The sequence below is a fragment of the Nuphar pumila genome, chromosome 8 (assembly GCF_984573655.1).
Source record: "Nuphar pumila chromosome 8, dmNupPumi1.hap1.1, whole genome shotgun sequence".
Lineage (NCBI taxonomy): Eukaryota > Viridiplantae > Streptophyta > Magnoliopsida > Nymphaeales > Nymphaeaceae > Nuphar > Nuphar pumila.
In genome coordinates, this window is record NC_143256.1 from 16,792,241 (window position 1) to 16,927,946 (window position 135,706).

The following is a 135,706-nucleotide window of genomic DNA, read 5'->3' on the forward strand; positions in this document are numbered from 1 at the left end:
AGCTTTACGAAACTGATTCGTTTTACCAATTGGGAAGTATTTTTTTAAAAATTCTTTTTGCATGCCTTCCCAAGTAGTAATACAAACCGTCTCAAGAGATTTTAACCAGTGCTTCGCTTTATCTTTGAGAGAGAACGGAAACAAAGTTAACCTCATAGCATCGTCTCCAAAATTATTGATTCGCACAGTTGAGCAAATCTCAAGGAATTCGTCGAGATGACGATATGGGTCTTCATTACTAAGGCCATAAAACGAGGGTAACATTTGAATCACACTGGCCTTAATCTCAAAATGGCTCGCTCCTACATCAGGTCTCGTGATGCAGGAGGCGGGAGTATACGTATTTGGCATGAAGTACTCCCTTAAAGGACGGATCAATTGATGATCGTCAGCCATTGCATACACCTTGGAGTAGACCGGTGTAGCACACATCCTAACTTTGGGTTTTCTACCTAACTAACACACTAAGCGGCCGAACCACGCAAACCACAAAGCGAGTAAACTAAAAACAACAAAAACTAAACAAACATCACGCAGTTACACATAACAGAGATTATGCAAAGAAATATAAAATCTATGTGTACGGTACCAATCGTACACAGTCACCTCTAAGGGGATCCTAATAGGTGGGCTGTGCAGAAAAGTAAGCTCGTCTCTAAGATATGCACATATGTGGTTCTAATCCTAAATGCAACACAAACACTAGGCAATAAAGTGAATACTAATATTACGCCGTTCCCCGGCAACGGCGCCAAAAATTTGATGTCTTCTTTTAATCGTTGTAAATTTTGAAAAGATTTTTATATGAAAAACATGTGAAAACCAGACATCAAATAATAAAAACCGGTTCTCACTAGTGGATGAGACCGGGTCGAACTCAAGGAACGGGAATATTTCGTATTCAAGTACACAAATCTAAACTAATCTTTATTGCCGAATTATTTGAAATGTAAAATATTCAAGAAAAGTAAAAACAACTAACTATTACAACAAATGAATACCCTTCGCAGAGGGCGTAAAGTGCAATATTTACAAACCCAATTAAATTCCTAATTCTAACTGAAAAGTAAAAATCTTCTATCTTCATGTGCTTTGTGTCATAGGTGCACTTCAACTTCACTCCTTTGCGATCCTGCATAAATCCAACGAAACACAAGCAGTACACAATACAAGAATAAAACTAGAATGATGCTTTCTAAACTGCACGAAATGAATGTTGAAAATTATATTGATATAAGCAATGATAATACTACACGAGTGTAAGTATGACTAGGCATGCATTATTTACTAAATGAAATTTTTATGCTAAATTAAACATATACTAATGAAATCAAATACTCTTAACCTAACTGCTAAACACTAATATAATTGGTTGAAAACTATACACTAACAAATCATTTTAACAACTAATCAATTCAATTAGCAAATCAATTACTAGAAATTAACTAATAGCTAAGCAGAAAACTCAGTAGATGATACCCGAACACCTAATTTTTTTATAATGCTCAAAATCCACTAGTACTCAATCCACAAAACTCCTTCAACGATCAGTATTTTGTTACTCAAACCAAATCCAAAATTCCTGTGAATCTGTCGATCAATATTCACCAAATATCTTGGTAGGTAATAATTGATCAAGCTGGAAACTCAATAGATCTATGATCAATCAAGCCAAAACAAATAAAAAATTGATCAACACTTTCATTAGTTTTCACACAGCATAGTTTTTAATCACCAGAAATCATCAACTTTTATTCCACCGTGAAATAGAATTTCCCGGTTAACAATTACTCCAGCAAAGCAAAGTGGATTTCCATTACAGCAAAAATGGATTTCCACGGCATCACAAATGATTTCTGATCAGTCTTGCTTCACGGTGAATAGTTCCCACCAGAGATCGGCAATCAAACAATCATTGAAAAAGAAGAAAACACCGGCGATCAGAAATCAAGAACCTCACCGGAAAACAGGAATCCCATTAAAAATTGTTATCCGATATTCAGATTGCCGTCGAATTCTCAGTCACGATGATAGCTCTGAATTTTAATGGAAGAAACTCAATCCAGAACACCAATCAACATCAGATCTCAATAGATCAATTGATCGTGCTGATTTTTCACACAAACAAACACTAGTCCGATACTCAAATTATCGCTGGATTCTTTCACAGAATTTTTTTTTCTTTTTATGTTTTATTCTCTTTTTTTTTCTTTTCCAAATTGAAATTCAACATTATGCAGATTATCATTCAGAAAGAAAGAAATAATACGAAGAAAGAGAAGAATAATTGGAAGAAGAAGAAGAAGAAGAAGAAGAAGAAGAAGAAGAAGTTTCGATACTTACCAAACCAGACGGGTTAGAGAAGAAATGGCCTCCACCGTGCACTGTTGCCCGACTGAAATGCCTCCACCGGCGAGAAGATTAGGGAAAGAGAGAGAAGGGGAAGAAGGAGGAAAGAATGGCCGGTGGTGGAGAAGGGGAAAAGAGAGGGAAAAGAGGGGAAAGGGAAAGACTTGGCGTAAATGGTGAGAGACGCCCTTCCGCTCCCTGTTTTTGGGGTTTTTAAGAGCAACAAACCGGCTGGAACCGGTTTGAAACAAATGCAAACCGGTTCAAGCCGGTTTGTTTATTATTATTATTTTTTTTAAATTCAAACCGGTTCAGCCGGTTTATTTATGATTTTCTCAAATTTTTTTTTTTTTCAAGAAACCCAAACTGTGTAAACCGGTTGGTTATTTTATATATACTTTTTTTTTTCAATTTTGTAAAAACAAAAACTATGTAAACTAGTTTATTATAAAGTTTTCAAAAATTAAAATCAAAACTAAAAAAAACTATTCTAGCTATTTATATTTATATTTTTTTTCTTATCTAAAAAACAAACATTTAAAATGATTTTAAAAACTATTTTTTCTATTTTTTTATTTTATTTTTAATTGAAAACTAACACTATACTACTATGAATATAACAAAAACTAAAATATGTATAAAAATGTAAAATAAAACTATTTTTCATGCATTTTCTATTTTTAAATCATTTTAGCACATTTACTCAAAAACTAACATAAAATTGGGTTTTTAAAATATTATTTTATAAAATCATGCATATTTTAATGTTAATAAACCCTGAATTATATGCATGATCAACTATATGCATATTTAAGCCAACACAAAACTCAAGTTCATGAGCATATGTAAACAACCACATCTTTACCAAATTCGAGTATGCTCGGGTTACCAATCAAAACATACTGAGCCCGAAGGTATGTTAATCATACACGGCATAACACTAAGACCTCATTGGCAATCGGTTAGGCTTAGGCAAAACCATCACAGCCTCAACCGATAACCATATGCAGTCTCATATTAATTTCTCCACGTATGTGGTGTCTCTTTACGACACAACCATATAAAAATTTTGTGACATTTTTTGATACAAGAACAGTCACATAAAAGCATGCATAATCAGTCACATAACATATTTTTAGTAATATTCATACGGCATGACAATCCTGTAAAAGTGTGCATAACAGTCATATAGAAGCACACATTATGTAACGTTTTATAAAGCATGAACAGTCTTATCATGACATACATGAACAGTCACATGATTATGTATTTAACCAGTCCGATAATTTGTCATGTAACCAACTGAAAATCAACTATATGACAGGCTGAAATTTTTGTTATGAAACAGGCCATAAACTGACTATATAATAGGTTGAAATTTTTATTATGTAACAGGCCATAAATTGGCTATATGACAGGCTGAAAATATGTCATATATCAGGCCAAGAATTCGGTAATGTACATGCAAAAAATCAACTATATAATAGGCCAAAAAAAATCAGACTTACTACAGTTCATGTGGCAGCAACAAAACAAGCCATATTCAATCTAACAGTGGCAGCATACCTGATCTTAACTTAGAGTTCAAGATGAAACTTTAAAGGTTGTTTTGATGCTGGCCTAAATGGCAGCATCAAACAAAGTTGGATATGGGTCCTAGACGATGATAATCGACTGGGCTAAAACCCACTGACATCAGCTCCATTTCATCATTTTTTTTGTTTGAGTCTATCCCAGCTGACTGCAGTCAGCTGGACTGTAACACATGAGATCTGCTCAGCTGACTACAGTTAGTTGGGCTTGACAGGCTTAGAAACTGCTCAGCCGACTACAGTTGGCTGGGCATGACAGATTATAAAATATGATCAGCCAACTGTAGTTGGTTGGGCACAGAAGTGTTTGAATTATACTTAGTCGACTGCAGTTGGTTGGGCATATTAGTGTCTCGTATTATTTTTTGAACCTTGCTCAGCTAACAACACTTGGATGGGCCTGTGTACTAGAGAAACTGCTCAGCCGACTTTTGTCAGCTAGGTTGTTCACAGTTCATAAAAAAAATGAAATAAATTTGAAAATCAATCCTAAAACCATAATTTACGAAATTTGGGTTTTGGTGACATAATGTAAAACATGAACAGTCTTATATAATGCATTAAACAATTATATTAGTATGTTATATGACCAGTCTGAACACCTATCATGCCACAGGCCGAGAACTGATCATGTACAGACCAAGAACCAGCCATATAATAGACCAATATCTTAATCATGTAACAGACCAAAAATCTAGTTATGTAACATGCTGAAAATCTATCGCATAACAGGCCAAAAAAAAAAAAAACAATCATTGACATCCGTAGATCCGGACCAAATTTGCACGTTTATGAGGCTTGTCAGATCTGTCCACCATTACAATAGGCAGATCTATCCACATTTGTCCATACACATGGTAGGACAGATTTATCCTTGTGAACAGTGGAACAAATCTAACTATATGCACCGAAAATCGAAACAGCATGCATAGGCTAAAAGAATAAAATTTATGGATGGTTATAATATATATATATATATATATATATATATATATATATTATAACCATATATATATATATATAAAACTAATGTAATGTTATCTATCAATCTCTCTCTATATATATATACCTAGTAAAATCATATTCTCATTTTTTTCTTCTTTTTTCATTCCACCAAAAACATTACATAAACCTCATCTGTGCTATTTCTCTGCATTTGAATCAAGAAGGAAGCTTGTACCTTTTTTTGAAGCTCAAAAGAGACCAGGAGAAAGATCGAATGATCGGAGAGAAAAAGAGCCTTCTTCTCCTTCTTCTTTTCTTCTTATTTTTTCTTCTCTTTCTTTCTCTCCCACGGTTTCTCTCTCTCTCTCTCTTTGTTTCTTCTTTCTTTCTTTTTCAAGTTTTATATCAGAGGGGGCCTCTAGAGGGTGACGCCCCTCTAGGGCTTCCTCACATGGACAGGAGATAGAATTTTCCATATGGGATTCTATCTCCAACCTCCTTTCCTAATCTTTCTAGATTTTTTTTGTTGACTTTTCCAACTCCTTCCTCTTTCTAATTACTTACTTTTTTTTTAAAGCAACCAAAGGGGCTCTTATAGAGACCCCACTATTTGGTAACTACCATATCTAACTGAAATTTCAAATTAATTAATTTTTAATAATTAATTAATTAATTAATAATTAATAATTAATAATTATTCAAAAAATCTAGAGGGTGTCTTATCCCTCTAGGAGTCTTTTTAACCTTAAATTTTCTTAAATTAAACCTTTATACTAAATTTAAAGCTTTGATTTCGTTGGACCTAGATTTTGGATCTGAATTTGGATCCAAGATCCAAATCCATATTCAATATTCATATGGATCTTGAATTGAATCAGATCCTAATTAATATAGGTCTTCGACTGAGTCTAGATCTATATTAACTTGGATCATGCGGATCGGATCTAGTCTGATCCAACCCGAACACGATCCTATCGAGATGGGCACTTTTTTAAAAAATGTAATTTTTGGGCGAACTATAGTTCGAATTCAGGAAAATAAAATATCATTGAATTCAATATTTCAAGGTGCATCCAATGATGTATAACTTGAATTTTGCCTCCAATTTTCACATGAATTTAACTCAAATTTTGCTTAAATTTTACTTGATTTTAAAGGTAAAAAATAAAAGTTTTTATCATATCTTGTTTAGCTCGTTCAGGTCTTGTCAATGAGACTTGAGCCAAACCCAAACTCAATTGACACCACCTAAAATTGAGGATTTATCAATTTTTCTGCAACACAACCAAAATCTTTGAATTTGACTGTGTAAAAACACACGATATTACATCCCTACCTTCTTAAAAGAATTTCATTCACAAAATTAGAACGTACTGAATAGGTGTGGGTAGTGCTCACGCATATCGACCTTGGGCTCCCGAGTGCACTCGTCCAATCTGTGATGTTGCCAACACACCTTCACGAATAGAATCGTCCTACTGTGCAGTGTCCTCTCCTGGCGATCCACAATTTTCATCAGCTTCTCCTATGTCATCAAGTCAGGTTGTACATCAACCGCCTCATAGTGGATCACATGTGAGGAGTCAGTCACATACTTCTTCAAGATCGAGACGTGAAAGACATTATGAATCTAAGAAAACTAAGGGAGAAGTGTCACACGGTATGCGGTCTACCCAACACTCTCAAGGATCTCTAAGGGTCCAACATATTGAGGACTCAACTTCCCCTTCTTCCCGAACCGGAAGACACTCTTCGTGGGCGAGATCTGTACAAACACGTGGTCACCCATGGCAAAGTTGAGCTTCCTACGCCGCTGATTGGCATAGCTCTTCTGCCTGCTTTGTGCTGCGACCAACCTCTGTCGGATCAACCGTACCTGGTCTGAGTAGTGCTTGATGGCCTCTGGTGACTCCACTGCTCTCACTCCAACCTTATTTCAGCACACTGGGGATCTACATGGTCTGCCATACAGAGCTTCGTATGAGGCCATACCAATGCTGGCAGGGTAACTATTGTTGTATGAAAACTCTACAAGCTTTACAGCCTATCTCACTCTCCTGCCCAATCTAACGCGCATGCTCTAAGCATATCCTCTAGTGTTTGTATCATGCGCTTTGTCTGACCATCAGTTTGTGGGTGAAAAGTCGTGTTGAACTTCAATGTGGCACCAAGGGCCTTCTACAACTGGTGCCAAAAACGAGACATAAAATGAGGGTATCGATCTGACATGATCGAATGTGGCACCCCGTGAAGCCAGACTATCTCATCCACATAGAGGTCTGCTAGACTCTCCAAGCTTTGACTGATCCTGATAGGTAGAAAGTGGGCACTCTTCGTTAACATGTTCACTATCACCTAGATGGCATCGTGTTGACAATGGGTCCACGGCAACCCTATGATGAAGTCCATTAAGTTGTCATCCCACTTTCACTCTGGAATGTTTAATGACTGAGGAAGTCCACCAGGTCTCTAATGCTTGATCTTCACCTACTGGTAGGTAGACACCGAGACACAAACTCTGCTACGTCCTGCTTTATCTTGTTCCACCAATACATCCGTTGGAGGTCCTTGAACATCTTAGTAGAACTTGGGTGAACAAAATACCTCGACCGGTATGCCTCACTCATCAGCTCCTCCTGCAGTGCCTTTGGAACCCACCATCTGTCTTTGAACATGATGGTTTCATCCTCCTCACGACAAAACTATGCATCATGCTTCTGGGCACTCATGCACAACCTCTCAAACTCTAGATCGATTGACTGAAGCTCCTCAATGTGGTCTATAATCTTAGGTTACGCCTGCATCCCCGCATAAAGGATGCATCCAGAATCATCTGCAAATGGTTGTCATCTCACAAACTCTTTGATCATATCCCAAATATGCCCTATTAAGCTAAGTATCATGACTAAAGCCTTCTGCTAAGCGTGTCTGCCACTACATTTGCCTTACCAGGGTGGTAGGTGATGGAGAACTTGTAGTCCTTCAGGAACTCCAAACACTTGTGTTGCCTCAAATTAAAATCACATTGTGTGAATATGTACTTGAGGCTCTTATGATCAGAGAGGACCTCAAACTATTTCGCATACATGTAGTGACACAAGATCTTCAGTGCAAAGACAATTGCCGCTAACTCCAAGTCATATGTGGGGTAATTCTTCTCATGCACCTTTAGTTGTCGAGAAGCGTACGCGATCACCTTTCTGTGCTGCATCAAGACACAGTCCAGTCCGGTCCCTGAAGCATCATTGTACACAATGAATCTACCTGTCTCAAAAGGTAAAGTTAATAGTGGGGCCGTGGTCAACCTCCTCTTCAGCTTCTGAAAGCTCTCCTCACATCGAGGTGACTAAACCAACTTTATCTTCTTCTATAAAAGTCGAGTCATTGGAGCCGCTATACGAGAGAAGTTCTCAATGAATTGACAGTAGTAGCTCACCAATCCCAAGAAACTCTTGATCTCTAAAATTGTCTTCGGTTGCTTCCAAGACAACATTGCCTCCACCTTGGCTGGATCGACCTCAATGCCCTTCTTAGAGATCACGTGGCTGAGAAACATCACCCTGTGGAGCCAAAACTCACACTTTAAGAACTTAACATAAAGTTGATGTTCTCTCAGTGTCTGCAACACAATCCACAGATGCTCTCAGTGCTCCTCCACGCTCTCAGAGTAGATAAGAATGCCATCGGTGAATATAATGACAAAAGAATCCAACCATAAACTGAAGACCCGATTCATCAGGTCCATGAATGTTGCAGGGGCATTGGTAAGTCTAAAAGACATCACCAAAAACTTATAGTCCCCGTATCTTGACCTGAATGTGGTCTTTAGAACATCCTCTGCCCTGATTCACAACTGATGGTACCCGAAACAAAGATCTATCTTACAGAACCAGCTCCTTCTTCAACTCAACCAGCTCTGCAAGTGCCATGTGATACGGTATTCAGGAAACTGGTGTCATGCCAGACATTAGCTCGATTGAGAACTTGATCTTCCTGTGAGGTAGCAAACCTGGCAAGTCCTCGGGAAAGATGTTCAAAAACTCATGAACCACGTCCAACTGCTCCAAATGTGTCACCTAACTGTCTGTCGCAGACACACTGGCCAAGAACATCATACAACCTTGCTTATGGTACTTGGAGATCTTCAATGTCGAGACAATCTTCACCTCGCTCGTTGATCAAATCGCCTAAAACACCAATACAGACAAATCAGGGCGCTCTAACGGAACCTCATTTCTCCAACACTAAAGAGTAGCATTGTATTTAGACAACCAGTCTATACCCAAAATGACATCATAGAAAGTCATGTTCAGTATGATCAGGTCAGCAAACAACTCATGCCCCTCGATGATCACTCAGACTGTAGGAAAATATTTCTCGCAAGAAGAAGATGTACCCATCGGTGACATCACGTAAAAAGCCTTCTCGAGGCTAGATGTAACAAGATCAAGCAAACTCGCAAAGGAGGAGGATATAAAGAATGGGTAGCACCCAAATCAAACATCACACGAGCATAGTGTTCAAAGACTACGAAAATACCTTCGAGCAGGTCATTTTGATTACCCTGTGTGGCAGTTGTTGCAGCGTACACTCTCCTGTTGGTCCTCTGTTGCGCCTATTGTTGAGGCTTATGTTGCTACTATTGTTGTCCTCCATGAGTCGTTGGCTTGTTCGGACAATAGATAATGATATGTTCGGGCTGTTGGCACTAGTAGCAGACTCCCTTAAAGAGTGGACAAGAGCCCTAATGATGACTCTTGTTGCACCTTTGACACATGAACAAAGTCTTCCCCTATTGCTTCCTCTGTTGGGGTCGACCCTTCTGATGCCCTTGTTGTGTCCTCTGCCTCTTTACCTTACCCCGTGCCACCCACAGGTGGGTTCTTCCTCGCTTCGCCACTGGTGATGCCCTGGTTACCCCCCACTCTTCTGTGATTCATCCTTGAACCTCTTCCACTCCTCATTCAAGATGGATGCAGACTTGATCACATCACTGAATATAGTAGGACAACTCGTCATCACACGAACCTGGAGTCCGTCTTTCAGCCCACGAACATACTTCGTTGCCCTTGCCTTATCATTAGTAAAAAGGTTCAAGTAGTAGCGCTCCAAACTCCTGAATTTGGTGGTATAGTTCACCAAACTCATGTTCCCCTGAACAAACCCAAAAAAATATTGCTACATACGTTCTCGTGCATAAGCAGGGAACTAAGCATCTAAGAAATTCTCATTGAAAGTCACTCAAGGAATTACCTCCACTCTGTCGTATTTCACTCATCACAGGGTGTCCCACAATTTCTTGGCATCACCCTTCAATTGGAACATGCCAAAATTAGTCTGCCTATCCTCAGGCACAGGCAGGATACAAAACGCCCTTTTAGTCTCCTCAACCCAACTCTCAGCTGCCTCTGGGTCGGCCTTCACTGAGAAGGTTGGAGATTCAACCTAAGAAACTTCTTGAACATCACCACGGTGGGGTTTGGAGTGACCTCGGCAAGATAGACACACATGATCTGTTGCGCAACCTGTGCCTGGACGTATGTGGTCACTATCGTTGTCAAGGTGTTCAGGGCATTCAACATGAAGTCCCTTTGCTCCTGTCAATCAGCGGGAGCACCAGAAGTCAAAGCTCGGGAGCGGGTATACATCTAAAACATGAAAAATAGTTAAAAAATTTGCACCCTTATCAAACCTACCCCCTTAGGATTGATCCCCTCAACAATCATAATTGCATATTCACATCAAATTCCTAATTCACATAAAAAGGAATTAAATTAAGCCATTCTCACAGTCTATCATATGAAATTTAAATAAATTGATATTAGTAAAAAAAAATACCAGGTAGCCCTTACTAGTGATGGAGACTGCTCTAGAATACAAGTCATGACTTTCTGATAAAATTTGGACATGGCTTGATTATCAAAAGAAAATTCTGGTACACAAAAATGATTAAAATATAATATTTTATGGTCGACTCTGATACCAAACCTGTAGCGACCCCAACTCATCCCTATTGAAAAGTAATTTTTTTTAAAGCAATCAAAGGGACTCTTTTAGAGACCTCACTATTTGGTAACTACCATATATAACTAAAATTTGGAATTAATTAATTAATTAATAATTAATAAATATCTAGAAAATTTCATAGAGTGCCTTATCCATCTTGGAGTCTTTTTAACCTTAAATTTCCTTAAATTAAACCTTTATACCGAATTGAAAGCTTTAATTTCGTTGGACCTAGATTTTAGATCTGGGTCCAGATCCAAGATGCAAATTCATATCCAATATTTATATGGATCTTGAACTGGATCAGATCCTAATTAATATGGGTTTTGGATTGAGTTCAGATCCATATTAACTTGGATCATACAGATTGGATTCAGTTTGATCCAATCTGGACCCGGTCCCATCGAGACAGACCCTTTTTTAAAAAATATGATTTTCGAGCAGACCATAGCCTGAGTTCAGAAAAATAAAATATAGTTGAATTCAACATTTTGAGGTACATCTAATGATGTATAACTTGAATTTAACCTGAATTTTGCTCAAATTTTGCTTGATTTTAAAGGTCAAAAATAAAAGTTTTTATCATATCTTGTTTGGCTCATTTAGGTCTTATCAATGACCCATGGGTCAAACCCAAACTCAATTGACGCTACCTAAAATCGAGGATTTATCGATTTTTTTATGGCACTTAGCCAAAACCTCAAATATCTCTAAATTTAATACACGATATTACAAGATCTCGGCACTCAAGCACACCCTCATAATTGTTAGGGAAAAGTAATATGTTTGACTCTATATAATTAGGGGTGTCAACGGGTTGGGTTTACTTCGACCAAACCCTATAGGGTTCGGGTTTGGTGACAAAAAAGAATACCCGATTAAGACTCATGTCCCAACTTGAAGAATCGATTAATATATGGACCCGAGTATAGTTTGTGAAATTTTATACCAGACCCAAGCTTGACTCAAGCTTTGATTAAGACCATAAATTTTCAATGTAAAAATGATAAAAAATTATTATTTTATCAGGTATGATCTGGGTCTGGTTCATGTAGTTCTTATTGGATCTAGGTATGATTTATCTTATAGTAGGCTCGATTAGACCTGGGTCTAGACCCGGTATCCTACCCAAAAATATGATCCAAGTTTGGTTCCACCTAGGTCGAACCAAAGCCGACCTATTGACACCCTTACATACAATGTCGTAAGCTTAAAGTAAAAACAACCACGATCTAACATTAATGTAAAAGGCTGACATGATTCCTGAATGAGTAGATGCATCATTACGAAGGGCAATATAAGATGGGGAAAGCATTTGACCCTCTAATTGGAACTCACAAGAGAAGGTTGGTTTGAGCAAATGTATTCAACATGGTCGAATTCGTAAGAATGAACACTTAGATCATATTTTTTTATGTAAAAATATTATTTTTTGAAGGTTGAAAGTTTGGTACATTGTAGGCCGTTGATTTTTTAACCCTGAAAAAATCTCACATGCATGTTATAATAACATGTTTCAAAGGTCCTTTTCTACTAAACTAAACATGTAGATCGTGTCAAATGTGCAAAAAATAATAAAAATATTACAGTTTTTCACTGAGGGGTTCCTTACCCACGAGGGGTAGCAAATATTGTCCCATAAAACGGTCCTGGTTTTTTTGTGAGCAAACTTTCTTGGATGACATCCAATCACTAAAGTGTCATAGTGAGTTTCCACTTTCTCAGTAGGATAGAGTGTGCGCTTAATTGTTGGGTAGTTCTGGGGTAGGACCTTGTCTTTGTGTGCTGGAACAGGTCGCTAAGGACAAATTTCACCATTGTGCGCTCAAAAAGTGACTATTTAGAAAATATTTAAAAAATTTTAATGTTTAATTCTTTAGGATAATGACAGCATCTATTTTACAATTTAACAATATTTTAATCTAAACTTTATTTTTTAATGACAAGAAAACCCGTATCGAAGACCAGGTCGCTTAATGGGCTCGGCCCACTGCGATATAAGACCCTCAAAGATTAAGACACAACCACCCTATTTTGTGGATTCTGATCGGGTGCAATCACATGGCACAAAATTTGTGCATTATGCACTTGACTGCCCTCCATCAGGCCCTGAGCCCCACAACTGACAGGCTGTCCTCAAGATGGAGGGTGATCAGGTGCTTAATGTTGGTGCAATTATATTGTATCTGATATTTTCATTGTTTTTATGTCCTCCGTACACCTGACGCCCGAACCGGATAAGCAATTCAAATCTTGTGCAGGCCCCTGTCAATTCCTCTGAGTTTCGATCTCGCGACCCTATCGTTGAAGTAAACTTTTCAGTTCAAACTTGATAACTGACAAAATCAATATGCTTCCCAGAAAGTGAATCAACTCACCATGTCAACCAGCCATTAGAATAATTTGGCAATCAAATACTTAAATTGTAAACCATTTTAGATCTTGAATAATTTGGCAATCAAGTACTTAAATTGTAAACCATTTTAGCTCTCTATCTCTCTCTCTTGTAGGGGAGCAATTCTCGTGGTCAAATATGAGGTCTCGCCCTTGCTTGCGGATACTTGATCGCGTTTTTCTCTCCCCAGAACTATTTCACGCAGTTCCGGATGTCACTGCTTGTCTGCTGCCATGGACCATGTCCGATCATGGACAAATGACTGTTTCGTGGGGCGCAGGCTTCAAGGCATGTCGTAGGTTCTTCTTTGAGGAATGGTGGCTTCGGGTGCCAGACTTTCAGCAGTTGGTAGGTCAATCGTGGGCTCAACCTGCTACGGGATCTTGGGTGGCCATCCGCATCCATGTTAAGCTTCTTCGTCTTCGAAAACGTATTAAGGAATGGCTAAGTTTTAATAACCTGAACAAGTTTAGGTTCATCGGCCAGTAGGAAGCTGAGCTCTCCGATTTGGCCCAACGTCAGGTCGATCTTGTTGGTGTACCGAAGGGTCAAGTGCTTCAATTGCAGGAGCGTATCGTCGTACTCTCTACTCTCGTTGCAGAATGGAGAGCACGAGATGAGCTTAGATGGAAGTTGAGGGCTAGAGTTGCATGGTTGGCTAATAGCGATGATAATACACAATTTTTTCATATGAATGCATCAAATAAATACAGTAAGAACTGTATACTCTCGATCGAGATCGATGGATGCCAGTTTGGTCCGCACAATTGCCTGCCAGCTATTACTTCTTATTTCTCCAGGTTGTATTCGGCCGACTTAGGCGTCAGGGGGGTCATCGGCGATATGGGCTATAAGCAGTTGGCGGCAAACCAATTTGTTTCTTTGCAGGTTAGATTCACTGAAGTGGAGATTTCGAATGCTATTAGCGAACTATCGGGATGGAAGGCACCAGGCCTTAATGGTTTTCACATTGACTTCTTTAAAGCATTTTGGTCAACTGTAAAAACTGACCTGCTCCACTTGTTCGATGAATTCTATCGTAATGCAAGGCTGCCTAAACCATATCATGTGGCAGTCATCTCTTTGATTTCTAAGAGGCAAGGGGCATCAGACATATCCAACTTTAGGCCGATTTCGGTGATGGGTGCTCTGTATCGCATTATATCTAAGGTGTTGGCTAATCGGTTGCACGCTGTCATTGATCAACTTGTTTTGTCCGAACCAGGGTGCTTTTATTACAGGTCGAAGTTTGCAAGGATCCTTTATTTGTGCAACTGAGCTTCTTCACTCTTTACAGTCGACTGGATCACCGCACTTCATGCTAAAATTGGATTTTCACAAGACTTATGACAGAATGGCATGGGATTTTCTGATTGAATCTCTAACAAATATGGGGCTTGGCAGCCGATTTATAGCATGGGTTAAGGAGTTGGTCACAAAATCCGTATCATCAGTTTGCATCAATGGAATGAGAGGGGAAGAATTCAAGTTGGCTAGAGGTGCACGACAGGGTTGTCCTCTAGCACCTATCATTTTTAATATCGCGGTAGATGGTTTACCTATTCTCATGAAAAGGGTAGAAGAAACAGGCTTCTTGGAATCCTTGGGCATTCCTGGTTTTGTTGGTCACACAATTCCATATGCAGACGATACTTTAATATTTGGACATGCGAATGTTAATAAAATGTCCAGGTTGTACTTCATTATTAAAGTCTTTGCTGCAATTTCAGACCTTCGCCTGAACGAGAGTAAGTGCACTCTGGTCTTACTCAATGTTGACCCTCTTCTCCACTCGGCTGCTGCAAGGATCTTCAACTGCCTAATATTCGACTTCCTGTCAATTTCTTGGGTCCATCGTTGCACTCTCTACAATCAGCGGGAACTTCTACTTGGATGTCTACCATAGAGCGGGTGCAAGGAAGATTGCAGGCTTGGAAGGCTCAATATTTATCTTTTGCGGGACGAGTGATGCTCATTCGCCATGTTTTAGCCCGATTACCAGAGTTTCGAATGAGCATGTCTATTATACCGACGACAGTAGAGCAGACGATCAATCGTTTGCTTTCGCACTTCCTTTGGTCTGGGAATGTGTCGCACAAAAAGTACCTGCTTGTTTCTTGTCAACAGATCGTGCTTCCGAGGCACCAAGGTGGCTTAGAGATTCCAACTATGAGAAAGAGGAGCATCGTTTTAGTCTTGAAGTGGGCTTGGGAAGCTTCCACATCTCAATCTTCTTGGGATATGATTGTTAGGCAAAAATATGGTAGTCTACATGAATCCCTTCTTTCCACGCCCAGTTCAGTGTGTCATTCGTCCCTCTGGCTAGAGTGGCGGAAGACACTTCGATCCTTCAGTGGCAGAGATTTTAGGCCTGTCCATGGCATGACATGGCTTCACTGGGCCATGGCGAGCGGAGATAGGTTCTCCATTAAGCAAGTTTACCATTCCTTGTTGCCATCCGGGATGAACTGGTTTCCCAGTGATTGTATGTGGGGTAAGGGGCCAGCTCCAAGGGCAAAAGCTTTGGCGTGACTTGTGGCTCTGGATCGTGTTCAAACCCAAATTAATGTCAGGAAACGGGGGATTCAATTTCCAAGCATGTGTGTTCTTTACGAGAAGGTTGTAGAGGACACGACTCACCTATTTTGGCTCTGCCCGGTCATTCTAGACTTATTTTTTCAAACTTGGGGTGCGCCACTTGTTCAAACTCGTCCGTGCTCCGTTATTCGGGACCTCTTGCTTGGTCTCAGGATTGTACGACACAAAAAAAATGGAGATTACTGTGGCGGGTTTGGTTGCTTTCAGCATGGTGGGTCATATGGACTGAAAGAAACGACATCTTCTTCAGGGGCATCAAATTCGATTTCGGAAGGCTTCGACAACGGGTCATGTCTGATGTGTATCTGGCTCTTAAATTACATAGTAGGGGGGAGGGGCTGATCGGCTTGTACTCTGAACTATGTACAATCGCCATCTAGATTGTGGCTGTTTTGCTCTTATGTTTCTCTTTTGTCTCTCCCATTCAATATTCTGTTGGATGTATTTTGGTAATGTTGAATGGTGAATGTTCTCTCTCTCTCTCTCTCTCTTGTACATGCGCTACAGAGTTTGTAACCCAAACTGAAACTACAACACCACACGTATATTTGTGCGGATGCATAAACATGAAATTTTGCCTATCCAAATGGATGGGTTTCATAGATTTAGGCGATGTTTGGAAACTAGTTCTCAGAAGTAGCCAGAGTGGGAATACCAACACCAGAATTGTTAGTGATGGATGGAGTTGTAAGAAATGATGCAAGTGAGATGGTATTTGACACGTCCAATTCCACATTTTACATCCCACTTACATGAGGTGGTAGTTACCAAATACTACACCAGATCTCACACAGGTGACTGCTTCAACAACCTTCCTAACGTTCTTTCAGTATTATTTCCAACTTTTTAGTTGCATTCCAAACAGATGCACATGTGGAAGTGGTAAATCTCCCGTAAAATCAAAGTGGGCGATAAAGTAGTCGGAAGTCATAGGAAAAAAGGTTTCATTTCAAAAAAATTGCCTAGACCGGATATGTCTTATTTGCAAAATGGGACACCAGTTGATATGGCATTCAATCCATTAAGAGTACCTTCACGAACGAATGTGGGACAAATATTTGAATGCTCACTCGAGTTAGCGGGAGACCTGTTGGGCAGATATTATAGAATAACACCCTTTGATGAGATATATGTTGGGTTTCCCTCCTTTGTGGGATCCATTGGTTCGATGCACATTCAGTATCACTGCAGAATTTCAAGCACGATGCTTGATCTTTTCGAAGATGATTTAGAGTATTTGCTGGATAGCGATTTGTAGAAGTCCTCTCAGCTAAATGACTATTCAACTGTTCAGAGTTTGAGGTTCAGCGAGTTGTCGATGACGATTTGTGGTGAGTGCCTTCAGTTGCATAGCGATTTGTGGTTAGCGTTATGTGTTTCAGTCGGATGACGATTTGTGGTTATCGTTGGATAGCGATTTGTGGTATCGTTGGATAGCGATTTGTGATAAGGCGCATCGTAAGTTATGCAAGATATTTAGTCTTCCGCATTTAATGTGAGTCTTGTCTTCTATTTAAGGGATGGATGAGAGAGCAAAAGCAATGGAAGAGAGCAAAAAAGGCAGAATATTAGGGAGAGAGTGTGAGAAACACTTTTAGGACACCGAAAGGGTGCGGAGGAAAAAAAAAACAAGAAGTGTTGCGACACTTCTTTCAAGACAGCTTCGTCAAGCTAGTTCTTCAAATTATTCGTTCTTTGTTCCTCAGTGAGGCATATCCTCTTGTTCATTTCGTTACACCTTGTGTGTTTGTAAGGCTTATGCCTTTTGGCAACTTTGTAATCTTTGTTTGAAGATAGTGGAAGTTGTTGACCTATTGGTCGTCGTGGACATACCTCAGTTGAGAGGGAACCACGTAAATCGTTGTGTGCTATTTTTATTTTCGCAGCTAGTTTGTTTTGGTTTATTTTTCTACCACTATCATCATCGTATTGTTTTCATCAATTCACACTTGTGGGGAGACCCGGTACGTCCATTTTAACCCCAAGATATGGTATCAGAGATTTGGTTAGTATATTTGTGTGTGAAGTCATGGAGAATAACATTGGGCGTATGATCAGTTTGAATGGCACAAACTGGATGGCATAGAAAACTAAAATAGAAGACCTCTTGGGTTATAAAGATTTGGATGGACCCATAGACGGTGTGAGAGGCAAACAAGAAGAGATGAAAGATGTCGAATGAAAAAAACTAGACCGAAAGGCGATCAGTTTCATTCGACAATGGATAGATGATAGTGTCTTTCATCATGTATCCATAGAAACTTTGACGCATGGTCTTTGAACCAAACTAGAGAGCCTTTATGATAGAAAGGCAGCAGTGAATAAGGCCTTTCTATTTCGAAAGCTTGTGAACCTCAAGTATAAAGAGGGCGGCTCTATTGCAGAGCATTTGAATGAGATCAAAAGCATTGTAAATCAGTTGGCCACAATGAAAATCACTTTTGATGATGAGTTACAAACTTTGTTTCTCTTATTTCCCTTCCTGAGAGTTGGGAAACCTTGGTGGTCACAGTCAGTAACTCTGCACCTGATGGAATGGTAACGATGAGCCAAGTTACCAGCAGTCTGTTGAATGAAGAGTCCAGGAGAAAGTCATTAGGTCCTTCTACCTCAAAGGCGCTTGTGATTGAAAACAGGGGGAGAAGCAGAAGTAAGAGCAGGGCTCTGCACTACCATGGCAAATCCAGAGGCCACTCACACTCGAGCTCAAAGAAAGACGTCGAGTATTATTATTGCCACAAGAAGGGGCATATGAAGCGACAGTGCAGGAAGCTCAAGCTTAAGGAGTAGAACAGAGAGAAGAGCTCAGAAGAAAAATAAGGTGCCACAGTCACAGATGGAGAGCTCATGGTTGTCTGTGATGGCACTAGCATAAATTTGATCGATCAGGAGACCGATTGGGTGATTGACTCTGGAGCTTCATTTCATGTTACCTCACGGGTTGATTTCTTCACTTCCTACTCGCAAGGTGATTTCGGTAATGTCTGAATGGGAAATGAAGATGTGTCAAAGATTGTTGGCATGGACGACATTTGCTTGGAAACAAGTGTTGGCTGTAAGTTGTTGCTGAAAAATGTGAGGCATGTACCAGACATCCGACTGAATCTGATCTCTACTGGAAAGTTAGATGATGAGGGCTATAACAACACCTAAAGTGATGGAAGGTGGAAGCTAACCAAAGGCTCATTGGTGATAGCCAGAGGAACAAAGGCTCGTTCCCTTTACACTTTGTAAGCGAAGATCTGGAAGAGTGTTGTGAATGTTGTGGAGACTGGCTCGTCCACAAAATTATGGCATAGAAGGCTTGGGCATATGAGCAAGAAGGGGCTGCAAGTCGTAGTTAAGAAAGAGTTCCTGACAGGTGCAGCAGGTACATCTTTGGAACCTTGTGTTCATTGCTTCCATGGTAAACAAAATAGAGTTTCTTTCCATAGATGCATTGCATCTAGAAAATCTCATGTTCTAAATCTTGTACATTCTGATGTGTGTGGACCTTTAAAGGTCAAGACACTTGGTGGTGCATTGTACTTTATGACTTTCATTGATGATCACTCTAGGAAAGTCTGGGCTTATACACTGAGGACTAAAGACCAAGTTCTAGATGTATTCAAGCACTTTCAGGCCATGGCTAAATAAGAAACTGGCAGGCAGTTGAAGTGTGTTCGCTCGGATAATGGTGGCAAATACATTGGGCCATTTAATCAGTATTGCACCAATCATGGCATCAAGCATGAAAGAACTATAAGGATGACACCTCAACAGAATGGGGTTGCTGAGAGGATGAAGCACATCATTCTTAAGAGAGTCAGATGTTTGCTGTCACACTCTAAATTGCCAAGATCTTTCTGGGGTGAGACAATGAGGACAACAATTGATCTTATCAACTTGTCTCCTTTTATTCCCTTGAAGAGAGATGTTCCAGAGAAAGTTTGGATAGGAAAAGAACCTTTCTATGGACACTTAAGAGTGTTCGACTGTAGAGCATTTATTCACATTCCGAAGGAAGAGAGGTCCAAGCTTGATCCAAAAGTCAAGCAATGCATATTCATTGGCTATGGACATGAAGAATTTGGCTACAGACTGTATGACCCTATTGATAAAAAGGTGGTCAGAAGTCAAGATGTTGTCTTATTGGAAGATTAGACCATTGAAGACATTGGTGAGTCTGAGCCATCAGAGTCCAGTACAGGTGATCTTATTGATTTAGATCCCCTAGATGCGCCGACTGTTCATGATTTCGTGGAGGAGATTCCACCTCCTCGCAATGATGCAAAGGAAGGAAGTGTTGAGTCAGAAATTGAGGGGGAGCCAACACCCCAAGAGTCACTTCCTCAGACTCCGATAAGGAGATCCACTAGAGAAAAACAGTCATCCAGAAAATACTCATCAAATGAGTATGTGATGATTACAGATCAAGGTGAGCCAGAAACTTTTGAAGAAGTTTTGGAGGATGAAAACAAGTCTGAGTGGTTTAAGGCAATGAAAGAAGAAATGGATTCATTGCATGCGAATCACACCTTTGATCTGGTAAAGACAACTAAAGGGAAGAAGGTGTTAAAGAACAAATGGGTCTTCAAGTAGAAGACTGATGAAAACAACTCTCAACCTAGATACAAGGCACGTCTTGTTGTGAAAGGTTTTGCTCAGAAGAAAAGAGTTGACTTTGATGAGATCTTCTCACCACTTGTGAAGATGCCCTCCATTTGAACTGTGCTTGATATAGCTGCAAGCATGAATTTGGAAGTTGAGCAGCTTGATGTGAAGACTGCATTTCTATATGGTGACTTGGAAGAAGAAATTTATATGGAGCAACCTGAGAGTTTCATTGACAAGGGTAAAAAGCACCTAGTTTGCAAGTTGAAGAAGAGCTTGTATGGATTGAAGCAAGACCAAGGCAGTGGTATAAGAATTTTGATTTCTTTATGAAGGAGCATGGATACTCAAGAACCTCCACAGACCATTGTGTGTTTGTGAAGAAATTTCCAGATGGTAATTTTATCATTCTCTTGCTTTATATGGATGATATACTGATTGTGAGCCAAGACATCAGCAAGATTTTATAAACCCATCGACATCCTATAGTTTTCTTCCCTGAAGGAAGATCTTGAATATTCCATGTAGAAGCCTTTTCAAGTGCATCTAATTCAGCTTTCATGGCTTCTATCCATTTGATATCATTTTTTGCTTGAAAATATGTGGATGGTTCTTCATATGAGTGAATTAATGCAATAATTGCCCTATATGTGGGTGAGAAAGACTCGTATGATACAAACCAGTGGCGTAGCTAGGATTGACGTGGGGGATGGGCAAACAGGGGTGTAGCAAAAAAAAAATGGCGTGATAGTCGGGGGCTCGGGGGCAGCGCCCCCGAAAAAAAAAATTTTGAGATAAAATAAAAAATGGCTACAATTATTAATAAAAATCTATTTTATATGGACAAATCAAACTATTTGCTGCAGTCAAGGCTGAGCTGGGCTAGGACTGGGCTTTTAAAAAAAAAAAAAATTAACTGTTTCGAGAGGCAGGACTGGGCTACAGCCCATTCCTGCCCCCGCCCCCCCCAGCTCCGCCTCTGACCACCAAGATTGGCCGTAGAACCCCGAAAAAGCTTTAAGCTTAAAAATGAATACATTTTTTATGACACCGATGATGACCAACATGCACCATATGCAGAATTCAAGCAAAAAGAGTATAAAAATGCCTGTTAGACAAAAAATACAGACGCCCAATTATTAAAATCTGTCAATGGCCATAGTTACTCACTACAAGAATCCTAGACAATCGAGAACAAGCAATTCACTCACCAACTATCTGGTAGATAAAGATACGCTATCCGTTGCCTTCGTTACATTGATAGACATCCATACCTTGTTTTAGCAGCAGGCACAAAAGGAGAGTCCTATGCACGCACGATGACCAAGAAAGGATAGCAAGATTGACTCTTCCAATGAGGTTGCGCCCAAAAAGGAGGAAAGAAACTAGACCCACGTTCAGTTGTGCCCCAAAAAGAAAGGATCAAGAACCAAATTGAAGGATTGGCCTGTATTGCTCCTGTAGAATGGATAACTGGATACTGTATCACCAGAGCCACTGAACATGAACAAAACCCACCCTCAAATTTAGGAGATAAGAGGGTCTTCTTCAAACTGCTAGCGATGGTTGCCGGAGATTGGCAAAGGTCCGACTGACTGCGACACCGGTGCCTCGCGTCGCCGGAGATTGCAGCCGAGAGGGAGAAGCTCGGAGGGGGGCACCGCCACCGCGGGTTCACCGAAGGGAAGCCGGCGGCACTACAGAGCACAAGGGTTGCCGGCGAATGGGGTTGCCGTCTTGCCTGTTACTGAAGGGGAACGCTGGAATGGAGGGGCAGAGCTTTAGAAAACTGGCTAGGGTTTTACCCCTCGCCTCTTTTGGCAGGCTCTAGACTCATCGAGAGCCCGGGTCTCGGTCGACTCGGTTTCACGAGTCCTGATTCGACTCGGTTTTCCGAGTCATGAGTCGACTCGGTTTCAAATTTTAGAGTGGGCGGCCGCCCACCCATGCCCACCCCTGGCTCCGCCACTGATATAAACTTTCTTGGAGGCCTCGAGATTCGGGATGATTGTCTAGTTGGAATGTTAGAATATTTTTCAAGTGCACATGGAGGATTAGACTCTTGTCGCCTGGAATATTGAATACTAGTATCTCTATGAACTTCTTCATTTTCAACATTAAGATCAATAATTCTTTGATCATCATCAAAGTTACAATCAAGGTCATATTCATCAGATGTTGATATTAGATCTAGCAAAAAGGAGTACTCAGTGACGTCTTTTAATTTTCTAAAATCAAAGAAGCTCTCCTTTTCAAGAAAGGAAACATTTCTAGACACATATAGTTTATTATTTTTGAAGTCAAAACATCTATAACCTTTCTGGTTTTCAGCATATCCTAAAAAGGCACAGGGAATCACACGAGGAGAAAGTTTATCACTTTTGTCAGTAAATATGAAACATTTGCACAGTTTTACATTTTAACAGAGCAGTCATCTGGAATTGCCACAAGCACTTCTTGTGACAATGTAGAAGTGATATAGGCAACCAACGCCTGATCTCACTTTATCCAGGATACATACTCAGGATTTCTAACATAGGTAATAGAAAGATCTTTCTCACCATTCTTTTCTTCTTGTGGTATGAATTCTGGAGGAACAGGAACAGAACCATCCAGATGTCCAGAAAGGTCCTGACTTCTTATGAATGGTATGATTTGTTGCTTCCAAGTTAGGAAATTGGAATTGTTCAGTTTCTCAGACACGAGTTGGCTGAGAAAGTTTGAGGAAAGACCAGACTGAGAATGAGGGAATGAGTCCATATTCTTTTGAAGCCAAAAACAAGAAGGAATAAGATCCAACCAAGAGAAGGAATAAAAAATAAGAAATGGCCTTACGACAAAGACCCAACCACAATTGAATTCTAGTATAATTCAGAACATAAATTTTAATATCAGAGAAGTCTAAAGACCAGACTAGTTTTTTTTTTTAACTGATGAACACGAGGCAGAAAAACAGGACTGCACAGTAAAGAATCTGTTCTGAATAAAATTCAATCAGTAATAGGTACGTTATTTTGAAAATAATGTGTTTTCCTTTTAGAATAATGAGAAAACAGGCAAAACAGAGATGAAAATGAATTCGAAGATGAAATTATTTTAATCAAGATAGATCTGGGCGTGCAGATCACAATCTGATCTGACGTCAATATGCAAATGAGTTTGGAGTGATCCTTTTCAACTCTTGTAATCACACATAGATCAAAAAAATTGATCTTGCTTGATTATTTTGCTTATGGATGGGTAAGATCACGTGCAGCAATGTGAAAGAAGTAGTAGATATGACAGAAGAACAACAGGGAATGAAAGAAGGAGGAAATATGCCAACGTGACCAAATTTCAGTTTTGGATTTTGGAAATAAGAGAAACACGTTGGCTTAAATAAAAAAGGGGAATCAAAAGGAGGTACTTGAAGAAGACAATAAGCAGATTAATGATGTATTTCAAAAGAGCAAAAAGAAAGAGGAGAGTACGAAGAAGAGATTTCAGTCCGGACTGCAGATTTAAATACAAGAGAAATCGATAGGAAAAATGAGAAAACAGGTACCTTAGAAGGAGACAAATCAGTCATAGAAGGAACCGATCTTCAATATTGAACCTGCTGCTCTGATACCATGATAGAAATCATGGGTTCCTTTCTTCATCTACAAGCAACAACACAGCATGGGGAGAGAGAACGAGGCTGCAACAAAAATCCCTAATCAGGGTATTCATTTTTGCTTCTCTGATTAAATACACACAGATACAATAGCTAGGGTACGAAAATACCCATTACATGTTATGATAAAATTATAGCATGTCATTAATGAAACATTAATGAGCATGTGTTTAAAATGAAAGGAATTGGGTCTGGATCCTGAGATCCAGACTTTATACTAAATGACAGTATCTTTTCACGCCTAACCCGTTTATTAAACGGGTCGGGTTCGTGTTAGGGGTATGCCAACCCAGCTGACCTGTTTAATAAATGGGTTAGGCGGGCGGGTCAACCTGCTAACCTGCCAATCCGTTTACCCGACCCAACCCGTTTATAAACGGGTTGGCAGGTCGTGTCGGGTTACCCGTTTAATAAACGGGTCGGGTTCGTGTTTGCCACAGCCGACCCGTTTAATAAACGGGTCGGGTTGAGGTATGCTGACCAGCCAACCCGCCGAGTCGACCTGCCAACCCGACCCGATTGCCACCCCTAATTGAGATAGGCAACAATGCTCCATCTTGAGGTGTTGCAAAGATATCTATCGAATTGATTTATGAAGTCAAGCCTTGAACTCTCTTGGAGAATTTGCAATTCTGTTCAGAAAATTTGAAGTGCTAAACATCTTGAATGCAACTCTTTCTTATTAAAGTGGCAAGTCACCAATATATGGTTGCTTCTTTTCATAGATATTATTTATCACCATAAAGCTTCCTAGAAGTTTCACCTGAATCTCTGCCTTTTGTAATATTGCTTTTACATGAATTCTTTTCAAATGGCCCAAAAGACATGGCTTTATAATTTGGCTTCAACATTTAAGTTTATGATCATTTGTCTCTTTTCTATTCAATGGTACGGAATTCACTCTCAAAGAAAATAAAACCAGAGGCGGTTCTTTTATGCACATACATGCAGGTCATCTATTTTGTACTTCAAAGGAATTGGCATAGAAGATTCCTTTTTGATGAGTAGCCTTCAATTTTTTGAATATTCATGGCCCATCTCAGTATCATTTCATTGTGCATGAATTGATTAATCAGGCTAATCGGATAACAGATATGTTAGTTAATTCACAAGGCTCCAAACTGACTAATAACAGTATCTTCCAACATATTCTCTCTAAAAGATAAATATACTCTTTGTTGTTCTTGTAACTTCAATCTCTAAGAGGTACGTAAATGAGACCAATTTCTTGATGTCAAATTCTTGAATTAGAAACTTAAATAGCCTTTGAAATTCTATATAATATTCCATTGAAATAGTTTGACCAAAATATGCAAGTAATATCATTTTCAATACTCCTTGAGAAGAAATAAAAAATGAATTGAGATTTGTTCACGCCCATGCTTGAAATGAGCAGTACTACATCTTTTAAGCAAGTAATTCAACTTTATGTTCATGTGGTGAAGACGAAGAATAGAGAAGAGATAACAGGAGGTACCACAGGGCTGTAAAGTGCCTCATATGGTGGGTGATGTCGCAGTCAACTCTCTTGTATGTTATGTCTAACTTTAGGTTAACCTAATTACACATATACCTTTTGAAAGGTACACCTTGCCATGTAATGATATAATATGACGAGCAGTGCTTCATTGGCCTAATCATAGCACTATGGATATTGTTTTGTTCTGACATTGTTACCGTGCCAGTTGTAATTTTGACATATAAAATGTCATGAGCAGAAATTCTCTTGATCCAATGTTCACAGCATAAGGAATTGATTTGTATGTGACAGTTGACACTATTTGTTATTCATTATGTAAGTTGTACAAGTGGAATTTGATTTTCGCACGTGCATGGTATAGTCAACCTCTCTCACGCTCTCTATAAACAGGCAACTAACTACAATTTTTATTCATACATGTGCATATATGTATTGGATAAACTGGGAGCTATGTCACATAGGTACGGGTGCAGATGCGGGGGCGGCGATGCGGCACTTTAAAAGAACTTGGGTGTGGGGGTGCGGGAGGGTATATATATATATATATATATATATATATATATATATATATATTTTAACACCACCCCTTTACCCTTTCTCGTGGTACCCCATTCTCAAGCCCCATCCCTCTTTACCCCTTCTCGAGGTACCCCCTTATTTTTTTAATTGGGGGGGGAGGGGGGTGCTCGAGGTACCCTTACCCATTATCGAGCCCTGTCCCTTTTTTTAATGGACAAAGTTAACCAAGTCCATTTTGGACAATGATAACCTTGGGTGCGGGTTGACCGAATTGGGTGCCACACCCGCGTCGCGTCGACGTGGGTGCAGAGGCCTCTTTGGTGAGTCCCTGTGACATAGACTGGGAGCATGTCTGTGCTCGCTAGTATGTCTAATGGCAATAACATGTGAAAGATTTCCAAAGGCTATTCGGTTGGAGATTTTCTCCTCGTTTTTAAGTTATATTGTCCTAGTCCAATTTGATGATTTTATCAGGTGTTCTCCAAATATTTGGTCCTCTTCTTTGATGTTCGGATAGTAAATATCAGGGATAGTCCATATATTCTTGTCTGGAAAGCTTTGCAGCCAATTATAAAAGTTCAATACACGGTAGTATTGCTCACCAAGTCTGATGAATAGCATATTCCTTTAATAAGGAACAATTTCTTAATCTACCTGCCAAATTCCAATTGATGATATCCTGCTGTGGGGCTTATATTTTGCTGACTGTACAACAACTGTAGCTATGTACAATATGTTCAACTTGCTTTTGCTACAAGAGATGATCCTTTTCCCAAAATTTTACAGGTAAGGAGAATTCCGCTGCATGTTGATCAGTGTGGTGATGAAGAACAAATTGATATTGGTGCACAACCAAAGGACTTAAATATTGCACTTGATAAGCCCGAGCTGGCATTGCTTTCAACTGATTCAGGAGTAATCATGCTTCGTGGATCCAAAGTGTTGTCAACTCTGAATCTTGGGTTTGCTGTGACGGCATCTGCAATTTCACCTGATGGAAGTGAGGCCATTGTTGGTGGCCAAGATGGGAAACTCCACGTCTATTCTGTCAATGGAGACACTCTCACTGAAGAGTCAGTCCTTGAGAAGCATCGTGGTGCTATTAACATCATTCGTTTCTCCCCAGATGCCTCTATGTTTATTTCTGGTGATCTCAATCGAGAAGCTGTTGTATGGGACCATGTCACTCGAAAGGTACCATCTCTCTCTCTCTCTCTCTCTCTCTCTCTCTCTCTCTATATATATATATATATATATATGTGTGTGTGTGTGTGTGTGTGTGTGTGTGTGTGTGTGTGTGTGTGTATCAATCCTTGAACACAAGCACACACACATAACAAAAAGAAAACAAGAATTGGTGTATGTACAGAGTCTACAGACAGTATGCTAGGGAGATGCACATTATAACACTTCGCAAACCATGTAAATCCTTTTTTTTTGTCTAAGAGAAATAATTTAAGCCAGGGGATAAGAAATCTTTCAACAAGCTTACAGAATAGATCAAATTAAGATTCTTAACCACCAGGCCTATTCCGACCAATCCAAGCTAAATCCCCATCTGGCCATTTTATTGGCACAATCCAAAGCTTGTTTGAACAACCACTGAAATGCTGGATAAAACCAAAACAAATGCTCAATTGTTTCGTTCTCATCGAAACAGAAGTAGCAAGTACTTGCAAGCTGGAAACTTTTGTCTTTCAATTTGCACTGGTTATTAACATTATCAAGTGCTAAGAGCCACACAAATATCTTGGCTGTAGGAGAGGGATGGAAACCCTGGACGGTGTCATTTGGAAAGTGGTCTACATCTTTACAGCCAAAAGCATGGCTAAATGAAGCTATAGAGATCATAACACATCCGTCACATTTCCATATAAGGAATTCTCGCTGTCAGAAATTTTCCATGGGACTAAAAATCCAATAGCCATAACCAAAACCAATCTTCTACCTCTTGCTCCTTGAAATTCCTTCTGAATTCAGTGAACTAACTAGCTCTTCCTTTCCAACATTCACTTACAAGTATGCTGTTATCTCTGTTTATGTGAAAAAATGGTGGATATCTTTCAGCAACAGTTACATCCCTGGACCATAAGTCAGTCTGGAACCTCAGCTTGACCCCTTTGCAAGCTTGATTTGAACCATAAACTTAATTACCAATTCAATCACCCCCCTTTGCAAGGTCGTACTCCCTTGAAGATTTGATTATTTGGTTCCAGCCAACCACACCACCAGCTGAGATAGAGCTACCATTTCCACGTACCAATCCATTTATCCCCTTCACCCAAGCCTATGGGACCAAAAAACAAGTTAGATTCCAGATTTGTTCAAAGCTAACAGTCAGATCTGCCTATGATTCCAGTATGTGTTTTAAAATTTAACATTCAAAACAAAGAAATCATCTGAAAAATATTAAATCCATAGAGAAGAAAGAGGTTAGAAGATTAGAGGAAAAAGCATGAAGATGAGATTAATAGATCACTTCGTCATGGCTGCTCTAATTCTGTGTCAATTTTTGTCATTTCAATTTGACTCAATGAAATAGGAAAGAGAAAATGAATATTCCAACTACAACAGGTTGATGTCCCAACTCATTAATCACATGGGATGATCTCTCATAATAGATTAATCCTCACTAGGATTGAGTTAATTTTTTTTTATTAGTCAAGCTAGGTTTGCCTGAATATGGCCCGGTTGAGATAGTGTGACTCCAACTGGTACTACAAATCAATTACCCGAGCCATTGATGACAATGATACAATACTAATGCATGTTACGTAAAGCAAAAATAAAAACACATATTGAAGAAATGCCACGTATCCTTACATCTTGTCCTTAAGAGTTAATTAAACAGAAAGATGAGCATTGTCAGGGATAGAATGGGCATGTTACAAGCTGTCTGAAATTACAGAACACAAAAAATTTGACATGAAGCAAGTTGAAGGAACTGGGAAAAGGAGGAGCCCAGTAAAGATTGGAGATCAGCAATAAGCAGGAATATTACTATTGGGGACCATAAGTTTAGCTTTAAGCAACAATGGGATTACAAAGCAAATTGTGGTGCATAAGACAAATACCAGTTTTGATAATAATGGTGTACTTTGCTATTAATTGCATGTTCTGGATTTTCATGAGAAGGTGACAAAGCAATCATGACCTAGAATGAATTGATTCGGCGCAATATCCCTGTTATGAAAAATGTAGTAGACATTCATTCTATTGTATGTCAATGGCATTCTAGATCCAAAAACCTTGAAAATTCTTAAGCATTTATGGCCTTGTGTGCGGTATTATAATTACCCTTGTTTTCCTAGACTACAAAATGCCTATGTCACACGGACTCGGCTAGGGAGGTGCCGCACCCGAGTCGACACGCCCCGACACGGGTGCGGACACGGGTGCGGCTTCGGACTCGGCCCGGACTCGGTCAACGCCGAGTCGGACTCGGTCAACGCCGAGTCGGACTCGGTCAACGCCGAGTCGGACTCGGTCAACGAGTCTAGGCCGCGTCCGTCCACATTTTGGACTCGGTCAACTTTGACCGAGTCCAAAAATGTCCATTTTTAAGACAAAAAACAAAAAAAAACAAATTTTATATATCTTTTTTTTTAATATATAACCAGACTGTGCAATGCAGTTGCACAGTCACAGACTGTGCAACTGCAACTGCACAGTCATTGCACACAGTCTGTGTGACTGTGCACAGTCTGCACAGTCACAGACTGCATTGCACAGACTGTGTGCACAGTTTGTGTGACTGTTTCACAAGTCACAACTTATGTAAAAATATGTATAAAACACGATAAAAGGTAACCCAACCATTTGAGATAGCTAAATAAATGCTTTTCCAGTTTAAAAAAATACTAGTTTCACAAGTATTAGAAAAGCTAGCTTAAGAACTACCATAAAGAAATGGGAATGCCAAATTGAAACTTTCGAAAAAATTAAGGTCATAGTTTTGGCTACTTAATTTTAATTGTTTACTAGAATTATATATATATATAGCCGAGTCCCCGTGTCCAAAATTTTTGAAATTGCGCCGCACCCGCACCCATGTGACATAGCAAAATGCCATGGTTCAATTTATCAGGCACAATGTAAATCCTATATGGTTTTTTAATTTTCTTTTTGTTTCCTAAATTCTTTTTACACACATTAAAGTAGTGGAAGGCTGTCATGCTTCATCCATGTTTTTTTTTTCTTTATTTTTGATAGATTTTGTCACTATATTTAAGTTGTTCATACTTCTAACTTTTTGGTTCCCATTTGCATAGTCCATCTCTCTTTCTTCCTTTCCCTTCCGCATTAATCCTTTTTAGAAATGTAATGTTAATTACCAAGGTTTGATTTTTAACTTCCTGAACATTTGTCTCACTAACCAGTTGACTATCTTCTGCAGGTTAAGCTTAAGAACATGTTGTACCATACTGCTCGTATAAATTGTGTGGCTTGGTCTCCTGATAGCACAATGGTTGCTACGGGATCTCTAGACACAAGCATAATTATATATGAAGTTGATAAGCCAGCTTCAAGTCATATAACCATAAAGGGTGCTCACTTGGGAGGTGTTTATGGATTAGTTTTCAATGATGATTGCACTGTTGTAAGCTCTGGTGAAGATGCATGCATTCGTGTGTGGAGATTAGTGCAGCAGTAACGGGATCGTAACTGCAATTGATGGTTGATTTGGTTTTGGAAGCAAGTTGTGTGGCCTTACATTTCTTGCTCTGTGCAGTCTTCGTCAAAAGAATTCTCTGTTTTGTTTGTAGGAAAACCCTTTCCAGTTTGTCTTTGATTGAAGACTAGAAGAACATAGCAGAATGGCTCGTGTTTTGATATGATTTTGCTGATGTGAGTTTTTCGCCTTTTTTGGGTTATATTGGGTGTTTTTTTTTTTCCTTCTCCTTTTGTCGGTCTGATCAGCCATGCATACACCTAAATATTTTCCATGATCATATTTGTGTATGCAATGTTCATTGCTGGAATTGTGATGAAATAATAGAATGCTTAATCCCTTGGCCTATTCGCACTCGCTTCTTTGTTCAAGCATGGATATTGCTTTCTTTTCGGGGGGGGGATGAAAGAGACACTCTTTCGTAGGAAAGAGAACTTTTACTAAGGGAGGTGAAACAAACATCTCCATGGAAAACATGTGGTGGTGTTTACATAATAAAGGCAAACAAGCATCTTTCCTGTCAAAATGGGTTCACACCACTGTTGTCTGTATTAGAATCGGACTTGTATCGTTTGGCCCAATGATTCAGGTGAATCCTCCAATATCCATTCTCAAGTGAATTATTCTGAATTGGCCAAAAAATAATTAAAAAATATTGTGTCAATCAGAACGTGACACATGTTAAAGCCATTAAAATAATATAAAAAATTAATTTTAATCTATTTTTTACATTTTATTAAAAAATAGCCAATTCAGGTCAGTATTTTCTGGTGCATCGACATTCAGGCCAATATCGACAACACTGGTTCACACCTTCCCCCCATGGGAAAGAACTTTTTCTCATGCGTCCCTTCAAGAAGTGGCTTCCCTTGGGTGGGGATGCAATAAATGCCCTCTTGATGATATTTCGATCTTAAGAATGTGAAATAAGTCTCCATATGGGAACTGGTAGTTGGAGGGAGTTTATGCATTTGACAAAGTGGCAGCAGTCCATTTCTGGATTTGGCATCTACCATTTTATGAGGTGGTAGTTGCTAAATCCAGTTTTCAATGCAAATACAAAGGCCGTCTCACCTCCTTTCTCAAATGCATAAAGTGCCTTAACATCATTCTCTGGCACAACTGCCACTCAGTGAATCATATTTTTGATCCTATATCCGACCAAATTCGATTGTCCAGTTGCATTTGATAAGCTAAAACTATTCGAGTATAATTCGATTCTGATTTTGCTATCAAATCTGATAAATATCCAAATTTGAAGGATATCTGAATCTGTTTATATGTAACATATAGCGATTACGTAATGATTTATTGTGATAGGTATTATTATGTACAATGATTACTGTGATAGCGATTACTATGTATAGTGATTATTGTGACCTATGTATAGCGATTAGTACGTATAGCGATTACTTTGATATTGATTATTGTGTATATGATTACAGTGATAGCGAGTGTGCAACAATTATTATATATAGGAATTACTGTGTATAGCGACATGTAAAAGTACAAATGAGAGTAATTTTGATTTGATACAAATAATATGTTATTTTGTGCTACAAAGAGGTCAGAAGATAAGTAGAACGCCAGGTGAAAAGCTCAAAGGGCGGTGTCAGTGGCTTGCAGTTCTGTCGTAATATGGACATCTGAGTGAATATCAGAATGATCAATTATGAAATATGCACTTCAGTGGCTTTCTCGTGTTGGAACACTATGACCCACCCGATCAATAAGTGAAATCATAAGATGAACACATTCCAGTTTGATTCTTTTGAGATCACCATGACCCTAGAAGATGTGCCACAAATTACGGGTCTTAAGTGCCATAGAATTGTTGTCCTAGCATGAGATTCAAACTATAATGCAAGGGACAAGTGCACGACCCTTCTAGGAATGTCGATGGAGGATTGGGGTCAATGTATTTTTGGTGAAAGCAATTTCACATTAATGAAAGTTTCTTCTTTTCGTAATAAATGGGAAGGCCGGTCTGCTACATGTGCATCTGAAAGAGCTCACCAAGAGTTGCGCAGCTTCCATCTTTATTTTTTTGGACTTACTCTATTTTCGGATTTGTCTGGTTCGAGGTTAAGTTACCTGTGGCTGCAGTTCTTGAAAGACTTCGATGAAGTAGACAACTATGCATGGGGTGCTACTATTCTTGCATTCTTATGCAGTCAACTTTACCGTGTGAGTAAGGGTACAAAAACCGTCGAAGGGTTTTAGCCATTTGTTAAGGTAATTATTTATTACATATTTGGTAGTTTTAGACTAATGTCGTTGAAGGTTATAGTCTTACTAATATATTATTTTTGTAGGCCTGAGCATGAGAGCATATTGTCGCCTTTTGTCCTCAGTGTGGCCCTGCGATTTATGGTTTTTCCAAGATCGGCCGATAGGCTACAATAAATGTCAAGGAGGATAATGCTAAGTTCATTTTAGATGGTCTGCAATTAAATGAGGTAAATGGTTTAAAATCGTTTATAATCGTTTAAGCATTTATCATTCATTAGTATAAATTGTTGAATAGTTTAGCATTCTTAAGTAATCATCGCTGCAAGAATTTGTCTTCGTTAGTACAAATCATTATCGCATTAGCATTTAGCATTCATTAGTATAAATCGTTCTAATGTTTAACATTCTAAAGTAATGATTGCTTATAAGATTTTGTATTCCTTAGTACAAATCGTTATTGCTTTAGCATTTAACTTTTATTAGTGTAAATCTTTGAAATGTTTAGCATTTTTAAGTAATCATCGCTGTAGGATTTTGTCTTCGTTAGTACAAATCATTATCGTATTAGCATTTAGCATTCATTAGTATAAATCGTTCTAATGTTTAACATTATTAAGTAATGATCGTTGCAGGATTTTGTATTCCTTAGTATAAATCGTTATCGCTTTAGCATTTAACTTTTATTAGTGTAAATCGTTATAATCTTTAGTATTCTTAAGTAATGATCGTTGAATGATTTTGTCTTCGTTAGTACAAAGCGGTATCGTTTTAGCATTCATTATTGTAAATTGTTGTAATATGTAGCATTCATTAGTGTAAATCATTTTAATACAAAACATTCATTAGCAACAATCGTTGTAATATATTTAGCACTCGTTATTATAAATCATTTTAATATTTAGCATTCATTAGCATGAATAATTATGCCTATACCTAAACCATAATCTCCAATGTACAGGTTGTGTGGAGACTGTATGAAGATGGGGAGGACGAGGACCAAGAGGTTATTGCTGAGGCTGCGAGACTGTCTGGCTGCAATATTTGGCTATTTAGCAAATCTGAAGCCAAGTTGCAGCATGGTAGTCAAGTTCTCCTGTAAGCTGGCTTGGGACAGTCTACCCCAAAGCAGCTTGTGGAAGTGAGAAGGAAGATGAATAGTGGTGGGGTCAGGAATGAGAATTAGCACGAACGCTTTAGGAAACAATTGGATAGCTGGAACAAATGAGGTGTTTGTAACATAGCATATGATTATAAAGAACGACAATATGACCTCAACTATTTTAAAAAATATTAGGAACCCATGCATCAAAATCTGGAGATTGAGAAGAAGCAACGTGAAAATATTGGGAACCCATGCATCCCTCCCGTCCCCCAACATGTCATCTCCCAGCATAGAAAAAATGTTCATCGTGTCCCTCTACCTACAACAACGATTCCCTCAGTTGTAGTACACGGTGAGGAGCAAACACAACTCACAAAAAAGAAGGTAGTCTCTGTCACAAGGTTAGAGATGTTGGAGAGTGAGAATAAGGAGTTACGGAAGTAGGTGCAGAATTTGGAGAGATAAATGCGATCACAATATGGTACACTGGTAGAGATGATTAACAGTGGTTTGAATAAGTTCGAGGAAACCAAGAGGCCACCGAGAAAAGAGAGTCCACCAAGGAAAAGAAAGAGACGATTTGTATATCATAGTCCATCTGAGTCGTCAAGTGCTACTGAATAAACATTATGTGATTTTTGTATCCCGATAATTATTTATTGTAATTCTATAATTCTTTGTTGTAATTCTATAATTCTTTTTTGTAATGTGACATTCTATAAATATATAATTCTTTTTTTAATAAGTTCAACACACAAGTGCTACTGAATAAATTGTTGTAATGTTCGGCCTTCATAAAAAAAAATTGAAGAAGCATTTAGCGTTGTGTACTACAGAAATTATGATTTACTTTTACGACCTTTCTTCCTATCGTGATTTACACAAAAAATGATAAAAGGCTGAAAGGATTTGTACATATAAAGGCTACATGTTATCGCGATTTGCTTGATACCGATTGACTTGCAATCAGTTCTATAAGAGATCGCGATTTGTTTTTTATAGAAGAAGTGTTCTATCACGATCTGTACACCCATGAACATAAAGCAAAAATGATTTGTCCTATCGTGATTTGTGTTTACGAGCTTTGTCTATAAGAATGATATGCCCTATCACGATTAGGGTTTAGGTTTTTGTGTTTTAAGGGTTTAGGGTTTTAGAATTTAAGGTTTAGGGTTTAGGGTCTAGGGTTTAGGGTTTGGTGTTTAGTGTTTTAGGGTTTAGGGTTTTAGGTTTTAGGGTTTGTAGTTTAGGCTTTAGGGTTTGGGGTTTGGGGTTTGGGGTTTAGGGTTTAAGTTTTGGATCTATCTATATTTCAAATGGATCATCTTAAATAAAAAAAATTTGGGTTTATTTGATACCCAAATAAATTTAATTAAAAAATATATATGTAAATGTGTATATATATATATATATATAATAGTTTAGATTGGGTTTGCCTTTACGAGCTTTGTCTAAGTGAACGACACGTCATATCGCGATTTACACAATGACTGATTCATAAAAGGTAAAAAAAGAAAAACAATAAACAAATCGAGACGATGTTTAGACTTAGTAAAGAACAAATCGAGTTAACTTCAATGATACAAATCAATGTAACTTTATAAATACAAATTGATTTCGTTCACAAAGACATATCATTGTCGCGGTAACTTCATAACTACAAATCGATGTGATTTACAACCACATTCATTTACAAAAAATATGAGTATTTAGTTATAATACATCATAATCAATGGTTTGGCTTAGATACAATACATGACCATCATGGATATGGAAATAGTTTAGACTCAGATCAGGGTTTGGACTGGACCTATAAGAGATTTGGATCCGTTTAAGACCCAAATAAATCTAATCTAATGTAAAAGTATTTTAGATCCATTTAGAGAGCAAATTGGATCCTACTAAGAAAATAAGATATCGAATCTACTTAAAGACTCAATTTGATCTCATTATGTATATTAACATTTAGACCCATTTGGAGATCCAATTGGATTCCAGTAAGTAAATAAGGCTTTTGGATCTACCTGAGACCTAAATGGTTCTCATGAATGTAAAATGAATTTGTTTAAATCTGAATTCAATTCGAGGTCCAAATAACTCCTACTTAAGAAAAAAAGAATTGGATTCACTTATGATCTAAATGAATCATTTTAGTGTACTGTGAATTTTACTAAAATATAATAAGTTTTTGATCTATCTAAATTCCAAATGGATCATACTTAAATATAATAACTTTTGGGTTCATTTGAGACCCAAATAAATTTAATTAAAATATATATATGTAAATTTGTATCTCTCTCTATATATAATAGTTTAGATTGGGTTTAAATTTGATGAGAGCTAAATAGGTCTCACATCCAACCCAATCCAATCACTCCCCTACCTAAACCCATCTGACAATCAAATACATCTCATCCCACCAAATCCATTTGAATATCCTATTACGATTTGCCTTTACGAGCTTTGTCTATATGAATGATATGTCCTATCGCGATTTACAAAATGACTGATTCATAAAAGGCAGAAAAGAAAAACAACAAACAAATCGACACAATGTTTAGACTTAGTAAAGTATAAATTGAGGTAACTTCAGCGATACAAATCGAGGTAACTTCATAAATACAAATCGATTTCATTGAGAAAGACAAACAAAGGCATATTGTTGCTTGATATTGATTGACTTGCAATCAATTATAATTCATTTTTGCAAAAGGCAAATGAAATGATGTTTTTTAATTAATGTGCAATGCAATTTATTTGTGTGCGCTTTTTTAAAATGAGCGGTATGTGAAACGATGTTTCCTTTATAAATGAATGACAGGTCGCACAAGTTTAGGAGGGTGTCGCTTCGCTTTGCTTCGTCAGTAAAGAATAGACGAAGTGACATTTCCTTTATAAATGATGAGTTTGTGGTTTGAACATATAACAGACAAATTATGTAAATCTCTCTGGGTTGAAATAAAAATTAATTTTACTAAACACGTCAATAAGTTGGACTGTTATTTGTAGCAAAGGTAAATCGTTGTCTCCGACATAGATGTCATTGTGTAAATCACTTAAGGACATTATCTGGTATAACGATTCAAATACAATATATGTACAACAATTTGAAGAATTTTGCAAAAGTTTTGAGAAGAAACTTGGAGAAAGAATGGCAATTTTTGTGTTTTGAGCCAAACTTGGAGTATTCGAGCGTGGAGGAACCGAGTAGGATGCCTTCCATCCTCATGGTATCGTGATGGACATGAAGGGCATCCACCATTGTTGTTTTAAGTGCATCTCTGCTACTGTTCGTGACCCATAATGTTGCATGTGTTCCTTGGTGGCAATTTTAGATTACACTTCTTATCTTATGACCACTAGGATTGAAGAAACATGTTTGTGGCTTGAACTGGCCAATTTTTGTCTCCATCAGTTTGGCTAAAACCCAATTGCTCTATTAAATTTGTGTTGTGGATGTTGTTATTGCTTCTTAAATCTGTCATCTCATTGTTAGAGTTGGATTGTGTTGCACCATATTTGAAACATGCATGTCTTTTGAATGAATACAGATTTGTTAAGTTATTTTCTTGAAAGCTTGTGTGGTTGATTATCTTTCGTGTTTGAGTTGAGCATTGTCTAACCGGAGTTGGGTTTCAGAGAAAGGGCAGTTGAAAATTTGATAAATCACCATTGGAAGTATATTTTTTGTGCAGGTCAAATTTTAACCACCAAAAAATTAAAATCGAAAATCAAAACTTGTGCATTTGTGCTTGATGTGTGTTTATGCATTTTGGTTTGTCTGACCCAGTCCTGATAATCAGAGTGTATCTTCGTAGATATAGGTCTATTTTGTGCTTACTTAGATTTGTTGAAAATCTAATGAACTCTCCTATATTTCCAGTGTTCAGTCCGCTGACAGATTTTGTATTTGCAGTCACCAAAAATAGATCTGAACAAAGAGTACAGTCATTCGAGTGACTGTATTTCTGGTGCATCATTCAGACCGGTTATTCATACCATATCATGGCACCCCGATATCAAAAAATTACAATTATTGATTCGTTGGAAAGATATTTTTTTTTTCTGTGTTTTCTCTGTTAATCAGTTTTTTCAAATTTAGTGACCTACTAAGTCAAATTCTAGTAGTATCAGTCATTGTTATATTCCATAAAATTTCACTTTGACTGCTTTTGCAATAGAATTTTATTTCGATGTCTTGATCACGAACTGACTTATTGTCGGTGTGCACCATATTCCATAAAACTAAATAAAAGGATAAAGAAACTACACAAAAATACCTTTTCAATGATACCTGATTTGCAGAAAAACTACGAATGAGATACAACCCTGACAACATTCTTAAAACAAGAGCTGAACAAGCATGGTTATTCCTATCCCAATTATTCTATGCTATTTTTTAGCCATTTATACTAGAAACCCAAAAACATAATAAAAAGAATAGAGGCATATCGAGGTGTTATATTTCCAATGCCACCAAGGTTACCATGATCTAATGAGTGGTTGGAGAGAAACATCATTTAAAAGTTAGACTATTTGGTTGTTCCAGTCTACAAAGCATGTTTCGTTTCCAATTTTGTAACTCCAACGAGAACCTTAGAGGGGTTTTGAGTTCTGACTCAAAATAGAAAACTTATTGACATGTATCTTAACTTTCCAACAACTTAAAAATATATGTTTTCAACGTTGAATCAGAGAGATACATATCTGAGAACAATGAATGTTCAACAAAAATTTGTAAATATGCGAATATGCGAATTTTCTCCTAAATACACGATCTTCCTCTTAAATATGCAAAATTCCTCCTGAATATGTGATTTTTCTCTCAAATATTTAAATTTTCTCTTAAATATGTGTCTAAGTATTGCATCCAAGATTTGCTACAGACTTTACCACTTATTTTTTACCCAAAAAATGAAAGATTATGAAAAAATATAAAGAAGAACAAACAAACTAGGCATAAATACATTACCAACGATACTTGATTTGCTAGAAAATGATAAACGGATGCAGGGATACAACCCTGATAACATTTTTAAAATAAAAGATGAACAAATGTGATTGTGCCTATCCTGATTATTCTATGCTATTTTCTAGCCACATGCCAAAAATCTAAAAAAATAATAAAAAGTGCAGAGAGATCATGCTGTTCGCTTTTTAATGCCACTAAGATCAGCTTGATCAGATTAGTGGTGGGGAAGAAACATTCTTTGAAAGATAGATTGTTCAATTATTCTAGTTTGTAGGGCATATTTCTGTTCTATTTTTTAAACTCAAAAACATAAACCTTAGAAGGGTTTTCAGTTCTTACTAAAAACAGGAAAGTTACAGGCCTATATCTTCTTCTAACGACTATAAAAATATAGGTTTTCATTATTAGATCAGAGAGACAGATATGAAAAAAAAATGGTTTTGCAGAAAATACGTGAATATGCAAATTTCTCTTAAACATGTGAATTTTCTCCTATATATGTATTTTTTTCTCTCAAATATGAAAATATTCTCCTAAATATGTGAATTTCTTCTTAAATATGAGAAATTTCTCTTAAATATGTGAATTTTCTCTTATATATGCAATTTTTTTTCCAAATATATAAATTTTCTCCTAAATATTTATTTTTTCTCTCAAATATATGAATTTCTTCCTAAATATGCAAATTTCCTACCAAATATGTGAATGTCTTCTCAAATATATGATTTTCCTCCTAAATATGTGAATTTCTTCATAAATATGTGGGTTTCTTTCAAATATGCGATTTTTTGCTTAAATATATGATTTTCTTCTGAAATATTTAAGAGAAATCACATATTTAAGAGAAAATTCACATATTTGGAAAAAAAATTGTATATTTGAGAAAAAATGCATATATTTGGAAGAAAATTTATATATTTAGAAGGAAATTTGTATATTCAAGAGAAAAATATCATATATATAAGAGGAAATTCATATGTTTAGAAGGAAATTTACATATTTAGGATGAAATTCGCATATTCACATATTTTTTGCAGAATAATTTTTGTTCTCAAATCTTTATTTCTCATATCCGAAGTTGAAAACCTATATTTTTATAATAGTTGGAAAGCGGAAACACAAGACTGTAACTTTTCTGTTTTAAGTCAGAACCGAAAAGCCCTTTAGGGTTCCCCTTTCTCAGTTACAAAATCAGAACAGAAATATATTCTGCAGACTGAAACAACCAAACAATCTATCTTCTAGTGGATATTTTTCTCCAACCTTTCATCAGATTAAGGTGATCTTGGTGGTGTTGGAAAGCTAAGGCCTCAATCTGTCTCTTTTCTTTTTATTATTTTTTTGGATTTTTGATGCAGGTGGGCAGAAAATAATATAGAATAATCTAGATAAACACAATCACACCTATTCATCTCTTATTTTAGGAATCATGTCAGGGTTGTTTCTCAATGCTTGTTCATTGTTTTTTAGCGAATTAGGAATCGTTGAAAATGTGTTTTGTCAAGTTTCTTTGTTTTTTTATGTATTTTTCAAAAATCCTTCATTTTCTAAGTAAAAAATTAATGGCAAATTCTAACACATATCTTAAATGCAATACTTTGACACATATTTAGAAAAAAAATCACATATGTAGGAGAAAATCACATATTTAGGAGGAAATTCATATATTTGGGAGAAAATTCACATATTTTAAAGAAAATTTGCATATTTTTTGCATGACAGTCTTTGTTCTCTGATATGTATCTCTCTGATATGATGTTGAAAATTTACATTTTTATAGTTGTTGAAAATGTGATACATGCATGTAACGTTCTTGTTTTGTGTAACAACTAAAAACCCCTTTAGGATTCTCGTTTTTGAGTTCTAAAACTGAAACAAAAACATGCTCTGCAGACTAGAATAACCAAACAGTCTATCTTTCAAAGGATATTTCTCCCCAACCACTCATTAGATTAAGGTGATCTTTATGGTATTGGAAAGTTAATGCCTCGATTTGTCTTTGTCCCTTTTGTTGTTTTTTCAGATTTCTACTGCAGGTGGTCATTAGCATAGAATAATAAGGATAACCACAGTCGTGCCTTTTCATCTCCTGTTTAGAAATGTTGTAAGGGTTGTATCTCAACATTTGTTCACAATTTTTCAGCGAATTAGGTATCGTTGAAATGGTATTTATGTCTAATTTCTTTGTTCTTTTGTGTGTGTTTTTGAAATCATTTATTTTTTAGGTAAAAAATCAGTGATAAGGTCTGTCATAAATCTTTGATGCAATACTTGGGAACATATTTGGGGGAAAATTTGCATATCTGAAAGAAAACCACTCATGTAAAGGTTAAAATGGTCTTTTTAATGACAGATATTTGCAATTTTGGACATCAAACAAATTTTTGAAAATTATAAGGTTTTTCGTGAAATGCATCATTTTTGTCGTACAATACTTATGATAATTTTTCATACTTTTATTATCTCCCTTTCTGCCCCTCTTAAAACATATTGGCATCAATGCACTCTTAAAAAGTGTTTGCCATGTAGAACATTTGTCGGTCGAACAAGCAAAGCGACAAATGTTCTGGATATAAGAATCTTGAGTGAGAGACAAATGTTTTGGACTTTTGCATCCCCTCAATTAAATTGAGCACTGAACACACATGATAGGTGAATCAAATGCGGGACAACACCTCAGCAGGGAGTGTGGTGTCCCTCCAAGAGATTCTTCGGTGAATCAAACACCCCCTTAACATGATTGCACATCCACAAAATCATTTTTCGAGTTGCTGGTCCATAATAATTCTACATCCACACACAAGGGCTAGTACCAAGATCTAATCAGTCACCAGCAAGGCACAATCTAATCGGTCAAACCCACCATTAGGTGTAAAAAAACTAATAAAAATATGTAAGTGTGCACAAGTCTCTTTGAGTTTGAGATTAAAGGAGCAGCTAACAACCATGACTATATGACACTAGCCAATCACACGACAGCATTGCATGGGGCCCACAACTACAAAGTTTAGACCCCACGTGAAATGTTGTCATGTGTTTGCCTGTGTCAAATAGCCATGGCACTTAGCCATTCTTTGAAATACTGCTCTAACATCTTATGAAATTGGGATCCTCAAAGGATTTTTAGCTTGACCCCCTTGCCAAAAAGCCTTGCATTTTTGGCAGTTTTGAAGATTTTAGATCCACGGATTTGAGATCTCTCATTTTAGTAATTGGAGGATTTGGCATGAGTTACCAATGGGGCTCGGCGTGGTTGGTAAGAGCTATCAGTGTACGTCTCCTTGTGGTGGGATGTTGCAGGTTAAAAAACCTTAGTGGTACATTGAACAATAACTGGTGGGGTTATGCCTAACCCCATCTTGCCTTTCTAAAAAAAGGATTTGGCATCTGTCGAATTTGACTTCAATCCAGAGATCTGTAACAAACCAAACTCATCCCTATTGAAAAGTGGATTTTTTTTTTTATAATTGTGGAAACTCTACCCAGAGATCCGGAGCCTTACAGATATAACACAATCCAAACCACAAGGGATCTTACATTAACCCAACAATCGACTAATTAACTTTATTCATCAATAATTAAAGTTTAAGAACATAATCAAATAAATGTCCTTAATTATAGAGCCACATTGTCCCAAACAAAATATCAGAAAGTAGTCATGAAGCCTCATAAGCCCCATATAGTAGATGTCCTCATCATTGGGCTTCAGGACCTATGAAAAACATAAAGAGCATAGGGTCAAAATTAAAGATCCTGTGTACGAATTTTTCTAAAGATACAAATAGGCAAGAGAAGTATAAATCAATTCATATAACATTTTTAGAGGAACATGACTACAACTATCTCATAATCCAAACAACCAATCATGCATTTAATAACAATTAGCATGCAACAACAATATCTCACATGAAATGAAAATAGGTAAAGGTGCATAAACTAATTTCAGAATAGTAAATATGCATGATATCAATGCACATGCATGAATAGCTTACTAAATTCTTGTCAGAGTTTTCTTTTGTATGCATGTCGCTATTAAATGTACACAATTTTAGTTTCACTTTTCATTAAAACCTGCGGATATGAAAAAATGGGCACAACAATTCCCGAAGTTCAAGATATCCTAATTATAGCTTAACACATAATTTGTGTTTTATTAATGGGTTTCAGATTTGGCCCTCGACCGATATCAAAAATCAATGTCATACATCAGAACATTAGAAATCAACATTTAATGTCGGAACACCAGGAAAATCAACATCTACTGATATCACTTTCTTGGTATACCAATAATAACTATGTCTGCACACCACCCTCAGGCAAAGTGATAGAAACTCCCTAAATCGTGGCTGAGAGGTGAACCACCATATCATATTTAGGAGCACAATCGCACACAGAGTTTTAGTATCCTTACGGTTCTCCAAAATCGCCATCTAGGATTCCCATAATGTAAAAGGAACATTCAAGAAGAAACATTAATTACACTATTTTATCTTTTTTATCTTTTATCAAAAGACATTCTTTTCAAAAGATTTATTTTACAAATCAACATGCAAAATACAACATGTGACCTTGGCCCGTTACAAAATTTAACAGTGCAATTAATTCAGAAATCAATAGTTTCAAATTGATTTTTGCAATGCATAGAATAAACTTAGAGCAACACCTGCTCATGGTCCACATGGCCTACAATGGATCACATCTGACCACTGGTGCATCTTATGCAAAGTGAACATGTGATCACATAATTATCCAAACATGTTCACAAATGCACATTCATTCACACACAATACGAATGTGCATGAATAAACAATTTACATATGCATATGAACACATGCTTTCAATATACATTTTTATTTTTATGATTCATCTCATGCATAATATACAGACGTACACATGATCATGCTGATGCAACAACAATGTAATTTCAGAATTCACGTGTTCACTATATGCATATTTAAGCCAACACAAAACTCAAGTTCATGAGCATATGTAAACAACCACATCTTTACCAAATTCGAGTATGCTCGGGTTACCAATCAAAACATACTGAGCCCGAAGGTATGTTAATCATACACGGCATAACACTAAGACCTCATTGGCAATCGGTTAGGCTTAGGCAAAACCATCACAGCCTCAACCGATAACCATATGCAGTCTCATATTAATTTCTCCACGTATGTGGTGTCGCTTTACGACATAACCATATAAAAATTTTGTGACATTTTTTGATACAAGAATAGTCACATAAAAGCATGCATAATCAGTCACATAACATATTTTTAGTAATATTCATAAGGCATGACAATCCTGTAAAAGTGTGCATAACAGTCATATAGAAGCACACATTATGTAACGTTTTATAAAGCATGAACAGTCTTATCATGACATACATGAACAATCACATGATTATGTATTTAACCAGTCCGATAATTTGTCATGTAACCAGCTGAAAATCAACTATATGACAGGCTGAAATTTTTGTTATGAAACAGGCCATAAACTGACTATATAATAGGTTGAAATTTTTATTATGTAACAGGCCATAAATTGGCTATATGACAGGCTGAAAATATGTCATATATCAGGCCAAGAATTCGGTAATGTACATGCAAAAAATCAACTATATAATAGGCCAAAAAAAATCAGACTTACTACAGTTCATGTGGCAGCAACAAAACAAGCCATATTCAATCTAACAGTGGCAGCATACCTGATCTTAACTTAGAGTTCAAGATGAAACTTTAAAGGTTGTTTTGATGCTGGCCTAAATGGCAGCATCAAACAAAGTTGGATATGGGTCCTAGACGATGATAATCGACTGGGCTAAAACCCACTGACATCAGCTCCATTTCATCATTTTTTTTGTTTGAGTCTATCCCAGCTGACTGCAGTCAGCTGGAGTGTAACACATGAGATCTGCTCAGCTGACTACAGTCAGTTGGGCTTGACAGGCTTAGAAACTGCTCAGCCGACTACAGTTGGCTGGGCATGACAGATTATAAAATATGATCAGCCAACTGTAGTTGGTTGGGCACAGAAGTGTTTGAATTATACTTAGTCGACTGCAGTTGGTTGGGCATATTAGTGTCTCGTATTATTTTTTGAACCCTGCTCAGCTAACAACACTTGGATGGGCCTGTGTACTAGAGAAACTGCTCAGCCGACTTTTGTCAGCTAGGTTATTCACAGTTCATAAAAAAAATGAAATAAATTTGAAAATCAATCCTAAAACCATAATTTACGAAATTTGGGTTTTGGTGACATAATGTAAAACATGAACAGTCTTATATAATGCATTAAACAATTATATTAGTATGTTATATGACCAGTCTGAACACTTATCATGCCACAGGCCGAGAACTGATCATGTACAGACCAAGAACCAGCCATATAATAGACCAATATCTTAATCATGTAACAGACCAAAAATCTAGTTATGTAACATGCTGAAAATCTATCGCATAACAGGCCAAAAACAAAAAAACAATCATTGACATCCGTAGATCCGGACCAAATTTGCACGTTTATGAGGCTTGTCAGATCTGTCCACCATTACAATAGGCAGATCTATCCACATTTGTCCATACACATGGTAGGACAGATTTATCCTTGTGAACAGTGGAACAAATCTAACTATATGCACCGAAAATCGAAACAGCATGCATAGGCTAAAAGAATAAAATTTATGGATGGTTATAATATATATATATATATATATATATATTATAACCATATATATATATGTATATATATATATATATAACTAATGTAATGTTATCTATCAATCTCTCTCTATATATATATATACCTAGTAAAATCATATTCTCATTTTTTTCTTCTTTTTTCATTCCACCAAAAACATTTCATAAACCTCATCTGTGCTATTTCTCTGCATTTGAATCAAAAAGGAAGCCTGTACCTTTTTTTGAAGCTCAAAAGAGACCAGGAGAAAGATCGAATGATCAGAGAGAAAAAGAGCCTTCTTCTCCTTCTTCTTTTCTTCTTATTTTTTCTTCTCTTTCTTTCTCTCCCACGGTTTCTCTCTCTCTCTCTCTTTGTTTCTTCTTTCTTTCTTTTTCAAGTTTTATATCAGAGGGGGCCTCTAGAGGGTGACGCCCCTCTAGGGCTTCCTCACATGGACAGGAGATAGAATTTTCCATATGGGATTCTATCTCCAACCTCCTTTCCTAATCTTTCTAGATTTTTTTTGTTGACTTTTCCAACTCCTTCCTCTTTCTAATTACTTACTTTTTTTTTAAAGCAACCAAAGGGGCTCTTATAGAGACCCCACTATTTGGTAACTACCATATCTAACTGAAATTTCAAATTAATTAATTTTTAATAATTATTTAATTAATTAATAATTAATAATTATTGAAAAAATCTAGAGGGTGTCTTATCCCTCTAGGAGTCTTTTTAACCTTAAATTTTCTTAAATTAAACCTTTATACTAAATTTAAAGCTTTGATTTCGTTGGACCTAGATTTTGGATCTGAATTTGGATCCAAGATCCAAATCCATATTCAATATTCATATGGATCTTGAATTGAATCAGATCCTAATTAATATAGGTCTTCGACTGAGTCTAGATCTATATTAACTTGGATCATGCGGATCGGATCTAGTCTGATCCAACCCGAACCCGATCCTATCGAGATGGGCACTTTTTAAAAAAATGTAATTTTTGGGCGAACTATAGTTCGAATTCAGGAAAATAAAATATCATTGAATTCAATATTTCAAGGTGCATCCAATGATGTATAACTTGAATTTTGCCTCCGATTTTCACATGAATTTAACTCAAATTTTGCTTAAATTTTACTTGATTTTAAAGGTAAAAAATAAAAGTTTTTATCATATCTTGTTTAGCTCGTTCAGGTCTTGTCAATGAGACTTGAGCCAAACCCAAACTCAATTGACACCACCTAAAATTGAGGATTTATCAATTTTTCTGCAACACAACCAAAATCTTTGAATTTGACTGTGTAAAAACACACGATATTACATCCCTACCTTCTTAAAAGAATTTCATTCACAAAATTAGAACGTACTGAATAGGTGTGGGTAGTGCTCACGCATATCGACCTTGGGCTCCCAAGTGCACTCGTCCAATCTGTGATGTTGCCAACACACCTTCACGAATAGAATCGTCCTACTGTGCAGTGTCCTCTCCTGGCGATCCACAATTTTCATCAGCTTCTCCTATGTCATCAAGTCAGGTTGTACATCAACCGCCTCATAGTGGATCACATGTGAGGGGTCAGTCACATACTTCTTCAAGATCGAGACGTGAAAGACATTATGAATCTAAGAAAACTAAGGGAGAAGTGTCACACGGTATGCGGTCTACCCAACACTCTCAAGGATCTCTAAGGGTCCAACATATTGAGGACTCAACTTTCCCTTCTTCCCGAACCGGAAGACACTCTTCGTGGGCGAGATCTGAACAAACACGTGGTCACCCATGGCAAAGTTGAGCTTCCTACGCTGCTGATTGGCATAGCTCTTCTGCCTGCTTTGTGCTGCGACCAACCTCTGTCGGATCAACCGTACCTAGTCTGAGTAGTGCTTGATGGCCTCTGGTGACTCCACTGCTCTCACTCCAACCTTATTTCAGCACACTGGGGATCTACATGGTCTGCCATACAGAGCTTCGTATGAGGCTATACCAATGCTAGCAGGGTAACTATTGTTGTATGAAAACTCTACAAGCTTTACAGCCTATCTCACTCTCCTGCCCAATCTAACGCGCATGCTCTAAGCATATCCTCTAGTGTTTGTATCATGCGCTTTGTCTGACCATCAGTTTGTGGGTGAAAAGTCGTGTTGAACTTCAATGTGGCACCAAGGGCCTTCTACAACTGGTGCCAAAAATGAGACATAAAATGAGGGTATCGATCTGACATGATCGAATGTGGCACCCCGTGAAGCCAGACTATCTCATCCACATAGAGGTCTGCTAGACTCTCCAAGCTTTGACTGATCCTGATCGGTAGAAAGTGGGCACTCTTCGTTAACATGTTCACTATCACCTAGATGGCATCGTGTTGACAATGGGTCCACGGCAACCCTATGATGAAGTCCATTAAGTTGTCATCCCACTTTCACTCTGGAATGTTTAATGACTAAGGAAGTCCACCAGGTCTCTAATGCTTGATCTTCACCTACTGGTAGGTAGACACCGAGACACAAACTCTGCTACGTCCTGCTTTATCTTGTTCCACCAATACATCCGTTGGAGGTCCTTGAACATCTTAGTAGAACTTGGGTGAACAAAATACCTCGACCGGTATGCCTCACTCATCAGCTCCTCCTGCAGTGCCTTTGGAACCCACCATCTGTCTTTGAACATGATGGTTTCATCCTCCTCACGACAAAACTATGCATCATGCTTCTGGGCACTCATGCACAACCTCTCAAACTCTAGATCGATTGACTGAAGCTCCTCAATGTGGTCTATAATCTTAGGTTACGCCTGCATCCCCGCATAAAGGATGCATCCAGAATCATCTGCAAATGGTTGTCATCTCACAAACTCTTTGATCATATCCCAAATATGCCCTATTAAGCTAAGTATCATGACTAAAGCCTTCTACTAAGCGTGTCTGCCACTATATTTGCCTTACCAGGGTGGTAGGTGATGGAGAACTTGTAGTCCTTCAGGAACTCCAAACACTTGTGTTGCCTCAAATTAAAATCACATTGTGTGAATATGTACTTGAGGCTCTTATGATCAGAGAGGACCTCAAACTATTTCGCATACATGTAGTGACACAAGATATTCAGTGCAAAGACAATTGCCGCTAACTCCAAGTCATACGTGGGGTAATTCTTCTCATGCACCTTTAGTTGTCGAGAAGCGTACGCGATCACCTTTCTGTGCTGCATCAAGACACAGTCCAGTCCGGTCCCTGAAGCATCATTGTACACAATGAATCTACCTGTCCCAAAAGGTAAAGTTAATATTGGGGCCGTGGTCAACCTCCTCTTCAGCTTCTGAAAGCTCTCCTCACATCGAGGTGACCAAACCAACTTTATCTTCTTCTATAAAAGTCGAGTCATTGGAACCGCTATACGAGAGAAGTTCTCAATGAATTGACAGTAGTAGCTCACCAATCCCAAGAAACTCTTGATCTCTAAAATTGTCTTTGGTTGCTTCCAAGACAACATTGCCTCCACCTTGGCTGGATCGACCTCAATGCCCTTCTTAGAGATCACGTGGCTGAGAAACATCACCCTGTGGAGCCAAAACTCACACTTCAAGAACTTAACATAAAGTTGATGTTCTCTCAGTGTCTGCAACACAATCCACAGATGCTCTCAGTGCTCCTCCACGCTCTCAGAGTAGATAAGAATGCCATCGGTGAATATAATGACAAAAGAATCCAACCATAAACTGAAGACCCGATTCATCAGGTCCATGAATGTTGCAGGGGCATTGGTAAGTCTAAAAGACATCACCAAAAACTTATAGTCCCCGTATCTGGACCTGAATGTGGTCTTTAGAACATCCGCTGCCCTGATTCACAACTGATGGTACCCGAAACAAAGATCTATCTTACAGAACCAGCTCCTTCTTCAACTCAACCAGCTCTGCAAGTGCCATGTGATACGGTATTCAGGAAACTGGTGTCATGCCAGGCATTAGCTCGATTGAGAACTTGATCTTCCTGTGAGGTAGCAAACCTGGCAAGTCCTCGGGAAAGACGTTCAAAAACTCATGAACCGCGTCCAACTGCTCCAAATGTGTCACCTAACTGTCTGTCGCAGACACACTGGCCAAGAACACCATACAACCTTGCTTATGGTACTTGGAGATCTTCAATGTCGAGACAATCTTCACCTCGCTCGTTGATCAAATCGCCTAAAACACCAATACAGACAAATCAGGGCGCTCTAACGGAACCTCATTTCTCCAACACTAAAGAGTAGCATTGTATTTAGACAACCAGTCTATACCCAAAATGACATCATAGAAAGTCATGTTCAGTATGATCAGGTCAGCAAACAACTCATGCCCCTCGATGATCACTCAGACTGTAGGAAAATATTTCTCGCAAGAAGAAGATGTACCCATCGGAGACATCACGTAAAAAGCCTTCTCGAGGCTAGATGTAACAAGATCAAGCAAACTCGCAAAGGAGGAGGATATAAAGAATGGGTAGCACCAAATCAAACATCACACGAGCATAGTGTTCAAAGACTACGAAAATACCTTCGAGCAGGTCATTTTGATTACCCTGTGTGGCAGTTGTTGCAGCGTACACTCTCCTGTTGGTCCTCTGTTGCGCCTATTGTTGAGGCCTATGTTGCTACTATTGTTGTCCTCCATGAGTCGTTGGCTTGTTCGGACAATAGATAACGATATGTTCGGGCTGTTGGCACTAGTAGCAGACTCCCTTAAAGAGTGGACAAGAGCCCTAATGATGACTCTTGTTGCACCTTTGACACATGAACAAAGTCTTCCCCTATTGCTTCCTCTGTTGGGGTCGACCCTTCTGATGCCCTTGTTGTGTCATCTGCCTCTTTACCTTACCCCCTGCCACCCACAGGTGGGTTCTTCCTCGCTTCGCCACTGGTGATGCCCTGGTTACCCCCCACTCTTCTGTGATTCATCCTTGAACCTCTTCCACTCCTCATTCAAGATGGATGCAGACTTGATCACATCACTGAATATAGTAGGACAACTCGTCATCACACGAACCTGGAGTCCGTCTTTCAGCCCACGAACATACTTCGTTGCCCTTGCCTTATCATTAGTAAAAAGGTTCAAGTAGTAGCGCTCCAAACTCCTGAATTTGGTGGTATAGTTCACCAAACTCATGTTCCCCTGAACAAACCCAAAAAAATATTGCTACATACGTTCTCGTGCATAAGCAGGGAACTGAGCATCTAAGAAATTCTCATTGAAAGTCACTCAAGGAATTACCTCCACTCTGTCGTATTTCACTCATCACAGGGTGTCCCACAATTTCTTGGCATCACCCTTCAATTGGAACATGCCAAAATTAGTCTGCCTATCCTCAGGCACAGGCAGGATACAAAACGCCCTTTTAGTCTCCTCAACCCAACTCTCAGCTGCCTCTGGGTCGGCCTTCACTGAGAAGGTTGGAGATTCAACCTAAGAAACTTCTTGAACATCACCACGGTGGGGTTTGGAGTGACCTCGGCAAGATAGACACACATGATCTGTTGCGCCACCTGTGCCTGGACGTATGTGGTCACTATCGTTGTCAAGGTGTTCAGGGCATTCAACATGAAGTCCCTTTGCTCCTGTCAATCAGCGGGAGCACCAGAAGTCAAAGCTCGGGAGCGGGTATACATCTAAAACATGAAAAATAGTTAAAAAATTTGCACCCTTATCAAACCTACCCCCTTAGGATTGATCCCCTCAACAATCATAATTGCATATTCACATCAAATTCCTAATTCACATAAAAAGGAATTAAATTAAGCCATTCTCACAGTCTATCATATGAAATTTAAATAAATTGATATTAGTAAAAAAAAATACCAGGTAGCCCTTACTAGTGATGGAGACTGCTCTAGAATACAAGTCATGACTTTCTGATAAAATTTGGACATGGCTTGATTATCAAAAGAAAATTCTGGTACACAAAAATGATTAAAATATAATATTTTATGGTCGACTCTGATACCAAACCTGTAGCGACCCCAACTCATCCCTATTGAAAAGTAATTTTTTTTTAAAGCAATCAAAGGGACTCTTTTAGAGACCTCACTATTTGGTAACTACCATATATAACTAAAATTTGGAATTAATTAATTAATTAATAATTAATAAATATCTAGAAAATTTCATAGAGTGCCTTATCCATCTTGGAGTCTTTTTAACCTTAAATTTCCTTAAATTAAACCTTTATACCGAATTGAAAGCTTTAATTTCGTTGGACCTAGATTTTAGATCTGGGTCCAGATCCAAGATGCAAATTCATATCTAATATTTATATGGATCTTGAACTGGATCAGATCCTAATTAATATGGGATTTGGATTGAGTTCAGATCCATATTAACTTGGATCATACAGATTGGATTCAGTTTGATCCAATCTGGACTCGGTCCCATCGAGACAGACCCTTTTTTAAAAAATATGATTTTCGAGCAGACCATAGCCTGAGTTCAGAAAAATAAAATATAGTTGAATTCAACATTTTGAGGTACATCTAATGATGTATAACTTGAATTTAACCTGAATTTTGCTCAAATTTTGCTTGATTTTAAAGGTCAAAAATAAAAGTTTTTATCATATCTTGTTTGGCTCATTTAGGTCTTATCAATGACCCATGGGTCAAACCCAAACTCAATTGACGCTACCTAAAATCGAGGATTTATCGATTTTTTTATGGCACTTAGCCAAAACCTCAAATATCTCTAAATTTAATACACGATATTACAAGATCTCGGCACTCAAGCACACCCTCATAATTGTTAGGGAAAAGTAATATGTTTGACTCTATATAATTAGGGGTGTCAACGGGTTGGGTTTACTTCGACCAAACCCTATAGGGTTCGGGTTTGGTGACAAAAAAGAATACCCGATTAAGACTCATGTCCCGACTTGAAGAACCGATTAATATATGGACCCGAGTATAGTTTGTGAAATTTTATACCAGACTCAAGCTTGACTCAAGCTTTGATTAAGACCATAAATTTTCAATGTAAAAATGATAAAAAATTATTATTTTATCAGGTATGATCTGGGTCTGGTTCATGTAGTTCTTATTGGATCTAGGTATGATTTATCTTATAGTAGGCTCGATTAGACCTGGGTCTAGATCCGGTATCCTACCCAAAAATCTGATCCAAGTTTGGTTCCACCTAGGTCGAACCAAAGCCGACCTATTGACACCCTTACATACAATGTCGTAAGCTTAAAGTAAAAACAACCATGATCTAACATTAATGTAAAAGGCTGACATGATTCCTGAATGAGTAGATGCATCATTACGAAGGGCAATATAAGATGGGGAAAGCATTTGACCCTCTAATTGGAACTCACAGGAGAAGGTTGGTTTGAGCAAATGTATTCAACATGGTCGAATTTGTAAGAATGAACACTTAGATCATATTTTTTTATGTAAAAATATTATTTTTTGAAGGTTGAAAGTTTGGTACATTGTAGGCCGTTGATTTTTTAACCCTGAAAAAATCTCACATGCATGTTATAATAACATGTTTCAAAGGTCCTTTTCTACTAAACTAAACATGTAGATCGTGTCAAATGTGCAAAAAATAATAAAAATATTACAGTTTTTCACTGAAGGGTTCCTTACCCACGAGGGGTAGCAAATATTGTCCCATAAAACGGTCCTGGTTTTTTTGTGAGCAAACTTTCTTGGATGACATCCAATCACTAAAGTGTCATAGTGAGTTTCCACTTTCTCAGTAGGATAGAGTGTGCGCTTAATTGTTGGGTAGTTCTGGGGTAGGACCTTGTCTCTGTGTGCTGGAACAGGTCGCTAAGGACAAATTTCACCATTGTGCGCTCAAAAAGTGACTATTTAGAAAATATTTAAAAAATTTTAATGTTTAATTCTTTAGGATAATGACAGCATCTATTTTACAATTTAACAATATTTTAATCTAAACTTTATTTTTTAATGACAAGAAAACCCGTATCGAAGACCAGGTCGCTTAATGGGCTCGGCCCACTGCGATATAAGACCCTCAAAGATTAAGACAACCACCATATTTTGTGGATTCTGATCGGGTGCAATCACATGGCACAAAATTTGTGCATTATGCACTTGACTGCCCTCCATCAGGCCCTGGGCCCCACAACTGACAGGCTGTCCTCAAGATGGAGGGTGATCAAGTGCTTAATGTTGGTGCAATTATATTGTATCTCATATTTTCATTGTTTTTATGTCCCCCGTACACCTGACGCCCGAACCGGATAAGCAATTCAAATCTTGTGCAGGCCCCTGTCAATTCCTCTGAGTTTCGATCTCGCGACCCTATCGTTGAAGTAAACTTTTCAGTTCAAACTTGATAACTGACAAAATCAATATGCTTCCCAGAAAGTGAATCAACTCACCATGTCAACCAGCCATTAGAATAATTTGGCAATCAAATACTTAAATTGTAAACCATTTTAGATCTCGAATAATTTGGCAATCAAGTACTTAAATTGTAAACCATTTTAGATCTCTCTCTCTCTCTCTTGTAGGGGAGCAATTCTCGTGGTCAAATATGAGGTCTCGCCCTTGCTTGCGGATACTTGATCGCGTTTTTCTCTCCCCAGAACTATTTCACGCAGTTCCGGATGTCACTGCTTGTCTGCTGCCACGGACCATGTCCGATCATGGACAAATGACTGTTTCGTGGGGCGCAGGCTCCAAGGCATGTCGTAGGTTCTTCTTTGAGGAATGGTGGCTTCGGGTGCCAGACTTTCAGCAGTTGGTAGGTCAATCGTGGGCTCAACCTGCTACGGGATCTTGGGTGGCCATCCGCATCCATGTTAAGCTTCTTCGTCTTCGGAAACGTATTAAGGAATGGCTAAGTTTTAATAACCTGAACAAGTTTAGGTTCATCGGCCAGTGGGAAGCGGAGCTCTCCGATTTGGCCCAACGTCAGGTCGATCTTGTTGGTGTACCGAAGGGTCAAGTGCTTCAATTGCAGGAGCGTATCGTCGTACTCTCTACTCTCGTTGCAGAATGGAGAGCACGAGATGAGCTTAGATGGAAGTTGAGGGCTAGAGTTGCATGGTTGGCTAATAGCGATGATAATACACAATTTTTTCATATGAACGCATCAAATAAATACAGTAAGAATTGTATACTCTCGATCGAGATCGATGGATGCCAGTTTGGTCCGCACAATTGCCTGCCAGTTATTACTTCTTATTTCTCCAGGTTGTATTCGGCCGACTTAGGCGTCAGGGGGGTCATCGGCGATATGGGCTATAAGCAGTTGGCGGCAAACTAATTTGTTTCTTTGCAGGTTAGATTCACTGAAGTGGAGATTTCGAATGCTATTAGCGAACTATCGGGATGGAAGGCACCAGGCCTTAATGGTTTTCACATTGACTTCTTTAAAGCATTTTGGTCAACTATAAAAACTGACCTGCTCCACTTGTTCGATGAATTCTATCGTAATGCGAGGCTGCCTAAACCATATCATGTGGCAGTCATCTCTTTGATTTCTAAGAGGCAAGGGGCATCAGACATATCCAACTTTAGGCCGATTTCGGTGATGGGTGCTCTGTATCGCATTATATCTAAGGTGTTGGCTAATCGGTTGCGCGCTGTCATTGATCAACTTGTTTTGTCCGAACCAGGGTGCTTTTATTCCAGGTCGAAGTTTGCAAGGATCCTTTATTTGTGCAACTGAGCTTCTTCACTCTTTACAGTCGACTGGATCACCGCACTTCATGCTAAAATTGGATTTTCACAAGACTTATGACAGAATGGCATGGGATTTTCTGATTGAATCTCTAACAAATATGGGGCTTGGCAGCCGATTTATAGCATGGGTTAAGGAGTTGGTCACAAAATCCGTATCATCAGTTTGCATCAATGGAATGAGAGGGGAAGAATTCAAGTTGGCTAGAGGTGTACGACAGGGTTGTCCTCTAGCACCTATCATTTTTAATATCGCGGTAGATGGTTTACCTATTCTCATGAAAAGGGCAGAAGAAACAGGCTTCTTGGAATCCTTGGGCATTCCTAGTTTTGTTGGTCACACAATTCAATATGCAGACGATACTTTAATATTTGGACATGCGAATGTTAATCAAATGTCTAGGTTGTACTTCATTATTAAAGTCTTTGCTGCAATTTCAGACCTTCGCCTGAACGAGAGTAAGTGCGCTCTGGTCTTACTCAATGCTGACCCTCTTCTCCAATCGGCTGCTGCAAGGATCTTCAACTGCCCAATATCCGACTTCCTGTCAATTTCTTGGGTCCATCGTTGCACTCTCTACAATCAGCGGGAACTTCTACTTGGATGTCTACCATAGAGCGGGTGCAAGGAAGATTGCAGGCTTGGAAGGCTCAATATTTATCTTTTGCGGGACGAGTGATGCTCATTCGCCATGTTTTAGCCCGATTACCAGAGTTTCGAATGAGCATGTCTATTATACCGACGACAGTAGAGCAGACGATAAATCATTTGCTTTCGCACTTCCTTTGGTCTGGGAATGTGTCGCACAAAAAGTACCTGCTTGTTTCTTGTCAACAGATCGTGCTTCCGAGGCACCAAGGTGGCTTAGAGATTCCAACTATGAGAAAGAGGAGCATCGTTTTAGTCTTGAAGTGGGCTTGGGAAGCTTCCACATCTCAATCTTCTTGGGCTATGATTGTTAGGCAAAAATATGGTAGTCTACATGAATCCCTTCTTTCCACGCCCAGTTCAGTGTGTCGTTCGTCCCTCTGGCTAGAGTGGCGGAAGACACTTCGATCCTTCAGTGGCAGAGATTTTAGGCCTGTCCATGGCATGACATGGCTTCACTGGGCCATGGCGAGCGGAGATAGGTTCTCCATTAAGAAAGTTTACCATTCCTTGTTGCCATCCGGGATGAACTGGTTTCCCAGTGATTGTATGTGGGGTAAGGAGCCAGCTCCAAGGGCAAAAGCTTTGGCGTGACTTGTGGCTCTGAATCGTGTTCAAACCCAAATTAATGTCAGGAAACGGGGGATTCAATTTCCAAGCATGTGTGTTCTTTACGAGAAGGTTGTAGAGGACACGACTCACCTATTTTGGCTCTGCCCGGTCATTCTAGACTTATTTTTTTAAACTTGGGGTGCGCCACTTGTTCAAACTCGTCCGTGCTTCGTTATTCGGGACCTCTTGCTTGGTCCCAGGATTGTACGACACAAAAAAAATGGAGATTATTGTGGCGGGTTTGGTTGCTTTCAGCATGGTGGGTCATATGGACTGAAAAAAACGACATCTTCTTCAGGGGCATCAAATTCGATTTCGGAAGGCTTCGACAACGGGTCATGTCTGATGTGTATCTGGCTCTTAAATTACATAGTAGGGGGGAGGGGCTGATCGGCTTGTACTCTGAACTATGTACAATCGCCATCTAGATTGTGGCTGTTTTGCTCTTATGTTTCTCTTTTGTCTCTCCCATCCAATATTCTGTTGGATGTATTTTGGTAATGTTGAATGGTGAATGTTCTCTTTCTCTCTTTCTCTCTTGTACATGCGCTACAGAGTTTGTAACCCAAACTGAAACTACAACACCACACGTATATTTGTGCGGATGCATAAACATGAAATTTTGCCCATCCAAATGGATGGGTTTCATAGATTTAGGCGATGTTTGGAAACTAGTTGTCAGAAGTAGCCAGAGTGGGAATACCAACACCAGAATTGTTGGTGATGGATGGAGTTGTAAGAAATGATGCAAGTGAGATGGTATTTGACACGTCCAATTCCACATTTTACATCCCACTTACATGAGGTGGTAGTTACCAAATACTACACCAGATCTCACACAGGTGACTGCTTCAACAACCTTCCTAACGTTCTTTCAGTATTATTTCCAACTTTTTAGTTGCATTCCAAACAGATGCACATGTGGAAGTGGTAAATCTCCCGTAAAATCAAAGTGGGCGATAAAGTAGTCGGAAGTCATAGGAAAAAAGGTTTCATTTCAAAAAAATTGCCTAGACTGGATATGTCTTATTTGCAAAATGGGACACCAGTTGATATGGCATTCAATCCATTAAGAGTACCTTCACGAACGAATGTGGGACAAATATTTGAATGCTCACTCGAGTTAGCGGGAGACCTGTTGGGCAGATATTATAGAATAACACCCTTTGATGAGATATATGTTGGGTTTCCCTCCTTTGTGGGATCCATTGGTTCGATGCACATTCAGTATCACTGCAGAATTTTAAGCACGATGCTTGATCTTTTCGAAGATGATTTGGAGTATTTGCTGGATAGCGATTTGTAGAAGTCCTCTCAGCTAAATGACTATTCAACTGTTCAGAGTTTGAGGTTCAGCGAGTTATCGATGACGATTTGTGGTGAGTGCCTTCAGTTGCATAGCGATTTGTGGTTAGCGTTATGTGTTTCAGTCGGATGACGATTTGTGGTTATCGTTGGATAGCGATTTGTGGTATCGCTGGATAGCGATTTGTGATAAGGCGCATCGTAAGTTATGCAAGATATTTAGTCTTCCGCATTTAATGTGAGTCTTGTCTTCTATTTAAGGGATGGATGAGAGAGCAAAAGAGGCAGAATATTAGGGAGAGAGTGTGAGAAACACTTTTAGGGCACCGAAAGGGTGCGGAGGAAAAAAAAAACAAGAAGTGTTGCGACACTTCTTTCAAGACAGCTTCGTCAAGCTAGTTCTTCAAATCATTCGTTCTTTGTTCCTCAGTGAGGCATATCCTCTTGTTTATTTCGTTACACCTTGTGTGTTTGTAAGGCTTATGCCTTTTGGCCACTTTGTAATCTTTGTTTGAAGATAGTGGAAGTTGTTGACCTATTGGTCGTCGTGGACATACCTCAGTTGAGAGGGAACCACATAAATCGTTGTGTGCTATTTTTATTTTTGCAGCTAGTTTGTTTTGGTTTATTTTTCTACCACTATCATCATCGTATTGTTTTCATCAATTCACACTTGTGGGGAGACCCGGTACGTCCATTTTAACCCCAACACATGGTATCAGAGATTTGGTTAGTATATTTGTGTGTGAAGTCATGGAGAATAACATTGGGCGTATGATCAGTTTGAATGGCACAAACTGGATGGCATAGAAAACTAAAATAGAAGACCTCTTGGGTTATAAAGATTTGGATGGACCCATAGACGGTGTGAGAGGCAAGCAAGAAGAGATGAAAGATGTCGAATGAAAAAAACTAGACCGAAAGGCGATCAGTTTCATTCGACAATGGATAGATGATAGTGTCTTTCATCATGTATCCATAGAAACTTTGACGCATGGTCTTTGAACCAAACTAGAGAGCCTTTATGATAGAAAGGCAGCAGTGAATAAGGCCTTTCTATTTCGAAAGCTTGTGAACCTCAAGTATAAAGAGGGCGGCTCTATTACAGAGCATTTGAATGAGATCAAAAGCATTGTAAATCAGTTGGCCACAATGAAAATCACTTTTGATGATGAGTTACAAACTTTGTTGCTCTTATTTCCCTTCCTGAGAGTTGGGAAACCTTGGTGGTCACAGTCAGTAACTCTGCACCTGATGGAATGGTAACGATGAGCCAAGTTACCAGCAGTCTGTTGAATGAAGAGTCCAGGAGAAAGTCATTAGGTCCTTCTACCTCAAAGGCACTTGTGATTGAAAACAGGGGGAGAAGCAGAAGTAAGAGCAGGGCTCTGCACTACCATGGCAAATCCAGAGGCCACTCACACTCGAGCTCAAAGAAAGACGTCGAGTATTATTATTGCCACAAGAAGGGGCATATGAAGCGACAGTGCAGGAAGCTCAAGCTTAAGGAGTAGAACAGAGAGAAGAGATCAGAAGAAAAATAAGGTGCCACAGTCACAGATGGAGAGCTCATGGTTGTCTGTGATGGCACTAGCATAAATTTGATCGATCAGGAGACCGATTGGGTGATTGACTCTGGAGCTTCATTTCATGTTACCTCACGGGTTGATTTCTTCACTTCCTACTCGCAAGGTGATTTCGGTAATGTCTGAATGGGAAATGAAGATGTGTCAAAGATTGTTGGCATGGACGACATTTGCTTGGAAACAAGTGTTGGCTGTAAGTTGTTGCTGAAAAATGTGAGGCATGTACCAGACATCCGACTGAATCTGATCTCTGCTGGAAAGTTAGATGATGAGGGCTATAACAACACCTAAAGTGATGGAAGGTGAAAGCTAACCAAAGGCTCATTGGTGATAGCCAGAGGAACAAAGGCTCGTTCCCTTTACACTTTGTAAGCGAAGATCTGGAAGAGTGTTGTGAATGTTGTGGAGACTGACTCGTCCACAAAATTATGGCATAGAAGGCTTGGGCATATGAGCAAGAAGGGGCTGCAAGTCATAGTTAAGAAAAAGTTCCTGACAGGTGCAACAGCTACATCTTTGGAACCTTGTGTTCATTGCTTCCATGGTAAACAAAATAGAGTTTCTTTTCCATAGATGCATTGCATCTAGAAAATCTCATGTTCTAAATCTTGTACATTCTGATGTGTGTGGACCTTTAAAGGTCAAGACACTTGGTGGTGCATTGTACTTTATGAATTTCATTGATGATCACTCTAGGAAAGTCTGGGCTTATACACTGAGGACTAAAGACCAAGTTCTAGATGTATTCAAGCACTTTCAGGCCATGGCTAAATAAGAAACTGGCAGGCAGTTGAAGTGTGTTCGCTCGGATAATGGTGGCAAATACATTGGGCCATTTAATCAGTATTGCACCAATCATGGCATCAAGCATGAAAGAACTATAAGGATGACACCTCAACAGAATGGGGTTGCTGAGAGGATGAAGCACATCATTCTTAAGAGAGTCAGATGTTTGCTGTCACACTCTAAATTGCCAAGATCTTTCTGGGGTGAGACAATGAGGACAACAATTGATCTTATCAACTTGTCTCCTTTTATTCCCTTGAAGGGAGATGTTCCAGAGAAAGTTTGGATAGGAAAAGAACCTTTCTATGGACACTTAAGAGTGTTCGGCTGTAGAGCATTTATTCACATTCCGAAGGAAGAGAGGTCCAAGCTTGATCCAAAAGTCAAGCAATGCATATTCATTGGCTATGGACATGAAGAATTTGGCTACAGACTGTATGACCCTATTGATAAAAAGGTGGTCAGAAGTCAAGATGTTGTCTTATTGGAATATTAGACCATTGAAGACATTGGTGAGTCTGAGCCATCAAAGTCCAGTACAGGTGATCTTATTGATTTAGATCCCCTAGATGCGCCGACTGTTCATGATTTCGTGGAGGAGATTCCACCTCCTCGCAATGATGCAAAGGAAGGAAGTGTTGAGTCAGAAATTGAGGGGGAGCCAACACCCCAAGAGTCACTTCCTCAGACTCCGATAAGGAGATCCACTAGAGAAAAACAGTCATCCAGAAAATACTCATCAAATGAGTATGTGATGATTACAGATCAAGGTGAGCCAGAAACTTTTGAAGAAGTTTTGGAGGATGAAAACAAGTCTGAGTGGTTTAAGGCAATGAAAGAAGAAATGGATTCATTGCATGCGAATCACACCTTTGATCTGGTAAAGACAACTAAAGGGAAGAAGGTGTTAAAGAACAAATGGGTCTTCAAGTAGAAGACTGATGAAAACAACTCTCAACCTAGATACAAGGCACGTCTTGTTGTGAAAGGTTTTGCTCAGAAGAAAAGAGTTGACTTTGATGAGATCTTCTCACCACTTGTGAAGATGCCCTCCATCTGAACTGTGCTCGATATAGCTGCAAGCATGAATTTGGAAGTTGAGCAGCTTGATGTGAAGACTGCATTTCTATATGGTGACTTGGAAGAAGAAATTTATATGGAGCAACCTGAGAGTTTCATTGACAAGGGTAAAAAGCACCTAGTTTGCAAGTTGAAGAAGAGCTTGTATGGATTGAAGCAAGACCAAGGCAGTGGTATAAGAAATTTGATTTCTTTATGAATGAGCATGGATACTCAAGAACCTCCACAGACCATTGTGTGTTTGTGAAGAAATTTCCAGATGGTAATTTTATCATTCTCTTGCTTTATATGGATGATATACTGATTGTGAGCCAAGACATCAGCAAGATTAGCAAGTTATAGTTGGAGCTAAGTGAGACATTTGCCATGAAGGATTTAGGTCCAGCAAAGCAGATTCTTGGGATGAGAATCGTTCATGACAGATCACATGAGATGATATGGTTATCTTAAGAAAAGTATATCAGAAAGGTTCTTGAGAGGTTCAACATGGACAAAGCAAAGCCTGTTAATTGTCCACTTGCAGGCCATTTCAAACTTAGCTCAAGACAATGTCCTACAAATGATGAAGAAGGAACAAAGATGCAGAAAATTCCCTATGCTTCGGCAGTAGGTTCGTTGATATATGCTATGGTCTGTACTCGACCAGACATAGCTCATGCTGTTGGAGTTGTTAGTCGATTTCTGTCAAATTCAGGGAAAGAACATTGGGCAGCAGTGAAATGGATTCTAAGGTATCTTCAGGGCACATTAAAGATGAGTCTGTGTTTTGGAAAGGGTGAACCCATTCTTGATAGATTCACAAATTCTGATATTGCTGGTGATGTAGACAGTAGAAAGTCTACTTCTGGGTATTTGATTACTTTTGCAGGGGAGCAGTTGTATGGCAGTCGAAATTACAGAAATGTCTAGCTCTCTCCACTATAGAAGTTGAGTTCATTGCCATTATAGAAGCCAGTAAAGAATTGTTGTGGTGAAGAAATTCTTGCAAGAGTTGGGCTTGAAGCAAGAAGAGTATGTTCTTCATTGTGATAGTCAAAGTGCTATTCATTTGAGTTAGAATTTCTCGTTTCATTCAAGATCGAAACATATTAATGTTTGATACCACTGGATTCGATATGTCTTGAATAAAAAATTGCTGCAACTAGAGAAAGTGCATACTGATGACAATACATCAGATATGATGACCAAGGACAAGCATGAGAAGTGTCGATTCCTAGCAGGAATGGAAGAAGCTTCCACATAAGTCGGGAAGGGGGAGAATTGTTGGGGTTTCCTCCTTTGTGGGATCCATTGGTTCGATGCACATTCAGTATCGCTGCAGAATTCTAAGCACGATGCTTGATCTTTTCGAGGACGATTTGGAGTATTCGTTGGATAGTGATTTGTAGAAGTCCTCTCAGCTGAATGATGCTTTAGTTGTTCAGAGTTTGAGGTTCAGCGAGTTGTCGATGGCAATTTGTGGTGAGTGCCTTCAGCTGCATAGCGATTTGTGGTTAACGTTATGTGCTTCAGCTGGATGACGAATTGTGGTTATCACTGGATAGCGATTTGTGATAAGGCGCTTCAGGCACATCGTAAGTTATGCAGGACGTTTAGTCTTCCACATTTAATGCGAGTCTCGTCCTCTATTTAGGGGATGGATGAGAGAACAAAAGCAGCGGAAGAGAGCAAAAAAGGCAGAACATTAGGGAGAGAGTGTGAGAAACACTTTTAGGGCACCGAAAAGGTGCGGAGGGAACAAAAAGCAAGAAGTGCTACGATACTTCTTTCAGGACAACTTTGTCAAGCTGATTCTTCAGATCATTCGTTCTTTGTTCTTCAGTGAGGTATATCCTCTTGTTCATTGCGTTACACCTTGTGTATTTGTAAGGCTTATGCCTTTTGGCCACTCTGTAATCTTTTTTTGAAGATAGTAAAAGTTGTTGACCTATTGGTCGCTGTGGACGTACCTCAGTTGAGAGAGAACCACGTAAATCGTTGTGTGCTGTTTTTATTTTCGCTACTGGTTTGTTTTGGTTTATTTTTCTACCAGTGTCATCGTCGTATTGTTTCCATCAATTCACACTCGTGGGGAGACCCAGTACATCCGTTTTAACCCCAACAATATACACACAAAAATTTCCATTCCTGCCACATACTGACAGCTTCCAAACAGGGCCTTACTCAAGTTTATAGAAAAAAAAATCTACCAAATAGAGAGAGAGGCATGGAAATATAATATTAGTAAGAAAGTGAAAGAAGTCGATTTGACATACGCAGGCATGGCTTAGTGATGTATTGGGAGCAAAATTAAAGGCTGCCCTTTTGTATCATATATTAGAATTTTAGTAGGAAATTATCACTTTAAAGTGTAAACATAATGTATACATGTATGCCTTCAACCGTTTCTAATGTGATTGTGATTTTTTCCCATTAATTGCAAGTTACAACAACAATAAAACCCTATGATCTAGAGCTACGACCTTACTTTCTATGCCTCGGTTGTTTAACAATAGATTTCAGTGCACCAAACAGTAGGGGATAAATTGTGAAATTTAATCAAACAAGAATTACTTAAGCCAAAGCCCAGCATAGGCGCGAGGGCGAAAGTCTTGACCTCAGAATTTTACCCCATTGGTGGTTGATCTATGATCTACCTGCGAATGGAACCAAGGTTATATATATATATATATATATTAATGAGTTTGTGCTAAACTCATTTGATGCTAAACCACATGCTAAATGGGTTTTTTCGTCCTTTTTTTCATTTTACTTTTAAATTCTGACCGTAATGTGATCTATGTACTTGATTTATAGGGATCAGCTCTTGAAGCATTTGATTCCAATATATGGGTGGGTTTTTATAAGGTTCAAAAAAACAACGGTCCAAAATCTTTGTAAAATTTTTAGTCTCCAAACATTATTGAAAACACAAGAGCCAGGTGTGGATCCTTAGTAAATCCACCATGCCCAACACATTTATAGAGCTAAAACTGCATAAAAAGCACCGAAGAAGCCCAAAAACCCATTTAGCATGCGGTTTAGCACCAAATGGGTTTAGCACGGACCCATCTTCCTATATATATATATATATATATATATATATATATATTTATATAAAGTAATGCTAAGCTGCTTCGGGATTACCTACACACATAGTAAAATCATAGATGTAGTATCTTCTCAATCGGACTCCGTGTTCAACATAGTTATTTGATAAGAATCATGTCCGGATCATGTTTTTGGACATAAAATAAGATTTTTTAAATCATGAAACTTTGCTACATTTTAGGCCGTTGATTTTTTTAAGGTCCTAAAAAACCTATACAATGATTACAATCGCATGATCTAAAACTTGTTTTCTGTTTAAAAATGCATATAGATCACATTTATAAGGTCTTATCAACAAAAAAAAAAACTACAAGATTTGGAAAACCCAAACCTTTTACTAGATGGGAGTAGGTGCTCTATATATAGGAAGAGGGACCGTCCAACTAAAAGAAGGTCCAAAATCTACAACCCATGATAATCCACGGTGTTCTTTTTCTAACAACCGAGTTTTATATCGATCACATTTTTTCAACAAAAGAAACTTTTTTTAAGCTATGAAAAAATTGAGCATTTGTGACCATTGATTTTTGAATCACCAAAAAAAAACACTTGCATAAACTGGATTCCCATGAAACAAAAAATTTGATCCCAACCAAATAGACCACGTAGATCATATCTATAAAGATTCACATAAAATAACACGAGCTATGAGATATTGCTCATTTCAACTCATTAATATTGTATGCACATCCCCACTAACTAACTATGTATATATTGTATGCACATCTCCACTAACTAACTAACTAACTAACTAACTATATATATATAAAAGGAAGACTATTAAACATCAAGAAGTCTTTTTTTTATGAGGAATGTTGAAACCACCTGCGAAATCAGACCCTGCGCTGGCTATGCATATCGCACATTCAGCCGTTGATACCATGGTGTAAACCCCCTGAGACACACCTTGTCTTTAGGGAGTCGTCTTGCTTCGGCACGAGCTAAAGGCATGATACCCTTACCCTTCATAATGCAAGGGGCTGACATTTGTGAGAAACTCTAACCACCCGCCTAGCAGCCAAGGGCCCTTCCATTACACAAAACCCTTTGGGGCTACCAATCCACGTCTCCATGACTTGCTACTTACTATATTTGTATCCATGACTTACCACCCAAGGAATTGGCATCCACGCCATCTTGTCCGTTGAAGGGCATGACCAGTCTCCCTAAGGTTATAAATTAATGAGACATGATCAACTAGGCTAAGAGACTAATGGCTCTCACTTCTTTTTTTTGAAAGGCAAGGTGGGGTTTGGCAGACCCCATCAGTTATTCAACCTACCATTGGGTTTTGAACCTGCAACTTCCCACTACAAGGAGACATGCACTGACAGCTCCTACCAACAACACAGCTTTGGCTACTAATGACTCACTTAATTAGGAGCAAATATGTATTTTGGCAACGTCTTAACATAATCTTACTTAGGACAAGAAATAAATAGGAAGAGTTTGACTAGCCCTGAACCCATCATCTAGCTTGACTTGACCCATTGCTTGGTTAACTTTGAGTTTCTCATAGCTACATTTACAAACATAAAAAATGAACCAGAAGAGACAAATAAGCTGTGTTGATTGAGGGAGAATTGTCTTTTTCTTTTTATTTTTTTTTGCTGTTTGATGAGCAAGTTGAGGGATAACGCCATGAACCTGAGACCCCAATTTGTATATATTACATAATAATATTTTGTCAAAAAATAATGTTTTTTATATTTCAAAGACCTGTTTGTTCCATTTTCATGGATGGGAATGATCTATCATACAAAAATAGGCATCGATTTTTAAAAGCTCTTGCCAGTTCAATTTAATTGAGAGAAGTATGATAGGATTAATAAAAGGTAACCAACGGGGGCTCTGCTTGTTTGGTAGGAGCTGTTAGTGCAAGTCACCATGTGATGGAACGTTGCAAGTTCAAAACCCAATGGTATGTAGTGTAACGGGTGGAGTCGGCCTAACCCCATCTTGCTTATTAAAAATAAGAAAGAAAAGGTAACAAAAAAAAAACTGAGACTCACCGATGCCAACATGACAATTTTAACTGTGATGTTTAAGGGGGTGTTTGTGTGTCATGGAAAATTCAAGTTTTTTCGCAAAAAATGCATCGATGGGCGTGCGTTTCTGCAGAACTTACAATGCCAAAACAAACATGGCGTATGGAAAAATGCCTCGACGGGTGTGTCATTTTACACACTTAACTCTCATTTTTCTCGAAAAACTGTTCTCATGTGGGTCTCATTTAGTTTCCGCCGCAGAGGAATCCACTAAAGAAGTGCCACAGAACCCTATTCCTTGACAAGAAAACGCCGCTAAATGTTTGTTTCATCGTAGCCAAAAGACTAGAAAAAGAGACGTCACATTTTTTAAATGCGGCCCAACTTTGACAATCCATGCAGCAAACGTCTGGTCGACTCGGAATCGTAGCTTTCTCAAAAGCCAGTCTGGTAAAAGGTCCCTCAAGGACAGAGTAGGACGCCGGACCCACTTGAATCCAGACCGAGTTCGTCCTATCGTTTATGAATGCCAATGGATTCACATAAATGAATGCACCATCTAAATCTAACCCATGGCCTAGTCTCAGAGTGCAAGCAAAATATGAGGGACCGACAATCTGCCGTCGGTGATGATTTTTTATTCTTCTTTGGATTATAAAAAAATATAATAGAAAAAAAATAGATACCAACGGGAGATCCGCTTATCTGGCAAGAGCAGTTAGTGCACGTCACTTGTGTTGGTTGTAAGTTCGAATCCCAATGGTACTGTCAAAAAAAAGGGAAAAAAAAAGTAAATGCGTGTGACCCTGTCCACTAATAACCTAACAGGCTTACACGTTTGGCACTCAGAACCGAACAAATTTTTTTCTCTTAAACAGTTTAATGTTGCTAATTCCATTTAGTGCACGTCACATGTAGTTTTTTTATTATTTATAATTGAATCATTTGCACACAATTAAAAAATGACAAAGCAAGCATGCATAATGTTGCTAATTCCATTTTCTTTTGATACCTCAAAGAGTAAGGAAAGGGTGATTTTTTTGTCTTTCTATCATTGACATTCTGTTTATGATAGAGATAATATCTTTTTTTTTTCTAGCATTATTTACCATATGTGAAGTTTGATTGAGATTGCCTTGATATTTTACATTTAAATTTGTTTCGGTTATATTTTGTGCTTTGCACAATTTATAGTTTAATCCATCTTTGTCATGGTGATCTCCTTCTCTTTGTTGTATTTTTTGTTTTTGTTTGTAGGTGGGATTCAGGATCAACTGTTGGTGAGTTTGACGGTCATTCAAGACGTGTCTTAAGTTGTGCATTCAAGCCTACAAGACCTTTTCGTATTGTTACATGTGGAGAAGATTACTTGGTGAATTTCTATGAGGGACCACCATTTAGGTTCAAACTGTCACAAAGGTTAGTCTTGTTTATGGTATTAAGAGATTGATTTATACTATATTAGGTCAATGATAGTGCAAATTTGCTAAAGGTTCAGCTGTTTTAGCATAATTGTTTTGTATGAAGAATCCTTTGGTACATTGTCTTTCTTTTTTGGTAAAGGTATGAGGATCCAATGCAGGAACTGAAGCGTGACATGTTAGCCTGTCGAAGCAAATGAAATTCTAATAGCTATTCAGTATATGATGTGTTAGCTTTTAAGTAAATAATGACCATTCTCAAACTTTAGGAGTGCACTCTGGCTTGAAACATTACTATAACGTTTAACTTGCAATGGAATATAAAATCATGGTATAAATAAGTGTTCCTAGTATCTTCATGCTTGAATGACATTTTCCAAAAGCAATGCACATGATGTAAATAATATTTTCTCCAAATTGTAAGGAATTATGTGCTCTAGTGAGGGAGATGTATACCTGCCCTTTATCTGATGTGTAGTCTGTTTAAAACTAGTAAGAGAATTAACTAATAACATCCAAGGGGAATATATCAGGGTATTGAAGATAACATTTAAACTATTATTCCTAAAATGGCCAACACAGGTTTAAATTAACTGCACCGTCTAGGTAAATGTTTTAATATAATTGATCTTTGTTCTTGTAGGGACAGGACTACCACTTTTTCTACCAAAAATCTAAACAGATTTTTCAAGCCATAACTAGAGAGCTTTTCTGTCCTAGAGGATGGGCCCTGCTGGTTTCCAGATCACAGTTCATATCTTGATAATATTGCTTCAAAATACATTATAACTGCCAAGCCCCCTTCATGAGAGCGATAGAGTTATGAATCTAGTCTGAGCACATCAGGAACACTTACTAATTTAGGTCTCTCTCCCTCTGTGTTTAAGGCTGGAAGGTTATAAAAATGGCAAAAAGCAGAAAATATGACAAGAACATGAGGGGCTTGGCAAACTTTCTTTTTCTTAACAGTTAACATAGGTTATGGATATATAAATGATAAAAGAGTAAGTTAACCGATAAGGGAAAAGAATACTAACAAATGATGCTTCTCTAGAAAATCTAATTGCACATTCATAAAGGTTTAAGTTTCATATATACATATGGATTCATAGAGCTAAGTATGAAAGAAAATAGACTAAAACAAAGACATTTAAAGATGATGATAATTCGGTCATAGCCATGTCTAGGCTGAGAAACCATGTCCATGCTTACCAACTACTACATTATAACTATCACATTATAAGAGACCAAACAATGATAGCTATGGAAAGCAAGACAATGAGTTTGAAAAAAAAATAAATTATTTGCTATTATTGTCGTGAACCGGGGTATGTCAAGATATATTGTCCTAAACTAAAGATACCCTATGAGAAGAAGGTAGCCTCCGTTGCTCAAGAGTCAAGTGAATTCAAAGCTACACAAGAATCAACTATTGAGAGCATGTCCTTGACTCAAATTGTAGAAGCTCTTCAACCTCTATTCAAAGGAGCTTCACCAACCGAAGCTACGGTCTCTTCTGTTGGCATCTTTGATCCCAGTAAGTCTCTTTGGCTTCTTGGCTCATGTGCCTCATTTCATATGACACTAAATTGTGATATTTTATCTGGATGTCATAACTCAAGCGAGTCAAATGTTTTTTATTGTTGATAGAATATCTCTTGAGATAAAGGGAATAAGAAATTTTGAAAATATTTTAAAGAGATTTTTTATTCAAAAAATTAGATATATTCCCAAGTTAAGCCTAAATCTTTTATTTGTCTCTTAATTATGTGACCTTTGGTATAATGTTTCTTTCTCTTCTATTGGTTTATGAGTGCGGGATCGTCTCTCAGGGAAGCTGATTGGAGAAGGCTGTAAAGAAGGAGGTTTATACTACATAGATTTTTTGGAAATACCTAAGAATACTTTTTGTTATAATGTTTAAAAACTGAATTTTGGATTTTGGAGCTCCCTAACCAAAATCTTCTGAAATATTATCTGCATGAATGCAACCAAAACTGATTGGAGCTCCCATGTGGCAGGTCATGAATCCCCCTGTCATTTTGTGGTTGATGTATGCTTCAAAATTTCCCTTCATATCTTCATCTGGTCTGATACCATCTTCAGATTGATGGTAACATGATTATGTTCCTTTGATGTGTGAAAGAATATGTGGTGTGTGCGAACTGTGAAACAAGGTGAGAGAAATGAGTGAGTGAGGAGGAAGAAGAAGATATAGGAAAAGAGAGGAAGTGAGAAAAGACAAGGGAGAAAGAGAATAGGGGCTGGAATCGTGCCCTATCCCTCTCATATTGACCCTTATAAAGGTAATTTAAGTCAGTTTACAAAAATGCCCTTCATAACTATATCTTTTGACCTATTGGGTCTTGAATACAAAAAAGGACTTCACTAGCCAATCAATTTTGACTCTCATGTAATGCTTCCTTATAACATATTGTACTTCAAAGGATAAACCAGAGTTGCCAGTTGGGGAAGCGATTCGGGTAGTGGAAGCAGGAAGTGAAAAAAGGAAAAAACAAAAAAAGGAAAAAACAAAAAAAGGAAAAAAAGATACATTTTGGAAGCGCCACGTTTCGCGCCTCCGAAATATGCTTCGGAGAAGCATGCTTCCCCATGTCCTATGGTACTTCCGGTAACCCTGGGATAAACCTCTAAAGTGGTCATCATGATGTATATGAACCCTTTATTTTTGTTACCTCATTAATTCACTGGTCTGCACTCCTGTTAAGCTAACCAAAACAGAAAAAGTGAAAAAGTGAAAAACTTCCCTTAAGTATCCACTAAACCTGCCATCTTCTGATCGATGCAATTGGATTGAGTGTTAGATGTCTTCATCCTTCTAAGATTTTAATTCATGGTAGCCTCCTTGTTCAAGATAGAACGCAGAAACATAACATTTATTCAAGTTTCCTTGCATTGCTTGTTTGGCCCATCAAATATTGTGCATTGGTGTGATTTGGCTACATTGTTTACAAGATGCCTTTCCCCATTAATTGTTGAAGCATACTCTTTATTTTGGAGCAACAGTCGTGTCCTTGATTTGCAGAGTCCAATGCAAAACTTCTGGAAAAATGTTCTAGGGTTCATATTAATTAACATCGAGTGCTTGGTATTTTTTCTTTTTTTTTTTCAAAATTTCTTGTAGGAGAAATGTAGTCATTATTTTAATTTTATGTCTGATAAAAAACTCATTCATGGCATTGTAGCAATGTAGGCTTGTGGCCATAATAAAATATAATGTGCTGAGGAAGATGTTCTTGATTGTGTCTTACCGAACAGAGGTAGTATGTAAAGGAAACATTATTGTTTGAAGTGCAGGGAACATTCCAACTTTGTCAATTGTGTAAGGTTTTCTCCTGATGGAAGCAAGTTTATCAGTGTAAGTTCAGATAAGAAAGGTATACTATATGATGGGAGGACAGGAGAAAAGATTGGGGAGCTATCTGCTGAAGGTCACAATGGTAGCATCTATGCTGTTAGTTGGAGTCCTGACAGTAAAGAGGTATTTATGATATTCCTATGCTATTTTCATTATTGATTAATAATTATACTTCCAGTGGTGGACTTAGGATGCAAATATCTACATTGAATGATATCTACTTTTTCCTTTTTCAGATTCTTAGATTGATAATATGAACATTTTAATTAGAACACAATTAAATTTAAATGTTACTCATATAATCAAATGCCTGACTAATGGAGAGTTTTTCTTCTACTTTTTGGTTTTTGGTTGATCGAAGAAGCACATTCATTTATCTGTTGAATGAAAGTTTTATACAATCTGGTTTACCTATATTCTAATGGTCTCCAGCACCATACTGGTTCTGATGGGGCTGTACTTGTCTGTATTACAGGTGTGAGTGGAAGTGTTAATCCAAAGTTTCATTGTGTGCTTTAGTCTGCTTTACTTTGGTATTGATAGAAAATTCTTTCATATTTTCTGTGCAGTTGGATAAACCTGGTTGAGGTTATATTTGTCACAAAATGGCACGGATCCCAATACCCTCCATAATGGACTCCGAGGGTCAAAACATAATGCATTTGAACAAAAACATAAGAACTAAAATGAAACACAATAGAATGTGAGTAAATAACTTCATTAATAAAGAACAGTAAAAATACAAAAAAAATACATTTTAATCCTCATTACAATACACTAAAAAACACACAAGAAGCCTAAAACCATGGTTGCTAGTCGAGGAAGCGGGAAGCGATATGTGAAGTGGAAGCGTGAAGCGTGGCACTTTCAAAATTTTAGGAAGCGGGAAGCATGGGACGACTTAAAAGCGAATCAAGAATCGTCTCGAAAGCGAACCAGAAGCGAATATGGAAGCGACCTAGGAAGCGAGGGGGAAGCGAAAAATAAAATAAAAATAAAAATACAAAAAAAGGGAGGAAATGCAGGGAAAGCGAAGGAGAAGCGTGCTTCCCATAAATGGGAAGTGTGTTTCCTATAAATGGGAAGCATGTTTCCCATAAAAGAGAAACGCGCTTCCCATAAATGGGAAATGCGCTTTTCAAAAAAATTGGCGCTTCTCAGTGCGTTTTGGAAGTGCGACCTTTTACGCTTCCGAAACATGCTTCCCCACTAGGCTAGGTGCTTCTAGTAACTCTGCCTAAAACTACTCATCACTCCCTCACCTTACAAAGGCACCCACCCACCCATATTTATAGAGAAAAGAAGGAAGAAGAGAGAGATTAAAGGAGAGAAAAAGGGAGACCACACTAACCATTGGACCATAAGTCAAACAACTAGTCCAAGTCAACCAAAGTTGACTTAACTTTAAAGTATATATATCAGAGTTACCGAAAGCACCTAGCCTAGTGGAAGCACGAAATGTTGTGCTTCCGAAACGCGTTGGGAAGCGCCATTTTTTTTGAGAAGCGTGCTTTCCCGTTGCTTACCCCGCGCTTCCTCCCTTTTTTCATTTTTTTTTATTTTTATTTTTTCGCTTCCCCCTCGCTTCGTAGGTCGCTTCCGGTTCGCTTCCTAGGTCGCTTCCAAGATGATTCTTGATTCGCTTTTAAGTAGTCTCACGTTTCTCGCTTCCTAAAATTTTGAAAGTGCCACGCTTCCTGCTCCTGCTTCCTCGACTGGCAACCATGATATATGTTAACGCCCCCGCTCAAACTTACATTGACTCACTATAAGTTTGCAATTACAAAAGGAATCCCATTACACAAGATATCAACATGTTCTTCTATAATACAAATTCTTGAAGGAGCTTCTAGATCTTCCTTGATATGCTTGAAAGGTCTCTAGAATCATCAATAATGCCAATATTTTAAAGAGTGCAAAAGGAGCAATCCAACTAAAAATAACTATATATATATATATATATATATATATATATATATAGAGAGAGAGAGAGAGAGAGAGTAATGGGTACGTGCTAAATAAAATATGCTAGATGAAACATGCTAAATGAGTTTTTCAGGGTTTTTTTGTTTTATTTTTAAATTCTAATCGTACAAATGTGATCTATGTACTTGATTTTATAGGGTTCAACTCTTTAAGTGTTCGATTCTGACACATGAGCGGATTTTTATAACGTTTAAAAAATCACCATTCCAAAATCTTTGTTAATTTTTAGGCTCCAAATATCATTTTTTTCATCGAAAACACATGATCCAAGTGTGGATTCCTCGTAAATTGACCATGCCCAACACATTTATGGGGTCAGAACTGCAAAAAAAAAAACCACACCAAAAGAGCAGAAAAACCCATTTAGCACATTTCATTCGCATATTTCATTTCGTACACACCCATCTCTCTGTCTCTCTCTCTGTCTCTCTCTTTCTCTCTCTATATATATATATATAAATGACCAAACACGCCAAAAATACAATACATATTTAATAAGACATTTTAATAATTTTCAAAATCTTTTAATAGTAAGAAAATTTTTCAACATCAATTTTGAAAGTCATTAAATTTTTATACACAATATTCATTGAGAGTCTCACCTCAATAGATAATTTTACGAAATCATAGTTCTTGATTTATAAGAGAACACAATTGCATATTATCAAAAGAAGAGATGCATGCATAAAATATCTCAAAGATAAACGTATAAATCATTCATCACTTTAAACATTCATGAAAACATGCATTATTGAAAGTCAATACACACATCTATCTCGAAAAGCACATTAATGCATGAAATATGAATTTTCAAACAACATCAATACCATGAATAAATAACTCACAAAAGAGTTTAACCCACATAAAAAATATTCATAAAGCAGGGTTTTTCAAAACAAGTAGCCATATTAAATGTACAACAGAAATAATGGGGAAGTTCAAAATCCCACGTACAAATCATAACAAGAGATATTTTGTAATAATGACAAATATTAATAACAATTTAAATCTCAACAATAGAAACAATATCTATAAATACACTCAAAATATTGCATCCTATGCAACCAAGGCATATCATGATGTAAATCACCCAAGATAACTAATCATGGAACACATTTAAAATATCTTTAAGCATGCAATTAAAACATATTCAATGCAAAATGCATGAAGAATTTTCAATAACCATTTCCCAGACAAGGGTAAATGAGTGAATTTTTTTTAGAAATTTTGTGGAGAGATTTGAAAATCCCACAAATATCAAGAAATGATATTTTGCAAACCTTCACAATAGTTCGACCACCATAAGCAATTTACCTCGCTTGACCTTCAAACCTCAAAATTCAAGTGTAATAGCTGCTAGAACAAGAGATCAATGACAATGCCACTTATGAGCTTAACAAACACACAAAAAGTGTGAACATCTCATCTATATAAAATAACACTTAAATAAGAGACAAACCTCAATGTTTCAGCTACTAGAAAAAGAGCATAATACAAACACACAAAAAGTATGAATAACCAATGGGTGCACCTAACTCATTGCAAACAAATCTTTCTTGTCTACGTAAAATGACACTTAAATAAGAGACAAACCTCAATATTCAAGTGCATCAGCTACTAAAATAAGAGTATAATACAAACACACAAAATGTGAATAACCAATGGGTGCATATAACTCACCACAAAAATATCTTTTAAATAAGAGACATAATAGGAGAAGACACAAAGTAAGAGAGCTTGTAATAAAAACAAACTAATGTCATCAAGAAGGATAAATGTATCAATTTTAACAATCTTTCAAACACCATATTTTCAAAATAGATAACCATCACAGATAAACATAATTATAAGTATTCATAATAACATTGTCCAAATAAACAAATGAGTGATATAACACACTCATAGAACTAGAGATCAAACAACCGTCAATTAGAGCCAAACTATAAGGCGACAATCTATACTGATAAGAAAACCAAGGTGCACACAACTCACCCCAACAAGCATCTCTTGTTCAACAAAAGCAACATGGATGTAGATACCAATCAAACCCAAGACAAGTGACAACACATCACTCATAACCTTTGGGAATCTAGACTAGTAAGATGACATGAGGTGCACACATAACTCACCTCAACGGCTAACTCTGACCCAACAACAAGGCCAAAAATAAATGGCGCATCCTAGAAAAATCTATGATGGACAAAAAACAATGCCAAAAGAAGGCAAAAAATACTCACGGAAATTGATTTTCAAATAAGTGAGTTCATATATAAAAGTACCAATTTGAAAAAACAAAGTTTTAAATCAAATCCAATAAAGGTAGATGAAGACTTAGAATGAATATAGTTCAATCATATGCACAACAATATGTCAATTGATGCAATCACTTCCAACACAAGATGTCTCATGACAAATTTTACAAACTTTGACAAGCAAATAATGGACAAGAATCATGCCCAATATAAATAATCTACATAGGTGTGATGAAATTATGATGTTAGAGTATCTTTCAAAAGATAATGGAATCATGAATCCACCAATCAAGAAACAAGTGCACTAAGGCACATCATATACAAAAGATCCAATAAATCTCAATAAAAAGACAAAAGTATATGATTTTATTAAAGAAAAGCTTCTAAGAAGCTAGATCTAAATCATTAGTCTACTATTAGACAATTGATGACAAACATATAGAGATTCACAAAGAGCTATATAACTATCAACAACCATGAACTCATATATATCATACAAAGAATTTTATCACAATGTAACAAATATAAAATCTTTAAGAAACATGCAATGAAGTATCAATGCACAAGAAAGAAACCACTAAGGGTTACAAAAGTGCACAAACACTCAAGTCACTAAGCTACCAAAAAGCACATAAAACTACTAAGGGCTAAGCAACAATCATACAAGAGTCTTTTAAAAAATATAAGTTTTATTCATAAAATGCTCAAGAAGCATACACAAGAACCCACTAAAAAATATAATGCATAATAGAGAAATTAAAATATGCATTCGAGTTCATGATGACAAATCATGCTTATGCCATCCAATAATAATCACAAAGGCTACATAATTAAAATCATGCATGGTCACATAGTTAGAATCACCAAAGAAACATCACTATATATTAAAAATCCCAAAGATAATCTATGTAAATACATACATTAAGAGACACAAAAAAAATGTAAAAAATTAATATTTTGCAAAACATGAAACACATAAGATTTTAAGAAACCACATATTTTTGCAAAATATAATTTTTTCAATATACATATCCATAATCTAAAAAATATATTAAAAGACAATAATTTCTATTGAGAATGTAGGGTACGGGTCTGGTTCTAGACCCAAAATGATTCTTTTGTATTGTATTTACATGGTTGGTGTTATCGGGTCTGGGTTGACAGACCCGATCCAACTTGTATCATATATATTACATTGAATATAGGGCACAACCTCTCATTGAGAATCGTGCCAGTCATTGCTGCCTCTCCTTCTTGCAAATCCCTTTCTCTTCTGCTGTGGATGAAGATCTGGTCGAAGGTGCGTGACTTCTAACATGGTATCAGAGCAGGCTGAGAAGTAAATACTAGGTCGAGTTCTCTTCTTCCTTTCTTTGATCCAAGATCTGATCTTATCAGATCAGATTCTATTCTCCTTCTGTCCTGAAAATTGATCTTATCATATTGGGTTAAAAATCTCTCTCTTAAAATTTTTAAACATCTTTCTTCCTCTCTAAGTTTTCGATCTCTTAAAACTGAATCTGTTCACGTCAAACAGTCTGGTCACGTCAAACCAGATCTGTTTTCTTAAATCTTGATTATTTTTTTTCCTCTTTGATGCTGGATCGGATCGTTCCAGATCTAGTGTTTTCGTTCCAAGCCAGACTAAATTAGATCTGGCCATGGCATATTGATTCTTCCCTTCAGCAGCGTTAAATCAAATCTGATCGTATCAGATCAGATTTGTGTTTCCATTTAAACTTAGATCTCTCTTTTGTCTTTCAAGTCAAATCTTATTCTCCAAAACCAAATCAAAGTTTCGGTCCATACAAAAAAAAAATTCAGATCATTAATTTGTCGTGTTCTACTGATTATTTGTTTCCCTGCAATATTATTTTCGTAGCAAAAAGAAAAAAAATAGATTTACATTGCTGGTAAATCAAACTGCTGGTCAGAGTGTTCTTTTGTTGTCCTTTCACATGGATTCTCCCTTCCAGTTTCCTTGGACAACTCATATAACTACTTGACCTGGAAGCGACAAAGTTTTCCTTTTATTAAGAGTCTGGATCTCTCTGGATATCTTGATGGAACGATCCATGCACCACTAGAATTCGTCCTGCAAGATAAGCGAGATGATAAAGGGGAGGTTTCCAACAAATTGATTCATAATTCAAAATTTGTAACATGAAGAAGAAAAGAGTAGGCAGTTGTGGCTTACATTACCTCTATGCTTTCCCATGAGATATTAGTGGCCATCCTAGATGAATGTTCAGCCAGAGAGTTGTGGCAAATATTGGCGCAGACTTATTCACAGATTTCATAAGCTAGGATTTTGCATTTAAAGAGAGAATTTCAGCTTTTGAAGAAATAGAGTTTATCAGTGACATAATACATGAACAAAATCAAGAGTATTACATATCAACTAGCCATGGTGGGTTGCGTAATTCTTAACAAAGAAAAGGTTCAACAGGCACTGAATGGTCTGGGTTCTGACTACCACATGTTAGTCACCTCTCTTCTATGCCTCCCTTCATTGCCCAGTTTTGAAGATCTACGGACTAAGCTACTACAATATGAAGTTACCATTAGGGGCGAGAAGATGACCCTGAATTCCAACAACCATGAGGTACTTGTCACATGAGTAGTATTAAGGCGAGGACGTGGGGGCTTTTGAGGCGGGCGTGGACATAGAAGAGGTAATCAAGGAGGCCGTGGGCTTTTTCCCATACCCTACATGTCACCTAACTTGTATCCAGGGAACCCTATAAACATCCCGACATGTTTTTAGTGTAATAAAATGGAGCACATTAAAGCAAATTGCTGGCATAATCCGCAAAACAAAGGCAAGTTTAATGGTGCTGGGCCTTCTACTAGGGGACAAGCAGGAGACAACCGTAAAGGAGATGAAAAGAAAAATGTGAAGAATCTTTTGATTTTCGTTCTTTCAGAATTGAGCTTTAAGCAAACTGAGTAGGAGACTTGGTACATTAACTCCGGGCTGCTGCACATGTGACATGTGATATTGGTAAGATTTATTAAAACCGGAGATGGTGTTCTTCATCCTATCTCTCATGTTGGAAATATTTTCCTTCTACTCCCCAATTCCTCATTACCTTTATCTGATGTTTACCATTCTCCTAGTATTGTTAAAAACATTGTTTCTGTTTCTAAACTTGTCGATGATACTAATTCTTTTGTCGAATTTACTCTTTCTGTATGTGTCAAGGATCTTCTCACGAAGAAGACACTCGTTGAAGGAGAACGACAGGGAAACATATATGTCTTCAAGGAGTCTCTTCTAGTTCATGATGCATCAATAAATTCACCACCAGTTCGTCCAGTGTCATTAAAAGTTTGTTTTAGTCTATCTCAACGTAATAAGCCAGAGATTTGGCATCGTCGTCTTAGTCATTGTAATCATTCATTTATTGAGAAGCTTGTGTCTAGTGGACTTGTTCCGCAGTCTAGTTTGAATGTCGAGGCTGATTTTCTTCTTTGTTTCCGTTGTCAATTATGTAAAAGTCATGTTCTTCCATTTCATTCAATAAATCAAAGAGATTTTGTGCTTTTTGAAATTGTCTATTCTGATGTCTGGAGACATGCCCCGCAGTCTTCTTTATTGGGCAATCATTATTACATTACTTTCATTGATAGTTACTCTAGATACACCTGTATTTATTTTATCAAATATAAATCTGAAGTTTTCAAGCTTTTTTGCTCATTCTGTGCTTTAGTTTGTAATCAATTTTCAACTAAAATTCAATATTTTCATTGTGACGGTGGATGAGAGTACTTATCAAAGGAATTTACTGAATTTCTCTAAGATAGTGGAATAGGTCGTCGAATATCTTGTCCACACACACCACAACAAAATGGTGCGGCTGAAAGAAAATACTGGCACATTGTAGAGAGTGCGCTGAGTATGTTGCATAACACTCACATTCCTTTAAACTTGTGGATGAAAGTTTTTCATTCAGCTGTCTATGTCATAAATCGACTGCCAATGAAATTGTTAGCAGATCAATCCCCTTATTTTACGCTATTTACACTATTTGGGGTTCATCCTGACTATAATGAGTTGCGAGTGTTTGGCTGCATATGCTATGTTCATATTGACAGTTCTTAACGTGATAAGTTTCAGAAAAAGGCATGCAGGTGTAGGTTTGTTGGATATGTTGATCAATATAGAGGATATCACTGCTATGACTCCACTACCAGTCGCATCAGAGTTTCATGGAATGTCGTGTTTGACGAGACTCATACTGATGATTCAGGAAGTACAGAGGGACACTGTAAGGATGCTAAAAGTTATCAGCCATGGCTTGTTGCTGAGGTGCTTGATCAAATGGTGATGCATGACGTACCCTCATGTCATACACTATCTGCAGAACAAAATAGTACAGTTGTACACCCAGAAAAGGAAATGTCGACAAACACACAAGATATTACTATGCCTGTCATTTCAGATGTTACAAAGTTTTAAGGGATTACCTATGTGCAGTGAAACAAAGACAAAGTTCAACGACCTATTGTGCAACCCAGGAGGCTTGAGAGGATTCACCATCCTATTGAAAGATGGGTAAGTTATGACAACTTCTCTACAGACTTACAACTGTTCATCTCCCAGATTGAAAAGCATGATGAACCTATCAGTTTCTCACAAGCATCTATGTCAATCAAATGGGTTGAGGTCATGAATGAGGAAATGAAAGCTTTACATGAGTGTGGGACTTGGGAGATTGATCCTAGACCATCGAACAAGAATGTTGTAGGATCTAAATAGGTCTATAAAATCAAGTATAAACTCGATGAATCCATTGAACACTATAAGGTGAGGCTAGTAGCGAAAGGGTTCACTCAAGAATACGGGCAAGATTATGCCGAAACATTTAGTTCTGTGATCAAGATGGAAACTATTCGATTAGTTCTGTCCTTGTCAGTTCAGTATGGATGGACTCTAAGTCAACTTGATGTCAAAAATGTATTTTTTGCATGGCACTCTCAAGGAAGAGGTGTATATGGAGCAACCCTCTAGTTATACCAAACATAGCCCCAACACACATGTTTGCAAGCTACGAAGAGCCATCTATGGGCTAAAGCAGGCCTCCCGCTCATGGTTTGATAGTTTCTCTATTGAAGTTCAGAGACATGGGTTCGATCTCATCTTGATCATTCGCTTTTTATTTTTCGAGATTGTCAGGCACGCACCTTAATTCTTATATATGTGGATGATATTATTATTACTGGGAACTCCGATGAACACATAGAAGCTACCAAGATCTTATTGAGTCGACAGTTTAAGATGAAAGATTTGGGGGTTTTGCGTTATTTCTTAGGGGTTGAGGTGGATCGACAGGATGAAACACTTCACTAACCCAACACAAATATACTTTGGATTTGTTGGATAAGGCAGGCATGAAGGATTATAAACCTCTATCCACCCCTAGTGTCCTTAATCATAAACTCGGATCCCGGGATGGGGAAGCATATGAAGATTCCAAGAAATATCGGAGTCTTGTGGGTATGTTCCAATATCTCACCTTCACTAGACCAGACATTGTGTATGCAGTGAATCAAGTTTCACAATTCATGCATGACCCACGAACAAAGCATATGAATGTTGTCAAGAGAATCCTTCGATATTTAAAAGGAACTCTTGGAGATGGTCTAGTTTATCATCAATCCAAGACTAAAGGGGAGCAACATCGACTGGATGTATACACAAATGCAGATTGGGCTGGAGTTCCAGATGACAGGCAGTCGGTTTCTGGATATTGTGCTTTTCTTGATGGGAACTTGATGGCGTAGAGTAACAAGAAACAACGTGCATTTGCACGATCTAGTATTGAAGCTGAGTATCGATCTATGGTGGCTGCTACAATAAAGGCCACATGGCTGAGACATCTTTTGACTGAAGTTGGAGAATCTATGCTACCCACCACTCTCTTGCACGATAATCAAGGTGTCATACAAATTGCTTTTAATCCTATTCACCATAGTCGCACAAAGCATATAGAGATTGATCAATACTTCATTCGGCAAAAGATTGAAGATAGAGAAGTTGCACCTACTTATGTTCCTACGGCTGACCAAGTGGCAGATTTGTTCACTAAGGGCCGTACCAATATGCGTTTTTGGTTCTTGAAGAACAAGTTGTCCATGTTGCAAAACCATGCACAACTTGAAGGAGGGTATTGAGAATATAGTGTACAGGTCTAGTTCTAGACCCAAAATGATTCTTTTGTATTGTATTTACATGGTTGGTATTATCGGGTCTGGGTTGACAGACCCAATCCAACTTGTATCATATATATAACATTGAATATAGGGCACAACCTCTCATTGAGAATCGTGTCAGTCATTGCCGCCTCTCCTTCTTGCAAATCCCTTTCTCTTCTGCTGTGGATGAAGATCTGGTCGAAGGTGCTTGACTTCTAACAATTTCTACATATTCTAATTTCAAAAGAAGACATTCATTTTTAATATAACCCTTTCAAAACACCTACCATACATATGAAGATAGAAAAGCTAAAGATACATACCGGAATGCAAAATCCTTAAATCCATGCTATTCATTAATATGAATCTTTTTCAAGACCATGATGCCTTGCTCTGATACCATGTCACAAAATGGCATGGACCTCAATGCACTCTATAATGAACTCCAAGAATAAAAACACAATGCATTTGGATAAAAACATAATAACTAAAATAAAACACAATAGAATGTGAATGAATAACTTCATTAATAAAGAACATTAAAAATACAAAGAAAAATACATTTTAATCATCATTACAATACACTCAAAAACACACAAGAAGCTTAAAACTACCCATCACTCTCTTACCTTACAAAGGCACCCATATTTACAGAGAAACGGAGGAAGAAAAGAGATTAAAGGAGAGAAAAAGGGAGTCCACATTAGTTTGACTAGCTGTTGGACCTAGTCCAATGGCTAGATTTCTAGCCGTTGGACCAGCAGTCCAACAACTAGTCTAAGTCAACCACAATTGACTTAACTTTAAAGTATATAATATATATACAAGTATATATATATATGTATATATATATATCTTAACAATATTTGGGTTATATCATTTGAACATCTAAGACAAGTAGTTTGCATTGTATGCTGTATCTTAATAGCCTTTAGTTTGCAAACTTAATCTGTTGAAGTGATTATGTCACTATGAGAAATAGAGATGGTGAAAAGCCCTTCATTTTCCTTGTTAGCTTCGAATCACATCGGCTACTGCTGGATTTCTGGTTTTGACTGAATTGCCTGTTGCAATTTTACAGGTGGATTAAAGGAAAGTGTTAATGCAATATTTGATACATTGTTTTTTCTTATTTTTAGGTCTTCAAAGAGAATGCACTTGCTGATTATGATTTTTTCTTTTGGTGTGACTCAACAGAAAGATACCTATTCATTCTTTGTTTTATATATTTATTTCTCTAGTAGCCAACTCTCATATCTTACTGCGAAAGCTTATCCTGCTGTTTCAGGTGCTAACAGTGTCTGCAAATAAAAGTGCAAAAGTGTGGGAGATTGATGAAAATGGAAACGGTAAGGTGAAGAAGACACTTACTTCATCTGATTCTGGACTGGATGGAATGCTAGTTGGTTGCCTGTGGCAGAATAATCATCTTGTCACTGTTTCCCTTGGTGGCACTATTAGTATATATTCAGCCAATGACCTAGAAAAGATGCCAGTATCATTTTCTGGGCACATGAAGAGCGTCACTGGTTTGGCAGTCACCTCTGAAGGCAGCCAGAATATTATTCTATCTAGCAGTTATGATGGGGTGATTGTCCGATGGATGCAAGGAGTTGGATGTGCAGGAAGGTTACAGAGAAGGGAGAACTCTCAAATTAAATGTTTTGCAGTGGTGGAAGGAGAGCTCACCACATTTGCCTTTGATAACAAGGTAGCACCATTTCTTCATGTACATGTAGTAGTTGCCTTTATTTTTATATCTTGTGGTTTGTGTGCTTGCACCATCTTTTTGAAGCTGATTTTCTTGATGACTTATGATTACAACTAGGCTGGAGAACATGATGATGTGTCTTTCTATTATCCAATATGATCACTGAAATGAATATATTTCAATTCAATCTTGCACCTTGATGGGGTAGGCAATTTACTCACTAGCTAAAATTACTACTCAATGTTGAGTCAGGCATAGTAAGCCAACAAGATCTTGTGTTCTAAATAAAACATGTCTTGAGGGAAAAGACTGACTAGATTTTCATTGCAATTGAATAACAAGAAAATGAAATCTTGCGTTGATGGAGAAATGTTAGATCCCTCAATATAGAAATGGCACAAGAATGTGCTTCATAAAATGCCCTTATGTGATATTACAGAAGTAATTTTGGCATTTTAGAGAACAATGGAGTGAAAAATATAAAATATATAAAGAATATGAAAAGTGAAGTTATTGATGACTAGTATAGTTTTGTGAACTCCATGTATAGTGAACTGTGATAGTGTTAATAATTTTCTCCGGTGGTAAAGGAGCTTGATTGTAAATTATATTTTTATCAATAAAAAATGTCACTGCCTTTAAAAGTAGAACTACAAACTGCAAAGATTTTGTCATAAAATATGACAAATATTGAGATTAGGGGTGGCAAAACCTGACACGACCTCCCAACCCGACCTGCCAACCCGCCTTTTAGGCGGGTTCAGGTTGGGCTTAAACTAACCCGTTTAATAAACGGGTCGACCCGCCTTGATAGAAATCATGGGTTCCTTTCTTCATCTACAAGCAACAGCACAACATGGGGAGAGAGAACGTGGCTGCAGCAAAAATCCCTAATCAGGGTATTCATTTTTGCTTCTCTGATTAAATACACACAAATACAATAGCTAGGGTATGAAAATACCCATTACATGTTATGATAAAATTACAGCATGCCATTAATAAAACATTAATGAGCATGTGTTTAAAATGAAAGGAATTGGGTCTGGATTCTGAGTTCCAGACCTTATACTAAATGACAGTATCTTTTCACCCCCTCTCCAGTTGTACATGGTTTTGGACCATGAACATCCAAAATCTGTCCTTGATAAGTCCTTTTGTAAACAAGTCAACAACTTGATCAGCAGTCCGCACGTATTCTGGTTCAATTTCCTTCTCTTCAACCTTTTGTCTTACAAAATGTTGATCAATTTCAATATGTTTGGCACGACTGTGGTAGATAGGATTGAATGACATGTTGATAGCACTTTGATTGTCACACAAGAGGGTATATATATATATATATATTTTAACACCACCCCTTTACCCTTTCTCGTGGTACCCCATTCTCAAGCCCCATCCCTCTTTACCCCTTCTCGAGGTACCCCCTTATTTTTTTAATTGGGGGGGGAGGGGGGTGCTCGAGGTACCCTTACCCATTATCGAGCCCTGTCCTTTTTTTTAATGGACAAAGTTAACCAAGTCCATTTTGGACAATGATAACCTTGGGTGCGGGTTGACCGAATTGGGTGCCACACCCGCGTCGCGTCGACGTGGGTGCAGAGGCCTCTTTGGTGAGTCCCTGTGGCATAGACTGGGAGCATGTCTGTGCTCGCTAGTATGTCTAATGGCAATAACATGTGAAAGATTTCCAAAGGCTATTCGGTTGGAGATTTTCTCCTCGTTTTTAAGTTATATTGTCCTAGTCCAATTTGATGATTTTATCAGGTGTTCTCCAAATATTTGGTCCTCTTCTTTGATGTTCGGATAGTAAATATCAGGGATAGTCCATATATTCTTGTCTGGAAAGCTTTCCAGCCAATTATAAAAGTTCAATACACGGTAGTATTGCTCACCAAGTCTGATGAATAGCATATTCCTTTAATAAGGAACAATTTCTTAATCTACCTGCCAAATTCCAATTGATGATATCCTGTTGTGGGGCTTATATTTTGCTGACTGTACAACAACTGTAGCTATGTACAATATGTTCAACTTGCTTTTGCTACAAGAGATGATCCTTTTCCCAAAATTTTACAGGTAAGGAGAATTCCGCTGCATGCTGATCAGTGTGGTGATGAAGAACAAATTGATATTGGTGCACAACCAAAGGACTTAAATATTGCACTTGATAAGCCCGAGCTGGCATTGCTTTCAACTGATTCAGGAGTAATCATGCTTCGTGGATCCAAAGTGTTGTCAACTCTGAATCTTGGGTTTGCTGTGACGGCATCTGCAATTTCACCTGATAGAAGTGAGGCCATTGTTGGTGGCCAAGATGGGAAACTCCACGTCTATTCTGTCAATGGGGACACTCTCACTGAAGAGTCAGTCCTTGAGAAGCATCGTGGTGCTATTAACGTCATTCGTTTCTCCCCAGATGCCTCTATGTTTATTTCTGGTGATCTCAATCGAGAAGCTGTTGTATGGGACCATGTCACTCGAGAGGTACCATCTCTCTCTCTCTATATATATATATATATATGTGTGTGTGTGTGTGTGTGTGTGTGTGTGTGTGTGTGTGTGTGTGTGTGTGTGTGTGTCAATCCTTGAACACAAGCACACACACATAACAAAAAGAAAACAAGAATTGGTGTATGTACAGAGTCTACAGACAGTATGCGAGGGAGATGCACATTATAACACTTTGCAAACCATGTAAATCCTTTTTTTTTGTCTAAGAGAAATAATTTAAGCCAGGGGATAAGAAATCTTTCAACAAGCTTACAGAATAGATCAAATTAAGATTCTTAACCACCAGTCCTATTCCGACCAATCCAAGCTAAATCCCCATCTGGCCATTTTATTGGCACAATCCAAAGCTTGTTTGAACAACCACTGAAATGCTGGATAAAACCAAAACAAATGCTCAATTGTTTCGTTCTCATCGAAACAGAAGTAGCAAGTACTTGCAAGCTGGAAACTTTTGTCTTTCAATTTGCACTGGTTATTAACCTTATCAAGTGCTAAGAGCCACACAAATATCTTGGCTGTAGGAGAGGGATGGAAACCCTGGACGGTGTCATTTGGAAAGTGGTCTACATCTTTACAGCCAAAAGCATGGCTAAATGAAGCTATAGAGAACATAACACATCCGTCACATTTCCATATAAGGAATTCTCGCTGTCAGAAATTTTCCATGGGCCTAAAAATCCAATAGCCATAACCAAAACCAATCTTCTACCTCTTGCTCCTTGAAATTCCTTCTGAATTCAGTGAACTAACTAGCTCTTCCTTTCCAACATTCACTTACAAGTATGTTGTTATCTCTGTTTATGTGAAAAAACGGTGGATATCTTTCAGCAAGAGTTACATCCCTGGACCATAAGTCAGTCTGGAACCTCAGCTTGACCCCTTTGCAAGCTTGATTTGAACCATAAACTTAATTACCAATTCAATCACCCCCCTTTGCAAGGTTGTACTTCCTTGAAGATTTGATTATTTGGTTCCAGCCAACCACACCACCAGCTGAGATAGAGCTACCATTTCCACGTACCAATCCATTTATCCCCTTCACCCAAGCCTATGGGACCAAAAAACAAGTTAGATTCCAGATTTGTTCAAAGCTAACAGTCAGATCTGCCTATGATTCCAGTAAGTGTTTTAAAATTTAACATTCAAAACAAAGAAATCTTCTGAAAAATATTAAATCCATAGAGAAGAAAGAGGTTAGAAGATTAGAGGAAAAAGCATGAAGATGAGATTAATAGATCACTTCGTCATGGCTGCTCTAATTTTGTGTCAATTTTTGTCATTTCAATTTGACTCAATGAAATAGGAAAGAGAAAATGAATATTCCAACTACAACAGGTTGATGTCCCAACTCATTAATCACATGGGATGATCTCTCATAATAGATTAATCCTCACTAGGATTGAGTTAATTTTTTTTTATTAGTCAAGCTAGGTTTGCCTGAATATGGCCCGGTTGAGATAGTGTGACTCCAACTGGTACTACAAATCAATTACACGAGCCATTGATGACAATGATACAATACTAATGCATGTTACGTAAAGCAAAAATAAAAACACATATTGAAAAAATGCCACGTATCCTTACATCTTGTCCTTAAGAGTTAATTAAACAGAAAGATGAGCATTGTCAGGGATAGAATGGGCATGTTACAAGCTGTCTGAAATTACAGAACACAAAAAATTTGACATGAAGCAAGTTGAAGGAACTGGGAAAAGGAGGAGCCCAGTAAAGATTGGAGATCAGCAATAAGCAGGAATATTACTATTGGGGACCATAAGTTTAGCTTTAAGCAACAATGGGATTACAAAGCAAATTGTGGTGCATAAGACAAATACCAGTTTTGATAATAATGGTGTACTTTGCTATTAATTGCATGTTCTGGATTTTCATGAGAAGGTGGCAAAGCAATCAAGACCTAGAATGAATTGATTCGGCGTAATATCCCTGTTATGAAAAATGTAGTAGACATTCATTCTATTGTATGTCAATGGCATTCTAGATCCAAAAACCTTGAAAATTCTTAAGCATTTACGGCCTTGTGTGCGGTATTATAATTACCCTTGTTTTCCTAGACTACAAAATGCCTATGTCACACAGACTTGGCTAGGGAGGTGCCGCACCCGAGTCGACACGCCCCGACACGGGTGCGGCTTCGGACTCGGCCCGGACTCGGTCAACGCCGAGTCAGACTCGGTCAACGAGTCCAGGCCGCGTCCGTCCACATTTTGGACTCGGTCAACTTTGACCGAGTCCAAAAATGTCCATTTTTAAGACAAAAAACAAAAAAAAAACAATTTTTATATATCTTTTTTTTAATATATAACCAGACTGTGCAATGCATGCAGTTGCACAGTCACAGACTGTGCAACTGCAACTGCACAGTCATTGTACACAGTCTGTGTGACTGTGCACAGTCTGTGTGACTGTGCACAGTCTGCACAGTCACAGACTGCATTGCACAGACTGTGTGCACAGTCTGTGTGACTGTTTCACAAGTCACAACTTATGTAAAAATATGTATAAAACACTATAAAAGGTAACCCAACCATTTGAGATAGCTAAATAAATGCTTTTCCAGTTTAAAAAAATACTGGTTTCACAAGTATTAGAAAAGCTAGCTTAAGAACTACCATAAAGAAATGGGAATGCCAAATTGAAACTTTCGAAAAAATTAAGGTCATAGTTTTGGCTACTTAATTTTAATTGTTTACTAGAATTATATATATATATATAGCCGAGTCCCCGTGTCCAAAATTTTTGAAATTGCGCCGCACCCGTGTCGCACCCGCACCCGCACCCGCACCCATGTGACATAGCAAAATGCCATGGTTCAATTTATCAGGCACAATGTAAATCCTATATGGTTTTTTAATTTTCTTTTTGTTTCCTAAATTCTTTTTACACACATTAAAGTAGTGGAAGGCTGTCATGCTTAATCCATGTTTTTTTTTTCTTTATTTTTGATAGATTTTGTCACTATATTTAAGTTGTTCATACTTCTAACTTTTTGGTTCCCATTTGCATAGTCCATCTCTCTTTCTTCCTTTCCCTTCCGCATTAATCCTTTTTAGAAATGTAATGTTAATTACCAAGGTTTGATTTTTAACTTCCTGAACATTTGTCTCACTAACCAGTTGACTATCTTCTGCAGGTTAAGCTTAAGAACATGTTGTACCATACTGCTCGTATAAATTGTGTGGCTTGGTCTCCTGATAGCACAATGGTTGCTACGGGATCTCTAGACACAAGCATAATTATATATGAAGTTGATAAGCCAGCTTCAAGTCGTATAACCATAAAGGGTGCTCACTTGGGAGGTGTTTATGGATTAGTTTTCAATGATGATTGCACTGTTGTAAGCTCTGGTGAAGATGCATGCATTCGTGTGTGGAGATTAGTGCAGCAGTAACGGGATCGTAACTGCAATTGATGGTTGATTTGGTTTTGGAAGCAAGTTGTGTGGCCTTACATTTCTTGCTCTGTGCAGTCTTCGTCAAAAGAATTCTCTGTTTTGTTTGTAGGAAAACCCTTTCCAGTTTGTCTTTGATTGAAGACTAGAAGAACATAGCAGAATGGCTCGTGTTTTGATATGATTTTGCTGATGTGAGTTTTTCGCCTTTTTTGGGTTATATTGGGTGTTTTTTTTTTTCCTTCTCCTTTTGTCGGTCTGATCAGCCATGCATACACCTAAATATTTTCCATGATCATATTTGTGTATGCAATGTTCATTGCTGGAATTGTGATGAAATAATAGAATGCTTAATCCCTTGGCCTATTCGCACTCTCTTCTTTGTTCAAGCATGGATATTGCTTTCTTTTCGGGGGGGGATGAAAGAGACACTCTTTCGTAGGAAAGAGAACTTTTACTAAGGGAGGTGAAACAAACATCTCCATGGAAAACTTGTGGTGGTGTTTACATAATAAAGGCAAACAAGCATCTTTCCTGTCAAAATGGGTTCACACCACTGTTGTATGTATCGGAATCGGACTTGTATCGTTTGGCCCAATGATTCAGGTCAATCCTCCAATATCCATTCCCAAGTGAATTATTCTGAATTGGCCAAAAAATAATTAAAAAATATTGTGTCAATCAGAACGTGACACATGTTAAAGCCATTAAAATAATAAAAAAAATTAATTTTAATCTATTTTTTACATTTTATTAAAAAATAGCCAATTCAGGTCAATATTTTCTGGTGCATCGACATTCAGGCCAATATCGACAACACTGGTTCACACCTTCCCCCCATGGGAAAGAACTTTTTCTCATGCGTCCCTTCAAGAAGTGGCTTCCCTTGGGTGGGGATGCAATAAATGCCCTCTTGATGAGGTGGTAGTTGCTAAATCCAGTTTTCAATGCAAATACAAAGGCCATCTCACCTCCTTTCTCAAATGCATAAAGTGCCTTAACATCATTCTCTGGCACAACTGCCACTCAGTGAATCATATTTTTGATCCTATATCCGACCAAATTTGATTGTTCAGTTGCATTTGATAAGCTAAAACTATTCGAGTATAATTCGATTCTGATTTTGCTATCAAATCTGATAAATATCCAAATTTGAAGGATATCTGAATCTGTTTATATGTAACATATAACGATTACGTAATGATTTATTGTGATAGGTATTATTATGTACAGTGATTACTGTGATAGCGATTACTATGTATAGTGATTATTGTGACCTATGTATAGCGATTAGTACGTATAGCGATTACTTTGATATTGATTATTGTGTATATGATTACAGTGATAGCGAGTGTGCAACGATTATTATATATAGGAATTACTGTGTATAGCGACATGTAAAAGTACAAATGAGAGTAATTTTGATTTGATACAAATAATATGTTATTTTGTGCTACACAGAGGTCAGAAGATAAGTAGAGCGCCAGGTGAAAAGCTCAAAGGGCAGTGTCAGTGGCCTGCAGTTCTGTCGTAATATGGACATCTGAGTGAATATCAGAATGATCAATTATGAAATATGCACTTCAGTGGCTTTCTCGTGTTGGAACACTATGACCCACCCGGTTAATAAGTGAAATCATAAGATGAACACATTCCAGTTTGATTCTTTTGAGATCACCATGACCCTAGAAGATGTGCCACAAATTACGGGTCTTAAGTGCCATAGAATTGTTGTCCTAGCATGAGATTCAAACTATAATGCAAGGGACAAGTGCACGACCCTTCTAGGAATGTCGATGGAGGATTGGGGTCAATGTATTTTTGGTGAAAGCAATTTCACATTAATGAAAGTTTCTTCTTTTCGTAATAAATGGGAAGGCCGGTCTGCTACATGTGCATCTGAAAGAGCTGACCAAGAGTTGCGCAGCTTCCTTCTTTATTTTTTTGGACTTACTCTATTTTCGGATTTGTCTGGTTCGAGGTTAAGTTACCTGTGGCTGCAGTTCTTGAAAGACTTCGATGAAGTAGACAACTATGCATGGGGTGCTACTATTCTTGCATTCTTATGCAGTCAACTTTACAGTGTGAGTAAGGGTACAAAAACCGTCGAAGGGTTTTAGCCATTTGTTAAGGTAATTATTTATTACATATTTGGTAGTTATAGACTAATGTCGTTGAAGGTTATAGTCTTACTAATATATTATTTTTGTAGGCCTGAGCATGAGAGCATATTGTCGCCTTTTGTCCTCAGTGTGGCCCTGCGATTTATGGTTTTTCCAAGATCGACCGATAGGCTACAATAAATGTCAAGGAGGATAATGCTAAGTTCATTTTAGATGGTCTGCAATTAAATGAGGTAAATGGTTTAAAATCGTTTATAATCGTTTCAGCATTTATCATTCATTAGTATAAATTGTTGAAATGTTTAGCATTCTTAAGTAATCATCGCTGCAAGAATTTGTCTTCGTTAGTACAAATCATTATCGCATTAGCATTTAGCATTCATTAGTATAAATCGTTCTAATGTTTAACATTCTAAAGTAATGATTGCTTATAAGATTTTGTATTCCTTAGTACAAATCGTTATTGCTTTAGCATTTAACTTTTATTAGTGTAAATCTTTGAAATGTTTAGCATTTTTAAGTAATCATTGCTGTAGGATTTTGTCTTCGTTAGTACAAATCATTATCATATTAGCATTTAGCATTCATTAGTATAAATCGTTCTAATGTTTAACATTATTAAGTAATGATCGTTGCAGGATTTTGTATTCCTTAGTATAAATCGGTATCGCTTTAGCATTTAACTTTTATTAGTGTAAATCGTTATAATCTTTAGCATTCTTAAGTAATGATCGTTGAATGATTTTGTCTTCGTTAGTACAAAGCGGTATCGTTTTAGCATTCATTATTGTAAATTGTTGTAATATGTAGCATTCATTAGTGTAAATCATTTTAATACAAAACATTCATTAGCAACAATCGTTGTAATATATTTAGCACTCGTTATTATAAATCATTTTAATATTTAGCATTCATTAGCATGAATAATTATGCCTATACCTAAACCATAATCTCCAATGTACAGGTTGTGTGGAGACTGTATGAAGATGGGGAGGACGAGGACCAAGAGGTTATTGCTGAGGCTGCGAGACTGTCTGGCTGCAATATTTGGCTATTTAGCAAATCTGAAGCCAAGTTGCAGCATGGTAGTCAAGTTCTTCTGTAAGCTGGCTTGGGACAGTCTACCCCAAAGCAGCTTGTGGAAGTGAGAAAGAAGATGAATAGTGGTGGGGTCAGGAACGAGAATTAGCACGAACGCTTTAGGAAACAATTGGATAGCTGGAACAAATGAGGTGTTTGTAACATAGCATATGATTATAAAGAACGACAATATGACCTCAACTATTTTAAAAAATATTAGGAACCCATGCATCAAAATCTGGAGATTGAGAAGAAGCAATGTGAAAATATTGGGAACCCATGCATCCCTCCCGTCCCCCAACATCTCATTTCCCAGCATAGAAAAAATGTTCATCGTGTCCCTCTGCCTACAACAACGATTCCCTCAGTTGTAGTACACGGTGAGGAGCAAACACAACTCACAAAAAAGAAGGTAGTCTCTGTCACAAGGTTAGAGATGTTGGAGAGAGAGAATAAGGAGTTACGGAAGTAGGTGCAGAATTTGGAGAGATAAATGCGATCACAATATGGTACACTGGTAGAGATGATTACCAGTGGTTTGAATAAGTTCGAGGAAACCAAGAGGCCACCGAGAAAAGAGAGTCCACCAAGAAAAAGAAAGAGACGATTTGTATATCATAGTCCATCTGAGTCGTCAAGTGCTACTGAATAAACATTATGTGATTTTTGTATCCCGATAATTATTTATTGTAATTCTATAATTCTTTGTTGTAATTCTATAATTCTTTTTTGTAATGTGACATTCTATAAATATATAATTCTTTTTTTAATAAGTTCAACACACAAGTGCTACTGAATAAATTGTTGTAATGTTCGGCCTTCATAAAAAAAAATTGAAGAAGCATTTAGCGTTGTGTACTACAGAAATTATGATTTACTTTTACGACCTTTCTTCCTATCGTGATTTACACAAAAAATGATAAAAGGCTGAAAGGATTTGTACGTATAAAGGCTACATGTTATCGTGATTTGCTTGATACCGATTGGCTTGCAATCAGTTCTATAAGAGATCGCGATTTGTTTTTTATAGAAGAAGTGTTCTATCACGATCTGTACACCCATGAACATAAAGCAAAAATGATTTGTCCTATCATGATTTGTGTTTACGAGCTTTGTCTATAAGAATGATATGCCCTATCACGATTAGGGTTTAGGTTTTTGTGTTTTAAGGGTTTAGGGTTTTAGAATTTAAGGTCTAGGGTTTAGGGTTTGGTGTTTAGTGTTTTAGGGTTTAGGGTTTTAGGTTTTAGGGTTTGTAGTTTAGGCTTTAGGGTTTGGGGTTTGGGGTTTGGGGTTTGGGGTTTAGGGTTTAAGTTTTGGATCTATCTATATTTCAAATGGATCATCTTAAATAAAAAAAATTTGGGTTTATTTGATACCCAAATAAATTTAATTAAAAAATATATATGTAAATGTGTGTATATATATATATATATATATATATATATATATATATATATATATATATATATATATATATATATATAATAGTTTAGATTGGGTTTGCCTTTACGAGCTTTGTCTAAGTGAACGACACGTCATATCGCGATTTACACAATGACTGATTCATAAAAGGTAAAAAAAGAAAAACAATAAACAAATCGAGACGATGTTTAGACTTAGTAAAGAACAAATCGAGTTAACTTCAATGATACAAATCAATGTAACTTTATAAATACAAATTGATTTCGTTCACAAAGACATATCATTGTCGCGGTAACTTCATAACTACAAATCGATGTGATTTACAACCACATTCATTTACAAAAAATATGAGTATTTAGTTATAATACATCATAATCAATGGTTTGGCTTAGATACAATACATGACCATCATGGATATGGAAATAGTTTAGACTCAGATCAGGGTTTGGACTGGACCTATAAGAGATTTGGATCCGTTTAAGACCCAAATAAATCTAATCTAATGTAAAAGTATTTTAGATCCATTTAGAGACCAAATTAGATCCTACTAAGAAAATAAGATATCGAATCTACTTAAAGACTCAATTTGATCTCATTATGTATATTAACATTTAGACCCATTTGGAGATCCAATTGGATTCCAGTAAGTAAATAAGGCTTTTGGATCTACCTGAGACCTAAATGGTTCTCATGAAGGTAAAATGAATTTGTTTAAATCTGAATTCAATTCGAGGTCCAAATAACTCCTACTTAAGAAAAAAAGAATTGGATTCACTTATGATCTAAATGAATCATTTTAGTGTACTGTGAATTTTACTAAAATATAATAAGTTTTTGATCTATCTAAATTCCAAATGGATCATACTTAAATATAATAACTTTTGGGTTCATTTGAGACCCAAATAAATTTAATTAAAATATATATATGTAAATTTGTATCTCTCTCTATATATAATAGTTTAGATTGGGTTTAAATTTGATGAGAGCTAAATAGGTCTCACATCCAACCCAATCCAATCACTCCCCTACCTAAACCCATCTGACAATCAAATACATCTCATCCCACTAAATCCATTTGAATATCCTATTACGATTTGCCTTTACGAGCTTTGTCTATATGAATGATATGTCCTATCGCGATTTACAAAATGACTGATTCATAAAAGGCAGAAAAGAAAAACAACAAACAAATCAACACAATGTTTAGACTTAGTAAAGTATAAATTGAGGTAACTTCAGCGATACAAATCGAGGTAACTTCATAAATACAAATCGATTTCATTGAGAAAGACAAACAAAGGCATATTGTTGCTTGATATTGATTGACTTGCAATCAATTATAATTCATTTTTGCAAAAGGCAAATGAAATGATGTTTTTTAATTAATGTGCAATGCAATTTATTTGTGTGCGCTTTTTTAAAATGAGCGGTATGTGAAACGATGTTTCCTTTATAAATGAATGACAGGTCGCACAAGTTTAGGAGGGTGTCGCTTCGCTTTGCTTCGTCAGTAAAGAATAGACGAAGTGACATTTCCTTTATAAATGATGAGTTTGTGGTTTGAACATATAACAGACAAATTATGTAAATCTCTCTGGGTTGAAATAAAAATTAATTTTACTAAACACGTCAATAAGTTGGATTGTTATTTGTAGCAAAGGTAAATCGTTGTCTCCGACATAGATGTCATTGTGTAAATCACTTAAGGACATTATCTGGTATAACGATTCAAATACAATATATGTACAACAATTTGAAGAATTTTGCAAAAGTTTTGAGAAGAAACGTGGAGAAAGAATGGCAATTTTTGTGTTTTGAGCCAAACTTGGAGTATTCGAGCTTGGAGGAACCGAGTAGGATGCCTTCCATCCTCATGGTATCGTGATGGACATGAAGGGCATCCACCATTGTTGTTTTAAGTGCATCTCTGCTACTGTTCGTGACCCATAATGTTGCATGTGTTCCTTGGTGGCAATTTTAGATTACACTTCTTATCTTGTGACCACTAGAATTGAAGAAACATGTTTGTGGCTTGAACTGGCCAATTTTTGTCTCCATCAGTTTGGCTAAAACCCAATTGCTCTATTAAATTTGTGTTGTGGATGTTGTTATTGCTTCTTAAATCTGTCATCTCATTGTTAGAGTTGGATTGTGTTGCACCATATTTGAAACATGCATGTCTTTTGAATGAATACAGATTTGTTAAGTTATTTTCTTGAAAGCTTGTGTGGTTGATTATCTTTCGTGTTTGAGTTGAGCATTGTCTAACCGGAGTTGGGTTTCAGAGAAAGGGCAGTTGAAAATTTGATAAATCACCATTGGAAGTATATTTTTTGTGCAGGTCAAATTTTAACCACCAAAAAATTAAAATTGAAAATCAAAACTTGTGCATTTGTGCTTGATGTGTGTTTATGCATTTTGGTTTGTCTGACCCAGTCCTGATAATCAGAGTGTATCTTCGTAGATATAGGTCTATTTTGTGCTTACTTAGATTTGTTGAAAATCTAATGAACTCTCCTATATTTCCAGTGTTCAGTCCGCTGACAGATTTTGTATTTGCAGTCACCAAAAATAGATCTGAACAAAGAGTACAGTCATTCGAGTGACTGTATTTCTGGTGCATCATTCAAACCGGTTATTCATACCATATCATGGCACCCCGATATCAAAAAATTACAATTATTGATTCGTTGGAAGATATTTTTGTTTTATGTGTTTTCTCTGTTAATCAGTTTTTTCAAATTTAGTGACCTACTAAGTCAAATTCTAGTAGTATCAGTCATTGTCATATTCCATAAAATTTCACTTTGACTGCTTTTGCAATAGAATTTTATTTCGATGTCTTGATCACGAACTGACTTATTGTCGGTGTGCACCATATTCCATAAAACTAAATAAAAGGATAAAGAAACTACACAAAAATACCTTTTCAACGATACCTGATTTGCAGAAAAACTACGAACGAGATACAACCCTGACAACATTCTTAAAACAAGAGCTGAACAAGCATGGTTATTCCTATCCCAATTATTCTATACTATTTTTTAGCCATTTATACTAGAAACCCAAAAACATAATAAAAAGAATAGAGGCATATCGAGGTGTTATATTTCCAATGCTACCAAGGTTACCATGATCTAATGAGTGGTTGGAGAGAAACATCCTTTAAAAGTTAGACTATTTGGTTGTTCCAGTCTACAAAGCATGTTTCGTTTCCAATTTTGTAACTCCAACGAGAACCTTAGAGGGGTTTTCAGTTCTGACTCAAAATAGAAAACTTATTGACATGTATCTTAACTTTCCAACAACTTAAAAACTTATTGACATGAATCAGAGAGATACATATCTGAGAACAATGAATGTTCAACAAAAATTTGTAAATATGCGAATATGCGAATTTTCTCCTAAATACACGATCTTCCTCTTAAATATGCAAAATTCCTCCTGAATATGTGATTTTTCTCTCAAATATTTAAATTTTCTCTTAAATATGTGTCTAAGTATTGCATCCAAGATTTGCTACAGACTTTACCACTTATTTTTTACCCAAAAAATGAAAGATTATGAAAAAATATAAAGAAGAACAAACAAACTAGGCATAAATACATTACCAACGATACTTGATTTGCTAGAAAATGATAAACGAATGCAGGGATACAACCCTGATAACATTTTTAAAATAAAAGATGAACAAATGTGATTGTGCCTATCCTGATTATTCTATGCTATTTTCTAGCCACGTGCCAAAAATCTAAAAAAATAATAAAAAGTGCAGAGAGATCATGCTGTTCGCTTTTTAATGCCACTAAGATCAGCTTGATCAGATTAGTGGTGGGGAAGAAACATTCTTTGAAAGATAGATTGTTCAATTATTCTAGTTTGTAGGGCATATTTCTGTTCTATTTTTTAAACTCAAAAACATAAACCTTAGAAGGGTTTTCAGTTCTTACTAAAAACAGGAAAGTTACAGGCCTATATCTTCTTCTAACGACTATAAAAATATAGGTTTTCATTATTAGATCAGAGAGATACAGATATGAAAAAAAAATGGTTTTGCAGAAAATACGTGAATATGCAAATTTCTCTTAAACATGTGAATTTTCTCCTATATATGTATTTTTTTCTCTCAAATATGAAAATATTCTCCTAAATATGTGAATTTCTTCTTAAATATGAGAAATTTCTCTTAAATATGTGAATTTTCTCTTATATATGCAATTTTTTTTCCAAATATATAAATTTTCTCCTAAATATTTATTTTTTCTCTCAAATATATGAATTTCTTCCTAAATATGCAAATTTCCTACCAAATATGTGAATGTCCTCTCAAATATATGATTTTCCTCCTAAATATGTGAATTTCTTCATAAATATGTGGGTTTCTTTCAAATATGCGATTTTTTGCTTAAATATATGATTTTCTTCTCAAATATTTAGGAGAAATCACATATTTAAGAGAAAATTCACATATTTGGAAAAAAATTTGTATATTTGAGAAAAAATGCATATATTTGGAAGAAAATTTATATATTTAGAAGGAAATTTGTATATTTAAGAGAAAAATATCATATATATAAGAGGAAATTCATATGTTTAGAAGGAAATTTACATATTTAGGATGAAATTCGCATATTCACATATTTTTTGCTGAATAATTTTTGTTCTCAAATCTTTATTTCTCATATCCGAAGTTGAAAACCTATATTTTTATAATAGTTGGAAAGCGGAAACACAAGACTGTAACTTTTCTGTTTTAAGTCAGAACCGAAAAGCCCTTTAGGGTTCCCCTTTCTCAGTTTCCTAATCAGAACAAAAATATATTCTGCAGACTGAAACAACCAAACAATCTATCTTCTAGTGGATATTTTTCTCCAACCTTTCATCAGATTAAGGTGATCTTGGTGGTGTTGGAAAGCTAAGGCCTCAATCTGTCTCTTTTCTTTTTATTATTTTTTTGGATTTTTGATGCAGGTGGGCAGAAAATAATATAGAATAATCTGGATAAACACAATCACACCTATTCATCTCTTATTTTAGGAATCATGTCAGGGTTGTTTCTCAATGCTTGTTCATTGTTTTTTAGCGAATTAGGAATCGTTGAAAATGTGTTTTGTCAAGTTTCTTTGTTTTTTTATGTATTTTTCAAAAATCCTTCATTTTCTAAGTAAAAAATTAATGGCAAATTCTAACACATATCTTAAATGCAATACTTTGACACATATTTAGAAAAAAAATCACATATGTAGGAGAAAATCACATATTTAGGAGGAAATTCATATATTTGAGAGAAAATTCACATATTTTAAAGAAAATTTGCATATTTTTTGCATGACAGTCTTTGTTCTCTGATATGTATCTCTCTGATATGATGTTGAAAATTTACATTTTTATAGTTGTTGAAAATGAGATACATGCATGTAACTTTCTTGTTTTGTGTAACAACTAAAAACCCCTTTAGGATTCTCGTTTTTGAGTTCTAAAACTGAAACAAAAACATGCTCTGCAGACTAGAATAACCAAACAGTCTATCTTTCAAAGGATATTTCTCCCCAACCACTCATTAGATTAAGGTGATCTTTATGGTATTGGAAAGTTAATGCCTCGATTTGTCTTTGTCCCTTTTGTTGTTTTTTCAGATTTCTACTGCAGGTGGTCATTAGCATAAAATAATAAGGATAACCACAGTCGTGCCTTTTCATCTCATGTTTAGAAATGTTGTAAGGGTTGTATCTCAACATTTGTTCACAATTTTTCAGCGAATTAGGTATCGTTGAAATGGTATTTATGTCTAATTTCTTTGTTCTTTTGTGTGTGTTTTTGAAATCATTTATTTTTTAGGTAAAAAATCAGTGATAAGGTCTGTCATAAATCTTTGATGCAATACTTGGGAACATATTTGGGGGGAAATTTGCATATCTGAAAGAAAACCACTCATGCAAAGGTTAAAATGGTCTTTTTAATGACAGATATTTGCAATTTTGGACATCAAACAAATTTTTGAAAATTATAAGGTTTTTCGTGAAATGCATCATTTTTGTCGTACAATACTTATGATAATTTTTCATACTTTTATTATCTCCCTTTCTGCCCCTCTTAAAACATATTGGCATCAATGCACTCTTAAAAAGTGTTTGCCATGTAGAACATTTGTCGGTCGAACAAGTAAAGCGACAAATGTTCTGGATATAAGAATCTTGAGTGAGAGACAAATGTTTTGGACTTTTGCATCCCCTCAATTAAATTGAGCACAGAACACACATGATAGGTGAATCAAATGCGGGACAACACCTCAGCAGGGAGTGTGGTGTCCCTCCAAGAGATTCTTCGGTGAATCAAACACCCCCTTAACATGATTGCACATCCACAAAATCATTTTTCGTGTTGCTGGTCCATAATAATTCTACATCCACACACAAGGGCTAGTACCAAGATCTAATCAGTCACCAGCAAGGCACAATCTAATCGGTCAAACCCACCATTAGGTGTAAAAAAACTAATAAAAATATGTAAGTGTGCACAAGTCTCATTGAGTTTGAGATTAAAGGAGCAGCTAACAACCATGGCTATATGACACTAGCCAATCACACGACAGCATTGCATGGGGCCCACAACTACAAAGTTTAGACCCCACGTGAAATGTTGTCATGTGTTTGCCTGTGTCAAATAGCCATGGCACTTAGCCATTCTTTGAAATACTGCTCTAACAACTTATGAAATTGGGATCCTCAAAGGATTTTTAGCTTGACCCCCTTGCCAAAAAGCCTTGCATTTTTGGCAGTTTTGAAGATTTTAGATCCACGGATTTGAGATCTCTCATTTTAGTAATTGGAGGATTTGGCATGAGTTACCAATGGGGCTCGGCGTGGTTGGTAAGAGCTATCAGTGTACGTCTCCTTGTGGTGGGATGTTGCAGGTTAAAAAACCTTAGTGGTACATTGAACAATAACTGGTGGGGTTATGCCTAACCCCATCTTGCCTTTCTAAAAAAAAGGATTTGGCATCTGTCGAATTTGACTTCAATCCAGAGATCTGTAACAAACCAAACTCATCCCTATTGAAAAGTGGATTTTTTTTTTATAATTGTGGAAACTCTACCCAGAGATCCGGAGCCTTACAGATATAACACAATCCAAACCACAAGGGATCTTACATTAACCCAACAATCGACTAATTAACTTTATTCATCAATAATTAAAGTTTAAAAACATAATCAAATAAATGTCCTTAATTATAGAGCCACACTGTCCCAAACAAAATACCAGAAAGTAGTCATGAAGCCTCATAAGCCCCATATAGTAGATGTCCTCATCATTGGGCTTCAGGACCTATGAAAAACATAAAGAGCACAGGGTCAAAATTAAAGATCCTGTGTACGAATTTTTCTAAAGATACAAATAGGCAAGAGAAGTATAAATCAATTCATATAACATTTTTAGAGGAACATGACTACAACTATCTCATAATCCAAACAACCAATCATGCATTTAATAACAATTAGCATGCAACAACAATATCTCACATGAAATGAAAATAGGTAAAGGTGCATAAACTAATTTCAGAATAGTAAATATGCATGATATCAATGCACATGCATGAATAGCTTATTAAATTCTTGTCAGAGTTTTCTTTTGTATGCATGTCGCTATTAAATGTACACAATTTTAGTTTCACTTTTCATTAAAACCTGCGGATATGAAAAAATGGGCACAACAATTCCCGAAGTTCAAGATATCCTAGTTATAGCTTAACACATAATTTGTGTTTTATTAATGGGTTTCAGATTTGGCCCTCGACCGATATCAAAAATCAATGTCATACATCAGAACATTAGAAATCAACATTTAATGTCGGAACACCAGGAAAATCAACATCTACTGATATCACTTTCTTGGTATACCAATAATAACTATGTCTGCACACCACCCTCAGGCAAAGTGACAGAAACTCCCTAAATCGTGGCTGAGAGGTGAACCACCATATCATATTTAGGAGCACAATCGCACACAGAGTTTTAGTATCCTTACGGTTCTCCAAAACCGCCATCTAGGATTCCCATAATGTAAAAGGAACATTCAAGAAGAAACATTAATTACACTATTTTATCTTTTTTATCTTTTATCAAAAGACATTCTTTTCAAAAGATTTATTTTACAAATCAACATGCAAAATACAACATGTGACCTTGGCCCGTTACAAAATTTAACAGTGCAATTAATTCAGAAATCAATAGTTTCAAATGGATTTTTGCAATGCATAGAATAAACTTAGAGCAACACCTGCTCATGGTCCACATGGCCTACAGTGGATCACATCTGACCACTGGTGCATCTTATGCAAAGTGAACATGTGATCACATAATTATCCAAACATGTTCACAAATGCACATTCATTCACACACAATACGAATGTGCATGAATAAACAATTTACATATGCATATGAACACATGCTTTCAATATACATTTTTATTTTCATGATTCATCTCATGCATAATATACAGACGTACACATGATCATGCTGATGCAACAACAATGTAATTTCAGAATTCACGTGTTCACTATATGCATATTTAAGCCAACACAAAACTCAAGTTCATGAGCATATGTAAACAACCACATCTTTACCAAATTCGAGTATGCTCGGGTTACCAATCAAAACATACTGAGCCCGAAGGTATGTTAATCATACACGGCATAACACTAAGACCTCATTGGCAATCGGTTAGGCTTAGGCAAAACCATCACAGTCTCAACCGATAACCATATGCAGTCTCATATTAATTTCTCCACGTATGTGGTGTCTCTTTACGACACAACCATATAAAAATTTTGTGACATTTTTTGATACAAGAACAGTCACATAAAAGCATGCATAATCAGTCACAACATATTTTTAGTAATATTCATAAGGCATGACAATCCTGTAAAAGTGTGCATAACAGTCATATAGAAGCACACATTATGTAACATTTTATAAAGCATGAACAGTCTTATCATGACATACATGAACAGTCACATGATTATGTATTTAACCAGTCCAATAATTTGTCATGTAACCAACTGAAAATCAACTATATGACAGGCTGAAATTTTTGTTATGAAACAGGCCATAAACTGACTATATAATAGGTTGAAATTTTTATTATGTAACAGGCCATAAATTGGCTATATGACAGGCTGAAAATGTCATATATCAGGCCAAGAATTCGGTAATGTACATGCAAAAAATCAACTATATAATAGGCCAAAAAAAATCAGACTTACTACAGTTCATGTGGCAGCAACAAAACAAGCCATATTCAATCTAACAGTGGCAGCATACCTGATCTTAACTTAGAGTTCAAGATGAAACTTTAAAGGTTGTTTTGATGCTGGCCTAAATGGCAGCATCAAACAAAGTTGGATATGGGTCCTAGACGATGATAATCGACTGGGCTAAAACCCACTGACATCAGCTCCATTTCATCATTTTTTTTGTTTGAGTCTATCCCAGCTGACTGCAGTCAGCTGGAGTGTAACACATGAGATCTGCTCAGCTGACTACAGTCAGTTGAGCTTGACAGGCTTAGAAACTGCTCAGCCGACTACAGTTGGCTGGGCATGACAGATTATAAAATATGATCAGCCAACTGTAGTTGGTTGGGCACAGAAGTGTTTGAATTATACTTAGTCGACTGCAGTTGGTTGGGCATATTAGTGTCTCGTATTATTTTTTGAACCCTGCTCAGCTAACAACACTTGGATGGGCCTGTGTACTAGAGAAACTGCTCAGCCGACTTTTGTCAGCTAGGTTGTTCACAGTTCATAAAAAAAATGAAATAAATTTGAAAATCAATCCTAAAACCATAATTTACGAAATTTGGGTTTTGGTGACATAATGTAAAACATGAACAGTCTTATATAATGCATTAAACAATTATATTAGTATGTTATATGACCAGTCTGAACACTTATCATGCCACAGGCCGAGAACTGATCATGTATAGACCAAGAACCAGCCATATAATAGACCAATATCTTAATCATGTAACAGACCAAAAATCTAGTTATGTAACATGCTGAAAATCTATCGCATAACAGGCCAAAAAAAAAAAAACAATCTTTTACATCCGTAGATCCGGACCAAATTTGCACGTTTATGAGGCTTGTCAGATCTGTCCACCATTACAATAGGCAGATCTATCCACATTTGTCCATACACATGGTAGGACAGATTTATCCTTGTGAACAGTGGAACAAATCTAACTATATGCACCGAAAATCGAAACAGCATGCATAGGCTAAAAGAATAAAATTTATGGATGGTTATAATATATATATATATATATATATATATATATAACCATATATATATATATATATATATATATATAAAACTAATGTAATGTTATCTATCAATCTCTCTCTATATATATATACCTAGTAAAATCATATTCTCATTTTTTTCTTCTTTTTTCATTCCACCAAAAACATTACATAAACCTCATCTGTGCTATTTCTCTGCATTTGAATCAAGAAGGAAGCCTGTACCTTTTTTTGAAGCTCAAAAGAGACCAGGAGAAAGATCGAATGATCGGAAAGAAAAAGAGCCTTCTTCTCCTTCTTCTTTTCTTCTTATTTTTTCTTCTCTTTCTTTCTCTCCCACGGTTTCTCTCTCTCTCTCTCTTTGTTTCTTCTTTCTTTCTTTTTCAAGTTTTATATCAGAGGGGGCCTCTAGAGGGTGACGCCCCTCTAGGGCTTCCTCACATGGACAAGCGATAGAATTTTCCATATGGGATTCTATCTCCAACCTCCTTTCCTAATCTTTCTAGATTTTTTTTGTTGACTTTTCCAACTCCTTCCTCTTTCTGATTACTTACTTTTTTTTTAAAGCAACCAAAGGGGCTCTTATAGAGACCCCACTATTTGGTAACTACCATATCTAACTGAAATTTCAAATTAATTAATTTTTAATAATTAATTAATTAATAATTAATAATTAATAATTATTCAAAAAATCTAGAGGGTGTCTTATCCCTCTAGGAGTCTTTTTAACCTTAATTTTTCTTAAATTAAACCTTTATACTAAATTTAAAGCTTTGATTTCGTTGGACCTAGATTTTGAATCTGAATTTGGATCCAAGATCCAAATCCATATTCAATATTCATATGGATCTTGAATTGAATTAGATCCTAATTAATATAGGTCTTCGACTGAGTCTAGATCTATATTAATTTGGATCATGCGGATCGGATCTAGTCTGATCCAACCTGAACCCGATCCTATCGAGATGGGCACTTTTTTAAAAAATGTAATTTTTGGGCGAACTATAGTTCGAATTCAGGAAAATAAAATATCATTGAATTCAATATTTCAAGGTGCATCCAATGATGTATAACTTGAATTTTGCCTCCGATTTTCACATGAATTTAACTCAAATTTTGCTTAAATTTTACTTGATTTTAAAGGTAAAAAATAAAAGTTTTTATCATATCTTGTTTAGCTCATTCAGGTCTTGTCAATGAGACTTGAGCCAAACCCAAACTCAATTGACACCACCTAAAATTGAGGATTTATCAATTTTTCTGCAACACAACCAAAATCTTTGAATTTGATTGTGTAAAAACACACGATATTACATCCCTACCTTCTTAAAAGAATTTCATTCACAAAATTAGAACGTACTGAATAGGTGTGGGTAGTGCTCATGCATATCGACCTTGGGCTCCCAAGTGCACTCGTCCAATCTGTGATGTTGCCAACACACCTTCACGAATAGAATCGTCCTACTGTGCAGTGTCCTCTCCTGGCGATCCACAATTTTTATCAGCTTCTCCTATGTCATCAAGTCAGGTTGTACATCAACCGCCTCATAGTGGATCACATGTGAGGGGTCAGTCACATACTTCTTCAAGATCGAGACGTGAAAGACATTATGAATCTAAGAAAACTAAGGGAGAAGTGTCACACGGTATGCGGTCTACCCAACACTCTCAAGGATCTCTAAGGGTCCAACATATTGAGGACTCAACTTCCCCTTCTTCCCGAACCGGAAGACACTCTTCGTGGGCGAGATCTGTACAAACACGTGGTCACCCATGGCAAAGTTGAGCGTCCTACGCCGCTGATTGGCATAGCTCTTCTGCCTGCTTTGTGCTGCGACCAACCTCTGTCGGATCAATCGTACCTGGTCTGAGTAGTGCTTGATGGCCTCTGGTGACTCCACTGCTCTCACTCCAACCTTATTTCAGCACACTGGGGATCTACATGGTCTGCCATACAGAGCTTCGTATGAGGCCATACCAATGCTGGCAGGGTAACTATTGTTGTATGAAAACTCTACAAACTTTACAGCCTATCTCACTCTCCTGCCCAATCTAACGCGCATGCTCTAAGCATATCCTCTAGTGTTTGTATCATGCGCTTTGTCTGACCATCAGTTTGTGGGTGAAAAGTCGTGTTGAACTTCAATATGGCACCAAGGGCCTTCTACAACTGGTGCCAAAAACGAGACATAAAATGAGGGTATCGATCTGACATGATCGAATGTGGCACCCCGTGAAGCCAGACTATCTCATCCACATAGAGGTCTGCTAGACTCTCCAAGCTTTGACTGATCCTGATCGGTAGAAAGTGGGCACTCTTCGTTAACATGTTCACTATCACCTAGATGGCATCGTGTTGACAATGGGTCCACGGCAACCCTATGATGAAGTCCATTAAGTTGTCATCCCACTTTCACTCTGGAATGTTTAATGACTGAGGAAGTCCACCAGGTCTCTAATGCTTGATCTTCACCTACTGGTAGGTAGACACCGAGACACAAACTCTGCTACGTCCTGCTTTATCTTGTTCCACCAATACATCCGTTGGAGGTCCTTGAACATCTTAGTAGAACTTGGGTGAACAAAATACCTCGACCGGTATGCCTCACTCATCAGCTCCTCCTGCAGTGCCTTTGGAACCCACCATCTGTCTTTGAACATGATGGTTTCATCCTCCTCACGACAAAACTATGCACCATGCTTCTGGGCACTCATGCACAACCTCTCAAACTCTAGATCGATTGACTGAAGCTCCTCAATGTGGTCTATAATCTTAGGTTACGCCTGCATCCCCGCATAAAGGATGCATCCAGAATCATCTGCAAATGGTTGTCATCTCACAAACTCTTTGATCATATCCCAAATATGCCCTATTAAGCTAAGTATCATGACTAAAGCCTTCTGCTAAGTGTGTCTGCCACTACATTTGCCTTACCAGGGTGGTAGGTGATGGAGAACTTGTAGTCCTTCGGGAACTCCAAACACTTGTGTTGCCTCAAATTAAAATCACATTGTGTGAATATGTACTTGAGGCTCTTATGATCAGAGAGGACCTCAAACTATTTTGCATACATGTAGTGACACAAGATCTTCAGTGCAAAGACAATTGCCGCTAACTCCAAGTCATACGTGGGGTAATTCTTCTCATGCACCTTTAGTTGTCGAGAAGCGTACGTGATCACCTTCCTGTGTTGCATCAAGACACAGTCCAGTCCGGTCCCTGAAGCATCATTGTACACAATGAATCTACCTGTCCCAAAAGGTAAAGTTAATATTGGGGCCGTGGTTAACCTCCTCTTCAGCTTCTGAAAGCTCTCCTCACATCAAGGTGACCAAACCAACTTTATCTTCTTCTATAAAAGTCGAGTTATTGGAGCCGCTATACGAGAGAAGTTCTCAATGAATTGACAGTAGTAGCTCACCAATCCCAAGAAACTCTTGATCTCTAAAATTGTCTTCGGTTGCTTCCAAGACAACATTGCCTCCACCTTGGCTGGATTGACCTCAATGCCCTTCTTAGAGATCACGTGGCTGAAAAACATCTCCTTGTGGAGCCAAAACTCACACTTCAAGAACTTAACATAAAGTTGATGTTCTCTCGGTGTCTGCAACACAATCCACAGATGCTCTCAGTGCTCCTCCACGCTCTCAGAGTAGATAAGAATGCCATCGGTGAATATAATGACAAAAGAATCCAACCATAAACTGAAGACACGATTCATCAGGTCCATGAATGTTGCAGGGGCATTGGTAAGTCTAAAAGACATCACCAAAAACTTATAGTCCCCGTATCTGGACCTGAATGTGGTCTTTAGAACATCCTCTGCCCTGATTCACAACTGATGGTACCCGAAACAAAGATCTATCTTACAGAACCAGCTCCTTCTTCAACTCAACCAGCTCTGCAAGTGCCATGTGATACGGTATTCAGGAAACTGGTGTCATGCCAGGCATTAGCTCGATTGAGAACTTGATCTTCCTGTGAGGTAGCAAACCTGGCAAGTCCTCGGGAAAGACGTTCAAAAACTCATGAACCGCGTCCAACTGCTCCAAATGTGTCACCTAACTGTCTGTCGCAGACACACTGGCCAAGAACACCATACAACCTTGCTTATGGTACTTGGAGATCTTCAATGTCGAGACAATCTTCACCTCGCTCGTTGATCAAATCGCCTAAACCACCAATACAGACAAATCAGGGCGCTCTAACGGAACCTCATTTCTCCAACACTAAAGAGTAGCATTGTATTTAGACAACCAGTCTATACCCAAAATGACATCATAGAAAGTCATGTTCAGTATGATCAGGTCAGCAAACAACTCATGCCCCTCGATGATCACACAGACTGTAGGAAAATATTTCTCGCAAGAAGAAGATGTACCCATCGGAGACATCACGTAAAAAGCCTTCTCGAGGCTAGATGTAACAAGATCAAGCAAACTCGCAAAGGAGGAGGATAAAAAGAATGGGTAGCACCCAAATCAAACATCACACGAGCATAGTGTTCAAAGACTACGAAAATACCTTCGAGCAGGTCATTTTGATTACCCTGTGTGGTAGTTGTTGCAGCGTACACTCTCCTGTTGGTCCTCTGTTGCGCCTATTGTTGAGGCCTATGTTGCTACTATTGTTGTCCTCCATGAGTCGTTGGCTTGTTCGGACAATAGATAACGATATGTTCGGGCTGTTGGCACTAGTAGCAGACTCCCTTAAAGAGTGGACAAGAGCCCTAATGATGACTCTTGTTGCACCTTTGACACATGAACAAAGTCTTCCCCTATTGCTTCCTTTGTTGGGGTCGACCCTTCTGATGCCCTTGTTGTGTACTCTGCCTCTTTACCTTACCCCCTGCCACCCACAGGTGGGTTCTTCCTCGCTTCGCCACTGGTGATGCCCTGGTTACCCCCCACTCTTCTGTGATTCATCCTTGAACCTCTTCCACTCCTCATTCAAGATGGATGCAGACTTGATCACATCACTGAATATAGTAGGACAACTCGTCATCACACGAACCTGGAGTTCGTCTTTCAGCCCACGAACATACTTCGTTGCCCTTGCCTTATCATTAGTAAAAAGGTTCAAGTAGTAGCGCTCCAAACTCCTGAATTTGGTGGTATAGTTCACCAAACTCATGTTCCCCTGAACAAACCCAAAAAAATATTGCTACATACGTTCTCGTGCATAAGCAGGGAACTAAGCATCTAAGAAATTCTCATTGAAAGTCACTCAAGGAATTACCTCCACTCTGTCGTATTTCACTCATCATAGGGTGTCCCACAATTTTTTGGCATCACCCTTCAATTGGAACATGCCAAAATTAGTTTGCCTATCCTCAGGCACAGGCAGGATACAAAACGCCCTTTTAGTCTCCTCAACCCAACTCTCAGCTGCCTCTGGGTCGGCCTTCACTGAGAAGGTTGGAGATTCAACCTAAGAAACTTCTTGAACATCACCACGGTGGGGTTTGGAGTGACCTCGGCAAGATAGACACACATGATCTGTTGCGCCACCTGTGCCTGGACGTATGTGGTCACTATCGTTGTCAAGGTGTTCAGGGCATTCAACATGAAGTCCCTTTGCTCCTGTCAATCAGCGGGAGCACCAGAAGTCAAAGCTCGGGAGCGGGTATACATCTAAAACATGAAAAATAGTTAAAAAATTTGCACCCTTATCAAACCTACCCCCTTAGGATTGATCCCCTCAACAATCATAATTGCATATTCACATCAAATTCCTAATTCACATAAAAAGGAATTAAATTAAGCCATTCTCACAGTCTATCATATGAAATTTAAATAAATTGATATTAGTAAAAAAAAATACCAGGTAGCCCTTACTAGTGATGGAGACTGCTCTAGAATACAAGTCATGACTTTCTGATAAAATTTGGTATGGCTTGATTATCAAAAGAAAATTCTGGTACACAAAAATGATTAAAATATAATATTTTATGGTCGAATCTGATACCAAACCTGTAGCGACCCCAACTCATCCCTATTGAAAAGTAATTTTTTTTTAAAGCAATCAAAGGGACTCTTTTAGAGACCTCACTATTTGGTAACTACCATATATAACTAAAATTTGGAATTAATTAATTAATTAATAATTAATAAATATCTAGAAAATTTCATAGAGTGCCTTGTCCATCTTGGAGTCTTTTTAACCTTAAATTTCCTTAAATTAAACCTTTATACCGAATTGAAAGCTTTAATTTCGTTGGACCTAGATTTTAGATCTGGGTCCAGATCCAAGATGCAAATTCATATCCAATATTTATATGGATCTTGAACTGGATCAGATCCTAATTAATATGGGTTTTGGATTGAGTTCAAATCCATATTAACTTGGATCATACAGATTGGATTCAGTTTGATCCAATCTGGACCCGGTCCCATCGAGACAGACCCTTTTTTAAAAAATATGATTTTCGAGCAGACCATAGCCTGAGTTCAGAAAAATAAAATATAGTTGAATTCAACATTTTGAGGTACATCTAATGATGTATAACTTGAATTTAACCTGAATTTTGCTCAAATTTTGCTTGATTTTAAAGGTCAAAAATAAAAGTTTTTATCATATCTTGTTTGGCTCATTTAGGTCTTATCAATGACCCATGGGTCAAACCCAAACTCAATTGACGCTACCTAAAATCGAGGATTTATCGATTTTTTTATGGCACTTAGCCAAAACCTCAAATATCTCTAAATTTAATACACGATATTACAAGATCTCGGCACTCAAGCACACCCTCATAATTGTTAGGGAAAAGTAATATGTTTGACTCTATATAATTAGGGGTGTCAACGGGTTGGGTTTACTTCGACCAAACCCTATAGGGTTCGGGTTTGGTGACAAAAAAGAATACCCGATTAAGACTCATGTCCCGACTTGAAGAACCGATTAATATATGGACCCGAGTATAGTTTGTGAAATTTTATACCAGACCCAAGCTTGACTCAAGCTTTGATTAAGACCATAAATTTTCAATGTAAAAATGATAAAAAATTATTATTTTATCAGGTATGATCTGGGTCTGGTTCATGTAGTTCTTATTGGATCTAGGTATGATTTATCTTATAGTAGGCTCGATTAGACCTGGGTCTAGACCCGGTATCCTACCCAAAAATCTGATCCAAGTTTGGTTCCACCTAGGTCGAACCAAAGCCGACCTATTGACACCCTTACATACAATGTCGTAAGCTTAAAGTAAAAACAACCACGATCTAACATTAATGTAAAAGGCTGACATGATTCCTGAATGAGTAGATGCATCATTACGAAGGGCAATATAAGATGGGGAAAGCATTTGACCCTCTAATTGGAACTCACAGGAGAAGGTTGGTTTGAGCAAATGTATTCAACATGGTCGAATTCGTAAGAATGAACACTTAGATCATATTTTTTTATGTAAAAATATTATTTTTTGAAGGTTGAAAGTTTGGTACATTGTAGGCCGTTGATTTTTTAACCCTGAAAAAATCACACATGCATGTTATAATAACATGTTTCAAAGGTCCTTTTCTACTAAACTAAACATGTAGATCGTGTCAAATGTGCAAAAAATAATAAAAATATTACAGTTTTTCACTGAGGGGTTCCTTACCCACGAGGGATAGCAAATATTGTCCCATAAAACGGTCCTGGTTTTTTTGTGAGCAAACTTTCTTGGATGACATCCAATCACTAAAGTGTCATAGTGAGTTTCCACTTTCTCAGTAGGATAGAGTGTGTGCTTAATTGTTGGGTAGTTCTGGGGTAGGACCTTGTCTCTGTGTGCTGGAACAGGTCGCTAAGGACAAATTTCACCATTGTGCGCTTAAAAAGTGACTATTTAGAAAATATTTAAAAAATTTTAATGTTTAATTCTTTAGGATAATGACGGCATCTATTTTACAATTTAACAATATTTTAATCTAAACTTTATTTTCTAATGACAAGAAAACCCGTATCGAAGACCAGGTCGCTTAATGGGCTCGGCCCACTGCGATATAAGACCCTCAAAGATTAAGACACAACCACCCTATTTTGTAGATTCTGATCGGGTGCAATCACATGGCACAAAATTTGTGCATTATGCACTTGACTGCCCTCCATCAGGCCCTGGGCCCCACAACTGACAGGCTGTCCTCAAGATGGAGGGTGATCAGGTGCTTAATGTTGGTGCAATTATATTGTATCTGATATTTTCATTGTTTTTATGTCCCCCGTACACCTGACGCCCGAACCGGATAAGCAATTCAAATCTTGTGCAGGCCCCTGTCAATTCCTCTGAGTTTCGATCTCGCGACCCTATCGTTGAAGTAAACTTTTCAGTTCAAACTTGATAACTGACAAAATCAATATGCTTCCCAGAAAGTGAATCAACTCACCATGTCAACCAGCCATTAGAATAATTTGGCAATCAAATACTTAAATTGTAAACCATTTTAGATCTCGAATAATTTGGCAATCAAGTACTTAAATTGTAAACCATTTTAGATCTCTCTCTCTCTCTCTTGTAGGGGAGCAATTCTCGTGGTCAAATATGAGGTCTCGCCCTTGCTTGCGGATACTTGATCGCGTTTTTCTCTCCCCAGAACTATTTCACGCAGTTCCGGATGTCACTGCTTGTCTGCTGCCACGGACCATGTCCGATCATAGACAAATGACTGTTTCGTGGGGCGCAGGCTTCAAGGCATGTCGTAGGTTCTTCTTTGATGAATGGTGGCTTCGGGTGCCAGACTTTCAGCAGTTGGTAGGTCAATCGTGGGCTCAACCTGCTACGGGATCTTGGGTGGCCATCCGCATCCATGTTAAGCTTCTTCGTCTTCGGAAACGTATTAAGGAATGGCTAAGTTTTAATAACCTGAACAAGTTTAGGTTCATCGGCCAGTGGGAAGCTGAGCTCTCCGATTTGGCCCAACGTCAGGTCGATCTTGTTGGTGTACCGAAGGGTCAAGTGCTTCAATTGCAGGAGCGTATCGTCGTACTCTCTACTCTCGTTGCAGAATGGAGAGCACGAGATGAGCTTAGATGGAAGTTGAGGGCTAGAGTTGCATGGTTGGCTAATAGCGATGATAATACACAATTTTTTCATATGAACGCATCAAATAAATACAGTAAGAACTGTATACTCTCGATCGAGATCGATGGATGCCAGTTTGGTCCGCACAATTGCCTGCCAGCTATTACTTCTTATTTTTCCAGGTTGTATTCGGCCGACTTAGGCGTCAGGGGGGTCATCGGCGATATGGGCTATAAGCAGTTGGCGGCAAACCAATTTGTTTCTTTGCAGGTTAGATTCACTGAAGTGGAGATTTCAAATGCTATTAGCGAACTATCGGGATGGAAGGCACCAGGCCTTAATGGTTTTCACATTGACTTCTTTAAAGCATTTTGGTCAACTGTAAAAACTGACCTGCTCCACTTGTTCGATGAATTCTATTGTAATGCGAGGCTGCCTAAACCATATTATGTGGCAGTCATCTCTTTGATTTCTAAGAGGCAAGGGGCATCAGACATATCCAACTTTAGGCCGATTTCGGTGATGGGTGCTCTGTATCGCATTATATCTAAGGTGTTGGCTAATCGGTTGCGCGCTGTCATTAATCAACTTGTTTTGTCCAAACCAGGGTGCTTTTATTCCAGGTCGAAGTTTGCAAGGATCCTTTATTTGTGCAACTGAGCTTCTTCACTCTTTACAGTCAACTGGATCACCGCACTTCATGCTAAAATTGGATTTTCACAAGACTTATGACAGAATGGCATGGGATTTTCTAATTGAATCTCTAACAAATATGGGGCTTGGCAGCCGATTTATAGCATGGGTTAAGGAGTTGGTCACAAAATTCGTATCATCAGTTTGCATCAATGGAATGAGAGGGGAAGAATTCAAGTTGGCTAGAGGTGTACGACAGGGTTGTCCTCTAGCACCTATCATTTTTAATATCGCGGTAGATGGTTTACCTATTCTCATGAAAAGGGCAGAAGAAACAGGCTTCTTGGAATCCTTGGGCATTCCTGGTTTTGTTGGTCACACAATTCAATATGCAGACGATACTTTAATATTTGGACATGCGAATGTTAATCAAATGTCTAGGTTGTACTTCATTATTAAAGTCTTTGCTGCAATTTCAGACCTTCGCCTGAACGAGAGTAAGTGCGCTCTGGTCTTACTCAATGCTGACCCTCTTCTCCAATCGGCTGCTGCAAGGATCTTCAACTGCCCAATATCCGACTTCCTGTCAATTTCTTGGGTCCATCATTGCACTCTCTACAATCAGCGGGAACTTCTACTTGGATGTCTACCATAGAGCGGGTGCAAGGAAGATTGCAGGCTTGGAAGGCTCAATATTTATCTTTTGCGGGACGAGTGATGCTCATTCGCCATGTTTTAGCCCGATTACCAGAGTTTCGAATGAGCATGTCTATTATACCGACGACAGTAGAGCAGACGATCAATCGTTTGCTTTCGCACTTCCTTTGGTCTGGGAATGTGTCGCACAAAAAGTACCTGCTTGTTTCTTGTCAACAGATCGTGCTTCCGAGGCACCAAGGTGGCTTAGAGATTCCAACTATGAGAAAGAGGAGCATCGTTTTAGTCTTGAAGTGGGCTTGGGAAGCTTCTACATCTCAATCTTCTTGGGCTATGATTGTTAGGCAAAAATATGGTAGTCTACATGAATCCCTTCTTTCCACGCCCAGTTCAGTGTGTCATTCGTCCCTCTGGCTAGAGTGGCGGAAGACACTTCGATCCTTCAGTGGCAGAGATTTTAGGCCTGTCCATGGCATGACATGGCTTCACTGGGCCATGGCGAGCGGAGATAGGTTCTCCATTAATCAAGTTTACCATTCCTTGTTGCCATCCGGGATGAACTGGTTTCCCAGTGATTGTATGTGGGGTAAGGGGCCAGCTCCAAGGGCAAAAGCTTTGGCGTGACTTGTGGCTCTGAATCGTGTTCAAACCCAAATTAATGTCAGGAAACGGGGGATTCAATTTCCAAGCATGTGTGTTCTTTACGAGAAGGTTGTAGAGGACACGACTCACCTATTTTGGCTCTGCTCGGTCATTCTAGACTTATTTTTTCAAACTTGCGGTGCGCCACTTGTTCAAACTCGTCCGTGCTCCGTTATTCGGGACCTCTTGCTTGGTCCCAGGATTGTACGACACAAAAAAATGGAGATTACTGTGGCGGGTTTGGTTGCTTTCAGCATGGTGGGTCATATGGACTGAAAGAAACGACATCTTCTTCAGGGGCATCAAATTCGATTTCGGAAGGCTTCGACAATGGGTCATGTCTGATGTGTATCTGGCTCTTAAATTACATAGTAGGGGGGAGGGGCTGATCGACTTGTACTCTGAACTATGTACAATCGCCATCTAGATTGTGGCTGTTTTGCTCTTATGTTTCTCTTTTGTCTCTCCCATCCAATATTCTGTTGGATGTATTTTGGTAATGTTGAATGGTGAATGTTCTCTCTCTCTCTCTCTCTCTTGTACATGCGCTACAGAGTTTGTAACCCAAACTGAAACTACAACACCACACGTATATTTGTGCGGATGCATAAACATGAAATTTTGCCCATCCAAATGGATGGGTTTCATAGATTTAGGCGATGTTTGGAAACTAGTTGTCAGAAGTAGCCAGAGTGGGAATACCAACACCAGAATTGTTGGTGATGGATGGAGTTGTAAGAAATGATGCAAGTGAGATGGTATTTGACACGTCCAATTCCACATTTTACATCCCACTTACATGAGGTGGTAGTTACCAAATACTACACCAGATCTCACACAGGTGACTGCTTCAACAACCTTCCTAACGTTCTTTCAGTATTATTTCCAACTTTTTAGTTGCATTCCAAACAGATGCACATGTGGAAGTGGTAAATCTCCCGTAAAATCAAAGTGGGCGATAAAGTAGTCGGAAGTCATAGGAAAAAAGGTTTCATTTCAAAAAAATTGCCTAGACCGGATATGTCTTATTTGCAAAATGGGACACCAGTTGATATGGCATTCAATCCATTAAGAGTACCTTCACGAACGAATGTGGGACAAATATTTGAATGCTCACTCGAGTTAGCGGGAGACCTGTTGGGCAGATATTATAGAATAACACCCTTTGATGAGATATATGTTGGGTTTCCCTCCTTTGTGGGATCCATTGGTTCGATGCACATTCAGTATCACTGCAGAATTTCAAGCACGATGCTTGATCTTTTCGAAGATGATTTGGAGTATTTGCTGGATAGCGATTTGTAGAAGTCCTCTCAGCTAAATGACTATTCAACTGTTCAAAGTTTGAGGTTCAGCGAGTTGTCGATGACGATTTGTGGTGAGTGCCTTCAGTTGCATAGCGATTTGTGGTTAGCGTTATGTGTTTCAGTCGGATGACGATTTGTGGTTATCGTTGGATAGCGATTTGTGGTATCGCTGGATAGCGATTTGTGATAAGGCGCATCGTAAGTTATGCAAGATATTTAGTCTTCCGCATTTAATGTGAGTCTTGTCTTCTATTTAAGGGATGGATGAGAGAGCAAAAGCAATGGGAGAGAGCAAAAGAGGCAGAATATTAGGGAGAGAGTGTGAGAAACACTTTTAGGGCACCGAAAGGGTGCGGAGGAAAAAAAAAACAAGAAGTGTTGCGACACTTCTTTCAAGACAGCTTCGTCAAGCTAGTTCTTCAAATCATTCGTTCTTTGTTCCTCAGTGAGGCATATCCTCTTGTTCATTTCGTTACACCTTGTGTGTTTGTAAGGCTTATGCCTTTTGGCCACTTTGTAATCTTTGTTTGAAAATAGTGGAAGTTGTTGACCTATTGGTCGTCGTGGACATACCTCAGTTGAGAGGGAACCACATAAATCGTTGTGTGCTATTTTTATTTTTGCAGCTAGTTTGTTTTGGTTTATTTTTCTACCACTATCATTATCGTATTGTTTTCATCAATTCACACTTGTGGGGAGACCCGGTACGTCCATTTTAACCCCAACACATGGTATCAGAGATTTGGTTAGTATATTTGTGTGTGAAGTCATGGAGAATAACATTGGGCGTATGATCAGTTTGAATGGCACAAACTGGATGGCATAGAAAACTAAAATAGAAGACCTCTTGGGTTATAAAGATTTGGATGGACCCATAGACGGTGTGAGAGGCAAACAAGAAGAGTTGAAAGATGTCGAATGAAAAAAACTAGACCGAAAGGCGATCAGTTTCATTCGACAATGGATAGATGATAGTGTCTTTCATCATGTATCCATAGAAACTTTGACGCATGGTCTTTGAACCAAACTAGAGAGCCTTTATGATAGAAAGGCAGCAGTGAATAAGGCCTTTCTATTTCGAAAGCTTGTGAACCTCAAGTATAAAGAGGGCGGCTCTATTGCAGAGCATTTGAATGAGATCAAAAGCATTGTAAATCAGTTGGCCACAATGAAAATCACTTTTGATGATGAGTTACAAACTTTGTTGCTCTTATTTCCCTTCCTGAGAGTTGGGAAACCTTGGTGGTCACAGTCAGTAACTCTGCACCTGATGGAATGGTAACGATGAGCCAAGTTACCAGCAGTCTGTTGAATGAAGAGTCCAGGAGAAAGTCATTAGGTCCTTCTACCTCAAAGGCGCTTGTGATTGAAAACAGGGGGAGAAGCAGAATTAAGAGCAGGGCTTTGCACTACCATGGCAAATCCAGAGGCCACTCACACTCGAGCTCAAAGAAAGACGTCGAGTATTATTATTGCCACAAGAAGGGGCATATGAAGCGACAGTGCAGGAAGCTCAAGCTTAAGGAGTAGAACAGAGAGAAGAGCTCAGAAGAAAAATAAGGTGCCACAGTCACAGATGGAGAGCTCATGGTTGTCTGTGATGGCACTAGCATAAATTTGATCGATCAGGAGACCGATTGGGTGATTGACTCTGGAGCTTCATTTCATGTTACCTCACGGGTTGATTTCTTCACTTCCTACTCGCAAGGTGATTTCGGTAATGTCTGAATGGGAAATGAAGATGTGTCAAAGATTGTTGGCATGGACGACATTTGCTTGGAAACAAGTGTTGGCTGTAAGTTGTTGCTGAAAAATGTGAGGCATGTACCAGACATCCGACTAAATCTGATCTCTGCTGGAAAGTTAGATGATGAGGGCTATAACAACACCTAAAGTGATGGAAGGTGGAAGCTAACCAAAGGCTCATTGGTGATAGCCAGAGGAACAAAGGCTCGTTCCCTTTACACTTTGTAAGCGAAGATCTGGAAGAGTGTTGTGAATGTTGTGGAGACTGGCTCGTCCACAAAATTATGGCATAGAAGGCTTGGGCATATGAGCAAGAAGGGGCTGCAAGTCGTAGTTAAGAAAGAGTTCCTGACAGGTGCAGCAGGTACATCTTTGGAACCTTGTGTTCATTGCTTCCATGGTAAACAAAATAGAGTTTCTTTCCATAGATGCATTGCATCTAGAAAATCTCATGTTCTAAATCTTATACATTCTGATGTGTGTGGACCTTTAAAGGTCAAGACACTTGGTGGTGCATTGTACTTTATGACTTTCATTGATGATCACTCTAGGAAAGTCTGGGCTTATACACTGAGGACTAAAGACCAAGTTCTAGATATATTCAAGCACTTTCAGGCCATGGCTAAATAAGAAACTGGCAGGCAGTTGAAGTGTGTTCGCTCGGATAATGGTGGCAAATTGTGATCATCGCAAAAAATTTTCCTCTTTGTCGGTTTCTCTCTCTTCCTTCTCTTTTCCTTTTCTAACCCCTATTTTCCTCCTTTTTTGAAGAGAGAAAAATAAAAGAAAGAAAAGAAAGAGAGAAGAGAAAAGAAAGAAAGAGAGAGAGAAGAGGAACTATTTTGCGGGTTTTCACTTGACCATGATTTGAAAAGAATTTAGAAATTTAACTCGCCTCCGTTTTTGAAAATATTGCGGGAAAATGGAGAGACGGGATTCGCTCGTCGGTACGAGGTTCGACCGTTCCTGGCGCCTTTACCAGGGGTAATCGAACCAAGGATCGAATCTATGCCTTTTGCTTTGCCTAAATATAATCAAAGAATATATTCTAACTCTAAATGCACAAAGAATCATACTTGTGCAATGCAAGGATGTATGCTCTTTTGAAAAGAATGTTTTGAAAATTTCCATGTATTCTGAGATGAACTTGGTAAGGGAGTGAAGAAAATGATTTGAATCTAACTTTAGAACTTGAGATAGATCAAAGAAGTTCTAAGTTTTTGAAGTAAATCAGGATTTAGAAGAATAAATGAGAAAGAATGACTTGAAGCTTTGAAATGAAAGGAAATGAATGTTTCAAAGTCAAAATCGACTTTGAATTTTAGATTTAAATTTAGAAAAGGAAATGAATACTTGAGATGGAATTGAATTTGGATTTTTAAGTTTGGAATGGATCTGAGATAATCAAATGGTTTTTGAGAATAGAAATGGATTTAAGGAGTTTTGGATGAGATCTGAAAGTGGAATTGGATTTGAAATCTAGATTTGAGAATGGAATTGGATCTAAAAATGGATTTAAGATCTGAGATCCAAGATAAAATTGGGTTCTGGATCCTAAGATAGATTTAGATATGAAGTCTGAGACCCAAATGTAGAGTTGGATTCTGGATCCTAACATGGATTTGGATCTGAAGTCTGAGATCCAAAGTAGAACTGGACTCTGGATCCTAACATGGATTTGGATCTGAAGTCTGAGATCCAAAGTGAAATTGGATTCTGGATCCTAAAGGGGATTTGGATCTAAAGTCTAAGATCCCATGTAGAGTTGGACTCTGGACCCTAAGATAGATTGTGGATCTGAAGTCTGAGATCCAATGTAGACTTGGGTTCTGGATCCTAAGATGGATTTTGGATCTAAAATCTGAGATTCAAAGTAGACTTGGGTTCTGGATCCTGAGATCAAATTTTGGATCTGAAGTCTGAGATCCAAGATGGAATCGGATTTAGAAAACTGGATCCAAGTTGATCTGATTTCGGATTTGGAATTTCCAAGATTGATTGGAGAATTGAATTCAAAAATGAATTTCAAAGTCAAATTGGATTTTGAATTTTGAAGCTTGAATCTGGAAGATGAATCAAGAATTTTCAAGTTTTGAATTGACTTCGAAAAATGAAATTTATAATTTGAATCTTGAATATATAAATGAATTTCAAAGTGAATTTGAATTTGAAGTTTGAATTTGAATTTAGAAGATGAAAAAAAGAATCTTAAAGTTAAATTGAACTTTGGATTTGATTGGAGTTTTGAATATAAAATGAATTTGGAATTTCAAAGTCAAGTTGAACTTTGAAATCTGATTTGATTTGGAATTTTTGAATATAAAATGAATTTGAAATCTCAAAGTTAAATTGGACTTTGAGATTGAAAAATGAAATAGAATTTGAAAATGAAAAGATGAATTGGATTTTACGAGAATTGAAGATTGATTGAAGAAGATATTAACATCACTTGGGGTTTTGAAAAAGGAATTTTTGAAAATATGATGCAGTTCTATCCTAAATGATGAATGAATTTAAAGAATTTGAAATTTGATTTTGAAAAGCTATTTCATTCTTTAGATGAATTAAAATAAGATTAAAGATATAATACATCCTTGACTATGGTCATTGAATGTATTATATAATAATCTGTATTTAGATTCAAGAGAAGAGTGAAATACATTTGGTGCTTTTATAGAATTTAAAATGAAATTAACCCTCAATATACCCTGACTATGGCCATTGGTATATATTTTGAATTAATTTTGAGTTAAATTCTGATAAAAGAAGAAGATATTTCAGGAAAACATGATGAATTTTGAAAACGGACCTAGTGTGGATCCAGTGTTATTTCGTGAAAGATAAAAATCCTAAGTCTTGTTTACATCCTGACTATGGCCATTGATGTAAATCATCAACTTAGGATTAATTACCTCTTACGAAATGGTGCACGTGCCATTCGTGTTTCACCATTGTGAGATTTTAGAAATAAAGAGAAAAATGATATGAAACAGTCAATTCATGATATTTACATGCTCATGCATCCTAATCTAAAAAAAAAAAATGAAGTTTCTCATGATCATCTAACTATTATGTCATTAAATAAGGAATTTCTAAAGAAGAGAATTGCATTTTTGATGTATTTCCTGCAAAACACTTGGGTGGTATGAAAAGACAAGAGAAATTGCACATATTACCTGGATTTCAACGATGCCAAAATTTGCTCATGTGCCACGATTTCTATGATTTAAGATATGATAAGTGATATATACATTCCTTCATATATGTATACTTATATATATGTATATATATATACATAGATATGTATATACATATATATATATACACGCATATATATATATATATATGAATATACATTATATATGACATGCAGGCAACTTAGGTGGATGAGGGTGATATTGATGAAGGTAAGTATACAAGTGAAATGTGCTGAATATGGATGAAACGAATTAATACACAGGCAAATGCTCTCATAATATTCAATGCAGCAGATTAAACCCCGATGTTCGGTGGATCATAAGAAAATTTGTACCTTAGCTAATGTCTCAAAGTGATTCTGATAGATATGGACAAATGTATAACAATCCCAAAGGACTAAACCCTCTAGTGGTATCCCCTAGGTTAAAATTTATGCTAATCATGTGTTGTTGAGGCAAGTGGGATGGCTAAAATCAGAGAGCAAAGGTTGGTAATTCGTGTCTAGCAATATGTTCTTTTTTTTTTAGATTGCCACGAACTAACAGTCTCGCTAATCCAGCGTGAGGATTTTCCAATCCTTTGGCAATCCCAATGGAGATGCTATAAAACTTGGCCTATCTCAGTGATTGAGCCTGTTTATTTCGAAATGATCTGAGGCAGTATCCCTCTAGAAAAAAAAATGCACAGATTTCTTATAAACCATAAATAAAACAAGGGTAACCAGGATATCCAAAAAAAAAAGAAGCAACCAAAATCTGGTAATGGTTTCCCATATCACTCTATATCCTAATGCTAAAGAGATAATCCCATGAAAGTATTTCCGACAATTTCCACTGCCAGTAGGTTGGCCACAAGGAGAAACCAGAAGATCTCATTATATTTCAGACGTTGTACAAATTGAAATGGGTGAAAAATGGGGCTTAAAAAAAATCACATGTGTGAGGGGAATGCAATGCTTGTGCTAAGGTGTTGTTGAAACACCCACAACCAGGTTATTGTACCTTTGCTTTGGGTAATGATACGCATACCGTACATTACTTTTCACCTTTTTTGTTTTGAAGTATCTAGCCAACACATAGAAAGGAAATGATTCTTTCAGGGAGAAAAACTGAAAAAGTTATTGGTACGAGAGACCGCACAATACATCATGGAATCATTCTCTAGCACCCACCTCAAAATTTGAAGACTGTCAAAACTGATTTATGAAACAGTAATGGAAACAGGAATGGTAATAACAATGTAGAAAAATCAAAGCTCCAAACCTCTTTAATCCTTCAGCTTCCTATTATCATCAATAGCGCTATCACTCCCAAACAATAGTTGTACTGGCTTTATACTGGGAAGGGATCCAGAAATCACGTAGACTGCAACTTATCCTGATAGAGCCTGAACAAGAACCTGCAGAGCCAGATGTCTCTCGGTCTTACTACTGGCAGTTATACCTTTAACTTTGGAGTTCTCTGATTTCTGCAGGGATCGTTTGGACTACTCGGTGTTGCAAGGGTAATCAATCGGCTTTCTTCAACGGATGGAGAGGGGTCGAATGGTCTTACCGGTTGCTAATCTTCAGCTGAAGAGGGAGTGGCACCTTCGGAATTGTGGCCGATCTTCAGTTGTTTGGGGGAAAAGAACTTGACTAAATTTCGATTGAGAAAAGGGGAAGCGTGGCTCTGTGGTCCTTGATTTTACCGGATCTTTGAGGGAAGAGATGAAAATGGCGCTTGGTTGTGGAGCTTTCTTCCAAACCAAAATAAAGGAGGAAAGGGGGAGGATGAAGAAGCGGTGAAGGGATGGAAAAATGGATGCCGATGGAGATGCAGGAGACGGATCCCTAATCCTCTTGCGTGCTCTCTTTTTAAAGGAGAAGCAGAGGATTCGAGAGAAAAATATGGTTGAAGATGGAGGGCCATCCAACGAGGAAGATGGTGATGGAGGATGCGCGGGAGGAGGGTCGTTGCAATTTTTTCCAAATTCCCAAGAGGAGTCTCCTTTTCTAAAGGTTTTTATAAAATGGTTCAAGGTGAGTTTTTCGGCAAAATCTTCAAAAACCACTTATTTTTCTTGTAGTTTTTCCTAATTTTTTGGTTTTTTGCATGATTTTCCCATTTTTTTGTATTTTTGGAACAAAAATCTAAGTTTTTACACGAAAACAAAGATTAAACACTAATTTCTTTTCATTTTTCTGAGAAATATTTACAAAAGTATATTTTCTGAGAATTTCAGACCAATTTGGAGAAATTTCTTCAGAAAGTGGGTTTGGACCCAGGTTTTGAGAAAATGTTCGAGTTTTGATGCTCGAATCGGGAAATACAATGGGATGGATCCAAACAGATATCGAATGGACTATCCGAACTATTTAAAGGCTATTTTTGGTATTTTCTATAATTTTGATTTAAAATTTGAACAAGGAGATTCAGATTTGGATTTGGACAATGGATCCAGATCCAAAATCAATTTAAACATATGAAATGAATTTAATTTCAATAAAACTTGAGATATGAACTGGAATTTAGATTTGAAATGACCCGTTTTGCTTAGAAAATGAATTTAGGGGCAAAAAGGGAATATCTAAAAGATTTTGAAAAATTTGGGGTGTTCACACAAATACATTGGGCCATTTAATCAGTATTGCACCAATCATGGCATCAAGCATGAAAGAACTATAAGGATGACACCTCAACAGAATGGGGTTGCTGAGAGGATGAAGCACATCATTCTTAAGAGAGTCAGATGTTTGCTGTCACACTCTAAATTGCCAAGATCTTTCTGGGGTGAGACAATGAGGACAACAATTGATCTTATCAACTTGTCTCCTTTTATTCCCTTGAAGGGAGATGTTCTTGAGAAAGTTTGGATAGGAAAAGAACCTTTCTATGGACACTTAAGAGTGTTCCGCTGTAGAGCATTTATTCACATTCCGAAGGAAGAGAGGTCCAAGCTTGATCCAAAAGTCAAGCAATGCATATTCATTGGCTATGGACATGAAGAATTTGGCTACAGACTGTATGACCCTATTGATAAAAAGGTGGTCAGAAGTCAAGATGTTGTCTTATTGGAAGATTAGACCATTGAAGACATTGGTGAGTCTGAGCCATCAGAGTCCAGTACAGGTGATCTTATTGATTTAGATCCCCTAGATGCGCGACTGTTCATGATTTCGTGGAGGAGATTCCACCTCCTCGCAATGATGCAAAGGAAGGAAGTGTTGAGTCAGAAATTGAGGGGGAGCCAACACCCCAAGAGTCACTTCCTCAGACTCCGATAAGGAGATCCACTAGAGAAAAACAGTCATCCAGAAAATACTCATCAAATGAGTATGTGATGATTACAGATCAAGGTGAGCCAGAAACTTTTGAAGAAGTTTTGGAGGATGAAAACAAGTCTGAGTGGTTTAAGGCAATGAAAGAAGAAATGGATTCATTGCATGCGAATCACACCTTTGATCTGGTAAAGACAACTAAAGGGAAGAAGGTGTTAAAGAACAAATGGGTCTTCAAGTAGAAGACTGATGAAAACAACTCTCAACCTAGATACAAGGCACGTCTTGTTGTGAAAGGTTTTGCTCAGAAGAAAAGAGTTGACTTTGATGAGATCTTCTCACCACTTGTGAAGATGCCCTCCATCTGAACTGTGCTCGATATAGCTGCAAGCATGAATTTGGAAGTTGAGCAGCTTGATGTGAAGACTGCATTTCTATATGGTGACTTGGAAGAAAAAATTTATATGGAGCAACCTGAGAGTTTCATTGACAAGGGTAAAAAGCACCTAGTTTGCAAGTTGAAGAAGAGCTTGTATGGATTGAAGCAAGACCAAGGTAGTGGTATAAGAAGTTTGATTTCTTTATGAATGAGCATGGATACTCAAGAACCTCCACAGACCATTGTGTGTTTGTGAAGAAATTTCCAGATGGTAATTTTATCATTCTCTTGCTTTATATGGATGATATACTGATTGTGAGCCAAGACATCAGCAAGATTAGCAAGTTAAAGTTGGAGCTAAGTGAGACATTTGCCATGAAGGATTTAGGTCCAGCAAAGCAGATTCTTGGGATGAGAATCGTTCATGACAGATCACATGAGATGATATGGTTATCTTAAGAAAAGTATATCAGAAAGGTTCTTGAGAGGTTCAACATGGACAAAGCAAAGCCTGTTAATTGTCCACTTGCAGGCCATTTCAAACTTAGCTCAAGACAATGTCCTACAAATGATGAAGAAGGAACAAAGATGCAGAAAATTCCCTATGCTTCGGCAGTAGGTTCGTTGATGTATGCTATGGTCTGTACTCGACCAGACATAGCTCATGCTGTTGGAGTTGTTAGTCGATTTCTGTCAAATTCAGGGAAAGAACATTGGGCAGCAGTGAAATGGATTCTAAGGTATCTTCAGGGCACATTAAAGATGAGTCTGTGTTTTGGAAAGGGTGAACCCATTCTTGATAGATTCACAGATTCTGATATGGCTGGTGATGTAGACAGTAGAAAGTCTACTTCTGGGTATTTGATTACTTTTGCAGGGGAGCAGTTGTATGGCAGTCGAAATTACAGAAATGTCTAGCTCTCTCCACTATAGAAGTTGAGTTCATTGCCATTATAGAAGCCAGTAAAGAATTGTTGTGGGTGAAGAAATTCTTGCAAGAGTTGGGCTTGAAGCAAGAAGAGTATGTTCTTCATTGTGATAGTCAAAGTGCTATTCATTTGAGTAAGAATTTCTCGTTTCATTCAAGATCGAAACATATTAATGTTTGATACCACTGGATTCGATATGTCTTGAATAAAAATTTGCTGCAACTAGAGAAAGTGCATACTGATGACAATACATCAGATATGCTGACCAAGGACAAGCATGAGAAGTGTCGATTCCTAGCAGGAATGGAAGAAGCTTCCACATAAGTCGGGAAGGGGGAGAATTGTTGCGGTTTCCTCCTTTGTGGGATCCATTGGTTCGATGCACATTCAGTATCGCTGCATAATTCTAAGCACGATGCTTGATCTTTTCGAGGACGATTTGGAGTATTCGTTGGATAGTGATTTGTAGAAGTCCTCTCAGCTGAATGATGCTTTAGTTGTTCAGAGTTTGAGGTTCAGCGAGTTGTCGATGGCAATTTGTGGTGAGTGCCTTCAGCTGCATAGCGATTTGTGGTTAACGTTATGTGCTTCAGCTGGATGACGAATTGTGGTTATCACTAGATAGCGATTTGTGATAAGGCTCTTCAGGCACATCGTAAGTTATGCAGGACGTTTAGTCTTCCACATTTAATGCGAGTCTCGTCCTCTATTTAGGGGATGGATGAGAGAACAAAAGCAGCAGAAGAGAGCAAAAAAGGCAGAACATTAGGGAGAGAGTGTGAGAAACACTTTTAGGGCACCGAAAAGGTGCGGAGGGAACAAAAAGCAAGAAGTGCTACGATACTTCTTTCAGGACAACTTTGTCAAGCTGATTCTTCAGATCATTCGTTCTTTGTTTCTCAGTGAGGTATATCCTCTTGTTCATTTCGTTACACCTTGTGTATTTGTAAGGCTTATGCCTTTTGGCCACTCTGTAATCTTTGTTTGAAGATAGTAAAAGTTGTTGACCTATTGGTCGCTGTGGACGTACCTCAGTTGAGAGAGAACCACGTAAATCGTTGTGTGCTGTTTTTATTTTCGCTACTGGTTTGTTTTGGTTTATTTTTCTACCAGTGTCATCGTCGTATTGTTTCCATCAATTCACACTCGTGGGGAGACCCAGTACATCCGTTTTAACCCCAACAATATACACACAAAAATTTCCATTCCTGCCACATACTGACAGCTTCCAAACAGGGCCTTACTCAAGTTTATAGAAAAAAAAATCTACCAAATAGAGAGAGAGGCATGGAAATATAATATTAGTAAGAAAGTGAAAGAGGTCGATTTGACATACGCAGGCATGGCTTAGTGATGTATTGGGAGCAAAATTAAAGGCTGCCCTTTTGTATCATATATTAGAATTTTAGTAGGAAATTATCACTTTAAAGTGTAAACATAATGTATACATGTATGCCTTCAACCGTTTCTAATGTGATTGTGATTTTTTCCCATTAATTGCAAGTTACAACAACAATAAAACCCTATGATCTAGAGCTACGACCTTACTTTCTATGCCTCGGTTGTTTGACAATAGATTTCAGTGCACCAAACCGTAGGGGATAAATTGTGAAATTTAATCAAACAAGAATTACTTAAGCCAAAGCCCAGCATAGGCGCGAGGGCGAAAGTCTTGACCTCAGAATTTTACCCCATTGGTGGTTGATCTATGATCTACCTGCGAATGGAACCAAGGTTATATATATATATATATATATTAATGAGTTTGTAATAAACTCATTTGATGCTAAACCACATGCTAAATGGGTTTTTTTGTCCTTTTTTTCATTTTACTTTTAAATTCTGACCGTAATGTGATCTATGTACTTGATTTATAGGGATCAGCTCTTGAAGCATTTGATTCCAATATATGGGTGGGTTTTTATAAGGTTCAAAAAAACAACGGTCCAAAATCTTTGTAAAATTTTTAGGCTCCAAACATTATTCCAGGTGTGGATCCTTAGTAAATCCACCATGCCCAACACATTTATAGAGCTAAAACTGCATAAAAAGCACCGAAGAAGCCCAAAAACCCATTTAGCATGCGGTTTAGCACGGATCCATCTTCCTATATATATATATATAAAGTAATGCTAAGCTGCTTCGGGATTACCTACACACATAGTAAAATCATAGATGTAGTATCTTCTCAATCGGACTCCGTGTTCAACATAGTTATTTGATAAGAATCATGTCCGGATCATGTTTTTGGACATAAAATAAGATTTTTTAAATCATGAAACTTTGCTACATTTTAGGCCGTTGATTTTTTTAAGGTCTTAAAAAACCTATACAATGATTACAATCGCATGATCTAAAACTTGTTTTCTGTTTAAAAATGCATATAGATCACATTTATAAGGTCTTATCAACAAAAAAAAAAACTACAAGATTTGGAAAACCCAAACCTTTTACTAGATGGGAGTAGGTGCTCTATATATAGGAAGAGGGACCGTCCAACTAAAAGAAGGTCCAAAATCTACAACCCATGATAATCCACGGTGTTCTTTTTCTAACAACCGAGTTTTATATCGATCACATTTTTTTCAACAAAAGAAACTTTTTTTAAGCTATGAAAAAATTGAGCATTTGTGACCATTGATTTTTGAATCACCAAAAAAAAAACACTTGCATAAACTGGATTCCCATGAAACAAAAAATTTGATCCCAACCAAATAGACCATGTAGATCATATCTATAAAGATTCACATAAAATAACACGAGCTATGAGATATTGCTCATTTCAACTCATTAATATTGTATGCACATCCCCACTAACTAACTAACTAACTATGTATATATTGTATGCACATCTCCACTAACTAACTAACTAACTAACTAACTATATATATATAAAAGGAAGACTCTATTAAACATCAAGAAGTCTTTTTTTTATGAGGAATGTTGAAACCACCTGCGAAATCAGACCCTGCGCTGGCTATGCATATCGCACATTCAGCCGTTGATACCACGGTGTAAACCCCCTAAGACACACCTTGTCTTTAGGGAGTCGTCTTGCTTCGGCACGAGCTAAAGGCATGATACCCTTACCCTTCATAATGCAAGGGGCTGACATTTGTGAGAAACTCTAACCACCCGCCTAGCAGCCAAGGGCCCTTCCATTACACAAAACCCTTTGGGGCTACCAATCCACGTCTCCATGACTTGCTACTTACTATATTTGTATCCATGACTTACCACCCAAGGAATTGGCATCCACGCCATCTTGTCCGTTGAAGGGCATGACCAGTCTCCCTAAGGTTATAAATTAATGAGACATGATCAACTAGGCTAAGAGACTAATGGCTCTCACTTCTTTTTTTTGAAAGGCAAGGTGGGGTTTGGCAGACCCCATCAGTTATTCAACCTACCATTGGGTTTTGAACCTGCAACTTCCCACTACAAGGAGACATGAACTGACAACTCCTACCAACAACACAGCTTTGGCTACTAATGACTCACTTAATTAGGAGCAAATATGTATTTTGGCAACGTCTTAACATAATCTTACTTAGGACAAGAAATAAATAGGAAGAGTTTGACTAGCCCTGAACCCATCATCTAGCTTGACTTGACCCATTGCTTGGTTAACTTTGAGTTTCTCATAGCTACATTTACAAACATAAAAAATGAACCAGAAGAGACAAATAAGCTGTGTTGATTGAGGGAGAATTGTCTTTTTCTTTTTATTTTTTTTTGCTGTTTGATGAGCAAGTTGAGGGATAACGCCATGAACCTGAGACCCCAATTTGTATATATTACATAATAATATTTTGTCAAAAAATAATGTTTTTTATATTTCAAAGACCTGTTTGTTCCATTTTCATGGATGGGAATGATCTATCATACAAAAATAGGCATCGATTTTTAAAAGCTCTTGCCAGTTCAATTTAATTGAGAGAAGTATGAAAGGATTAATAAAAGGTAACCAACGGGGGCTCTGCTTGTTTGGTAGGAGCTGTTAGTGCAAGTCACCATGTGATGGAACGTTGCAAGTTCAAAACCCAATGGTATGTAGTGTAACGGGTGGAGTCGGCCTAACCCCATCTTGCTTATTAAAAATAAGAAAGAAAAGGTAACAAAAAAAAAACTGAGACTCACCGATGCCAACATGACAATTTTAACTGTGATGTTTAAGGGGGTGTTTGTGTGTCATGGAAAATTCAAGTTTTTTCGCAAAAAATGCATCGATGGGCGTGCGTTTCTGCAGAACTTACAATGCCAAAACAAACATGGCGTATGGAAAAATGCCTCGACGGGTGTGTCATTTTACACACTTAACTCTCATTTTTCTCGAAAAACTGTTCTCATGTGGGTCCCATTTAGTTTCCGCCGCAGAGGAATCCACTAAAGAAGTGCCGCAGAACCCTATTCCTTGACAAGAAAACGCCGCTAAATGTTTGTTTCATCGTAGCCAAAAGACTAGAAAAAGAGACGTCACATTTTTTAAATGCGGCCCAACTTTGACAATCCATGCAGCAAACGTCTGGTCGACTCGGAATCGTAGCTTTCTCAAAAGCCAGTCTGGTAAAAGGTCCCTCAAGGACAGAGTAGGACGCCGGACCCACTTGAATCCAGACCGAGTTCGTCCTATCGTTTATGAATGCCAATGGATTCACATAAATGAATGCACCATCTAAATCTAACCCATGGCCTAGTCTCAGAGTGCAAGCAAAATATGAGGGACCGACAATCTGCCGTCGGTGATGATTTTTTATTCTTCTTTGGATTATAAAAAATATAATAGAAAAAAAATTAAAAAAAAATAGATACCAACGGGAGATCCGCTTATCTGGCAAGAGCAGTTAGTGCACGTCACTTGTGTTGGTTGTAAGTTCGAATCCCAATGGTACTGTCGAAAAAAAGGGAAAAAAAAAGTAAATGCGTGTGACCCTGTCCACTAATAACCTAACAGGCTTACACGTTTGGCACTCAGAACCGAACAAACTTTTTTCTCTTAAACAGTTTAATGTTGCTAATTCCATTTAGTGCACGTCACATGTAGTTTTTTTATTATTTATAATTGAATCATTTGCACACAATTAAAAAATGACAAAGCAAGCATGCATAATGTTGCTAATTCCATTTTCTTTTGATACCTCAAAGAGTAAGGAAAGGGTGATTTTTTTGTCTTTCTATCATTGACATTCTGTTTATGATAGAGATAATATCTTTTTTTTTTCTAGCATTATTTACCATATGTGAAGTTTGATTGAGATTGCCTTGATATTTTACATTTAAATTTGTTTCGGTTGTATTTTGTGCTTTGCACAATTTATAGTTTAATCCATCTTTGTCATGGTGATCTCCTTCTCTTTGTTGTATTTTTTGTTTTTGTTTGTAGGTGGGATTCAGGATCAACTGTTGGTGAGTTTGACGGTCATTCAAGACGTGTCTTAAGTTGTGCATTCAAGCCTACAAGACCTTTTCGTATTGTTACATGTGGAGAAGATTACTTGGTGAATTTCTATGAGGGACCACCATTTAGGTTCAAACTGTCACAAAGGTTAGTCTTGTTTATGGTATTAAGAGATTGATTTATACTATATTAGGTCAATGATAGTGCAAATTTGCTAAAGGTTCAGCTGTTTTAACATAATTGTTTTGTATGAAGAATCCTTTGGTACATTGTCTTTCTTTTTTGGTAAAGGTATGAGGATCCAATGCAGGAACTGAAGCGTGACATGTTAGCCTGTCGAAGCAAATGAAATTCTAATAGCTATTCAGTATATGATGTGTTAGCTTTTAAGTAAATAATGACCATTCTCAAACTTTAGGAGTGCACTCTGGCTTGAAACATTACTATAACGTTTAACTTGCAATGGAATATAAAATCATGGTATAAATAAGTGTTCCTAGTATCTTCATGCTTGAATGACATTTTCCAAAAGCAATGCACATGATGTAAATAATATTTTCTCCAAATTGTAAGGAATTATGTGCTCTAGTGAGGGAGATGTATACCTGCCCTTTATCTGATGTGTAGTCTGTTTAAAACTAGTAAGAGAATTAACTAATAACATCCAAGGGGAATATATCAGGGTATTGAAGATAACATTTAAACTATTATTCCTAAAATGGCCAACACAGGTTTAAATTAACTGCACCGTCTAGGTAAATGTTTTAATATAATTGATCTTTGTTCTTGTAGGGACAGGACTACCACTTTTTCTACCAAAAATCTAAACAGATTTTTCAAGCCATAACTAGAGAGCTTTTCTGTCCTAGAGGATGGGCCCTGCTGGTTTCCAGATCACAGTTCATATCTTGATAATATTGCTTCAAAATACATTATAACTGCCAAGCCCCCTTCATGAGAGCGATATAGTTATGAATCTAGTCTGAGCACATCAGGAACACTTACTAATTTAGGTCTCTCTCCCTCTGTGTTTAAGGCTGGAAGGTTATAAAAATGGCAAAAAGCAGAAAATATGACAAGAACGTGAGGGGCTTGGCAAACTTTCTTTTTCTTAACAGTTAACATAGGTTATGGATATATAAATGATAAAAGAGTAAGTTAACCGATAAGGGAAAAGGCTACTAACAAATGACGCTTCTCTAGAAAATCTAATTGCACATTCATAAAGGTTTAAGTTTCATATATACATATGGATTCATACAGTTTGAGGATTTGATTAACATATTTGTTAGATTTGAAATTAGATCAAACTAGATTAGCTTTCTATTCAAAGTAATTTAAACATGTATCTCTATTTGAATCTTTATGGCTATGGCCACATATGAGAAAAAATGGAAAGAATGGAGAATGGGGCATGCCAAGATTATGTCTTGGGTCATTAGTAGTCTTGATATCAAGAAGTGCTTGAGTCTAGCTAAATTTGAACATGCAAATAAATATTTGCATGAGACTATCTTAAGAAAATGTATTCTCTTAAATCTATGTCACATGGGTGCAGGTGCAGGGGCAGGGGTGCGACACTTTAAAAAAACTTGGGTGCGGGGATGCGGCAAAAAGTTGGACATAAATGACCCTGGGTGCATTGACTGCACCCAGGGTCAGGTTGATCGCATCGGGTGCGGGTGGGATGTGAGTGCGGCACCTAGTTGAAGAGTCCCTGTGACATAGTCTTAAAGATATTACCCACATTTGCAACTTGTAAGACAAGGTACACACTATGATTCAAGGAGAAAAATGTATTAGAGAATATTTTAGTAAGTTGTTCGACCTTTGGAATGAGTTTGCTCTTCTTGAGTCACAATGACATTATCCCAAAGACATAGAACTCCGTCAAAGACAAATTGATGTGAAACATTTCTATCAATTCATCAATGGTCTAAGACCGGAGTTTGAGTCTACTAAATCGGCTTTTCTTCATAAAGGAGAAGTTCTCTCTATTGAAGAGCTAAGTATGAAAGAAAATAGACTAAAAAAAAGACATTTAAAGATGATGATAATTCGGTCATAGCCGTGTCTAGGCTGAGAAACCATGTCCATGCTTACCAACTACTACATTATAACTATCACATTATAAGAGACCAAACTATGATAGCTATGGAAAGCAAGACAATGAGTTTGAAAAAAAAATAAATTATTTGCTATTATTGTCGTGAACCGGGGTATGTCAAGATATATTGTCCTAAACTAAAGATACCCTATGAGAAGAAGGTAGCCTCCGTTGCTCAAGAGTCAAGTGAATTCAAAGCTACACAAGAATCAACTATTGAGAGCATGTCCTTGACTCAAATTGTAGAAGCTCTTCAACCTCTATTCAAAGGAGCTTCACCAACCGAAGCTGCGGTCTCTTCTGTTGGCATCTTTGATCCCAGTAAGTCTCTTTGGCTTCTTGGCTCATGTGCCTCATTTCATATGACACTAAATTGTGATATTTTATTTGGATGTCATAACTCAAGCGAGTCAAATGTTTTTTATTGTTGATAGAATATCTCTTGAGATAAAGGGAATAAGAAATTTTGAAAATATTTTAAAGAGATTTTTTATTCAAAAAATTAGATATATTCCCAAGTTAAGCCTAAATCTTTTATTTGTCTCTTAATTATGTGACCTTTGGTATAATGTTTCTTTCTCTTCTATTGGTTTATGAGTGCGGGATCGTCTCTCAGGGAAGCTGATTGGAGAAGGCTGTAAAGAAGGAGGTTTATACTACATAGATTTTTTGGAATTACCTAAGAATACTTTTTGTTATAATGTTTAAAAACTGAATTTTGGATTTTGGAGCTCCCTAACCAAAATCTTCTGAAATATTATCTGCATGAATGCAACCAAAACTGATTGGAGCTCCCATGTGGCAGGTCATGAATCCCCTTGTCATTTTGTGGTTGATGTATGCTTCAAAATTGCCCTTCATATCTTCATCTGGTCTGATACCATCTTCAGATTGATGGTAACATGATTATGTTCCTTTGATGTGTGAAAGAATATGTGGTGTGTGCGAACTGTGAAACAAGGTGAGAGAAATGAGTGAGTGAGGAGGAAGAAGAAGATATAGGAAAAGAGAGGAAGTGAGAAAAGACAAGGGAGAAAGAGAATAGGGGCTGGAATCGTGCCCTATCCCTCTCATATTGACCCTTATAAAGGTAATTTAAGTCAGTTTACAAAAATGCCCTTCATAACTATATCTTTTGACCTATTGGGTCTTGAATACAAAAAAGGACTTCACTAGCCAATCAATTTTGACTCTCATGTAATGCTTCCTTATAACATATTGTACTTCAAAGGATAAACCAGAGTTGCCAGTTGGGGAAGCGATTCGGGTAGCGGAAGCGGGAAGTGAGGGGGAAGCGAAAAAAGGAAAAAACAAAAAAAGGAAAAAAAGATACATTTTGGAAGCGCCACGTTTCGCGCCTCCGAAATACGCTTCGGAGAAGCATGCTTCCCCATGTCCTATGGTACTTCCGGTAACCCTGGGATAAACCTCTAAACTGGTCATCATGATGTATATGAACCCTTTATTTTTGTTACCTCATTAATTCACTGGTCTGCACTCCAGTTAGGCTAACCAAAACAGAAAAAGTGGAAAAGTGGAAAACTTCCCTTAAGTATCCACTAAACCTGCCATCTTCTGATCGATGCAATTGGATTGAGTGTTAGATGTCTTCATCCTTCTAAGATTTTAATTCATGGTAGCCTCTTGGTTCAAGATAGAACGCAGAAACATAACATTTATTCAAGTTTCCTTGCATTGCTTGTTTGGCCCATCAAATATTGTGCATTGGTGTGATTTGGCTACATTGTTTACAAGATGCCTTTCCCCATTAATTGTTGAAGCATACTCTTTATTTTGGAGCAACAGTCGTGTCCTTGATTTGCAGAGTCCAATGCAAAACTTCTGGAAAAATGTTCTAGGGTTCATATTAATTAACATCGAGTGCTTGGTATTTTTTCTTTTTTTTTTTCAAAATTTCTTGTAGGAGAAATGTAGTCATTATTTTAATTTTATGTCAATGATAAAAAACTCATTCATGGCATTGTAGCAATGTAGGCTTGTGGCCATAATAAAATATAATGTTCTGAGGAAGATGTTCTTGATTGTGTCTTACCGAACAGAGGTAGTATGTAAAGGAA

General features: G+C 37.6%; 1 protein-coding gene and 1 pseudogene across 1 annotated transcript; both read left to right on the forward strand.

Moving 5' to 3' along the window:
* Positions 1 to 22,201: 22,201 nt before the first annotated feature.
* LOC149829684 (actin-interacting protein 1-2 pseudogene) lies at positions 22,202 to 30,786 on the forward strand (annotated as a pseudogene).
* A 22,309-nt stretch (positions 30,787 to 53,095) lies between these two features.
* LOC149829685 (actin-interacting protein 1-2-like) lies at positions 53,096 to 89,438 on the forward strand. Its single transcript, XM_090015248.1, has 6 exons — positions 53,096 to 53,139; positions 67,829 to 67,990; positions 71,311 to 71,494; positions 83,096 to 83,518; positions 85,595 to 86,002; positions 89,181 to 89,438. The coding sequence occupies exons 1-6, from the start codon at positions 53,096 to 53,098 to the stop codon at positions 89,436 to 89,438; spliced, it is 1,479 nt and encodes a 492-aa protein (XP_089871374.1).
* Positions 89,439 to 135,706: the final 46,268 nt, after the last annotated feature.

Coding starts and splice junctions, on each gene's coding strand:
- LOC149829685 (XM_090015248.1), top strand. CDS start 53,096: ATGGGGAAAGCATTTGACCCTCTAATTGGAACTCACAGGAGAAG. Junction 71,495..83,095: donor GGAGTCCTGACAGTAAAGAG/GTATTTATGATA, acceptor CTGCTGTTTCAG/GTGCTAACAGTGTCTGCAAA. Junction 86,003..89,180: donor GGGACCATGTCACTCGAGAG/GTACCATCTCTC, acceptor TATCTTCTGCAG/GTTAAGCTTAAGAACATGTT.